The sequence below is a fragment of the Cannabis sativa genome, chromosome 4 (genome assembly GCF_029168945.1).
Source record: "Cannabis sativa cultivar Pink pepper isolate KNU-18-1 chromosome 4, ASM2916894v1, whole genome shotgun sequence".
In the NCBI taxonomy this organism is placed as follows: Eukaryota; Viridiplantae; Streptophyta; class Magnoliopsida; order Rosales; family Cannabaceae; genus Cannabis; species Cannabis sativa.
The window spans coordinates 80645604-80782624 of record NC_083604.1 but is presented as its reverse complement, the minus strand read 5'-3'; the positions used below and the strand labels follow the sequence as shown (position 1 = coordinate 80782624).

At 29.2% G+C, this 137021-nt stretch overlaps 8 protein-coding genes and 4 long non-coding RNA genes across 22 annotated transcripts; 8 read left to right on the top strand and 4 right to left on the bottom strand.

Annotated features, from left to right (window-relative positions):
• Positions 1-17513: 17513 nt before the first annotated feature.
• On the bottom strand, positions 17514-20133 carry LOC133037501 (uncharacterized). Its single transcript, XR_009687594.1, has 3 exons — positions 19861-20133; positions 19589-19695; positions 17514-17955 (listed from the first exon to the last, which is right to left on the bottom strand). It is a non-coding gene; the product is annotated as an uncharacterized LOC133037501 (long non-coding RNA).
• Positions 20134-22994: 2861 nt separating this feature from the next.
• LOC115713918 (CLIP-associated protein) lies at positions 22995-33614 on the top strand. 2 transcript variants are annotated; one of them, XM_061114977.1, is made up of 21 exons: positions 22995-23765; positions 24023-24178; positions 24279-24341; positions 25004-25072; positions 25230-25392; positions 26003-26161; positions 26959-27056; positions 27555-27629; positions 27713-27781; positions 27882-27967; positions 28050-28167; positions 28832-28930; positions 29020-29353; positions 29591-31296; positions 31489-31590; positions 32156-32260; positions 32359-32433; positions 32520-32588; positions 32704-32772; positions 32902-33003; positions 33144-33614. In XM_061114977.1, exons 1-21 carry the CDS (start codon positions 23433-23435, stop codon positions 33303-33305), a joined length of 4212 nt encoding a protein of 1403 aa, XP_060970960.1. In that variant the 5' UTR covers positions 22995-23432; the 3' UTR covers positions 33306-33614. The 2 variants fall into 2 exon arrangements, with proteins under 2 accessions (XP_060970960.1, XP_030498258.2); XM_030642398.2 differs by having other exon boundaries at positions 22996-23765; positions 29507-31296.
• A 1388-nt stretch (positions 33615-35002) lies between these two features.
• LOC115713867 (two-component response regulator 24-like) lies at positions 35003-35776 on the bottom strand. The gene is made up of 2 exons (XM_030642349.2): positions 35462-35776; positions 35003-35371 (listed from the first exon to the last, which is right to left on the bottom strand). The coding sequence occupies exons 1-2, from the start codon at positions 35774-35776 to the stop codon at positions 35198-35200; spliced, it is 489 nt and encodes a 162-aa protein (XP_030498209.2). The 3' UTR covers positions 35003-35197.
• Positions 35266-39092, top strand: LOC133037500 (uncharacterized). The gene is made up of 4 exons (XR_009687593.1): positions 35266-35405; positions 35486-35814; positions 36174-37231; positions 38770-39092. It is a non-coding gene; the product is annotated as an uncharacterized LOC133037500 (long non-coding RNA).
• Positions 39093-39187: 95 nt separating this feature from the next.
• LOC115713868 (two-component response regulator 24-like) lies at positions 39188-41094 on the top strand. 2 transcript variants are annotated; one of them, XM_061114976.1, is made up of 3 exons: positions 39188-39750; positions 40044-40374; positions 40465-41094. In XM_061114976.1, the coding sequence occupies exons 2-3, from the start codon at positions 40060-40062 to the stop codon at positions 40636-40638; spliced, it is 489 nt and encodes a 162-aa protein (XP_060970959.1). In that variant the 5' UTR covers positions 39188-39750; positions 40044-40059; the 3' UTR covers positions 40639-41094. The 2 variants fall into 2 exon arrangements, with proteins under 2 accessions (XP_060970959.1, XP_030498211.2); XM_030642351.2 differs by lacking the exon at positions 39188-39750 and having other exon boundaries at positions 39761-40374.
• A 14500-nt stretch (positions 41095-55594) lies between these two features.
• On the top strand, positions 55595-57045 carry LOC115715178 (two-component response regulator 24-like). The gene is made up of 2 exons (XM_030644009.2): positions 55595-55938; positions 56038-57045. Exons 1-2 carry the CDS (start codon positions 55651-55653, stop codon positions 56212-56214), a joined length of 465 nt encoding a protein of 154 aa, XP_030499869.2. The 5' UTR covers positions 55595-55650; the 3' UTR covers positions 56215-57045.
• Positions 57046-60541: 3496 nt separating this feature from the next.
• On the top strand, positions 60542-65198 carry LOC115714262 (chaperonin CPN60-2, mitochondrial). Its single transcript, XM_030642895.2, has 18 exons — positions 60542-60828; positions 60955-60979; positions 61125-61256; positions 61524-61683; positions 61924-62099; positions 62192-62287; positions 62511-62615; positions 62767-62853; positions 62943-63032; positions 63121-63201; positions 63300-63368; positions 63461-63538; positions 63639-63734; positions 63836-63935; positions 64024-64127; positions 64252-64357; positions 64698-64776; positions 64860-65198. Exons 1-18 carry the CDS (start codon positions 60791-60793, stop codon positions 64951-64953), a joined length of 1716 nt encoding a protein of 571 aa, XP_030498755.1. The 5' UTR covers positions 60542-60790; the 3' UTR covers positions 64954-65198.
• A 3453-nt stretch (positions 65199-68651) lies between these two features.
• LOC133036579 (uncharacterized) lies at positions 68652-69944 on the top strand. Its single transcript, XR_009687172.1, has 3 exons — positions 68652-68759; positions 68857-68925; positions 69651-69944. It is a non-coding gene; the product is annotated as an uncharacterized LOC133036579 (long non-coding RNA).
• Positions 69945-86183: 16239 nt separating this feature from the next.
• LOC115713929 (transcription factor PIF1) lies at positions 86184-91512 on the top strand. Of its 8 annotated transcripts, none has more exons than XM_030642410.2 (9): positions 86184-86543; positions 86640-86782; positions 86883-87636; positions 89260-89355; positions 89476-89541; positions 89680-89745; positions 90269-90664; positions 90843-90921; positions 91263-91512. In XM_030642410.2, exons 2-9 carry the CDS (start codon positions 86688-86690, stop codon positions 91265-91267), a joined length of 1557 nt encoding a protein of 518 aa, XP_030498270.2. In that variant the 5' UTR covers positions 86184-86543; positions 86640-86687; the 3' UTR covers positions 91268-91512. The 8 variants fall into 8 exon arrangements, with proteins under 8 accessions (XP_030498270.2, XP_030498269.2, XP_060970953.1 ...); XM_030642409.2 differs by having other exon boundaries at positions 86635-86782; XM_061114970.1 differs by having other exon boundaries at positions 86635-86782; positions 90843-91512.
• A 3260-nt stretch (positions 91513-94772) lies between these two features.
• LOC115712795 (uncharacterized) lies at positions 94773-97110 on the bottom strand. 2 transcript variants are annotated; one of them, XM_061114969.1, is made up of 9 exons: positions 96935-97110; positions 96592-96704; positions 96463-96494; positions 95916-95963; positions 95716-95763; positions 95536-95625; positions 95334-95422; positions 95200-95250; positions 94773-95101 (listed from the first exon to the last, which is right to left on the bottom strand). In XM_061114969.1, exons 2-9 carry the CDS (start codon positions 96666-96668, stop codon positions 95078-95080), a joined length of 459 nt encoding a protein of 152 aa, XP_060970952.1. In that variant the 5' UTR covers positions 96669-96704; positions 96935-97110; the 3' UTR covers positions 94773-95077. The 2 variants fall into 2 exon arrangements, with proteins under 2 accessions (XP_060970952.1, XP_030497022.2); XM_030641162.2 differs by having other exon boundaries at positions 95536-95628; positions 96935-97108.
• A 1391-nt stretch (positions 97111-98501) lies between these two features.
• Positions 98502-101313, bottom strand: LOC115712689 (26S proteasome regulatory subunit 4 homolog A). The gene is made up of 6 exons (XM_030641019.2): positions 100709-101313; positions 99757-100002; positions 99416-99585; positions 99113-99329; positions 98883-99023; positions 98502-98798 (listed from the first exon to the last, which is right to left on the bottom strand). The coding sequence occupies exons 1-6, from the start codon at positions 101189-101191 to the stop codon at positions 98715-98717; spliced, it is 1341 nt and encodes a 446-aa protein (XP_030496879.1). The 5' UTR covers positions 101192-101313; the 3' UTR covers positions 98502-98714.
• Positions 101314-116671: 15358 nt separating this feature from the next.
• LOC133037499 (uncharacterized) lies at positions 116672-118888 on the top strand. Its single transcript, XR_009687591.1, has 2 exons — positions 116672-118029; positions 118574-118888. It is a non-coding gene; the product is annotated as an uncharacterized LOC133037499 (long non-coding RNA).
• The last annotated feature ends 18133 nt before the right edge of the window (positions 118889-137021 follow it).

The following is a 137021-nucleotide window of genomic DNA, read 5'->3' as shown; positions in this document are numbered from 1 at the left end:
GCCACTAATGGCCTACTTAATCTGCCTTGCTGTAAAGATTAAGACTAGTTTTATTTTCTCATGTAAATTCCTAAGGGTAATACTTTCACGAGTAATATTACTATTGGTGTAATTTAGTATCAAATCTCACATATTTTAATTTAAGAGTAATTTGCGGCGTAAATACTTAAGTTTAACTCTTGGTTGTAGATAAATACTTGAGTTATATTTCTGGAACTTCTGTAGGTACCTAGCGATTAAGTGTCAATTATTATTCACGTGTCATTTTTTTATGGTATATTTAAATTAATTTTTAAATAAAAAATAAAAATTTAATGACTTGGACCAATCAGGGGCTACCACGTGGTTATTGACTTGACAGGTCAAGTTATATAGTTCTGAAATATAATTTAAATATTATTACTGTCAAAATTTAAACTTAAGTATTCATGGTACAAATTACTCTTAATTTAATAATTATTCTAGAATTGCTAACTAATGGTAGATATCATTTTGTGGTGGTGTTTAGCACAACTGCTGGCTAATAACAATATTTTTTTTATTATTAAAAATTATTAAAAAAATACTATTGGTATCTATCGATTTAATTTAATATTGAGTCTTACATATATTAATAACTAATATAGAAAAACACTAATTATTCATAAACGTTATTTTATGGTGGTGTTAGGTGCTTAATAATAATGTTCATATTTTTAATTCAGAATTGTTAAAAAGACAATAATAGTATCTATTTGTACAATTTAATATCGAATTCTACATATTTTAATAACTAGTATAGAAAAATATTAACCACTCATAAAATACTACTTTGTAATAGTGTCGAGAGTCTAATAAGAATGCTCATTTATTTATTACATAAAACTTATTGCAAGCATCACCCACTTAATTTAGTGAAGTATTGGTATTAGGATTGGTATTAGTGTTAGTATTAGTATAAAATAAAGAAAGAAAGAAGGTAACATGAAAAGATAATGATGTAAAAGCTAAAGAGGACAACTCATTCCTCTTTTTTTGTTGGGGTTGTCCAAAAAGTTGTTGGCTTGGCTTTGTCATCAAGTTATGCCCCCTTTCTTCCTCTAGCTAGTAGTTGGTGTTGTTTCAATTATCCTTTTATTTTTTTTATTTATTGTTTTGTTTTTCACAATGTAACTTATCCCTTTCTAAACTCATTAACGTTAAGTAATGATGATTTTGAATGACCCGTGAACAAACAATTTGTTAGTAATTCTGGATTTAACTCCTTATCAATGTTTGATTTGGACACCTAAATTTTGTGGTCCACAATCATCTTAAAACTACTTTCATGGATTTTATTATGATAATAATAATTATTATTATTATTCTAGAAAAGGGAATATAGAGGGCCACTTTTTAACCTTAGACCACTTCCTTAATAGTGGTTTAAAGAGTTAAACTAGTTCTAAACCAATCTTTGGAACCTAAACTTGATTAGGCTTAATTGGAGATACATGATAAGACTATTTTATAATATTGTTTTGTAAAAATAATAAAGGATATTGACACTTAAAATTGTGACAGTCAGTAGTCCCGTGATCCATAAGGGGAAACACCGGGTAAGCTGTGCAATCCCACAACGCCTGGGGAAGGTCAAGTGGGATGATTCTGAGACTGTGTAGGTATGGGACTACACAGTTGAAGAGGGCTTAAATGGATTGATTGGTACTACTTATATCAACAAGGTGCATCTTGTTTTTCGGTAGCCCATCTCGAAAGAACTCCACAGTTAAGCGTGCTTGGCCTGGAGCAATTTCAAGGATGGGTGACCTCCTGGGAAGTTTTTCCAGGATGCGTGCGAGTGAGGACAAAGCACGCTGGAAACACTCGTGTTGGTCTGTAGGGTTAGTCATCAGTCCATGAAGCAACCAAAGTGATGTACCCGTGTATAAGAGCCATTAGTCCGTGGGTGTAAGGGCCCAATGGAGGCTTGAAGCGGGGACGTTACAAAAATACTTAAATTGTTATACTTAAATTTTTTTAGAGGGTAACTAATAGATGTTAAAATAATAAAAGTAACAACGTTACGTAAATAGTGGACGATTTCTTCCATCTATAAAAATTTATTATCTATCTTAAAGGCATGCAAAGATACCTTAAGAAAATTAGACAATAAAACTTTAATAACTAAAAAAAAAATCTCAAAACTGAGAGTTGTAAATATTAGGGTTTATCTGTTCTCATCTCCATTGTTAAAGATGCCTACAATACGTATTTTAATTAGACCATATTGATTTTACAAAATTAACTATATACTGACTTTACAAATTGCCAAATTATTGATGTTAGGTAATTCTTTTACGTAAAATAAAAATTTTAGATTTAAGTGTTTTGATCGTAACAATAGGTATTTTTTATTATGAGAAAAAATAGGTATTTAAGTGTTTGAATCATACCGATTTATGTATTTTTACTAGAAAAATTATTTTTAAGTATTTAAGAGTTTGAATGATAATATTAAGTACTTTAGCCAATAATTGTGACTACTATATCAAGATCAATTGTGATGTAGCAGTGAGTATAGTGATTGTTGTGGTAGCTAAAATTTATTATGTGAAAACAATTTGGGTTAAGATTAGAAGATTTTTCTTTTTGGATCCTATCGTAGGGGAGGTTGCTTGTGTTTTGGGTTTAGAAACTGATATTGCTTATAAATATGATCGTATGATTGTGGAATGTGATTCTTTGAATGTTGTTCAAGCTCTTAATGGAAAACAGAGTAGATGGGTTATAGCTAACTATACCCAAAATTGTAAAATTGTTGTTGATCAATTATTGGATTATAATTTTGTCTGGATTCTTCGTAATTGTAATGTTTGTGCTCACAATGTTGTTAAGTGGAAAAAATTGGTAGTGTCTTTCCGACAGATTGTTGAGGGTTGTTTGAAAAATTTATTTTATAAAATACTATCAAAAACAAAAAAAAAAAGACTACTATTTGATCAAACTTCCCATTGATTAATTTTGTTTCATACAAAATTGAGATGGGACAACACAATAATGTGTAAAAATTAAGATCACATACTTTATAGATGTATCAAAGATTATCTATCTATATATATACATTTGTTTATATTGTAGATTATTTAAAAGAGAGGGGACCCCCAATTTGGTTTAGAGGGTTGTATTATTCTATTATGAACTATCAAAATCGGCAATGATGGTTTCGGTGGCTTGGACCATAAATTATATATAATTTCATATCATTTATTTTTGTAGAAATTAAAGGGTGGAAATGAAATGATACCCTTCAAAAGTTGAGAAATGATCAAATTTTGTGGAGTACGGATTTATCATTTATCTCAATCTCTATTCATTCTCTCCCACTAAATAAAATAAACCAATCATTTTTCTTTATATACATATATGTATACATTACATATATTGATTCAACAATCACTTGTTAAAAAAAACTTTCTTTCATATCAAACTTCATTGGATACTTGCAGAGGTATACAAGAGGGTTTTTTTTCCTTCTTTTGAAAAAAGGATCACATTTGTTCATTTTTTATTTAGGAGTGTAAATAGATCGGATCAGATCTAATCCATATCAAATGATGATCTGCCTTGTCCCGACCCGTTAGACCAATTATTCAAATCAGATATTATCTGACCCGACTTATCTGAATTAGATATGATTCTACTCACTTTATCAAACCAAACATTTAAACAAAAGAATACAAAAACATATAAACCAATAAAATGGTGCCTTCAGATGATATAATATTAATGATGATATGAATCAAATAAATGGATCCATAAAGATAACATAATTAAAAAAATCAATTGTAGAAAAAAAAAAACTATAAACATCAACGAATCTGAAAAGGAAAAAAATTCTCAATTTAGCTATCTACATGAAACTTAGGCCATATGACAACGGCCATAGATCTAACGACAATGAATGAAGCTGAAATGATGCCGTTTTGAGTTAAGGAAGGAGCATCAGTAGCCTACAGGATCAAGAGCATTTAGTTTGGAGTCATAGTCAACAGTTCGGAGACATCTAAAGAGTTTGGCACCTGGTTGGCGATGAAGCTTCGCGAAGTCGAGAGAAAAATAAAAATAGAGATATCGAGAAGGGCAAAGAGAGATAAATTGTCAAGGAAGATGATTCACGAGCCTGTGACCTCAGATTTAGGTATGAAGAAGACCACTCAGATAGTGAAAAAAAAAATAGGTGGGGCAAATTGAATTTGAGAATTTTGGATCAGAAATGATCCGTTGAATTGGAGCTTCGACCCTATCTGAATAAATGGATCTTTTTGTCATGTTTATCATTACTCATTTAGTTTAGATGATTTTATAGATTAAGTGATAGTTATAGGAAACTCATATTATCTTTTTTATTGGGTTGTCAGTAAAAATATTTTAAGAATTTTATTCTTTAAGAATGAACCGTCACATCAAGCTAATCGCTAATAAGAGAGACTATTGTAAAACTTGAATCATTGACTCAAACAAAGAATGATAGCATCAAAAATATCTCTACCATTATAACACACAACATATGGTAGCTATTAAGGAGTTGGAGTTTAAGTTTAAAAGGAGATGACTAATCCGACTAACCAAATTATTATATTTTATAGTGTAACATTTTATTTTTATTTGTACACGTGATCAATCTTATGATATCATTCTCATAACACTTTGTTTTATTTGTTGCTAATAATAAAGATGATTGTCCTTTCATTTTCTATTTTTGTAACATGGGATTTGTTGGAGTAGGAAAGGGAATTTAAGTGTTCTAGATCATTTGAGTGGCCACTTCCACATTGCCACTAATCCATGTGGTTGGAGGCATTAAAATAGTGAAAATAGTCTTTATTTTTTTCCCCTCAATATATTAGTAATCTTAAATTATTATTTTGTAGAACAATATATATATTTTTACTTAACACACTACATTAGATTTCTTTCCTACTAATACATTCAAATTTTATATATTTGAATATATGCTTCATACTTATAAAAAAAAAAAAAAAAAAAAAAAAGAATATATGCTTTATGAAATTTGCTAGTTTGAGCAAATTATACCTAAACCATTGTAGATTTTTTTTTTTCTAGCAATACACAATAATCTTATAAATACCACTACTTATAAATATTAGTAGTGAATACCACTATGTGTTTGGTGTAATTGGTTGGATTGATTTACGTTAAGTCTCTCATTCGGTTGCCTTTCGGAATTAGAGTCCCATAGTAGCACTTATCTTGGACCTTAAAAGTGGCGCTCCTTTGGGAGTAACGGGTGTTTGTGTGCCTTATTGAGTAGGTCGTGGTATCTATGTGTGAGAGGGTCTCGACTGACAACCATTTTAGGGACAGTGTATAAGCTTTAATTGACTCCTTGGTAGTTTTTGAAATTAATATTAAACTGAAAGAGTTGAGGATAGAATGTGTACCATTGATCATTTTTTAGTTATAAATATATATATATTAGTAAGTGGGTGGCCAAAATGTCATAAACAAATTAAAGAGGGGCCAAAAATATATTTGTTTTTTAAAATATTAAGTATAACTATATGAATTTTATTTAAAAAAAATTAGAAGGCCCCTCTTTGTTGCTCTTGGCTCCCTTCTTGTCTAGTGCCCACCTCATAGTACAAAGCAAAGAATGCCCACCATTAGGCCAAATGCTCGGTGGTATTTTTTTTTTAATGGAAAAAAATCAACTCTATTCACCATTAATTTCTGCTACCAAGCACATAACAAATTAATTGGGATATTTCTAAATTAAAAACACAATCAAGATAAAAAAATGAAAGCTCGAGCAAAGTGATGAACAACTAAATTGGTTGATCGTCTAATAAAAAAAACAAAAACATTTCTGATCTCGGAAAGTAAATTTTTATAATTTTGAATAACAATACCAAATAAATAAATCATAGATAAAGAACCTCTCAACACTCGTAAAAGTTATTTTTGATATCGTGTTTTGTAAAAGTTACTAATTAAATCTTTTTTTTAAAAAAAAATAACAAATTGAACTCTGTATTTTTTAAAATTGTACAAAATAATACATTAAGTTCAATTTTCGATAATTTTTATTTTTTTAATATAACCAACTTAAAGAAAATAACTAGCAAGAATAGAAAAGAAAATGAACTCAGTTTTACCATAACAACTTTAAATCGAGTTATTATTAATTTTTATTTTGACAAAAAATTAGTTTAATGTACTATTTTGAGAAATAAAAGATCAAATTCATCATTTAATAAAATAAGATAAGAAGTTCAAAATAATATTTATTCTTAATTATATTAAAAAATATTTTAATCTAAATTGACTCTTAATGTTAACTCTATTTTAAAAAAAAATATATATATATAATTCAAAAAAGAAATATAAGTATACCATAAGAATTTATTTAAAATTAAAAATTTACTATAAATTGTTCCAATAATTATTCCCATAATATTAATTTAAGGTGGTCATATGAATGATCATACACATTTTATTTTATGTTTTATTTGGATAAGAATATGAATTATATTTATAGTAATTATAACGTTGAAAAAACGTCAACGCCTAAAATGGCTCTTGGGCAAGGGCAATGTCCATATTTCCATGTTTTGTTGATTTATTGGACAATCTCTTTCCCCCAAATCTATTATTATTATTATTAATTAATTAATTAATTAATTAATTAATGATGCTGACTCATTGATTTTATTTTTTATTTTTGAATGTGACTGTTACTTATTTTTCTATTTCCCAAAGCAATCACACATCATCAACTTTCAGTTGTCAAAATTAGAAGTTGTAACTGTCTCTTCTCCTCTTAAACTTGTGGCTTTCACTCTCTTAGGTGGCGTTTGGTTACTAAGTGAAAATGGAATGGGAATGGGAATGGGAATGGGAATAGGAATAAGAATGGAATGGAATGAAATTTTTATTCTTTTGTTTGGTAAAGACTATGGAATCAACAACGGAATAAGAATTATCATGTTTGGTATTGTATGGAATGGAATAGAACTTTTATTATTTTGACTAAATTACCCTTTACTCTTCAAAAATTATATTTATTTTATTAAATTACCATTATTTTATAAATTGAACAAATAAATAATATTCTTAGCAAAAAAAAAATATTTATCATGTGATGGAAATGTGCACATTCTCAAACTTAATTATTAAAAAATAAAATAATAAAATTACATATAAATATTAAATAATTAGTAATATGATGGTAACATCCAAAAAAGTTAGAAGTGGAGGAGGATTGATAGGGTAAAATAGACTTTTGTTAGTATGGAATTAGCTTTCAAGTGATTTTGTAGTGGAAAAGTAAATCCTTAGTTTAGGTGAATTGTAATTCCTTTGGAATGAGCTTTCAAGTTCTAATAAAGAAACCAAACACTTGATTGAGCTTTCTTAAGGAATAGCAAGTCCATTCCAATGCTCATTCATGTGAACCAAACACCACCTTATATAGTTAATTTAAGGTTAATTATGATTTTTACCCTCTGAACTTTGACATGTATCAAATCATGCTCCTTGAATTTTGACATGTACCAAATCATGCCCCTGAACTTGTAAGGCTATTGAAAATGCCCCTTAACTATTGAGATTGTTGTATTTAACGACTTTTGTCTAATTTTATTCAATTTTACTATTTCAATGATTGTTTATGTACTAAACCACGTTCCCCAGACTTTGATATCTACCAAATCATGCCCTTCAAACTTTGACATGTACTAAATTATGCCTCCTGAACTTTCATCCATGTTAGACTTTTTTACTAAAATTAGAAAAAAAATCTTTAAATCCAACAATCTCAATAGTTCAAGGGGCATTTTTAACGACCTTAAAAGTTCAGGGGCATGATTTGGTACATATCAAAGTTCAGGAGGCAAAATCCTAATTAGCCTTAATTTAATATAATATGCACATTCTAATTTAATTTAATCTTCAAAGTACATATAGTGCATCTGTATTTGTACGAATTAAATATTGAGTAACATGTAAAAATAATCTATCCCATTTAATTTAATCTACACATATTTTTTATACATTTTAAAAATATACAATTAATATTTTAATGTAAAAATAATAGTAATTTAAAAATTTAATACATATAATATAAATATATTTTAAAATCAAATACATATTCTATTCAAGAAAATATAATTTCAAACAAAATTAAACATTTCTTTCTATATATAATTTTTTTCTTTACTTTAATTTATAAATTTTATTTAATTTTATTTTGTTGTTAGTTATGTAAAAAAAATATTTTTTTTATAAATAATAACTAATTCAATATTAAAAAGTAACTAATCTAAAATAACTGATTAAAAATATAAAATCCACACTTAGTGCGAATCGAATGGACTATGAATAAAATAACGCATATTGGATTGAATAAATACCCCTATTTGAAAGAATCGATGGGAATTACCTTCTTCACAGATTATCAAGTCATTCAATTTGCAGTGCAACCGAAACAAATCTAAATTAAAAACATTTCTCTATTTTATGCATCTCTTTAGATTATTAGATGCTAATTTTTTTTCCTTTTTTTAGAGTTGTATTACTAGACTTTCTAACTACTAATTCTTGCCGCTTTATTTAATGTTGGGAAAATAACTCGTTTTACTATGTTTTTTTTTTTTTGGCTTACTAGGTTTGTTTGTTGGTTTACTATATGAATTTGTTTTCTTTAACAACAATAATAACAAAAGCTTTTGGTTTTCTTAAAAAGATAAAAACTTTTGGTTCACAATTAATGATTATAACTTCAAATGGTGCAAATGACTATTTACACTATTTAGGGAAAAGGGTAGGGGCATTGAGATGAGGTTGGTCTACCTTAAGCTAACTATACATAAGAAAATGAGGGCATGCCAAAACTACTAGAAAAGTGGTGCATGAACTTAAAAAGATCATTAAGAAAAAACTTAAAAAAACTACTTAATTATAGTGCCAATACTATAACATGATCTAGTTAAATTAAAATATATAAAATCTACTACTGCAATTTCATCAATAATATATATCATGTTTTTTTAGCACTTTATGACACTCTTTAGTATTTTGTTTTTATATCTACCTTCTAAAATTAATCGTGTAATTATCTCATAGAAGAAAAAAAAATAAAAAAAACAAATATGTCATTTAAAAATATAAATAAAAAATAATTATATATTTTAACAGTGATAATTTTATCAAATTAAAGTATTATGATCATCTTTTTCTAGTTATATAAATAAAATAAAAATGATTACGATTTCCTTACCGGTCAGTTTAGTAAACAATATAATAAAATATATTTTTTAATTATTTTATATTTTAAACCGATTCATTTTTTTCGTTGATTATTCTAATTCAAAATATAATTTAATAAACATGTTACCAAGGATAAAAAAAGTAGGGAGTTATGGATTGACATAGAACCATGTTGTGGATTTTAATAAATATTATGAATTTTATAATTTATATTTTAATATAGAGGAGTGCTACTTACAACCTTTTATTATAATCTCTCAGTCAACATCTACGTCTGAAATCACATACCGAAATATTTTTAATTTTTTTTTCACAGCGATATTCGTTATAATTACAGTATCATCTCTGTAAATTTTTGAAAATTTTGAATAGTTTACAGTACTTAAATAGAGTTTATGATAATCCAATTTACTACGCGTATTCAAAAACTTCAAATGTATTTTTGGCACTATAAAATATTTGAATTTTTTAAAATTTACAAAAACTACCATAAAAAAGTTTTAAAAAAAATATTTTAGCATGTGTTTTTAGACACATAAATTAACTAAAAAATTGACGATAGTACTTATTTTTAAAATAAAAATTGTACAAAATAAATTTTAGTTGGTTTTTATTATAAATTTAGTATTATCATGGGCATTTGTAATGGAGATTATATATGTATAAGGGTATAATTGGCATTTGCACAATGCTATCTAAATAATATTCAATAAAAATAATATAACAAGTTAAGTTGATAACTGTTCCCAACCAATTGATTGTCAATTAGACGTATTAATGTTCATTTTTTATATTAATGCATTATTGTAAGTTGAATTAGCCAGCCATTAGAACTAGGTTGAGCCTAGTTCCCTAATTTACAAATACAAGCAATTAATTATAATAGATTTATACTAAACACCATATAGGATGGTTAGGCAAATAATTAATGCAACAAGCTATTAGTATTTAGTATAGTCTCAATGGTACACACCTAATTAATTTAAGATTTTAATAAATATTACAAGCAAGATTCTTCATGTAATTAATAGGGTTTAATGAATAATATGTATTGTGTATATTAATTAAGTAGATATGCATAATATTATTTGTTTGATCAATCAAATAAATTTATACCGCTATTTTTTTAATAGAATTTAAATAAATCTTTATTTATTAATAAATTTGGCTACCAACAATGGTAATAAATAAATTGGGATATCTACTTATGTAACGTCCCCGCTTCAAGCTTTCATTGGATCCTTACACCCACGGAATAATGACTCTTATACACGAGTACGTCACTTTGGCTGCTTCATGGACTGATGACTGACCCTACAGACCAACACAAGTGTTTCCAGCATGCTTTGTCCTCACTCGCACGCTTCTTGGGAAAACTTCCCAGGAGGTCACCCATCACTACTACAAACTAAGCTTTTAGAGGCACTTTTTTTCAGCAAATATTAAAGAACCGACGTCATAGGGTTGGAATTTTTTGGAAGGGATTTTGACACCACCTATGGCGTCGGTTATTTGGAAATAACCGACGCCATAGGGTGTCCCCTCTATGGCGTCGGTTATTTCTAAAAAAACCGACGCCTAAAGGGTTTATAACCCTAGCCCAGCCCATCATCTTCCTCATTCGACCAGCCAACCCAGAAACCCCCAAACCAGAGAACCCCAAACCCTCTCCGCCAACCACCACGAAAAACCACCCCCATTTCACCATTTTTTCACCATTTTAGCTCATTTTTGTTTCTAAATCTTCTATTTTTCATACCTAAAACTATATACCTGAAAAGATCACATTTTTCCTCATTTTTTAGGGTAAACCGAAGGTAGAGGTAGTGGTGGTGGTGGTTATACCTCCGGCCACCGTTTTTAGTGGAGAAAACATTGTATTTCAACGTCTATTAAGGTATAAATCTAATTTCTACTAATTTTAGTAATGTACATTGCTTTATTTTTTATTTTATAAATTTTTTTAGGGTTTTTCTATATTATTAAATATGTATTGTGTGTATATATTGTGAATGAGAAATGTATTGTGTGTATATATATTGTGAATGAAAAATGTGATATAGGAGAGTATATATGTATGTATTTTGTGTTGTATTGAATATGTATTGTGTGTGTATGTATTGTGAATGAGAAATGAGATAAATAGGAGAGTATTTTATATATTGTATATGTATATATTGAGTATTTTAAACAAATAGTTTTGTTAAATATTGTGAATGAGAATGAGATAAGAGAGTATTAAAATTTAAAGTTTAGAAATTGTTTTCTAAAAAATTAGTTTAGAAACAAAAGTTTAAAAATTAACTCTATTTTGTATCAATTTTTTTCTATTTTCAATTTTAATCATGTGTTTTTATTTTTTTTAGTAGCTAGTAGATAGTTAATTACAACTACTTAGCAAGTTACTAATTTTCATTCTATTCATGTATTTTTAACTAGTTAGTAATAAATTAACTAGTTAGTAACTAAATACTCATAAATTATATAACTAGTAAGTAGCTAAATAAAAAAATTTGTAATTTTGTAGTATTTCTTTCTGTTGTAGGTTGTGAGGTCAATTTGCAAGGATCTGACATATTTGGTATTGATCGGTTTCTAGTTAGCTCGAGGTATACACTCACTAAATTTTATTATAAATTAATTATGAATGCTTAGTAGAGTTTGAATATCTTAAATATTCATCCGTAGTGAAGTAGGTTCTGTAATATATTGTAATGCGCCGGATCGATGGGTGAAATAATATGCATGTTAGATGAGTTTGAATATCTTCAATATTCATCCTTAGTGAAGTAGGTTCTGTGAATACATGTACTGCAGTCGAATGGGTGGTAAATTTTTATATTGCTAAATGTTGTTGTGATTATTTCATATTGTTTTGAATTGTGTTTTGTTGTTATTAATAGGTTTGAATTTTTCGGAAACGTTTAATTATAGTCGTTATGCTGCCGAAATTTCAGTAAAATTAGGATAATATTTAATTTTAATTTCTCTTAAACTTGGTTGTTAGGATTTTATCGGAAGTGACTTTATCAGAAGACAAGTACATAATTTTTGGTATAAGGTATGCTTTCTTTAACCTACTTTTATAAGAATATTTTTCATATATATTTAGATAATCTTTAAATGCTTAAAGTAATTTTAGAATAATATTGATGTAATACATATGATATATATTGTTGAGTGCTAAGGATAGATATAGTAAGCTATAAAAAAAATACAAAAAAGGTCTATATTGGGATTTGAACTTGTGACCAAAAGGATAGATTGATAAGTTTTTACCAATATACCAAAACACACTAGAATTAATAAATACATTATAAACATTAATTCTAATACTTAAAATAAGAATTCTATTAGTTTATCTTAAGTAAAATAGCAAAATAAAACACAAAAAATACCCAAGTTCAAAAAAAAAAAAAAATCGCCTCAAGCGGACAACCGGATCAAAAGTTATTAATAATGTTCAAAGTTTTTAAAAAATTTCATGCAAATTTTAACCCTTTATCTACAAAAATACAATACACTACAAAAATGATACTAATATATTAAAAAAAAATATAAAAATATACTAATATACTACAAAAATACAAACACATAATATAAAATATTAATAAAAAGATAGCTAATATACAAACACTTAGAGTAATGTAGATGTGTATTTATTCAACTTTTCAATTTAATTTGTATTTATGGTTATTATATATAATTTATACTTAATTTAATTATATTAATAATAAAATAATATATATAAATTATGCTAAAATACAAAATTGGAAAATTTGAAAAAAAAAACCATAGGAAGACCTATGGCGTCGGTTATTTCATAATAACCGACGCCATAGGGGTCCTATGGCGTCGGTTATATGAAACAACCGACGCCATAGGACCCACCCATGGCGTCGGTTATTATGAAATAACCGACGCCATAGGGGTCCTATGGCGTCGGTTGTTTGTAACCCTTTAGCGTCACCCAGAATAGCGTCGGTAGCGAATTTCGCCAATACCGACGCTGAAAGCCCTTAAAAACCGCCTCTAAAGCCCAATTTTGTAGTAGTGCATCCTGAAATTGTCCCAAGTCAAGCACGCTTAACTGTAGAGTTCTTTCGAGATGGGTTACCGAAAAACAAGATGCACCTTGTTGATGTAGGTAGTACCAATTGTTATATTATTTATAATAATATAATATATAGATTAAATATGTGTAATAAACTAATAGTATATAACATATGACAATGTATATTAGTTGTCATCTTTTTGTAACATTTGGGAGTTACTTGTTACTATGAGTAACCTCCACCATCATCACCAACATTAAGAGTGTAAAAAGATGTTACACATCTTAATTTGAAATTCTTAATGCTATAGGAGTTATGGTGTGTGTAGGAGTTACATTTGAGTCCATAACATCTATGGGGTTATGAGTTTGAATTTCAAATGGTGATGATATTCTAAACACTATATAAATAGGTCTAAGGTGCTCATTTTAGAGATAAGAAGTTTTCTATCAAGAAAGCACTTTGCTAGAAAACCCTAAAAAGCTTGATAATTCCCAAAGCTATTTCCTAGAGAGTTCCCTTAGTGCTTAGAGATACGGGAAAATAAGCTTTTGGACAAAGGTGTAATACCTTGTTCAAGTCATGGTGATCCCCACTATTATTCTACACTCAAGGTTGTGAGTGAGTATATATATATATATTATTCTCTTGTTATATATATATATATATTACATGTGTTGTAATCTATTTTCTTCTACCTTTCTTATATATAATATATATAGTGTATATATATTGTATAATATGTATTGTAACATTTATTTAATCTCTTTTGTTGATTCTTGTATTATATTGCAATAGATTGTAATATCTTGATTTTCTTCCATTGTAATAATATCTCTAACACCAATCAATCCATTTAAGCTCTCTTCAACTGTGTAGTCTCATACCTACACAGTCTTAGAATCATCCCACTTGACCTTCCCCAGGCGATGTGGGATTGCACAGCTTACTAAGTATTTCCCCTTACGGATCACAGAACTACTGACTGTCACAACTTAATTGAAAATATGATCAAGGTATGAAATAGATGCTAGTACAAATTTATGAGCAAGTTGATCGTTTGACAAGATAAATAGAATTATTTTATAATTTACAATCTTGAATAACATATCCCAAGGCAAAAATTATCTAAAGGTTACTCTAAAAATAATAATAAAAAAACCATTAGCTTAAATAAAATTAATAAATTTATACCATTATTAACTTTAATTTATAGTCTTATAATAAAAAATACCTTTGAAAATTTAGGTAAGAAAATGATTCTGAAATTATAAATGTATTTATCTTAATTAGTGTTTAGTATATTGTATTTTTAATATTTAAATAGTTAGATTTTTTTAATATATTATGATTATATGTGTTGTAAATAATTTAAGTTGACAAAATTAATAATGTTCAAATATTATGTTTCACATAAAATAGTTACACATACAATCATTGCTATGATAATAAAATGGCGTATTGTAAATGATTAACGTTATTTTATAATAGTAATTAAATTAAGAGCAATTTGCGGCGAAACCCCCTTATGTTTTGATTTTTATACACTTAACCCCCTTATCTTTATTTTTGGTGGCAAAACCCCCTTATGTTTTAATTTTTATACACTTAACCCCTTATCTTTTTTTTTGGTGGCAAAACCCCCTTATGTTTTAATTTTTATACACTTAACCCCTCTATCTTTTGTTTTGGTGGCAAAACCCTTCAGTTTACTTTTCTTTGCAAATTTAAAGTTTTAGTTAAATATTACCGTTAAATACTAACTGGATTACTACTGTATCGACTTCGAGGTTTTACCGTTACATATACAAAGGTGTATACAGTGGTCATCCAGTTGATATTTAACGGTAATATTTAACTGGCGTGTCAAATTTGCAAAGAAAAGTAAACTGAAGGGTTTTGCCACCAAAAAAAAAGATAAGGGGGTTAAGTGTATAAAAATTAAAACATAAAGGGGTTTTGCCACAAAAAAAAAAAGATAAGGGGGTTAAGTGTATAAAAATTAAAACATAAGGGGGTTTTGCCACCAAAAATAAAAATAAGGGGGTTAAGTGTATAAAAATCAAAACATAAGGGAGTTTCGCCGCAAATTGCTCTTAAATTAAATTATGTAGAACTTAATACACACTAATATAACATTCTAAGTTGAGTGTTCTTAACATTTCTCAAAAATATTTAAATTTTATTTTTACAATTTTATTATTAGATATATCTTTGTTAACTACAATTACACAATTGTAGATATTCATAGCCAAAAATAAGACATGAGTGCTACAATTTAGCATCTTATTGTATGATAAATATTATTTTAACTTTTTGTATATGATAAATAAGTTTAAAACAGTAATTCTTTTTGCAAATTTTAATAAATATTTCAAAATTATGTGTATTTTAAAAAAATGAATGAAAATGTTGAATTTCGAACTGATTTGTCATAAAATATTAAATTAATTTTAATTAAATACTTTATTGATTTTAAGACAAATGATATCAAAGTAGTCTATTTAATATTTATAATTTAATTTATTTATGATAGTTGTATATATATTTATATATTTTTTTGGGTAATTTAATTGTGTCATTGACAGATGGTAACGAAGCTTTATTTTGATTTGGCATGATTTTTTCTGTCAGTGCAGTTATTATTGAATTAATTATCATTAAATTCAAATCCCCATGTTTAAGAGCATCTTCAAAGAGACACTAAATTTGGTGTTACACTATCACCAAATTTGGTGTCAAAAATTATTTCTACTCCAACCACAACACCAAAAATTACACTAAAAAAATATTCTTTATTATTATATTAATTTTTTAATAAATTAAAAAAAATAATATCATATTAATTAACAAAAATTACCACAATTGTTATATTTAATTAATAATTTAAATAAATTTACTAATGTGATTAAAGACAATAATACTGTAAAATCGGCGAAATTCGATAAATTAAAATATCATATTACAATAACATAAATATTACATTACTAGAGAACAAACATTACACTCATGACAAAAATAAATATTATAAGGTGCTTTTACAATGTATTCTTCTAAATAAAAGAGTCACGCAATAGAAAGTTTGAATTTTATTTTCGGCATGTTAAATTTTTTTAAATTTTTTAAAATTTTGCAGGATGTTTTAAATAAATATAATGTACACGACCATAAAAAAAAAAAGACTAAACAAGTCTCCCGAATGCCGAAACAGGTAGGAGTAAATCAGTGTACCACTTTTAAAGAAGTGCTTTATTTTCGGCGTATTAAATTTTTCTAAATTTTTTTAAATTTTACAGGATGTCTTAAATAATTATAATATACACTACTATATAAAAAAAATAGACTAAAAAAGTTTGTCGGGTGCCGAAATAAATAGGAGTAGATTCGTACATCACTTTTAAAAATGTGTATTAAAAAATTTTCCAAAAAATAATTCTTAATTTTACAAATATAATAATATAAATATATATAAATATAAATTAAAATATTAAAAAAAAAAAACAAAAAAAAACAAAACATGCCGTGGCTACAGTGCACGGCATATATGCCGTGCACTGTAGAAAAACTATCAATTTGCAGTGTGTGTTGCTGCCTCCTTGGATCAATCTTCAACACCAAAGTATCAATTTGCCGCCTCCTTGGAGTTGGCCTAAGACACAAATCAATAATTAATAAATTGAATATATATTTCAAAAAAATCAATAATTATACTTAGAGTAATCAAAATTGCACAGTTAAACTGTACTATACTCTAAGTTATTTTGATTTCGACCTTCTAAGGCTTATTTATTTTATTTTTTTCTAATAAATTACTTTTTTTTTTGACGTATTCTAATAAATTACTTTGGTGGCGTTTGGTAATACTTTTATTTTTTAATTTTAAAAACAGAAAAATGAAAGTAGATTTTTTGTTTTTAAAATTTTATTTTTAAAAAACAAAAATGTGTTCTATAACTACTTTTATTTTTAAATTTTAAAAACAGAAAACAAAAGTGTGTTCTGTAACCACTTTTGTTTTATAATTTTAAAAACAGAAAACAAAAGTGTGTTCTGTAACTATTTTTATTTTTCAATTTTTAAAACAAAAAACATAAATTTTGATTTTTTTTTCTTTTTTTAAATAAAAAATTATGAATATCATTTATTTTTATTTTTAAACAAATATATAAAAATTATAAAAAAATCAAATAAAAAATACTCATTAACATCTTAAAAAAATTCAAGTAATTTAAAATCACGAAACTCATTATCTATAACACAAAACCGACAAAGTCATAATAAAATATGAACTAATAATTGTCTAATCTTGAAGAAAACTATTAAAAAAGTTCTAATTGTTAATAATCTTCACTCATCTTTATCGTCGATTTGCTCTCCATATATGATCAGCAATTTCATCATAGACATTAGCCATTTCACGAAGTTGATATCTTGAAATGCTAAACTCAACACTATCATTCAAAGTTTCGTGGGTGCTAGAACTTAGTAATTCTCAGCATCAATAGAGAGCTTCGGCTCTCCTCCCTTGTAGAGACTTGGTCTCCTTTTTTCCTTTTCATTCAATAATAGCTAACCATTCCAGTTCTTCACTTGCTGCTATTTCACTTACTTCTCTGTTATTTGTGCTGGTTTTCTACTGGATTGCTACTGTCTATTGATGTCAAAAGGTTCTTATCAGAAATCAAGAATGTAATTGATATTGTTAAGAATAAATAGATTCTGAGACTAACAGTGATAATACACACTTAACAGTTCTGCTCTTATAAAAACTAGAAAAATACAAAGCTAGACACGTCAAACTTAAAAGCAATTATCAAAAACTCGTAGAACATGCATAGTTCTAACCAATCCGACCCTGTAAAAAGACTATGGTATTATTTTAGTCATGTACTCATGCAATGGAGTAAAAAGCATATACTCAAAAGTTCTATATCAAAACATACATACATCAAGAGTGCTGGTTTCCCATGTTGTATACACAACAACTTGAACGCAGAGTACATGGTTATACACCGGCAATAATATAGCATCCAGAATATCCTGATTTTCATCTCAAATTCAAGTTTCAATACTCAAAAAAGCAGATTAAAAAACGAGGACCTATGTCCTTAAAAACATTCAAAACAGCTTAGAAACTTATACAACCACCCACATGCAAAATATCTCATTCCATCCAAACCCACATGCCCAAAAAATGCTATCGAAGAAAAAAAAAACAAACCAATGAAGCAAGCAAACATAACCCACCTAACAAAAAACACATCAGAAAGCAATAATAATAAAAATTAATTTTGACAAAAAAAAAAAAAGAAAAGAAGAAAACCAGAAAAGCCTTCAAAATTAATTTTGACAAAAAAAGAAAAGAAGAAACTCATAATATTTTAGTTTTCAAACATCACAAAGTACAACCAGAGACGTGATCACTCTAATTGCCTTTCATCGAAGTAACCTTATTTACATCACATTCCCATACCACTCTTTCCTTTTAAACCAACGAAACCAAAACGCACTCATTTAATTAGAAAGATAGAAATCATCTTCTTCAATTCTCCATCTTCTTCCTCCTTTCCCCTCAAATTAAATTGAGAGAATTATATTTACAACAAGTAGTATTTGTTAGTTACTAACTACAAATATTATTCAGTGTAAATCTCAATAGCTCAAACCATGTTACTAAGCTCTACCTGTGTCTCTAACTGTCATGTGGTTGATCTAAAGAGAGACCCTTTACTTCAAATCTGAGTTCAAAGACTCAAAGTTAACATATTCTCTCAAACTCTCACTTACAATCCACTCACGTCTAAAGAGAAAATCAAAGCAAATTACGCAGTAGTCCTAATGAGATCAATGGATGTAACAAGAACCTTGTTCAATTGTATATGAATTGCCTCAGCGACTACAAGAACATTATAAATGAAGGTAAAACCCAGAAGCTATGAAAAGATCAAAGCTATAAAAAAAAAAACCCAAAAAAATAAGACTAACCCAATTGCTGGAGAGAATAAGACTGATGACCCAAAAGAGAACATTGACATTGAAGAAGAAGAGGAAGTTAGCAGATACAATAACCACCCATAAAGGATGAAGCACCAAAATCAACCAAAAACCTAGAATTCCACATATAATTCCAACAATATATATAATTATAAAAACTAATACTTGATCTAGGTTTCAAACTGGCCTTCCGTAGTTCCAATCTAACCCGAGAAACCAAATCCAGCTATAATGATGAACAAAAACAATACACAAAACAACCAAAAATAGGAAACGCAAGAGAGGGATACCTGATTGAGCGTGGTCGGACCTTGGAGCGATCTTTGAATCTTGAGGAAAATAGTAAAAGAGCTGAAACCATAACCCGTCTCTTATTGACTTAGTCAAGTCTCAAGATCTAGGGCACAATAACATCAACATCAACCGGAAGAAGAGGACCAAAACTCAAACAAGACTGAGAGAGGAGAGAGAGAGAGAGTGTGTGTGTGTGTGTGTGTGTGTGTGTGTGAGTTTGTAAGTGAGAGAAAGAAGAGTAGTCTGTTAATGGCAAAGTAAGATTTACCTGGTGAAGCTAGCCATGGAAGACTCTGAGTTGAGGAAGTGATCGAGAGAGAGAGAGAGAGAGAGAGAGAGAGAGAGAGAGAGAGAGAGAGAGAGAAGCAAAATGAAAAAAGTGTTTTTAAAAATTTTTAAAATCATCACAAATCTGTTTTTAAAATTTACTTCATTTTGTTTTTTAATTTTAAAAGCAAAAATTGAAATGGAGTTACCGAACATGATTTTTATTTGTTTTTTAAAATTTTTGATTAAAAAAACAAAAAACCATTTTTAAAATGATTACCGAACGGGGCCTTTGATTTTTGTTAAAGTCATGCATTGAGAGCTTGGAATATATTATTTTGATGTCATTTGCGGAAGCTTCAAACAAAGATTGTTCTAGATTTCGTTTTAAATCTATTCTAAATAAATTAATATCCTTAAAAAAATGTATTAATTGTATATTATTTCTGAAATTAATATCTAATTAGTTAATTAATTTTGTATTTATTTTATTGTGAAATGTCAATTTCATCCTTGTCCTTAAAAAACGACATCATTTCAAAACCGTTTCAATTCACTCGTTCCGACAAAACCCGTAAACCAGTGGATTTGTACAATGCCACGTGTAACAGCTTAAGACCCGGGTCAAATAATCCGAACGAAAAAATAAAGAATTTTATTCATTTTTTAAAATTAATATTATTATTATTTTTAAATTCCTTTTGAACTATGAAATAATTACAAATCTTCAAAAAAAAAAAAAAAATACAAATTTCATCTAGTATTTTATTCATTTTTTGAGACAATTTATTGATATGATCTCAAACTATGCCTATAAGAAAATTTATTTATCTAAAATTAAATATAATATTAAATAAATGCAATTGAAGAAGTAAATTATAATTATTTTTATAATTCGACAAGAATCTTTTACAAAAATAAAACAAAATAATGCAGAGAATAAAGCCTCGTAAATGATATAATATAAGATTAAACAATATTATTTTAAAAAAATAGTAGTGTACCAATGTATTTTTCTTTTTGTATTTTCCAAAAATAATATCATCTAAAAATGAGTAATTATTAACATAAATATTTAAATTTAATTTTTAATTAAAGATAAATACTTATGTTTAATTTTTAACGGTAATAATACTTAAATTATATTTTTAAAACTTACATAAATATCTACCGTTAAATATCAAATCAATAACCACTTGACAGTCCATATTAGTCAAAATCATTAAATTTTCATTTTTATTTAAAAATTAATTTACATACACCAACAAGAAAATAACAGTGTGCTTACAAAAATTCTAAAAATATAATTTAAGTATTATTATCGTCAAAAATTAAATTATTATTTATATGCAACTAAAAATTAAATAACAGTGTAAACAAAGCTACGCATTGTCTTGCTCGTAACTCTTATTTGTATTCAGATCGTATTTTTAACGGGAATACTGCTCCCGCTGATCTTCTTTCTATTGTAATGGTTGAAGTTTCATCTTCATAAAAATACCATTTCTCTTAAAAAAAAAAATTAAACTTAAATATTTACACCTTAAAATACTATCTAAAAATCTTATTCAATATTTTTACAATGCACCTCTCTAGTGTATTCATTATGAGAATAATTTTAGTTTTTTTTTTCTTATATGAGTATATAATTATAATAAAATTTTCAATTTTTTCTTTTTGAGAATTTTTCTATCTTAATTTATTCAATAATAAAATAGGGTGATAGGAGTGGTAACTTGAATAATAAGGGGGCGTTTGGTACGAGGTGTTCAAAATAATTTGATTATAGGGAATATTATGAAGGAGAATATGATTATAGGGAAATGTGTAAACTGTGTTTGGTTGTGTAGGGTAATATGTAATCATATTCCTGTTAATCAAATTAAAGTGTTTGGTTGAGTACAGGAATCTTATATATTATTTTAAAAAATTAAAATAAAAATATTTTTTATATATATTTATTTAATGTTAATTATATATAAAAATAAAATAATTATTTATTAAAGAAATTCATTTATTAATTAGTAAATATTAAATTGGAGAATTATCTCATATACTGTTTTTTTAACTTTTTTTTTTTCAAATTTACGGTTTGGGTTTCTAGAGTGGTTGCAGCGCTAGTTGCAATATGGGTTCTATACGATTTTTTATTGCAATTTAGGTTGCAGCGTTAGTTGCAATAGAAATTTCTATGTAGAATTTCGTAAAAATAAAAAAAATAAAAAAAAAAAAAAAAAAAAGCTTTTTGAAATGTAAAAATGAAAAAGCACTTATTAAATTTTATTGTATTTTTTATTAATTAAAATGAATTTTTTAATATATTTTATCATTTATATTATTTATTTTTGTTTCTTTATGTCATTTATGTGTACATACTATCACGCATAAAATTTATGTATAATGAATATACATATATTATTGCTAATAATATAAAAATAACTCAGTTAAAAAAAACCGATCTCACAAACTTAATATATACTGTAATATTTTATTTATAATAAATGATAATATTATTGGTATTTAAATTTATTAATTAATTCAAAAATTCTATTCAAATTAATATAATAGAAGGTAATGATTCAATCCTACCTTTTTTAAAGTATCAACATTACCCTCCTCAAGGGTAGTTATAATATTAAGGGAATAACATTCCAAGGCTAAAGACTCAAAACAAACAAGGTAAGTGCATGTTTGGCATTATAATTAAAAAACTGTTTTTTGTTTTTAAAAACAGAAAATTGTTTTTAAAAACAATTTGGCTTGTTTGGCCTTATTTTTTAAAAACAGTTTTCAGAAAACAAAGTTACAAAAAACAAGAATTTTGAAAACAACAAAATGTTGTTTTCTGTTTTAAAAGCAAATTCTTTTGAGTCGATATTGTTTTTAAAAATGACTAACCAAACGTGACTTGTGTTTTAAAAACTTCAAAAACTATTTTTTGTTCTCATTTCTAAAAACAAGTTTTTTAAAACAAAAAAAGCAAATGACTTAAAACAGCGTATTTATAATATTTCGCATTCATTTCACTTGTTAAGCGTTAATCGGTCCATTACCTTTTTCAGTATTAAATAGCAGTAGTTTTGTAGTAACAGCCACAGTGGCATAATACGTAAATAAATTAAAAAAGTAGTGGCAAAAGTAATAACTACCCTCAACTCCCATATTTCCACTTCATCTTCTTTCTCCTTCACTCTCTCCAAAAACAACACAACACTTTCTCTCTCTATTTTGCTTTACTCCCTTTCTTTCTCTCTCTACTGTGTTGAAGAAGAAAGAAGAAGAAGAAGAAGCCGAAGCTTTTCTGAACTGAATCGATTTTCAGATTCTTCGCTTTTTCTCTCCCTCTGCATTTCTCTATCAGTCTCTTTCTCTCACTTACCGAAACCACCACCAACATTGACGCCATCATTCTCCGCTAAATTTTAGCGGAGTTTGTAGGGTTTCACATCACATTCTCTTACTTATGCCCTAAATTGAGTCCTAGATTGGCTAATCTGAGCCAGATCTGAGCCTCGAATCATCAGATCAAACACTCGTCGTCTGTCGTCGGGAAACCCTAGTCCGTTTGCTCCGATGGAGGAAGCTCTCGAACTCGCGCGAGCCAAAGATACGAAGGAGCGAATGGCTGGTGTAGAGCGACTCCATCAACTACTTGAAGCTTCTAGGAAGAGTCTTAGTTCGTCGGAAGTGACTGCGCTTGTTGATTGTTGTTTGGATCTTCTTAAGGATAATAATTTTAGAGTTTCTCAGGGTGCTCTGCAAGCTCTTGCTTCTGCTGCTGTGCTCTCTGGTGAGCACTTGAAATTGCACTTCAATGCTCTTGTTCCTTCTGTTGTTGAACGATTGGGGGATGCTAAACAGCCAGTTCGTGATGCTGCTCGGAGACTCTTGCTCACTCTCATGGAGGTAGGTTTTTGTCCTTTACGCTATTTCTGCTTACTAGTGTTGCATGTAACTTGAGTATTTTTAATTGTAATTGCATTCAAGAGAGCGTAAAATTTGATTTGAGTTTTGTTTTCTTCTTCTTTGTTTTTGGTTTGTTAACGTTGAATTTGATGTGGAACGAAGATTTTTTACTTTATAGGTGGACTGGCATTACAATTTACATTTACCATTGTTATTTTCTTAATTTAGTAATAGTTTCGATACTATGGTTTCTTCAGGTTTCTTCTCCGACCATCATAGTAGAACGAGCAGGATCATATGCCTGGGCGCACAAAAGTTGGAGAGTTAGAGAAGAATTCGCGCGGACTGTCACTTCAGCAATTGGTCTTTTTTCAGCTACGGAGCTCCCTCTTCAGCGTGCTATACTTCCTCCAGTATGTTCATTGACTATCATTGGACAATACATTTCCTCTTTTAGTAATTTTTATGGAGCTTGTGTGGGACAAAAACCAACCTATTTTTTTTTCTTATCAGATTTTGCAGATGTTGAATGATCCAAATCCTGGTGTCAGGGAAGCAGCTATATTATGTATCGAGGTTAGTGGTAGTGAATGATAATGATATTCAATATTCAGATCCCACTTATCCTGATTCCTGAAAATACAACTTCATTTTCGTTTTTTCAATGTTGAAGAATTCAACACATGTATCTGGAGAATTGATTTTAGTTTACTTTATTTTTGAGAATTTCTTTCTTTCAAATTAAGATTTTTCTGTTAAAAAAATTTCTAAGATGCTAATATTCCTGGTTTTTATTTTATTTTATTTTTTTATATAAAAAAACATATTATATCACCTTTTCATACCATCTTATGTATCAAATAAATTGTCATGTCTCAAATCTCAATTGATGAATTAAATCTTATCACAAATATTTAATTGACATTCACAACTTACATGCCATGCCACATAAGGTATTAAAAAGGTTTAAGAAGAGGTGGGTTCCTTAGCATAATCCATTCTCAAAGGGTTTTTATGCTGAATAATACTTGAAGAACAGGAAAGGCTCAAATGGGATTCATGTAAATAACTCCTGTTTATATATGTTTCACTTCTACCTTCCCATGCAGCCATGCTGTGGTGTTTGGTTAGTGAAATCAACTTTTGAAAGCACTCAAAACTGATTACTGAAGAGCAATGTATATGAGTGTCTGGTGGATGGATTTCGTAAAGTATTTAATGCTTATTTAATGTCTCAGGAGATGTATACCCAAGCTGGCACCCAATTCCGTGATGAACTGCATCGCCACCATCTTCCATCATCTATGGTAAATTTCTCTTTTCAGATTTTTCGTGTTGTGAAACTGACAATATGTTTCTTTCTGCAATAATTCAGATTAAAGTGGCACATGCAGTTTACAGTTTCAATTGAGGATTAGTTTTTGCAAGTTCATAGTGCACTGTTGATAAAGTATTAAATTGCAGGTAAAAGACATTAATGCCAGGTTGGAGAGAATTGAACCTAAAGTTCGTTCTTCAGATGGACATGGTAACTTCCCTACAGGAGAAAATAAAAATATGAGTCACAACCACAAGAAAAGTAGTCCAAAGGCAAAGAGCACGGCAAGAGAAGTGTCACTTTTTGGAGGTCAGTATCTATTTATTGATCATTTAATGGATGCCTGCATTACTTACGCAATATGGTCCGCAAAATTCGATCACTTTATAAATTGAAGTGATTTGCCACATAAGTGTGTGTACATATCATTACTCTTTAGGATTTATTGTAAAGTGTATTCCCCTTCGATGCAAATTTCTATTGTGTAATGAGTAAGGCTTGCGGCATCTAATAGTACCCAGCCTAACCTGAATTACAAATGGGGCATTGTACTTGACACCTGTCAAGATTTGAATATAGTCAGTTTGAACCAACTTAATCTGGAAATGCTTGGGTTAGATTTGGTTTGAATAAACTTGGGGAAGCCTGGATTTGAAAACATAACGAGCAGGCAACACATAACATGAACTTTACGATTGTATTTGCTATTAGAGTTGTGTTTAATCATACACAATCCTGGAAATAAAATTCATTTGTCTGTACTAGTTTTATTCGAAACCATGTTTTCATGTCGTGATATTTAAATGCAGATGAAAGTATCACAAGCTATGCACGATATATGCTTTGTTGTAAAGTTGTTGGTTTTATTAAGTGCTACATTGATTATCATTCAATTGATAGCACCGACTCTTTGTTGCAGGAGACGATGTTACTGAGAAACCTGTAGAACCTATTAAAGTTTATTCGGAGAAGGAATTGATAAGAGAAATGGAGAAGATTGCTTCTACTCTTGTGCCAGAAAAAGATTGGTCCGTCCGTATAACTGCTATGCAAAGAGTTGAAGCCCTTGTTTATGGAGGTTTGTGTTGCCTTTTTTTTTTCTCTTCTTTTTAATCTCTGTCTCTCTTTGCTATTAGTGTCATTACATATAACTTTATTAGTGGGGTTGGGGTGAGGGATTGAACCCAAAACCTCCTCTATAAGAGGAGATGTATTGTAACGCGTAGGCTAAATAAATCCTCTCAACTTTCTTCCCTTCTTCCATACAGTCGAGTTGGCAACACCTATAGGAAAGGGGGGAAATACAAAATTACCAAGGGGAAGGAAGATATTATTATTATATTCTTTTTTGTTGGCCCCATTATTATCTTTTGTTGAATATGAAAGTAATTAGTATTGGCTTTTTTTTTGTTGGGGGGGGGGGGGGGGCAAGTAATTTTTATTAGGTTGCTCTATATTGTTTTTGTTATTTAAAAGCATTATATTTTGTTATGGTTAACAGTTAAATTTTATTTCAGATTTCTTAAATACTCTTTTGCTTAAAATGTAACAAGTCTAGTTTCTTAGGTTCTCACTTTATTTTCTTAGGAACATGTCATTTAATATAGAGGTTTTGTCTATTTTTATTATTATTTTATGCCATCATGGACATGTTGCTAAAAAGTTAGCTTCCTGTTAAGGTCCAAATAATATGTTGCATCTTTGTGTAAAATGTAAATGATGCTGATTACTGACATCACTATATTCTTCCTTGATTTTCTGCATACCATGTTTTTGGGTCTGTCCACCTGTGAACTAGCATGGGGCTTGAAAGAGTTTGATATGTTTCAATTAAGTTATTTCCTTATTTGCTTATATGTTATTATTTTTCATTAGGTGCTGTTGACTATCCATGCTTTCGTGGACTATTGAAGCAACTTGTTGGCCCTCTGAGCGTACAATTATCTGATCGGAGGTCTACCATAGTGAAGCAGGTCTGCTAAACCGTTTTAGTTTCCAGGACTTTGCTTATTGGTTTCTTCCTGTGCCTCAAGCCATTTTTGAGTGATCCTGAATTGTTCCAACTTCCAAGTATTGCTTGAACAACTTTTTCTTACTGTCCAAATATAGATGTCTTTTTCCTGTGAACCTCTTGTGCTATATTATAAAAACAAGCTCACTTTACTTTGCTGTATAATATTTTTAACTTGTTAATTTTTCCCTTCATTACTTTATGTGGGTAAATGTGTGCAACTTCCTTTTGACAGAACAATCTAGGATTGGGCTGTCCTTTTTTGTGCCTTTTTTCTTGCACAGTAACAGGGGAAAGTGTGGAAATTTAATAAACAGTGATATGCAAATCCAAAGCAATTGTCTATGTTTGTTCCTTCTCTTAGTATTTTGTCAGTTCATTCAGTTTCATCCTATCTGATATTTTCGTTTACATGCTATTTTGTCCCTGTTAATTGAAATTTTCTTGTATTCCTTCATAGGCTTGCCATCTGCTATGCTTTTTGTCGAAGGAGCTCTTGGGAGATTTTGAGGCATGTGCAGAGGTGTTTATTCCGGTAAGTTTCGATGTTTTCTTGCTGAATATGGAAGTTTCTTACATGTTAGAAATATATTATTAATGATATCATATGGTAATCAGGTTCTTTTCAAGCTGGTTGTGATCACTGTACTTGTAATTGCAGAGTCTGCAGATAACTGCATAAAAACGGTAATTTCAGTTCATCAATTTTATATTTACATGCTGTATGTTCTCTGCATTTATTTTTCTGCTACATACTTCTTTGCACCTTATCTTCCTTGATTTTCAGATGTTGCGTAACTGCAAAGTTGCACGTGTGCTTTCACGTATAGCAGATTCTGCTAAGAATGACCGTAATGCAGTGCTCCGTGCAAGGTGTGAATGTAAACAAACTTTTTTGAGCAAATCGATTTATGATTGTATAGTTTCATTAACTTTATCTTCCCTATTGCATTAGGTGTTGTGAATATGCACTATTGGTGTTAGAACACTGGCCTGATGCCCCTGAAATACAACGGTCAGCTGATCTTTATGAAGATCTTATAAGATGTTGTGTTGCAGATGCAATGAGTGAGGTATATTATATCTTATACTTTATAATTTGCTAATTTATTTGGATTTCATTTGGGGTCATGTATGCTTTTGTTAACGTTGAGGGGATTGTTTAGCAGTCAAGTTTGTAAATTATATGTTCAACAGTCATGTGTAGTGTGCGGGTTCAATTGTTGAGGCCGCGTAACTGGTGAATAACCACGAGTTGCATGCCTTTTCAAATTGTGTGGGGTTTCAATTTTTATTTTTTTTCTTAGCTTGCCTGGGGTATTTGAGGATCTTGTGGAAAGTAAATGACATTATTTCAAATATATTATATTTCAAATGCTATGCATGCTTTTTTGCAGTGTGCTTTTCATTTATTTTTAAAGAGGATTCATTCATAGTTTAATCATCTTGCTTGATCATGTAAGGTCGATGTGTTTGTGTATGTATATATCTTCTATCATATATGGACTAGGGATTATTTTCTTATCATGTTCTGTCAAGTTATATTTTTCACTCTGTCAATTAAGCTGTACTTTTTTCTTTTTCTTTTTCAACTGGTGGATGTGTTCTTTATATAGGGCTCATAATATTTTGCAGCTTGGTTCCTGGTTAGTATACTGAGCAAATAGTAGCCTTAAATAACCTTCTCACGGTTAGCTTCTTGAAAGTTTTTTTTTTCCTTTTTGGTGAATTCGATAGGTACGCTCATCTGCAAGAATGTGCTACAGATTATTTTCAAAGACCTGGCCCGAGCGTTCACGGCGCTTGTTTTCATCTTTTGATCCTGTCATTCAAAGGGTATTTTTGTGATTTGTTATGGATGCTTCTACATTCTCGGCATACGCTTTGTTGTCTAATATGATTTTTTTTTTCTTTTTCCTTTTCAGTTAATCAATGAAGAGGATGGGGGTATACATAGGCGGCACGCTTCTCCTTCTGTTCGTGAAAGATTCACCCAGCCATCTGCTCCATCAAGTTTACCTGGTTATGGAACTTCTGCAATTGTTGCTATGGACAGAAGTTCTACTTTATCTTCAGGAACATCCCTCTCTTCTGGACTGTCACAAGCAAAGTCTTTGGGCAAAGGCACTGAGCGCAGTTTGGAAAGTGTGTTGCACTCAAGCAAACAGAAGGTCAGCGCTATTGAAAGCATGCTTAGAGGTTTGGATTTGTCAGACAAACATAATTCTTCAACACTCCGATCATCTAGTCTGGATCTAGGTACCTTATAACTTTGCCTACCTATTAGTGCTGTTTCATCTAGATGTCAATTGTAATTCGGTTAAATGTAGTCATGTGGGGACATTGCCATATTTTGGTTGATTGGGTTCATAGGTGAGCGGCTAAATTTCTCTCTTTTTGCCCCTAGTGCAGGAGTTGAACCTCCATCAGCTCGTGATCCACCATTCCCTGCTGCTCGCTCAGCTTCTAATAATCTCTCAAACTCTTTAATGACAGATTCAACTGCATATGCTACCAGTAAAAGTAGTAACCGCAATGGTGGGCTGGTTTTGTCTGATATTATCACTCAAATTCAAGCTTCCAAAGATTCAGGTAAATTGGCGTATCGAAGCAATGCCTCAAATGAAACTCTGCCTGGATTTTCATCATATACAGCAAAGAGGGCTCCTGAGAGATACCAAGAGCGGAGTTCTGCTGAAGAACATGAGTTTAGGGAGGCTAGAAGACATATGCATGAGAGGCAGTATTCACCTCACAGAGATGGAAACTTCAGAGATTCACATAACAGTAATGTTCCTAATTTCCAGAGGCCACTCCTGAGAAAGCATGTTGCTGGACGGATGTCTGCAAGCAGGCGGAGAAGTTTTGATGAGAGCCAGCTGTCTGTTGGGGAAATGTCAAATTATGTAGAGGGTCCTGCTTCTCTCAGTGATGCCCTAAGTGAGGGCCTGAGTTCATCTTCTGACTGGTGTGCTAGGGTTGCTGCATTCAATTATCTCCGGTCTTTACTGCAGCAAGGCCCAAGGGGGGTTCAAGAAGTGGTCCAAAATTTTGAGAAGGTAATGAAGTTATTTTTCCAACATCTGGATGATCCCCACCATAAAGTTGCGCAGGCAGCTCTTTCAACTCTTGCAGATATTATTCCATCTTGCCGGAAGCCCTTTGAGAGTTACATGGAAAGAATTTTGCCCCATGTTTTCTCACGATTAATTGATCCCAAGGAGTTAGTTAGGCAACCTTGTTCAACAACTCTGGATATTGTAAGCAAGACGTACTGTACAGATTCTCTGTTACCAGCTTTGCTTCGGTCTTTAGATGAACAGCGGTCACCTAAGGCCAAACTCGCTGTTATCGAGTTTGCTATTGGCTCCTTTAACAGGTATTCAGCTAATTCTGAAGGCTATCTCAACAGCGGCATCTTAAAATTGTGGCTTTCCAAGTTAACACCACTGGTCCATGATAAAAACACTAAACTTAAGGAGGCTGCCATAACCTGCTTTATATCTGTTTACTCCCACTTTGATTCAACAGCCGTCCTGAATTTCATTCTAAGCTTATCAGTTGAAGAACAAAATTCCTTAAGACGGGCTCTAAAACAGTATACTCCTCGCATAGAAGTAGACTTGATGAACTTTTTGCAGAGCAAGAAAGAGCGCCAGCGGCCTAAGTCCTCGTATGATGCATCTGATGCTGTTGGAACATCTTCAGATGAAGGATATGGTAGTGTCTCAAAGAAGAGTCATTTCTATGGAAGATACTCTTCTGGTTCCGTTGATAGCGAAAATGGTAGGAAATGGAGTTCTACCCAAGAATCATCAGCCTTGGTACCTAGCAACTATGGCCAAGTAGCTTCCGATGAATTTCATGAGAACTTGTATCAGAATTTTGACGCTGGCTCTAACACTGATCTTAATTTTAAATCTAAGGATTCAACTTACAACAGTAATTCTAGTGGGCAGAACCTGGCCTCCAGGACCAATGTGTTGGAAAGTTTTGACAATAATGTAAATTTAGAGCGTTCTTCAACTCCTCGACGGGATGGTCAGGATCTGATAGGCTTGGATCATACGGGACTTTCTGAAAGCATTGGACATGATAATGAAGCTGCCTCTGGGTTGGACGTTCATGATCTTAAACTTAAATCTGCAAAGGCTAGCTCAGTGCCGGAATCAGGTCCCAGCATTCCTCAAATTCTTCACTTGGTGAGTGCTGATACAAGATATTTCCTCATAATTCTAGCAGTGTAATTTTTTTAACACAACCGAGAATTTCTCAAGTTCTTTGCTTCATTCAAGTTTATCTGGCTCAGAATACCATGCTGACAGGCTATCATAAGTTGTAAGATGACATTTAAAATAAAAAAATAAAATAATGATGTATATGATTATTCATAGATTTCCAATGGAGCCGAGGAAAACGATGGTGCAAGTAAGCATGGGGCACTTCAGCAATTAATTGAAGCTTCTGTGGCAAATGATTACTCTATATGGACTAAGGTTTGTATAATGATGATGTGTGGCACTCTTCCATATCTGTCTATTATGCTGTTGTACTCTTCCTCTTAGTTTTTCTCTATCATTAAATAATATGGCTCTTCTTTTTATTTATAACAAAAGAGGGCTATCCTCCATTAATTTATATTATGACTTAAATAGATTTATAAAGAAAAAGGGCTTCTTTGATAGTTTATTTTAGATTCTTTTCCATATATTATATCAGACTCTCTTTCATATAAGTTTTATCATGTATATGTGTGCACTCTTCATATCACAAATTCTCTTGAATTTGGTTTGAGATAGGTTTGTACTTGTAGGATACTCTAGCCTCTTCTGCTTATTTCTATAATCAAATAATCAATATTTGGAAGGTGTATTCAATATCATATTTCAGTAGTTCATTCCTTTAATCTTAACTAATTATTTGTGATAGACAAGTAATTACTTGAATTTATTGATTATTTTGTAAGTTCTTATTTATTTTTGTTGATGTTGGAATTTTAGTTTGTTTTTGGTGAAGAAAATGTAACTTGCCCGCACTGATAGTTTCATGTTATTTCTGCAGTATTTTAATCAGATTTTGACCGTTGTCCTTGAGGTGTTGGATGATTCTGATTCCACAATTCGGGAACTTTCTCTTTCATTGATTGTTGAAATGCTTAAAAACCAGGTTTGTTTTACTTTCTGTAGTAATGGCCAATTGTATGTTTAGCATTTTATTCCGAAGTATTGTGAAATTTTAACTTATAAAACTCTCATGGACTACAGAAAGATGCAATGGAAGACTCTGTTGAGATCGTAATTGAGAAGCTGCTTCATGTTACAAAAGATACAGTTTCTAAGGTAATTACTTTGCTTATATGTAACTGTAATGATGTGTGTGCTTCTATAAATGTTTCATATTTTAAAACTAATCCGTTTTTGAACAGGTGTCAAATGAAGCAGAGCACTGCCTGACTATTGTTTTGTCTCAGTACGATGCATTCAGATGTTTAAGTGTATGTATCCTTTACTATATTTGATTTCAACCTTAGCGTTTAAGTTGAGTGTTTTACTAACAATCACAAATAATTGATTTAAGTTCTCATTTTCTTGTCTTTTTTTATGGTGCAGGTGATTGTGCCTTTGCTGGTAACTGAAGATGAGAAAACTCTTGTTACTAGCATAAATTGTCTTACAAAGGTATCCCTTGTCTTATAAAGTACCGAAAATGTGTTTTTAATTATCAAATTAAAATTTCCATCTTTTAAATTATGTACTGGCTTTTCTATTATAAAAAATTGTCTTGCTAATCCCAATTTGTTTTTACAGCTTGTGGGACGGTTATCACAGGACGAACTAATGACTCAATTACCGTCATTTTTGCCTGCTCTCTTTGAAGCTTTTGGAAACCAGAGTGCAGATGTTCGTAAGGTAAATAAGTTAATAATATATCTCAAATGTTGACAATTTCTTGCTAGAACTAGTTCCAGACAAGTGTTAGCTGCCGTCATTTTGATTTTGATTTATGCGATTGAGTTATCTGATTATTGACCTTTGGTGATGCGGTACAGACGGTTGTTTTCTGCCTTGTGGATATATATATCATGCTCGGGAAAGCTTTCTTACCGTACTTGGAGGGGCTGAACAGCACACAATTGAGGTTGGTGACTATTTATGCTAATCGAATCTCACAGGCCCGAACAGGTTCAGCCATAGACGCCAACCATGCTTAGATGGTTTGCTTTCCGAAAAAAAGAGGGAGAAGAAATTGTGGGTTTGAGGTTTTGATCTATTCTATTGTGTATTTTTGTATATGGTGTGAATGCATTTTGAAGGTGGGTTTGTCACTTTGTCTTTTTACTATTCTTTACCAAATATTTTTGTAATTCTTTTTTTTTTCTTTCTCTTTTAATTTCCCATGGTTTGTTTTGCTTGGTGGCAGAGAGTGCTTTTATTGGGACAAAATATATTGTTTGTTGTAATCGACGATACAATTTGCCCAACATTATTTATAACATAGATGAAGAAAGGAGGTTTTGGAATGTCCTTTTTTGAATCTTAATTTTTTTTAATTTATAGTTTTATTTGTACAACTGCAATGTTTTTGTTATATTCCTATGGTAAGATTTTGTGTATTCAAAAACGAAAATGGCTGCTGTTACATTCTCAGTGAGGGAGCTTGGTTTGCTACTCAGAACAGCCTAAATAGTTGAGGAAATGTTTATTTTGTACAAAGGAACAAGTAGTAAAATTAATCTATCTCTGAACACATCTACAGAAAAGTTACTAATATTATGTTTGAAAGCTCTTGGTTTTCATTCAAAACTTATTTCGTAAGAAAAATTCTATAGTTAAATAAAATACAACCTATGGAAAACAGTTAAAGTTAATGTTAACTGTTTCCTATAAAGTAACATTTTTGTAAAAAAAAAAAATCACATTTTTTAAAATTTGTATCTTAAAAACTATAAAATAAAAATTTCTCAAATAAGCACACAGGAAGGTGAGCGGACACACCTCTATAAATTTATAAATAATATTTTTTAGTTCTTTTTTTTTTTTATATATAAATTTATTTTTAATTTTTCGTCAAAACGGAAACATATTTGATATTTTATGAAGGCTAATTAAGATTTTTATTCCTTGAACTTTGACATGTACCAAATTATGTCATGTGAATTTTTAAGGTCGTTAAAAATATCTGAGAACTATTAAAATTGTTGGATTTAAGGATTTTTGTCTAATTTTAGTAAAAAAAGTCTAACATGGATGAAAGTTCAAGGAGCATTATCTAGTATGTGTCAAAATTCGAATGGTATGATTAGGTAGATATCAAAGTCTCAAGAGTATGATTTAGTACATAAACAATCACTAAAATAGTAAAATTAAATAAAATTAAACGAAAGTCCTTAAATCTAACTATCTCAATAGTTTACGGAGAATTTTTAATGGTCAAAAAAGTTCAAGAATCATAATTTGGTACATGTTAAAGTTTAGGGATAAAAATCCTTTTATCAAACACTAACACATTAATTGGACACTATAAATAACGAAACAAACTTACTGATTCAATCCTCCTCATACTTCCATCCTCAGAAGAAAAGCTTGTATTTGCTGACAATGACAGTTGGAAACTCACTGCCAAATTTCAGAGGTAAGCTAATCTCTTTAATTACATCATTATTTGTTTCTGTATAACATAATTTATTTTTATTTCTTCAAAATAAATTGATGTAAAATTTTAGTGTTCTGAGTTTTGTGGGGTTTGATTGAATTGTGTTCATCAGGAACCTAACTCTTTGGGTTAATAATTTCTTCCTATGTTGAAGAAAATAAGTGTTTGTTTAGAACAGAACTAAGTTTTATTTGATTATTATTATATTAATAAATAAATGTGTATTTGTGTTTGTGTTAATTGAAGCAAGAACAATAAACACAATTACACAATTTTATTATGCACCAATCCATCATAGGTATAGGAATTCGAGTTTATCAGATTGCAGAAATAAAAAGAAAGATGAAAAAATTGTCTCAAAATTATGAAAAAAAACATAACAAAAAATAAACATAAAAGACACTTTCAAAGTGTCTGCAGAGTATAGTTTGGTTGGTTCATCATTGAGTTTTATTGGTTGTCAAGTTGTTGCAGGATTGGAATAAAGAGGTGTGGACCAAAGGGCTTCTCAACATAATGATCACCACCTGCTCGAAGAAAGCGCGATCGCTCGTCTTCAACGTACATTGCAGAACTTCCCACAATCCTGCTTTGCACACCCATGTTTCGAAGCAATCTAGCTGTCTATCATGACAACATAGAATAAACAAGGAATAAGGTAACTTACTTGTAAACTTATTAAGTGATGACTGATTTGAACATGAATTTCATTACCTCAATCCCACTTATGCCACACAGATGTGGATTGATGACAATAAGATCGAATGTAGCTCCCCCTTGGATGAGCTCAATAGCAGCACTACCACTCTCTACATCCTCAGTCTCCACTCCATAAGCTGATAGGAAACTCTTCTCAAGCATTCTGCAGAATGATTCACTGTCCACAACAAGAGCAGTGAGTCTGTTCCTCCATGTCATAAAGGTGTTGGTTTCGGGGTTGAATTCTCCCCCCGGTGGATTCCTACGCTGAGGTAGCTTCTCGCCCCCATTTGCACGTATTTGTCTTGGTAACGAGTATGTTGGTGCCATTCTTCTTCAGTCAAACCTGAACAAAACACAAAAGAACAGTAAGCAAAATCAAGACTTGGCTCTATCTTATGTACTTTGTTTAGATTCTGTAGTATGCGTGTGTGTGTGTACATTATGCACAAGAACCATAAACATGCTTAACTACAAAATCATTAGGTAGAATGAAAAAAAGTAGATAAATTATTATATAGGATTAACAGAACAACAAGGATTATGCAAGAATGTAATGTATGCACACAACAACATAAAACTTGCAATAGAAAAGATAATAACATAGATTAGGTACAAGAAAGTATTCTATGAACTCACAAACAAAAATCTTCGAAGAGTGTATTTTGCTTCCTTGAACAATAAAACGTTACAAGAATACTTAGTGAATTGTCTATCCTTCAAACAGGTTTTATATAGAGACTACAAGGCTAACATTTTCTATATCCTACCATTTCCGGTGGGCACAGTTGGCGGAAAGTGACAAAAGAAAAGGAGAGCAATACCGGGATTTGCTGGGAAGTTTTGCTTAAATAGATTCGAAATCCAGAAACCAGATTTAATACAGTGAATGAAAAACACGTGTGTTCGTTCGCTCACGTTCCTGGCGTGCTTCTTTAGTTTTGAGTAACACCACTTGTCACCTGGGAAACCATGAAAGAAAAACAATGCCATAACTGAACTCAAATACAGCTACTAAATTTATTTCATAAGTTTCAGTTATGTGTTTTGAATTATTGTTTTACCATATTTGTTGAATATTATACTTTTAAACGAATCAGTGGTCTTCACCATTCCATATAGATTCCATAGAACTATTTCTTATAGTAAAGCTTACAATTTATTGACTATCATTTATATTAGATAATCTGTTCATTTTTCCTATTCTAAAATCAATTTTTTTTTCTTTCCATTCAGATAAATATCAGTTTTTGATTTTGAAAGGAATTCTGTCTGAGATATTATTGGAGCAAGATTTAGATCTTTTACTCATTTTCCTTTTCTTTGTTTCTCAATTCAATTGTAATATGAGTTGAATCTATTTCAGATGAAATTTTTGAATCTATACACAAAAATAGCTCATGTACAATAACATCTAGGATTGAAGGGCTTGAAGATTGTGGTTGATGAAGTCCTTAGCCAGTACGATCTACTTGTTACAATATTCATTCTGATCAGAGATATTCAATCCTTGATGCAATGTAGCAGAGTATGTAAGTTTTGGTACTCCATTATCAATTCTTATTCAACCTACTTTCGAAACAAAAAGCTACTCCATTATTAATCCCACAACACCACTCTTTACTTTTATAGTTAGAAGAAGCTATTTCTATTTTGAAAGAAGAAAGCCATTTTATGAATATTTTTCTAGTGAATTATGATTTCTCCATTATTGTGGATCGTTGATATGGGAATGATTCGAGATGCTGGATTAATAATCGATCATGATCAGATCAAGAAGATCAGGTACAGAATTATAGTAGTAGCTGCTAATCATTATGGTATTGCTCGTATTGCAAATTATCAAGCCAAACATTTTGTTCAGAGATTGGAAAATGGACAACTGATTGGTACGGGTTTTCAATTCTTAAGATTGTATTCAACCATCTGTTACTTACAACAATGATAATACCTTATATTGGCTACTCAATCATTACAATACAAAATATATTTCTAAAATAATGTCTTACAATGATTTGTTGTTAACTTTCCTTTCAACCATAAAGAGTATGGATGTTTTGAACTTGACTTGATTAGTTAAAGGTCGACTAAACCTCTGGAGACATTATAAGGAGAAGAAGCATTATGAGAACCACAAGGATTTGAATGATATTTTGGAATTAAAAAGTAATGGTGATGATGAATGGAATTTGGTACATGACTTCAAGATTAGAGTTCCAGATGATATTTTGGAATGTATAATGCCATATTTTTCCTATTCAAAATGCATCATTTGTACGAATATGATATTGTAGAAGATAAGTTTCAAAAGGTGGGTGAATTTATTTATTTTGCACAACTTAGATGTGAAAGTTAGATTCACTTTTTTAACAGTGATTATTTCACATTCTTTAGATTTGACAATTCTTTTTGCTATTAGAATAATAGAAAAGTTATTGATAATTCTTATATATATATGTATATGTATACTAGAAACTCTTTATTTTTAAAGAATGTGGTACATAATAAGTAAAATTAAGTTAGAAATCTAGTTTATTAATTTTATTATTATTCTACTATAAATACATAATTGTACTATTTGACAATATAAAATTATATTTACAATTTGAACTAGTTATACAATACTTTCCAACTCCTTGCTTTCTGAGTTAATAATATTGTAAAAATAATAATTATGATCACTAATATCATTGATTTATCCCAACAAGCTTGAGAATCTAATTAATGAAATTTACTCAAACTATTATATTTGTAGTAAAACAAGGTTAAGCTAATAAAATTGAATAACAGTTAAGAGTGAGAAATGGCTAAGATTCCAATTAGCTATAAAAAAAATATAAATTTTTTAAAAAACCATTGATCCAAATATGGAAAACGAAGAACAAGAGGGTAGATATATAACTTGGATCATATTCGTAGAGATGATGCGTTTTGAAAAGGAAAAATATGACATTGTCTTTGTTAGGATCAAAAGTATATTACAATGGTCGACCTTCCAAAATATCATCTGTAACTCTTATCTTGAAGTCATGTAAGAAATCTCATCCATAATCACCATCACAAATAAAAGTTTGAAAGAAGCGATGCTTTCTTCGGTTGATTTTTTTTTTTTATATAAAGAGAATAAGGTAATTAGTTCCCTGTTTTGATTGGTAATTCTCATTAGTGTAATAAGAATGGTGACTGAGATGGGAAAGCACTTCAATCAAGGACTAGAATTCCTTTGGATTGTGATTTGTGATATGACAAAGGTAAAATGTTATGACAAGTTAGTTTCTCTGCTTCACAAACATGAAATGCCTTTTAACACTTCCAGACTCCAGTGATGTGATGTGCATTCGAAAATGGCAGCTGCTCGGTTCTCGATGAAGGAGCCCGGTTTGGTTTGTTACTCAGAACAGCCTATGCATATAGTAAAACTATATAACATGATCATATCAGTAACTTTCTCAGACACAAAACACAATTCCTTTCAGTGTAGGCTGATACATTTGATGTGAATATGTAACTCTTATCTGAATCAAAAGAGACTTTTGATTTTATTGAAACTAATCACTCTCTTGTAATTGTATTGTATTGTACATTGAGAAACAAAGAGAAACAAAAATTCCTTATATCACATGAGTAAAAGATCCAAATCATGGTCCAATAAATCTCATTATATCACATGATCACATAAACAAAATTCCTATAAAAGATTTTTATCTGAATAGAAAGAAAAAAAAAATGATTTTAGAATAGGAAAAATGAACAGATTATCTAATATAAATGATAGTCAATAAATTGTAAGCTTTACTATAAGAGATAGTTCTATGGAATCTACATGGAATGGTGAAGACCACTGATTCGTTTAAAAGTATAATATTCAACAAATATGGTAAAACAATAACTCAAAACACATAACTGAAACTTATGAAATAAATTTAGTAGCTGTATTTGAGTTCAGTTATGGCATTGTTTTTCTATCATGGTTTCCCAGGTGACGCGTGGTGTTACTCAAAACTAAAGAAGCAGGCCAAGAACGTGAGCGAACGAACACACGTGTTTTACATTCACTGTATTAAATCTGGTTTCTGGATTTTGAACCTATTTAAGCAAAACTTCCCCGCAAATCCCGGTATTTCTCTCCTTTTCTTTTGTCACTTTCTGCCAACTGTGCCCACCGGAAATGGTAGGATACAGAAAATGTTAGGCTTGTAGTCTCTATATAAAGCCTGTTTGAGGGATAGACAATTCACTAAGTATTCTTGTAACGTTTTTATTGATTAAGGAAGCAAAATACAACTCTTGGAAGATTTTTGTTTGTAAGTTCATAGAATACTTTCTTGTACCTAATCTATGTTATTATCTTTTCTATTGCAAGTTTTATGTTGTTGGGTGCATACATTACATTCTTGCATAATCCTTGTTGTTCTGTTAATCCTAGATAATAATTTATCGAGTTTCTTTCATTCTGCCTAATGATTTTGTAGTTAAGCATGTCTATGGTTCTTGTGCATAATGTACACACACACACGCATACTACAGAATCTAACCAAAGTACATAAAATAGAGCTAAGTCTCGATTTTGCTTACTGTTCTTTTGAGTTCTGTTCAGGCTTGACTGAAGAAAAATGGCACCAACATACTTGTCACCCAGACAAATACGTGCAAATGGGGGCGAGAAGCTACCTCAGCGTAGGAATCCACCCGGGGGAGAATTCAACCCCGAAACCAACACCTTCATGATATGGAGGAACAGACTCACTGCGCTTGTTGTGGACAGTGAATCATTCTGCAGAATGCTTGAGAAGAGTTTCCTATCAGCTTATGGAGTGGAGACTGAGGATGTAGAGAGTGGTAGTGCTGCTTTTGAGCTCATCCAAGGTGGAGCTACATTCGATCTTATTGTCATCAATCCACATCTGTGTGGCATAAGTGGGATTGAGGTAATGAAATTCATGTTCAAATCAGTCATCACTGTATAAGTTTACAAGTAAGTTACCTTATTCCTTGTTTATTCTATGTTGTCATGATAGACAGCTAGATTGCTTCGAAACATGGGTGTGCAAAGCAGGATTGTGGGAAGCTCTGCAATGTATGTTGAAGAAGAGCGGTCGTGCTTTCTTGGAGCAGGTGGTGATCATTATGTTGAGAAGCCCTTTGGTCCACACCTCTTTATTCCAATCCTTCAACAGCTTGACAACCAATAAAACTCAATGATGAACCAACCAAACTATACTCTACACACACTTTGAAAGTGTCTTTTATGTTTATTGTTTCTTATGTTTTCTTTATTTTGATTTTTGAGACTCTTTTTCTTTCTTTCTTTAATTTCTGCAATCTGATGAACTCTTTCTCATAGAAAAATAAAAAATTTAACTATGGTGCATAAAATTGTGTAATTGTGTTGTGATCAGAGTAAGATTCTTTATTGTTGTTGCTTCAATAAACACAAAAACACATATATTTATCTTAAAACCTAGAATTTTTTAACTCTATTCTTCAATATAGGAATAAATTATTTAAGAGATGCATGTTAGGTTCCTTCCATCCATAAGAGATGCATGTTACCTGATGAAGAACACAATTCAATCAAACCCACCAAAACTTTAGATAATTTCTTTTGTAAGAAAACAAAAATAAAAAATATATGAATACAGAAATAAGTAATGATCTAATTTGAGAGATTAGATTCCATTGTTAGCAAAAAGGAGGTGTTGTTAGGAAGGAAGTATGAAGAGGATGAGTGAGTGAGTGAGTTTGTTTCATTATTTATAAGCGTTACACTAACATTAGTCACAAGTGTGAATTGTTTAACCAAACCAGTTGCATTTTTCTATAATCTGTGTGCCTATACAGATACTATGGGCCTATGGTCCAATGGGTCGGCCCATCAGGCATATGAGCCCCAAAGTATCTCAAAAAGCCCACCTAAAAATCTGTGCCCATATGACTTGAAGTGTGTATTGCTTCACCAAACTAATGGTATCTTTTGGATGGGCTTTTTTGAGATATGGGCTCCCTATGGGCAACCCATTGTGCCATAGGCCCATAGTGTCTGTATAGGCACACAGATTATATAATTATTTTACAAATACACAAAAATAATAAAAAAATTACAAAAATACGATTTTACGGAATTTTAAATATTTTTACGATTTTTTTTATTTTATTTACAGAAAATACGGTCTTTATATGTTGTACTCTTGTTAATTTGTTGTTGATTTTTTGTTATCTGCATGTTATTTTTTGTTGTTGTTTTGATGTTATTTAGATGCTTTTTTCCGTGTTACTTTTATCTAATTTTCTTATTGTTTTCGTATTATTTTTAATGGAAATTGTAAAAATATAAAAAAAAAAAAAAATCTGTAAACGTAAAAATATAAATTTTTTACAAAAAAAAAACGGTGTTTCATGTAATTATCCCTAGAAATTATCACAAATGATGTAATTGTATATTAGATGTGTTATAATATTATACCATTTGGAATACCCAAGAATATATAACTATAAAATAAAGAACACACTAACTGTCTAACCGTTTTTACTTATATAGTATCAACAGAGAAGACTTGGAGTCCCAACCCAACCAATTAAAGAGATTGAATAAGGAAGATGCATGTTCTTTCTTTTCTTATGAGATTATATATCCAAAGATTACTAGCCATTCAAGTTGGATTATATGTAGGAATTATTATTCAGCCACATTTTTGATAGTTTAGTATCGAATCTAATTGCCCACTTAATCCAAGCAAAGGAGAACAACTGTTGAGATGTTAATGCTATCCTAATGAATATTCCAAATATGTTATATATCATGAGAAAGGCTTAGTAGGATTTCTTTTGTGTGTACAGAGGCAAATAGAGTTGTTCATATATTAGTTAATCAAATTTTAATTAACAAACCTAGTGCTATACAATGAGATTCGCCTAATCTTTTGTAATTTTTGGTTATGAATGAATTTGTTTTAAAAAAAATAGTTTTTTTTCTTCATATTTTTTTATTTTCCTCATGAATATATATATATATATATATATATAAATTTATGTAATGGTTGTATTTTATTAAAAACACAAGGTATTCCTCATGAATAAATTTACAAACTGTTGGGAAAAGCCACTTTTGTAGTAGTGAAATTTGTGTAAACTTTTCCCAATATATATAAATAAAACCATAAACTTTTCACATATTTGAAAGGAATTATGTAATGATTTTTTCCTTACATAATTTTACATTGTTATAAATTCAGAATTATTAATAATTATGATACTAAATCTCTATTTTACTTTATAGTCAAATTATTTTCTTCCAAGATCTTATTCGTATCTAGCTAATATAACTATGATCATAAAAACCTGTCCGATCAATCAATGGTTGACATTTCTTAGCAAAAACAAAAAAAAAAGCTGTAATATTTTTATTTTTTTAATTATTATTATTTTTATATATATATAAAAAAAAACATGAAGCAAGGATAGAAACAAGAAAGCAGCAACAATATTTAATTTCAAATCTTTTACAAGTACTATAAAATATTCAATGAAGAGAATCAAAGGAAAAAAAAGAAAAAGCAAAGCACTAGTATTGCCAGTGGGGATCACAATAATTGAATATTGTACTACATTTATAAATCAATGAAAAATGTAAATATATATGAAATTTTTACATGAAAAATCACTTTTACACAATTTATTACCAAAATACTCCTACACGCCTATACCAACTTTTTTACTTACAATGTTGGTTTTATTACACAAATACCACTTAGTCATCATTCCATCCATCATCAATCAAATCCTACTCTCTTCCCTCTCTTTTTTCATTTTCTATCAATCAATCCATCATTTCACTCTTTTTTTTTCTTCTTTTCTTTTTATTTTTAATTTTATTTCAGTTTTTAATTTTTTATTTTTAATTTTATTTCAGTTTTTAATTTTTTATTTTTAATTTTATTTTCAGTTTTTAATTTTTAATTTTTTTTCCATAACAATTCTTCTTTTCTTCTTATTTTTAATTTTTAATTGTAAAGCTAGTTTCTTATATATTGTTTCTTAGGTCTAGGATTGACTTCTATCAATCAATCCATCATTTCACTCTCTTTTTTTCTTCTTTTCTTTTTATTTTTAATTTTATTTCAGTTTTTAATTTTTAATTTTTAATTTTATTTCGGTTTTTAATTTTTAATTTTTTTACATAACAATTCTTCTTTTCTTTTTATTTTTAATTTTTAATTGTAAAGCTAGTTTCTTATATATTCTTACGAAGCCAAGGAAAGTGTTCTGAGAAATGAAAAATGTTTTCACTGGTTTTAGGCACAATCTTAGGAAATCATTGTGCTTCTTATGTATGTTTGCTCAACAAATAATGCAGAGATTTCATTGTCAATGTTTTTAGGAAAAAAGTTAATGTTGGTGCTGATGTTCGAACCGAGGTTTGTTTTCGGTTTCTTTTTGGTTTTCTCCCATATTTGAAATTTTACACCTTCTGTATGTATTTTTTTAATATGTTTTTTATCTAGTTGTTTCCTGTCCATTTTTATATCATCAATGGGTAACAATGAGATTTATCATGGATGTTGATGTTCAAAGAGTTTTTCCTGTATTTTAGTTTGTATACAGTTGTTTTGTAGTTTTATTATAGTTTTGCTACTTGCATATGTTATTTCACTATAAAATTAATATGCAACTATTTGCACAAAACTTACTATGTATAACTACTATTTCTTAGTCCCCATCAAATTGAATGCTTGCATAATATATAAACTATCATAAAACGATAATGCAACTATAAGGCAACTATTTGCACTTGCATACAGTTGTTTTGTAGTTTTATTATAGTTTTGCTACTTGCATATGTTATTTCACTATAAAATTAATATGCAACTATTTGCACAAAACTTACTATGTATAACTACTATTTCTTAGTCCCCATCAAATTAAATTCTTGCATAATATATAAACTATCATAAAACGATAATGCAACTATAAGGCAACCAAAACAAAAAATAAATCAAAATGTAACTGTATATAACGTAGATGTATTATTCATGAGGTTTTTTTTAAAAATTTTCACATCATACATTGTTTTGAATTTGGTGGGAGGTCCCAGGATACGTTTGTTACAGATCTACATTTCATGAATCTGGATTTCGATATTAGGGGGAGTTGTTTTGATCGAATAAAACAGAAAACAAATGTGTAATTTCAGTTTCTTCACAGTTTTTCTGATTTTTTTTTTGTCATTTTCAGTTTAGATCATTGCATGTATTCTTTTCCAGTTGATTTTGCCAGAATTAATAGTTGTATTTTTCTCGTTTTGGTTTCATTTTGGTTGTTTTGCGGTTTTGAAACGAGCGCGTATTTTCATCTTCATGGTTCGCTTTGTACAGCTGAAGGCTTAGTGCATGTGGTATTTTTGTAAATATTTGTATGTGGACTGTATAAATGTTTAATGGGCCGGCCCAAAGTATTTTTGTAATTTTTTTTCCTTTTTTGTATTTTTTTGTTTTTTTCCCAATATATATAGCTTGTTTTATATGCAATTTGCATGTGATTATTTTTTTTTTCCTTCTTCTTATCAAGTCGGTCTGATCACCAATATTATGATGATGATGATAATCAAGTTGTCATAATATTTGATCTAACTTTTTGTCTCTTTTTTCTTTTCTTTTTTTCTTCTTTTAATTATTGACCTCAAAAAGTTTGATTTGTTCTAATGAGTAATATGTGAGCCTTCTCTCTTCGATACTATAGTACATTGGAGTTTAATTTTTAGGTTTTGGACTCACTAAGCGTGTTTGAGGTCAAGGGTTCGAATACGAGTAGGAGAGTTTGTGAAAATTTTAGTCGTGTAATGACAATGTTTTCCCTTCTATCTTAAGATGTCACTCACTACTAATTTTCGAATGAGTTCAAGTGATGCACCTTATCCAGGGCCGGCCCTAAGTATAGGCGGGCTAGGCCCGTGCTTAGACCCACTCATTTTAGGGGTCCAAATAAAAAAAATACTTTTTAAAAAATACCATTTATCTTTATAATAAGAGTCTAACTTTTTTTTTGCATATGACCTATTTTAACTCAGGGCCGGCCGGTCCTAACCTTATCATATGTGGGGGCAACCCATCTAAGTGTATGATTTTGGCAAACATTTTTTCGGTGAGACTGGAGCTCCTGCCGACGGAGGAGGTAACTGCCCCCTCTTCCCTTTTCACCCTAATTATAAAAAAAATATATTTTTTTTATGAGATTGGATCTTTTTTTTTTTTTTTGAGAACCAAGAGATTGGATCTTTTTATGCTCAATATTTTTATTTTGAGGAAGTGTGGATTAAGAAGAAATGAAAAAGAAAAAAATTGAGAGAGAAGAACTAGAACCTAATTTTTCTACATCAAAGTGCAAGTTCGTTCAATTTGGTGGAAATCAATTTTTGGGTCCATTAATTATTATTTCAATAAAATCATATGTTTGGATATAAATCAATAAATTTAGCAGCAAAAAAAATTATTTCTACTTTCATAATTATAATATAAAAAAAAATCATTATATATAGTAGCATTAAATGTAACTAATTAAATAGACAACTAGCCAACTCGTCTTAAGTCAATTAGAGTCTTTGGATAAAAAAATCTAATTGAGCTTTTTTATATGAATTTTTTTTTTTTGGTATATATAGTGCTAAAAATTTATAATATAGTATTTTGCAAATATAATCATGCTTTTTTTTATTAAAATATTAAATGTAGTACTTTAAAAAATAAATTAAATATATTTTTTTAAAACTAGTAATATTTTTAATAAATAAGTAAAAATACAAAAAAAAATCGTATTTTTATATAAAATAAATTTGGGACCTTTTTATTAAAGGGTTATATAAGCCAGGTGAGGGACCTTGGATGTCGGTCTCTGCTGCCCCACTTTTGAGCCGGTCCTGCAACTAACTAATCTATTAGACCAATAATATTTTGCTTCAAAAAGATACATAAAATCAATAATATATATATTTTTTTTCAATTTAATTAGTTATATGCAAATGTCCTTGTAACTTAGTATATAGCTATCCCTTTGCCAACAATGAAATGTAAAGAAGGGATCGATGGTTTAGATCATGATGACATATAATATAGTATCATTATCCTAATTAAACTAAACTCTATCTCAACTGAAAAAACCAACCTCTTAGATGGAGTCACATGGTAGCTTAGGTTTGTTTGTTTATTTTTTTGCAACATAAATTAGTGTTACATGTGAAAATAGAAATATTCAACTACTTGTGGCCCTATCATATTATTATCATAGGAAAAATTAGAATTTTGCTCAACAAAATCATTTTTTTTTTTAATTTAGGCGTTTATATATTACAATACATAATTTAGGATTCAAACCCAGTATACACGTATCTTATAACTACTTGAGCTAGCTTCGTATGGTCCAACAAAATCACTTCAAACTATAGAAATTATATTATAATTATCTCTAATTAATATGGTTCACTTGTGAGATCATCTCTAATTTAAATCACTTGTTGTATTTATTCTTGGACACTAGATTGGGATAAGGCTTGATATAAAGTTCCCTAACTGTTCATGTAAGGAGAGATTTTGTAACGCCCTTACTTACGTAAAATAAGATGCCATAAATAAACTGGCGTTAAGATACTAATGTTGCCTTTATTTTTTTTTTTTAAAAAAAACTCTTTTCAAAACATGGGTACCCAGTTGAAAATAAAGTATTACCACTTAGGGAAAAGTAATAGAAAATTTAAACGACAACATCCTCGATAAGTTTAATAAATTTAAAAAAAAAACTTTCAGCGGAAGATGGCCAAGACCACACGCAGTTACATGATCACACGAGATACACCCCATGCTGCCCAGACTCAACTTGTCACCGAAAGCTTACAGGCTTACTTATCTGCACATAGGGGGTAAATAAGGGGTGAGCTGCAAAGCCCAGTAAGGAAAACAAAATACTATGTACCAGCATTCACACATCATAGCACAAACATATACATCAAACATACAACAACCTAATCATAAGTATAAATAGAGGCAGCCACACAAATACTGAAATACCACATACTCACACTCACAATCACACACCAGCTTCCATACAAATCTGGAGTGTCTTACGTTCTTAACCAGAACGCAGTACCAATAACCAGTGCACCCTTACGTACACTGCCTCACTTACCACATCACCATACATGTGTGGTTTCCAACCACTTCCAAGTACCTGGAACATGATTAAACAGCCATATACAATCCATCGACAAAACACTAATATTTCACCGAAACTATCACATTCCACAGTTTCAATACAATTTATTCAAGCAGTCATACTAGGTACTCAAACCATAAAAAAAGCAAGTATAAAGTATAATTATTTTTCCTTACCTCAACTCCGCTGTAATTAACTCCTACGATACCTTCTAGGCCCTATAACAATTAGTGAAACCCTTAGTCCACCGATAAACTCAATATATTTATTATTCTTACTGTACAGCAAGTTTAGCCTAGAATTTGACTTATAAAACGTTTGAATTAGAAGTTCTACTGTTCACAAAGTTTTTAGTTAATTGAAAGACCTTTCTAACGGTATAAAGATCACCAAAATCGGAGCTATAACCTAGGAGTTATGCATGTTTTCTCAAAACAGTTTCTTTAAAATCTTGGATCATGCCGATTTCTGAATACAGCCTAAAAATAAAAGTTTTAAAAATAGTTACACCCCGATCTAGACAACACTTTCTTCATAAAAAATGTAGCTATTTTTCTAAGCTTTAAAACGAGATAAAGATCTTTTAAAATGGATCAAAATTGAGAGAGATATTGAATTTTTACTGAGGACACTTTTTCTGAAACGAAACTTAAAACGAAATACCATAACCGAGTAAAGATCCTAACTTTTGACTGGTAAGAACTCCGAACTAGGGAAAGGTTTCTTCAAAGAAAATATGGATTATTGAATTATCTTTCTAACAGTACAAGAATCGCTTGAAAATAATAGATATCGAGAGAGATATGACACTTTTACTAAGGTAATATCGAAAAGAAATTTAAAAAAAAACTGTAATTCGAAAGTCAGTGTAAAACATGAATTTTTGACATCGAAATACTCAGAATTAGGAAAGAGTTTCTTCATAAAAAATATAGATCATTAAATTATCTTTAAAACGGTACCTAGATCACTGAAAACGGACCTATGGGGAGAGAGATATGATAGTTTTATGAAAGCCTATTTCTCTGAAAACGAAAATAAAAACAAGTACGAATTTTACCTGAAGATTTCGAAGACACGGAACGATGATCGGTTGATTGCTAACCCCGAAGCTCTTAAGATTAAAACAATTGATTTGGTTCAATAGAGAGAATAAAAAAAAAGGAAATTGAGAGATGGTGAGAATAAGGGAATACGATACTATCTGGCTGCTAGGGTTATAGAGTATATACGTATATAACATATCGTATAATAGGTTTAAATTTAAAAATAAATATGTAACTAATCAGATAAAATTATGCTGATTTAAATTTAAATTTTAAATTTTAAACTAACTAACTAATCTAATGCTTCACTATTTATTTATCTCACTATTTAATATATATATATATCATTTTTTTTCTAATCACACACACAACAACAACAACAACAATAATAATAATAATAATAATAATAATAATAATAATAAAAATAATAATAATAATAATAATAATAATAATTTAATTGTATCACACTTAATATACCAAATACCAATATATGTATATAAACTGGATATTACAGATTTAACGTTTATAGAACAATAATCATTGAGTTTTGCTTAAGTCTATTGAGTTTTTTTTTACTTTTTTTTTTCTTTATGTTCTTAATTTTTTTTTTCTTGTGTAATCTTATTAGAGTGATATTAAGATTCAATTAAAAAAAATAAGTGAAGAGTCGGGGCGAGGGGCTGAGCCAAAGGGGGACACGTGGGGATTATTTGTCCCCCTCTCAATATTTTGTTAATTATATTATTACATACATATTTTTAAATATTTTACATTTTGTCCCCAAAAAATTAATATTTTTTTATATCTTTATAGATTTTTTATTTTATCCCTACAAATTTATGATTTTTATTTTTATCCTCATAATATTTATATTTCTTATTTTTAATTACATATTTTTATTTTTATTCCACTAAAAATTATATTTTTCTCAATTAAACTTATATTTTTCATTATTAGTACTCTAATTTTTTTCTTTACTAAAATATGTGGCTAGCTCCGCTACTGGTCGAGGCAGGATGGATCTAACTCGAAGAACCGAGTCAAAGCCATATATATACCTAAAAATTAATTCGATCGGCCAGAGCGGGGCCACCCTATCCGGTGAGAGCTCCACCCTTGTTTTATCAAGGTTTTTTTTTTTGACAACCCTAATTAAAACCAACTCTTATTTTTTTTAGGATAACAATATATATTTAATAATAAAAATATATTTAAGGTACATAATAAAATAATAATAATTAGTGAATGCATGTGTCGACGTACATATGTGAATATGTCACGTGAATATGAATGAGGTCATGAGTCTTACAATTTACATAGGATATGAGATCCTATCCTATGTACAATTATTATTTATTAATTATTAAGAATATTCATGAGTTGCAAGTTGGAGAGGCAACTATACAAAAGTATTTACGTAAAGTATATATCATATTATATATATATCACATCAGATGGGGACTTATTTATATAGGATAAATAAAGGGATATATATATATAATATATTGTGTGTAAATTTGTGTGAGAATATTAATTATTTTTTCCACATTTGTTGTAATATGAATAGAGTACAAATGTTTCACTGTAGAATGATCACGTTCAAATCTATCAGAAGATTTTGTTGTGATTCCATCCATAACTTTATTACCAAAACACTCTCTTAAATCTCATCTCATTATAATATACATATATATATATATATATATTTTTATAAAAAACAAAACCATATAGTACATTAATTTATCCATATAGCTAGCCTGCTCCATCACCATAAATATTAATTTTCAAAGATTTAAAATTATTTCTTTGGTAATAACATGATGTTAGAGATTTTATAACAATGGAAGAAAATCAAGATTTATTACAACTCTATTGTAAAATAATACAAGGATTAAAATAAGAGATTGATTAAATATATGTTACAATACATATATATACACTATATATATTACATATATATATGAAAGGTAGAAGAGAATATTACAACACATGTAATATAATATATGTATATATATAACAAGAGAATAATATATATAAACACTCACTCACAACCTTGAGTGTAGATTAGTGGGGATCACTATGACTTGAACAAGGTATTACACCTTTGTCCAAAAGCTTATTTCCCCCTATCTCTAAGCACTAAGGGAACTCTCTAGGAAATAGCTTTGGGAATTATCAAGCCTTAGGGTTTTCTAGCAATGTGCTTTTTTTGATAGAAAACTTCTTCTCTTACTCCCAAATGAGCACCATAGACCTCCTTTATATAGTGTTTAGGATATCACCATTTGAAATTCAAACTCATAACCCCTATAGATGTTATGGACTCAAATGTAACTCTTACACACACCATAACTCCTATAGCATTAAGAATTTCAAATAAAGGTGTGTAACATCTTTTACACTCTTAATGTTGGTGATAATGGTGGAGGTTACTCATAGTAACAACTCCCCAAATGTTACAAAAAGATGACAACTAATATAGTCATATGTTACATATTATTAGTTTATTACACATATTTAATCTATATATTATATTATTATAAATAATATAACAATCCCCCACTAGATTAAATATTATCTCTTTAGTAATAAACTTGTAACATTTGTAACATTTATTTAATCAATCAAAAAATATTATATCAAAATATAACATTCCCCCACTTTGATTGACTAAATACACACTTTTAAAGAAATCTTGCTTAGGTGCATTAGGTAAAATGTCTTTCGACTTGAATTTTACCTTAGTGTAGTTACCACAAAGTTTGATGAAATTTTGGTTGCCGTAGCATTGAACCATTATTCCTTTAATACAAACCGGTGATAACACACACACCCTCGCTAATGCTCACTTGAGACCGCATGTCTCGCTCTTGCACCGTTAATGGCCATGTGCAAAATTCCAATTCATAGACTCTCTAGAGAATACTCCCAATTCTCATAAGAGGCGGCACCACCTCTAGTCCATATAGGTGGAGTTTTAGTGTCTCACCACTCGTTAGACACTTCTTAAGCTTAAGTGAGTTTCCTTAAGCTTAAGCTCCATTAAAAAACCTTTTGGTTTTAACCCTCAATTTTACAACATGTACTCATCCATAGATGGGACAATTGAGTACCACATTCACTCTATTGACTTGTTATTACCTATTGAACTTAAGACTAGATTTTTACTAGTGTTAAGATAGGTTACCATCAATGAGCAAAACGCTAAGGGAGTTTAGGTCCCATCCCTCGAAAATTCATGCTTTAATCTTGTACGGAGATTAAGCGATTTGTTATAACCTCTCACTATTGATTCCATGTGAATCATGCATGCATGCCAAAAATATAGTGTTCACTTTGTGACCACTTTTCTCCTTAAGTACTTAAGCTTTGAAAATTTAATCATAAAAGATTAATTTTCACACAACTCAAATTCTCAATAATTTTGATACCAAACATATCAAAAATACACCAATTTAGACACCAAACATGTCTAAATTCTCATATTTTATTTTTAGACACCAAGTATGTCTAAACTTTCTCATATTAGAGTATACACCCCCACACTTTCACATTTCATTATCAAGACAATTTCTTGATTTTAAAATATAGAAGACCACTTTGTCTCTATAATTTTTCTTAAATTTAATTTCCTTCTTGAAATTATTTTTACCAAAAATTTGACACCAAATATGTCAATATTTCACTTATGCACATAGCCAAACTTGATTTAGAATTTAAATTCAAAATCAAATAAATTAATCAACAATGTCTCAACACATTGTGGCTCACCCCCACATTTCTAGCATAGTGTATATAAAATATCACATTTGTGTATTTCCTCTTGAAATGACTTTTTAAGGTCACCTTAAAAAATATCATTTGGCATTTTTAGTTTTCTCAATAAATCTAAAATGTCAAACTCACATTACTACTCATAAAATAATGTGATTATTTTTACCATAATTTTAAAGCTATCTCCTCATTGAGATTAGCCCAAAATTATATCAAAGTTAACAAAATTCTCATCAATTTTATTCACAACTTTGATTATTTAAGATTCCAAATTGCTTCACTATTTTTTGAATCCACATTGATTCATTTACTTTTGAGTCCAAAATTGCTCTTCTAATTTATGGCTCATTTCACAAGTTTGGATCCCCTTTTAATCTATTGTTCTTGCTATGACAAGACAATTCTCATAAGTGTAACTCTCATATAGTTCACTTTTCTTATCTCATAATATGAGATGATTATCTCTTATAATCCAATAAAAGATGTAACTTCTCAAAAGCCATTTTTTATTATCTCATAAAGTGAGATGTTCACCACCAAATTGAAAAAGAATTTAAGATATTCTTTATTATTAACAAAATAGATGATAATAATTCTCACAATAATAATAAATACTATTTTATTACTATCAACATTATTATCATGCTATATAACTCATACATTAATATAATATGTATGTTACTAATCAACATCTTATATGTAACATACACATAATATCAATATATATTAAAGTCACAATATATATATGTTACATATCTCATATATATATAACATATATACTATAATATACATATATATCATATAAACATAATATATATTAATTACACAACTATATATGTTACATATCTCACACATATATATAACATATATACACTTTAATATACATGCATGATATATATTATATACACATAATATATATTATATACATGTCTCATATAAATACATAGAAAATAAGTATTTCTACATATTTAATCTCGCAATATATATGTATATTATATTATATCTTATCATATATATATTACACATAACTCATATTCATGCTATATATTATATATCTCATATATATATACATACAAACATGTAATAAATTCAAATATCATATTATATATCACTATATATTATATGATATAAACTCATAATCACATATATGTCACATATATATATAACTCATATATATTATATATATTACTATCATATAAAATAGTAAATCACATAATAGACACCACCATGCTCACCCATGAATGGTTTTCACATAAAATCTCTTATCCTTGTATTTTCAAAATCTTGATTTATCTCCTCTTCCATTGAAAAGGGATAAGCTTTTGATTGTTAGAGATTTTATAACAATGGAAGAAAATCAAGATTTATTACAACTCTATTGTAAAATAATACAAGGATTAAAATAAGAGATTGATTAAATATATGTTACAATACATATATATACACTATATATATTACATATATATATGAAAGGTAGAAGAGAATATTACAACACATGTAATATAATATATGTATATATATAACAAGAGAATAATATATATAAACACTCACTCACAACCTTGAGTGTAGATTAGTGGGGATCACTATGACTTGAACAAGGTATTACACCTTTGTCCAAAAGCTTATTTCCCCCTATCTCTAAGCACTAAGGGAACTCTCTAGGAAATAGCTTTGGGAATTATCAAGCCTTAGGGTTTTCTAGCAATGTGCTTTTTTTGATAGAAAACTTCTTCTCTTACTCCCAAATGAGCACCATAGACCTCCTTTATATAGTGTTTAGGATATCACCATTTGAAATTCAAACTCATAACCCCTATAGATGTTATGGACTCAAATGTAACTCTTACACACACCATAACTCCTATAGCATTAAGAATTTCAAATAAAGGTGTGTAACATCTTTTACACTCTTAATGTTGGTGATAATGGTGGAGGTTACTCATAGTAACAACTCCCCAAATGTTACAAAAAGATGACAACTAATATAGTCATATGTTACATATTATTAGTTTATTACACATATTTAATCTATATATTATATTATTATAAATAATATAACACATGATGATAAGATTTTTTTTTTAAAAAAATGACCCTTAAAATGAAAAGATGATATCATTCATAAATATTTTTTAAAATAATTATATATATTTATTGATTACATGAGGTATGAAATTCAAAGGTTCGTTCATGCTAATTAATAATATATTGTTCTAATAAATTGAATTATTATAACTAGTTTTGATTGTACATGTATCTTGTGTATATGATTTTTTTTATTTATTATTATTATTTTAGAAAAAGGCACAAATCCATCTCTTAATTAATAATCCATTTTTTTTTTATTTAGATTCTCTATAAATTAGTAAATTTGCTTTAAAATATAAAAAAAAAATTATGGAGTAAAAAAAAATAAACCAACTCCTGAAAATATAATAAGCTAGTTTTTTTTTTCTTTTGACAAAATTTAAAGCTGAGTTTTTAATTAAAAATAAATAATACTAATTTTTTTTTAAAATCATACTTAAGACGTCGATAAAAGAAAATAGTATAAATTATTAATTAATTTGTTATTTGGTTTTCCAAACACAAAGACTTATTTTTCCAAATTATTATTAATTATTACCTCAATTAGTGAATAATTAAAGAAAGTGAGAAAGACCTAAATGTGTGTAAGATCACGTGATATCTAGTACTTTGTTTCTACATTAATCAAATGTTTTAAATGTAAAAGCAATAATAATTTTGGAAACCCCTACAATTAATAAATCAATATTATTTCAATTATTCAAAAAAAAAAATATTTATAAATATATAAAGGAGTGGCATGCCTTCACTCCAATATTTTGATTTTCCACAAATTTTTTATTTATTTATTTTGGTAAAAAAAGTCTGATCATAAGTCTATATCATTTACCCAAATAAGGAAATAATATCACATGGCTAGATTTTTAAAATTTCACCAAATTCATGTCAAATTAAAATTCGTATCTTACTTTTTTATTTTCCTTTTCATAATATATAAAAAATATATCTATTTTTTTTTTTTTTTGAGTACTAATTTCTGCAGCTTTTTAAGTAGGCCAAACCAAACTTTGTTCAAGCTTAAATATCCTTCTTTCTTTGTCATAATTTCACAAAAAAATAAAAATAAAAATCCATATCATTATATTCATATTTATATATATGTATATGATGAAGATGATGAAGCAATATTCAACAATAGAAATGGGAGATGTTAATAATAATAATAATAATAATAATAATAATAATAATAATTTGATTATGATGAAAGCTCTAGTGGTGGATGATAATGTGATCAACCAAACACTACACAAGAAGCTCTTACAAAATATGGGCATTCAAAACGAGGTCGTTTCAAATGGTAGAGAAGCCATTGATGTTCACTACTTGGGCCACAAATTTGACCTCATTCTTATGGACCTTGATATGCCTATCATGAATGGCATTGAGGTAATTTTCATTATTATTATTAATTTTATTATATAAAAATTATACCCCATTTCATCATTTTTTTTAATTAATTTTTTATTTATTTTTAATTATTTTTAGGCTACAAAAAAACTTAGAGAAATGGGTATTGAAAGCACAATAGCAGGAGTTTCATCACATTCTTTAGAGGAAAATATAAGAGAGTTTGTGGAAGCTGGTCTTGATGATTATCAACAGAAGCCATTAACTTTCAACAAGTTACTTTCAATTCTCCAGAAAGTCAACCATCATCCTTGACTTTTTTATATATGTAATCTCAATCTCAACTCAATTTTAACTTCTTTTTTTTTTTTGTTTTACTTTGAAAAAAGAAAAACAAAATAGTGTCATTAATTATTATATGTTAATTATTTCAAAGCAAAAAATATATATATTGAGCTTTTTCAATTGTTGAATGATTTATTATAAAGGCTCGAATATTATTATATCATATGTAAAAGTTGATGAATTTTATATATATGGACAAGTAATTTATGTTTTTTTTTTTAAGAAAAAAAAAGTAAATTGATTTATGTGTATTTTATGGCTTATTTATTATTTGTTCGTACATTTTAATTATTTTATATTGTAGGATGCACTTTCTTTAAATCAATTTATATTTAAACATAAACTATTAAAATTTATTTTTATACTAATAATGTTATATATATTTTTTTTTTTTGAGAAAAACTAATAATGTTATATTTATTTTTTAACAGATTCTATTTAATTATAATGAGTAATAATATTAATATAGGTACGTATGTATTTTGAAAATGAGAGTCTAAAAAATTAGAAGTTTATAAAAATAGCATCAATTCTATACGAGATTTTAAGAAAATACGAATCTTAATTTTTATTATTTTTTTAGTGCCACTATTGATTATTTTGGGAAACAAAAGATTTTATATTTGTTGATTATCATAATTTATAACTAAATATGTATTTGGGTTAGATGATGATACGATTTAGATAGGAAACGATCATTTTTCTGATATTATTTGAATTTTTCATTGATAACGGGGAGTTAAATTTTAATATTATAATAATATGGTATCAGAGCTAAAAAAAAATCTAACAAATATCTTATATATATATATATATATCAAAAAATCGATCCAAAATAGTTACTTTTGATTTAGGAATAGTCAAAAATCATCATTTGTGATCGAACCATCTAAAATTAGTAATAAAAATATTCAGATTGTTACAAACTTTCACATTAATAATATCATAATCTACTTCACACATATACTTCTTTCCATATAGCTCACCTTACTTTACTTTCTAAATAATTTCACATTTTAATCAATGTTTTATCTAATGTTTAATTTTTTTAATAGATACATATATTTAAATTAAAAACAAAAAAAAAAATATCTATCTTATTAAATAACATTTATAAATATTTGTATAAATTAATATTGGATCATATTTATTTTGATTTAATAAATAATATACAAAATTGCTAACTAGTGATAACGCGCCACATCAATGTGGTAAGATGCCCAATAACAATCCTCTTCTCCCATTTCTTTTCCAATGTGGGGTCGGGCTTGGGATGACACTCCCTCTTCTGCATTGTCTCTGTTTATATTTTTTATTTTATTATTTGTATACATATTGTAAATATTATTTTTATATATAATTAATAAATTATACAATGTATTTTAAATCTTATGTGTTTATTGTGTGTGTTATAGTAGCAATAATGCATGTGAGCAGTTCATGTCTCACCACATACCTAGGAAATCTTCTCAAACTAGATCACCGTTGCTCTGTGTACGTATCTTGGTGATTTTCTTTTTGTAGCCATAGCTGTAAATACATGTGAGTTGTACTAGCTTGGCTTATATTTTTCGAGCTTTTTAAAATACAAGTTGTATTGTATTAGGCCATAAAAAAATATGGTTCATGTCGTGTTGTGCCATAAAAAATATAGGCGGTATTGTGTTGTGCAATAATTTTATAAGGTAGGCTCGCATGATTTGTAAGTCCAGTAATTTCGTGCCGTGCTCAAATTTGTGTCGTATTTTATTCGTATTTCAATTATAATTGATGAGCTAAAATACTAAAATATAAGTGAATTTTATGGTTTCAATTATTTTTGTTGGAACTTACTTAAAAGTTTACAAAAATATATAAAAAATGGAGTGTGTGATAGTGTTTTGAGTTGTGATAGAAATGTACACTTCCTTGAAAGTGTATATAAAGTGTAATCTTGAGATTTGAGTTCGGACCCTAAGGGTTATTCAGTTTTGTGTGCATCGGTGAGGACTCACACACCGGACCATCACACATGCCATCGCCGCTGTCTGACCGTGCCGAGCTGAGCTTAGCTGGTGGGTTGGTTGTGATGTCACTTTATTTTTTACAAAAAAAATATTTAATTAAATAAATATTTTTATTTATTAATTAATTATTTTTATGATGTTATTATGAAGCAGTAAAAGCGATCACATTACTGTTTTATTTTGGATCGACTTTTTATATAAGTCGTATCAGAACAACAGAATAGAAGAATACACCTCTTCAACCCAAAACATTCATTTCTCTTCAAAATCTATACAATTTCTCAAAGCAAACATTTTTTACGTGTTACAAAGCGATATCGTTCGGTACAGAACAAATCGTATACAGATGTTGTTTTATTTTGGGGACGCTTTGGTTAATAGACTGTCGTGCACACTTCGAGTAGGGCCGAGAAACATGTTAAAGAGAGGGACATAGTCTGTGACCCAGCCAGAATCATCATTCGGTAATTCGTTCCAGCTTTATTTTTTAATTCTGGTATATTAACTTTTATATCTTTTTTCAATAATAGTCGTACACACTCATAAGTATTATAATTTAAATATTACTATCATTTTAATTGATAAATAAATATTTATCATTGTTATTATTATTCAATTATTAAGCCTTTTAATGTGTCATGTTTTTGAATTAATCTATTCGTTCTTACGTATCGTACTTTTGGGTGTGTCGTATCGTGTCGTGCTTAAACTCATATTTTTTGTATCGTATCGTGCCTAAGCTCATATTTTATTATATATGTCGTGTTGTGTTATGCCTAATTAAGCACATATTTTTTTGTGCTGACCGTGCTTGTGTCTCTCAATTCGTGCTAGTTTCGTATCGTGTGAAAAAAACCTCACTCATATTTATTTACAACATTAAAGAAGACTAGAAGTAATATAAATAAAAATAGAATAAAAGATAAGTTTCTTTCAGTTTGATTATTAAAAAACAAATCATTATTACTCACATATAAATTACATGCGGGGACCAAATAAGATGTACTAAAACCATATATAATTTTTTTTTTACAATTCAATTGAAATTCATGTACAGAAACAATAATAACAAATGTAAATTGCTAAAAAAGAAGAACTCATATATCATATATGTAGGGTAATTTTCACTAATTTTTTCAAATATATTTTGTAAGAAAGGTCACCTTAACATGGGAAAAATATACAAAGAAAATTACATAAATGCGGATATGAAATTTTTTTTATAACAATTTTACGGATTTAAAATCGTCATTTCAATGCTTTTCAAAAAAAAAAAAAAACTCTTCTTTCAAAAAATACGAACTATTACTTTTTACGGACTTTTTCATTTTTACAATTTAAAACAGTTTTTTTTTTTTTTTTTTTTTTTTTTTTTTTTACATTTTTACGAAATTCTACCTAGAAACTCCTATTACAATTAGCGATGTAACTTAAATTGTAATAAAAAATCGTATAGAAACTCCTATTGCAACTAGCGCTGCAACCACTTTAAAAACCCAAACCGTAAGTTTTTTTTTAAAAAAAAGTTAAAAAATTAGTATATGATGTAATTCTCCTACATTTTACGTATAATAACATTATACTATGTTATTTGCATGGCACTTTATATTTGTGCTATATTATTTACACCTTATTTTTTTTTTCATGTTGCTTTCACAAGTCTCTGCATAAATTTAAATTAAAAAAAATTCTATAAAATAGTAAAACATAATCCATAAAATGTAAGGAAAAAAAACATGAAATTACAAATTTTAGGGGTTTTTATAAAATCTGTGCAAAAATATGGATTTTTTTTTTCCAAAAAAATTATTTTATGAGAAAAATTGAAGAAAAAATTGAAAAATATTAAGAAACTAAGTAAGGTAACCATGTACGGTAACCCGTAACCATAAGAAGGATAACCAGTTATCTTATACTGTTTTCTTTATATTTTTTAACTTTTTTTTTAAATTTTCCCATAAAATAACTTTTTCGAAAAAAATTATATTTTTGAAAACTCATACGAGGTAAGTTGAAAAATGCCTCTTTTATTCATCAATTAATCAAATTTACTTTTAATTTTATATTTATTTGAAACATACCTCTTTTTATATGTATTGTACCCAAAATACCCTTACATAAGAGAATCACATAAAGAGTATCTTGAAGTGACATGGACAAAATTGGTATAATGTTTAAAAAAAAGAGGTAAAAATGATAAATTTTAAAAAAGAAGGTAAAAATAAAAGAGGACAATATAAAAAGGGTATAGAATGTAATTTACTCAATTTTTTCTCTAACATGGTCACTAGGCCCAGATCCAAGAAAAGGCCCAAATGTGTAGATGAATCTTCTCCTTCAACATTTCTGCATCGTTACCGTACTTGGTCTCGGCCGGTTAAGCCTCCTCCAACAACATTAAACCCTTAAACCCTAAAAACGTGAAGAAAGAAAGATTGCCCTTCCCTTCCCTTCTCTGCATCTGTATTTTTCGTTCTTTCCCATTTTTCCTTTGTCGAAACTCTAAACTTTATACCTCCCTACTCTGCTAAGTGATCACCATGCACCGGTTCGCCACTACCCTCGTCTCCAAAGCCAGGTTTTTACTTTAATTACTGCTAAATTTAGTTTCTTTTGGCCTTTTTTTCATCTGGGTATTTCTCATTTTGATGTTTTCTCATCTGGGTATTTTTCTCATTGTGTTTTCTTTGTTTGGGGTACGTAGGTTGACTAAGAATGGCACTCAGCAGGTATTGTTGACTATTCTTTAGTTTTCTAGGTCGTTTAATTTCTAAATGTGTGTATATATATGACTGTATTTGGATGTGAAGTTTGGGTTTTTGATGATGCAAATGCAAATTCAAATATGTTTATTTTGTTTCCCATTGGATTTAGATTGGTAGTAGATTGAGTTGGACGAGGAACTATGCAGCAAAAGACGTTAAATTCGGGGGTCAAGCCCGTGCCTTGATGCTTAGGGGTGTTGAAGAGCTCGCTGATGCTGTGAAAGTGACAATGGGACCTAAAGTGAGTGGCTTTAGTATTATTAGTTACGAGTTATTTGACTGATTCGTTAGTGTAGTATTTTCACAATCAGTTTTGTTGTTATATGGATTTGATCACAATGCAATTGTCTGATTGGAAGTTTAGTTTGTGGTAGATGGTTAATTTGACATGAATTATAGTGTTGCTTTCTTTTGTTTTCCCCACAAAGTTTGGAGAGATTTTTGGTATTTGGTTTGATTAGGTGATCAACTTGTGGCTATGGTTTTCAATTTCATTTCTCCTTTGCAGGGTCGCAATGTTGTCATTGAGCAAAGTTATGGTGCCCCTAAAGTTACTAAAGATGGTGTTACTGTGGCAAAAAGTATTGAATTCAAGGATAGAGTAAAGAATGTCGGTGCTAGTCTTGTAAAACAAGTGGCAAATGCTACCAACGATGTGGCCGGAGATGGTAGGTGTTTGTCGTGAAGTATTAAACTAAATTACTATTAGTTTGATTTTGGTGGTTGAGTGGGATGTTTTAGTTCAGTATTTGGTGTAATGTTCTTATCATTTTTTATTTATAAAACATTCAGCTCTTATTTTGGATGATATTGTGGTCAAATGGTTGTTATCAGAAGATGGGATTCTTTATGTGTATTAATTGGTGTGAGCTTTCTTACTGATGTGAGGTCTGTGTAATTATTTGCAGGTACTACGTGTGCAACAGTTCTCACTCGTGCAATATTTAAGGAAGGCTGCAAGTCAGTAGCTGCAGGGATGAATGCTATGGATTTAAGGCGTGGGATTACAATGGCAGTTGATGCTGTCGTAACAAACTTGAAGAGCAGGGCAAGAATGATCAGTACATCGGAAGAAATAGCACAGGTGGGTTTAAAAGCTCTAATTTGGTTTAAAACTAGTTAAGAGATGGAAATATAGTTTTAACTGACATTGTTGTATGATAATTTTCCTGGAAGGTTGGAACAATATCAGCTAATGGGGAAAGGGAAATTGGTGAGCTAATAGCAAAAGCCATGGAGAAAGTTGGCAAGGAGGGTGTCATCACCATTGCAGTAAGTTATTTGGACTTCTCTATTTTTTCATGTAATGTTGAGTGGTTTTATTATCCCCGACTGTAAATAAAACATTTTACTCGGCTTAGTTCACTGCTGTGTTGAGCATACATTCCAGATTTTATTTTTATTTTCTTGTGAAGAGGATTGTGATATGTCATTTGTTGTACATGTTGTCATTGTGTTTGATTCTCTGAAATCTTACCCTGTTTATCTCTTTTAGGATGGGAAAACTTTGGAAAATGAATTAGAGGTGGTTGAAGGAATGAAGTTGGACAGGGGCTATATTTCCCCTTTCTTCATCACCAATCAGAAAAACCAAAAATGTGTAAGAATATATTTCCCGTTAATCGCTAGTTTCTTCATATGCTCATCCTTCTTGGATCTTTGTACTGTTTGTACCCTTTTACCTGTTTTTTTTTCCTAAGAAAACATGCCTCATTTCGGATATTAACAGGTCTTGTTATTATTTATAACAGGAATTGGAAAATCCACTTATCTTAATCCATGAGAAGAAAATCTCTAATCTGAATGCCATAGTGAAGATACTAGAGTTGGCTTTGAAGGTAATTTATAATTACTTGTTTTCGGGGTTTATAGAATTTGATTAAAATGTGTTCTTTTGATTGCCAACTGATTTGTTGTGAATTCTCAGAATCAAAGGTCTCTACTTATTGTTGCTGAAGATGTAGAAAGTGAAGCGCTCGCTACCCTCATCATAAACAAGCTCCGAGCTGGAATCAAGGTAAGTTTTAATCTTTTCTTCGGCAATCTTATTTCTTCCCGTGTAAGATATTGACATTATACATTCTATGTTGTGTTGGTTGGTCAAGGTTTGTGCCATTAAAGCCCCTGGTTTCGGAGAAAGCAGGAAGGCCAATTTACGAGATCTTGCTGTTCTTACAGGAGGGGAGGTGCGCCGCTCTTTAAAACTTTTTTCTCTTGAAGTATGGAATTACTAGGTGATAAAGAAACAATTGAAACATTTTCTCTCCATTTATATAAAATACAGGTCATAACTGAGGAGCTCGGTATGGATCTTGAAAAAGTCGGACCAGAAGTGCTCGGTACATGCAAAAAGGTGAGATAAAATAACATCAAACATTTTTCTTGCGTGCTAACCGCAAAGTAAACTTTTAGTTTCGATTAATGACCGAGTTTCTGCCTTTGTAGATTACGGTATCAAAGGATGATAGCGTCATTCTTGATGGTGCTGGTGACAAGAAAGCAATTGAAGAAAGATGTGAACAGGTCTATACAGTTTTCTTTGTTGTAATTGCTTTTATTGTTCGTGTTATTTAAACATGTTGGTTTTTTTATTATTAACTGATGTAAATCATGAACTTTGTAGCTGAGGTCATCAATTGAATCGAGCACTTCAGATTACGATACAGAAAAGTTACAAGAGCGGCTTGCAAAGCTTTCCGGTGGTGTTGCTGTCTTAAAGGTTTGACTTTTTTTCTCTACAAATGAAGTTTTCTATCATAATTCGTTTTGTTAATCGGGCCAGGTTTGATCAACTCGTATACAATATGCTATTTCATTTAGATTGGTGGAGCTAGTGAAACAGAAGTTAGCGAGAAGAAGGACAGAGTCACCGATGCTTTAAACGCTACCAAGGCTGCCGTGGAGGAAGGAATTGTGCCCGGTACATTTCTCGTTTAAAAGTGCCATTGGTTTAACCTTGTAAGACCGAAATCATTTATCGGTAAATTAATAAGTTCATACACTTATAGGTGGTGGTGTTGCCCTTTTATATGCTTCAAAGGAGCTTTCGAAGTTGCAGACTGCAAATTTCGACCAAAAGATTGGTGTTCAGATCATTCAAAATGCACTTAAGGTTCCCAACATTTTCTTTTTCCTGCTCATTTTCTTCGGTTACTTTCAAAAAAGACATTTATTTCCTCACTATTAGGCCTAAATCTTAATCTGTCCATCAATACTTTACTCGATGATTTTGACAGATGCCGGTAAGTACAATTGCTTCTAATGCCGGAGTAGAGGGGGAAGTTATCGTTGCTAGGCTTTTGGAGCAAGACAATCTTGACCTCGGATATGATGCAGCAAAAGGTTTGTCTTCAACTCATTACCAAAAGTATTTGACGAGACATCTATGTTTTCGACATTTGAAGAAATTATAACTCATTTTTTTATGTCGGTCTACATTATAGCTATAGTAAGCATTCGGTTGAAAGTTTGAACTTTGTTTTTGACACTAAAAATTATTTTAAATTTTTCGAAAACAGGTGGAGTGTCTACTATGTCTACTATAACTATAACATACACAGTCATATATAAGAAAAATTGAGATAAATTCTAGAAACGTCTCTACCAGTACGGACAAAAGTGATGTAATCCCGCCTTTATTATTATAGACAAGAACATTTATTCTTTTCTCTGCATCATTCAGGTGAATACGTGGACATGATAAAGGCGGGAATCATCGATCCATTGAAAGTCATTAGGACGGCGTTGGTTGATGCTGCAAGGTAAACTCACACGACATTATTAGTTTTCTTCCTAAAAATCGAAAAATTCAAGCTTAACGTTTTTATTTTCGGTTGTTATGTAGTGTTGCGTCGTTGTTAACTACCACGGAAGCTGTTGTTGTGGAACTTCCCAAGGATGAGGAACCATCTGCAATGTCACCAGGCATGGACTACTGATGTTGATTTTGTCATCTATACATTTTTTTCTTCAAAAGTAGGATTTGGCAAGAGAACAAGGATCAAATATAAAAATAAAATAAAGAAATTGCTAGAACTTAGAAGAGAATTTTACACAAAAACCAGAAAGTTGAGATAGAAAACTCTTTATTCTTTAAATCTTACTCTGATTTTTGTTTCACTATTTATACCAATTTTTGAGTTTATTATGAAATTTGCTACACCAACTATAGTGTCTGCTAAAATATGAACTTTTATTCATTTAATCTTTTTTAGTTGAGTTTTTTATTTTATTTTATTTTAATCAAATAATAATAAATATAGAAATGACTGAATTTATTAATTGGAAATTGTTTGGATTGGATATTGGAGAAAATAATAGTATGTGATAATATTATTATTAGGTGAAGTTGCTTTTCAATTCAATTAATTTAATTTAAAAGACTTGTCTAATGATTAGACATTTTTAGTTCAACTAACAAAATAATGCTATGGTTGACACGTGAAAAATCATAAAAATTACTTAAATAATTATTATAATTCTTGTTATTGAATTTTAAATCTTATCTATTTCTCTTTAATTAAACATAAGACAGTAATTAAATAGGCTAATAATTTTCTATATTATTTATTAGGAAATGATTGAAACCTAATTTTTTAAGATCTCGACAATTATTAAAATTTAGAATAGAATAGAATATATCTAAAGTTTGAAAGCAATCTAAATTAGATCATGTTTCATTGTACCCTAAATTTTATATTAAAAAAAAATTATTGGTGCCCATATTGTTTATAACATAAGGTCTTAAGTCAAACGTTACTATTATGGGAAATAATTGGAGAAAGAGTAACAAAATAACAATGAAAGTTTTATATGATTGTGTTTGGATTAAATAATAAAATAATGGGTAGGGGTTGGTACAAACAAATACAATATAATTATGCATATATTTAGGTAGTTAATTGTATGACTTTTCTTTTTTAAACCAATTAGCTTTATGGTCTAGTAATGTATCAAGTGTACAAAATGATATATCAAATGGGCATAATTATGAATCAAATGCCAATAGTATTTCCATTTTGTTGAGCTTAGGTATTTCGAGTTCTCCTTCAAAATATTTTAATAATTTATTTTGCTAAATTTTTACTGCAACTTTTAACTTTCAAAGTCTAGTTGATTAAACTTTGAATTTGGGTTTTAGACTTTGAACTTCTCAAAAATATATTGTTGTAAAACTACAATAATTTTACAAAAATAATGGCTGAGGCCTTAAAGAATAAAAGTATCTTCTTTTGAAAGACTTTTAAAAGTTAATATGTTTGGAAGAAATTATGTAAGAATTAAGAATTAGGGTGGTAATTACAGTGTTTAGTAATTACATTTTATTTTAAAATATAAGGTGTCTTTAGAAATGTAATAATTATATATGAATTACTAATATCTTATTTAGTAGAATAATTAGTAATTATATAGGAAATTTTTTTTTTATAATAATTACACAATGTAATTATACTCAATTCTCATGAAGGGTCATGAACATTGTAATCCTTCAATTATTTTCAATTGCACAGTTACAGTGTAATTACATAGTCAGACAAATATGTTAAATTGTATAATTATTTTTAATTACACACAAATTTGATTAAACCGTGACTTTTTAAATACGTCCAAAAATATAAAATATATAGCTCGTGTAAAATTAAACTTAGTTTTTCAAAAGCCAGCCAAGAAATTCTTAAATTAGACACGAAATAAAAATGAAATATAGTGACACACTAATAGGACTCTAGATTAAGAACATACACAAATATGAGTATTTCATAATTTGTAATATATATTTAGATATAGTTGTGCTACTTGTTCTTCTGTTTTTTTTTTTTTTTTGGAACGGTGACCAAGTTGTGCTACTTGATGAATATATACAATTATATTATTTTGTAATTTTGTGTAAAATTAAATATAAAAAAATCGAGTAATAGGTGATTTTTTTTTTAATGTGTCTCAAGACAGAATATGGAGTATAATTAAATGTCAAAATGATTATAATATATATTTTTTGGGGGAAACATGTTTATTTAAAAATATGAAAAATACTTAAATGAAGAAATGGAACAAGACTACATTCAAAGGCCAAAACCAACATATTGTATGAAGATGAGATGAGAGTGTCCAATGGGGTAAGTACTTATTAAAAGCAAAGTAGTGGAGAGAGAGAGAGGATAGGAGGAACATGAAATGGGTCCTCTTCTTTCACTAATGGAACCAAAATTGTCCTTAAACAAGCTGATGTGGCACCATCCCTGCATGCAGGGACGGACCCATAAGTAACAATGTAATTTTTACTAATAAAAATATTGTCTTTTAAAAAATTAAATGTAATTTTTTTAATTTGATAATTATAGACCAAAATAATAAAAAAATCCTCATAAAAATAAATCTAGTTAGAGTGATTATAATATATATAAATATTTTTTAATAATAAATAAGCTCACAAAGTAAAAATTTTGGGTCCGTCACTGCCTGCATGCCACGTCCACACCCCTTAATGTGGATTCACTTTAAAGCAACTCTAAAGCAAACATCCATAAAAATAACAATCTCCACATTATATTTTAAATTAAAATAATTGTAATATTAATTTCCTTAAAAGCATGAATTTCATATTCTCTCTATGGTTTACTCCCGATTCAAGTATACTCTTTCCAACTCAAATTCACATAGCAAACATCCTATTAAGTGACATTTGGTTAAAAGAAATGAAAACATAACTAGAACAATAATGACAATTTAATACTTTTTAAAATAAAATCAAATAAAGAAATAGAATAAAGTTATTTCTTTTTTATACTGCTCCATTTCATTCCTTCTAATCAAACGCTATCTAATAACTTATTAGGGTTTGGCACCAATTCAAACAGTATTTCATGATATTGTATATGAGAGCGGCCAGTCTCTATAGTCATGAAACTTAATTAACTAATTATTAATTACAGTGATTACTAGCTAATTACACATTGTTGGACCAATAATTTCGTTTTTTTCCTTTCAAATATTAAATTAAAATAAACGTGCATTTTTATCCAGATCATTAATTCATGATGATGATGATGATGAGTAGTAGTAGTAATTGTGTCATAGAATTTTTTATTGGTTGGAAATCGAACCATCACGCAAACATTCATGATTCTACCATTGTTAGTCTCAAGTAATAAAATTCCAATATTATAAGAGAAATACTAAATGGTACTAGTGGTGCTTACTGCCTACTAGTATCTTCTTATATGTTAATATCGTTATTGGTTTAACTAAGTATCAGATCTCATATAATTTAATATAATAACTTTTAGAAAGTATCACTACAAGAAAATGTTACATTACCGGCGGAATTATTAGGGGCGGACTAAATCCGCCGCTAATAGTAGGGTTTATTTTTTTAAAAAATAAAATAATATTGAAAGAATTAGTTTGTGCGGGAATTCTCCCGGTATTAAATTTCAAATTTATTAGCGGCGGACTATTACCGGCGGAAGTCCGCCGCTAATAATATTAAATAATATTTTAAATATTATACTTTTATTATTACCGGCGGATCCTATTATTACCGGCGGATCTCCGCCCCTAATAATTTTATATATATATCATCTTCATCTTTACTCTTCATTAATTTCTATTTCTCTCTCTCTCTCTCTCTCTCTCTCTCTCTTCGTCTCTTCGTCTCCGCCCTTACCACCATCAATTCCTCTCCTCTTGCTCCTTTAAATCCACCCCTACATCTCACCAAATTAATGATAGTCTCCTCTAATGGGTGAGTATGATCTCTGATATATTTTTTTTTTTGAATATTTACTTGAGAAATATTTAATTATATATTTAAAAATGGGTCTCTCTTTCTCTCTTTTTAGTTATTTTTTCTCTGTGGAAATGCTAGAGCACTGCGACAAAGGAAATCAAAAGGAAACCATTATTTTTGGGTCAGTTTCTTCTCTAATTTATTTTTAATTATTTTTAAAAAAATTTATTAATAAATGAGGTATATATGTGAAGATGGGTATATATATAATTGTTTTTTAGAAAACTGATATATATTAATTTATTGAGGTGTATATTTTTCTGATTAAATATAAATTATGTGAATGTATTGATTTTTTTTTTTTTTGAAAAGGAGTGTATGTATTGATTAAAAGTGTATATATTTGTATATTTCAAAAAAAAAAATTATACAGTAATTTAAAAGTTATACATATTTTATATATTTATACTTTTTTAATATATATAATATATATATATATATATTATTATGTATATGTATTTTTTTTTGGTCAGAAAATACAATTAGAATATATTATAGCTTTGAATAAGTATTATGTTATTACAATTTTTTATTTGTGAAATTATTGTGTTTTTCAATAGCCTAAATAAGTGCTTATGTATATTTATATTAGTAAAAGAAAATAATACTTGAGTTGATGTAATATTTTAATATCTTTGTGTGTATTTATTTGTTTATTTTTTTTTAAATGAGTATGTATTTAAATTTTACTTATTTCATAGTGTGTATTTATTTAATATAATTTTTTCATTAAATAAGTTATTTAAACAAGAATAATATTTTGATTAAATTGTGATATAATCTTATAATTATTTAATTTAAGTACTTAATAATAATTGTGAAGTTATTGGTTCATCGCAACAACAGGAGTAACAATTTTTACTTATCCTCATACGCCAACAATTTCGGAATCAATTTTAAGATAGACCGCTTAGGTGATCTTCGCATGGCACGGTAGATGAAGAGCTTCACCAAATTGACCTTTATTGTTTTGAAGTGATGATGAACAACATTAATGATTAGTTTATGCATTTTGTAAACTTAGTTAATGTAATTATTTAGTTGGATAGTATGAGTATTAGTTAGTTTGTTTAATGGATATTGTAATTATATATTAATTTTAAATTTGATTTATATTTAAATTAGATAATTGGTTTTTAATATATTTTTATTATTTAATGTTTTTTATTTTAAATTTATTTAATATTAATTTATATTAAAAAATAAATTTAAAAGTATTAGAGGCGGAGTGGTCCGCCGCTAATAATAGTGTCAGATTACGAATCTGACACTATTAATAGCGGCGGGGTACTGTTAGTCCGCCGCTAATTATTGTTAATAGCGACCCTTTATTACCGGCGGATTATTACCGGCGGAACCCGCCTCTAAAGATCTTTACCGGCGGATTTTTCAATTATTACCGGCGGACCCTTCCGCCTCTAATTCTTATATTTGTTGTAGTGTATTACTACATGTCGAGAAAGTGTTAGGTACTACAATAGAACCTCCATTCAAGAATAACCTCTAATTTGTTATAAAAAAATGAAGTCCCAATTTGGGTCAATTATAAATAAGAATAACCTCTATATTGTAATTAGTTATACATTTTTTAAGTCCCGTATTAATAAAATATACCTCTATATAAGAATAATTACATCTTAAAAAAATATATACATATATTTTATAAATTTATTTATGTAGAATTAATAATTTTATTTCAAATTATAGTACATGTATAAATATTATATATACTCGAAAATAATTTTAATATAATATAGTATTAAGAATTGTTTATTGGTATTTTTGTTACATTAATATTTTTTGATATTTTGATTTTTTTTTAAGTGTAACTCTATTTAGTTATAACCTCTCAATTAGAATATTATTTTCTTGGTCCCAAGTGTATTCTTGGATAGAAGTTCTACTGTACTAGTAACTAATAACAATGCTCTATACATAGGGACACGATTTTATCTTGTATGTATTTTCACGGAATGTATTCCGTGGTATTAGATGAGTTTCAAGGTACATTAGATGGGTCTTAGTGCACGTTATCATTTTTTAACCCTAATTACTCCTAGATCAATCCCAGCCATCAGATCAAAGAACTCTCCCATCTAACGGTTGTTGTGCATCACAGGATAAAATCGTGTCCCTATAATATATATATTTATATATGTGTGTATTTTGTTAATTTCTACACACAATTTATAGTTCTATTCTTAATAGTTTTATTATCCTTTTTATATTTCATACCTGACAGCTACTACTACTCATCCAACATTTATTATACCTAAGCATTTTTTATTATTGTAGATATATTAACTTAAAGCCATTAAATAATAACTAAATAATTTAATATACTTATAAATCACTATATATATCTTTCAAAAAATAAAACAAATTACATATTATAATAATATGCTTCTGCATAATTATGACAAATATTTATACATATATATCAATAATGCATGTACGTAATGTAATAATGATGCAATATATAATACAAGTGGCAGTTTTATGTTATTTTGCCCTTTTTGTTTTTGTTTTTTTAAAAAGAGACAAAAGAAAATGAGAAATAATAATTTAATAACATTCAATAGGAAAAAAATGACAATCTTAATATCTTACCAGCTATAAAACTGAAATAAAGCCGCACAAATCTTATAAAGAGATGATCAAGTATAATGACACCCCATGCTGAGATAAAGAAGGGTAAGAAGATTATGGAAAATGAGATTGGCCCTAAAGGTAGGCGAGTCAAGCATGCGTCTCGAGCCCTCGAACGCTCCAGGTCTTGAAATTGTGAAGAAACCAAATTATTAGTATATAGAAAATATTAAATAATAAAAAAATATAACAGATATTGTTTGATGTAGTGGTAAAGACTAAAAAACCTTACTTTAAGCTAAAAAGTCAAGAATGAATTACCAACTTCTACTTTTTTATTTTTTTTTAAAAAAATATTTAATGTGTAGCTAGACACAAAGGGGAGACCCCACAAAAGGCAATCACATAGTGCCCAAGGTTGGAAACACCTATACTTGATTGTGGAACCTTATGAAAATGCTCCACGAGCAGCACACCAAGACACTGGAGAGCTCCACGACCAGGCCAGTGCCTTAGCTAAGGAGAGGGAAAGAGGAAGACCCTAACCCTAAAGAGAGAAGGAATTAATAAAATGTACGCAGGGTTTATGTTACTCCACATATATATTTTCCTAAGAAATGTTGAACAAGATCAATATTTTTTATGTAAGGTTGAACAAGATCGATTTGATTAGTAAATGATGAATTTTTTAATTTTTAACTCGACGGTCAGTGTTCCACATTCATAACAAAATTTTGGTACGAAACGAATACAGTACAAAAAATTTATAAAATAGGAGACTAAGCACGAAGAAGAGTACACGATATAAACTCCTAATTTAAATTTTTAAAATTTCAACAAATCTATTCCCAACATTTCAATAATGAATCTATAAATGATTTTAATTATCATTTCAGCATTTTATTAATTGGTCGAAAATTTGTAGTTATATTTAGAGAGCTAATTGTACTCGATTTGTTTTTTTTTCTAGGATCTCTTTGTTATAATTATCATAAAAAAAGAAATATTTATTTATTTTAAAGAAATTTACATAAAGTACTAAAAATTGCATTTTTTTTAGATTTTCTTTCTTAACATTTTTACAAATTTATGATTTTTTAAAAGGAAGACAACATTACGTTGCTGCAAGATTATATATATATTATATTTTCACACTGTTAAAATTATAATTTTTTTTTAATTTTTTTAATTCAAAAATTATAATTTTTTTTAGAACAACTTAAAAAGTAAAAACAATGGTATGTAAGAAGAAAAAAAAAGTCAGTAAAATTGTAAAAAAGATTAAAATTCCATAAAACATAAATTTTTTTGTTGGTTTGAAAAGAATTAGCATATTTGGTAAATTGGTAATAATGTAAGTGACGTACCTCTAAACATGTCTACAACTCGTAAGATGTGCAACAAACTGCATACATTAAATTTAGTGGAGAATTTTTATGTACTTGAAGTCAGTGACCTCAATAATGAAACAAATACTACACAAAACCGTAAAAGTGCCTCTTCCTTTAATTAAAGGGATCAATTATTTATATGTTCTTTAAAAAAAAAAAAAACAATACACGAGCAATACTACTGTCGACCTTCTGTTATAACATTTGAGTTAATTTTTACGCCTGAAAATATATATATCGGATTTTTTTTTTCAATTTTTTTTTTTGTACGGGAGTGTTCGTTATACTTATAACATTATCTCTGTAAATTTTTGAAATTTTTTAAATAGTTTACAGTGCCGAAAATACGTTTGAAGTTTTTTGAACGCGCGTGGTAAACTGGAATATCAGGAACTCTGTTTTCGGTACTGTAAACTATTCAGAATTTTAAAAAAAATATTTTGGTATGTAATTTCAGACGTGAAAATTGACTAAAAGATTGTAATAGGAAATTGTAATTAGTATTTTTCTTATTTATTTATTATTAAATTAACTTTAAGGTTTCAAGAAATAAAAAAAATTAAATTAATTTTTTTAAATTGTTTTTCTAGCTTTTCAAAAAAAAAAAAAATTGTTTTTCTAGTAATTTTTTTTTTCAAGTCTTATGAACCTAAAAAGATCTTAAAAGGAAAAAGAGGTTGAGAGAACTTTTGATGTCGGGCAACGAAAAACGGTCCTGACAAATATATGATGTGTGCTTGTAAAAGAATATTATACTTTGTTAAAAAAAAAGTATCACAAAAATATTATAATTATGTTTTAAATTTACGTACTTAATTTTTTAATTAATATTGTATTGAAGATGAGTTAAATAAAATAAATTCAAAATTCAATCATTATATACGTCATATATAGTTTTGTTCCAATTTGTGGGAATAGATAGAACACCAATTAACCGAAACCGAATAGGCAATCTCCCAAACTCATGTGATTATTCTGATCAACACACTCTTTCATAAACTCTACATATTGTCCTTTTATAAATATTGTCCTTTCATAAATGATCAACATATATATAGGGAGACGATTTTTTCCGTGATGTACGATAGTCGTTAGATGTAGAAGTTATTTGTACATGTATTTGAGATTGATATATTTTGAGAAATTTTTTGGTTGGGAGTATCAATTTTGATTTTGTCGTTGAGTCATTTTTTTTTTTGTGTGTGTATTGAAAGGTTATAAATTAAATTTTTATACGATTAAATATGATGGGAATTACGTAAAAATACATCACATGACAAAATCGTATCCCTATATATATTTGAAAAATAGATATATATGTGTATATATTTTAGTTTGTTATAAATATATTTGTAATTAAAAGTCATGTACTAACAAGTTTGGGTCTACCATATATATTTTGAGAAATTCTTTGGTTGGGAGATCAATTTTACTTTTGTAGTCGAGTCATTCTTTATTTATTTATTTTTTTTTTTGTGTATTGAAAGATTATAAATTAAATTTTTATACCATTGTGTACATCATATTTATATTAGGCATCTTGATTGTTTTTGAATAATTTACCATAGAGAAAGTGAGATTCAAATATTCAATTATACGTACCCATATTTATTATATTTTACGTGTAAAATTATTTTAAATTTTATTTTTGATACCGTAAAATATTCAAAAATTGAAATATCTCAAAAATAGAAGATAAAATATCTATTACAACTACAATATTATGTAACAACGCTTAATAAGACTGATATAAAATTCATTGACAATATATTTACACTGCTTTAAATCTAACTCAACCCAATAATATTATATAAAAAATGGGATATATGTAATTTCTTATAGTACAAAAAAAATAAAAAACGCTCATACTCATATGGTAACCGTAAGAACAAAAGTGACACTCTCACTTAAAAAGAATAAAAGTGACCCTCCCACTTAAAAAGCTCCTATACATGTATATTTATAATAAATAAATTTTCTATCATTACTCCTTTTTCCTTTAATAGAAAAATCATGGATATTATTAGTTCATACTTTATAGAGAATAATCTATTAATTGACTATAGTCAAAAGTTTTCTCACTTAATTAGAATTATTAATGTTAACAAAACCCATATGATTATGAGTTAAACCATGTATATATAGATATAGTATAGCTAATTAAATGACATTTTATTTATGTATTATAATCCGTTTAATTAAAAAGGATTTTAAGTTATTATTATATATATTTATTTTGAGGTGATAGTGATACCTGCAACAGAAATCATGATCATGGGCAAATTAATTACTTAATTAACTAATTAATATATAATATACGTATAATATTTTAATTTTTAATTATTATCCTTAACTGTCCTATTCGAACATACATACTCCATTATTTTAAGCAACAACACACACTTCAATAATTCTCGTTGATTAAAATAAAATTATCATAAACATATATATATAAAAAAAAAATAGATAATGATGTTTCAATGTTTTTCTTAAAAAATTAATTAACGTAGATAGCTTTACATTTGTAGGTAGACAGTTTACCGTTAATTGTCATTATCTAACTAAAGCAATCATTTTATTAATTTATTTTAATGCTCTTTTGAGTATTAGTACTTTATTCAATCATTCATTAAATTAATTAATAGTTAAAAATTAATCTCAATTAATCTATTAATTGAAAAGCGCTAATTTTTCTTTATCAGCTACTTGACTGCCACGTCAGCAAATGTGTTAATAAGACAAATGTACAAATTAAGTCCACACTCGTACGTATATACGTAAACGACAGTCTTCCTCTTAAAATAACTAAAGTTTAGTTAGAGGTAATGAAATAAGATAGAATAGAATTAAAATAATTTTTATTTTATTTTTTCGTTTGGTTACATATTAAAGTATTAAAATGTCATTTTAATAGAATAATATTTTTACTATTTTGATAGAATATTCTATTTTAAAATGGAAGGAACTATTTCAATTCATAATAAGAAAAAATTTAATAATTTTTTTTAATACTTTTTACGCTAAATTTTATTCAATTCCATTCGTATTTGTATTCTCATTTTTTTAAATCTATATTTTTATTCCTTCCAACCAAACGTCATTAACAAAATAATTTTTATTCTTTTAGAATTAATTAATTTATGAGTATTTTGGCTATATATATATACAAAATAATGTTACATATTTATGTACGCATCAGACCCAATAAAAATTATTCAAAATAAAAATAAGAAAAAATGCTAAATGCTAAAAAAAAAATAATGTATTCTATAAGTACTTTTATTTTTTAATTTTAAAAATAGAAAACAAAAGTATATTCTATAACTTTTATTTTTATTATTATTTTTAATTTTATTTAAGTCAGGTCCAGGTCCGAGTCTAGAGTTGGGGCTGTGATCCGAGTCTGGGAATGGGGATAGGGTCGGAGTTCGGGTCCCAAGGTTCAGGTTGGGATCGAAATCTAAAATATTGATTAAGAAAATTTTTTAAAAAATTTATGAAAGTGATTTTTTTTTTGTTTTCAAATTTTTTAAAATTTTGATTTGTTGCGAAAATTATTAATTACTACGCAAGTGTACGCAATCAAGTAGTATACTCACGCAAGTGAGGTCGAACCACAGGGAATTGGATTAATTACTACTAAACTATACTTATAATTCTATTTGGCAAATCAAAAGTATTTATGATTGAAAAAGGAAGAAAGAAATTCAAGAAACTTAAAGAAACAAGTGAATATTAATCAAGATAAGAAAATAGGGAGACGAATCCTGTTGTTAAGTTACCAATGTTAATGTCTAATTGCTATCCTTCTCTTGAAGTGAATGACAGATTATAAATTAACCTAGCTCTTTTCAGATCTTCTAGGTTCTAGATCTCATGCTCTCTAATTAATCTCTTAATTAAACTAACATGAAATCAGCATTAAGCAATAATCTAAATGTCACAAAGGCTATGTAAATACTTTCGTTTCACATCAAAACCTAGACTATCCAATTTTAGCATTCTCAATTCTCACTTTTCAGATTTCGAATTGAGATCATAAAACATGTAAAAGGTGATCAATCTTGCACATGGAAATTAAACACAAATATGAATAGTGTTCACAATCAAGATGGAGGAATGGCAATTATTCATTAACTAGGAAAAACTTAAACAACATTCATCATTCTCCCTAAATAGGAGTTTAGTTCAAAACATTCATAATCAAATCCATAATTAACATTGAAGTAGAAAAGAACATAGAAAAATTAAAGAGAAGAGAAAGAACTAGTTGAAGCAATTGATCCGGGTCGCCACAAGCCGCTCTTCTAGCCTCCTTCTTTGTTTCTAGGGTTCTAATCCTGAATACTCCCTAATTTTCACGAACTCCCTCTATTTAAACCAATTCTCATCTTTAAAATTCGTGAAATTACGAAACTGCCCAAAAATCCCGTCACTGGGGTCCCCGTCGCGACTGGCAATGCCCCCGTCGCGACGGGGTTAAGCAACTTTGTCTCGAACTTCTCTCTTGAATCCGTCGCGACGGATATTGTCCGTCGCGACGGGATTTAGCGACGACATATTTTTTGGTTTTTCTTCTCAATTCTTTCACCACTTGTCCTCAATTCTTGTAAATACTTTCTTTAAATACACAAAAGAATCAAGCGTAAAATAGTCCTAAAACTAGAAACAAAGAGTGAAAACTAACCGAAAATACGTCCCGAAACTTAGACTAATTTTAGCCTAACAAATTCCCCCAAACTAGATTCTTACTCGCTCTCGAGTAAGATAAATACTACTAACTACTAATCCACTAACTACGCTATCAGATAATCACAATACTACTGGCTCATGTTCTGTTTTCTTCCACTGCTCAAACTAGAATTTCAATTCAACCAACTCTAATAATTAATTTAGATGCTCAGTTTTTCACATACTGCACAAACACAAGATGACTTCACAATCGAAACAATGTTATAATGGTTTTACTCTTTCCAGCCATTCCACTACCCGATAACTCATATGCTTGCATGCTTACCTCTCTCCACTAATGTTGACAACATCCTTTCAGAATCAATAGGGCTTTTTGAGGTTTATAAAGTATGGCTTAGATATTTGGAAAAGGAAAAAAACAATTTTGGCTAAAGATATCATAAGCACAAAAATAACCCACAAGCTTCCTCTAATTTCAAATTTCCCAAAGTGTTCCCACAACTAACCAAGATTGAGAATTTTTTTTCTTTTCCCAACATCACTGAATTTTATTATCTTTCTTGAATCATATATATATATTTTTTTTCAATATTTTTTTTTCAGTGATATTGATCTTACAACTTATATTTTTTTTTCTCAATCTTGCACGTTTTTTTTTCTATCTTCTCTCACACCATGCATTTTGCTCCCCCAAACTAATTATATAGCTTATGGTATCATTGATAAAATAGTGAGGACAAAATTTAACAGTGTGGATACATATTTCGATTCAACAGGTGAAGAATAAAACAAGTTTAGGCTCAAGAGGGTTAACTAAGGATAATCATTTCATGGTAGGCTTGAAAGGCTCAAACTATCCAACAAATGCCTAAATCATATTCCTATTGAATGTTGTCAAGGATTTCGCCTCAAAAGAATAAGACATGCAAGTTCTAAGCTATTCAGTCAATCTTACCACAAACCACAGTAAAACAATTATAACATATTTCACAGATCATCAAATTGCATTCTTACACATGTTATACGAGCATCCAAACTAATCCAAAGAGTTAACAAAATTAAGCACACAGTTATTTTGCAATTTCAGAGCACATTACAATAAACAGCAGCACACAATTATCTTTTAGCTTATTGCCATCCTTAACTAAAACAGAAAAAAAAAAAACCAACACAGAAAATTAAAGTGCAGAAAATAAAATTTTTAAATCTCTCCCCCCAAACTAAATATGACATTGTCCCCAATGTGTTAAAATAAAATTGTGGTTGAGAGATACTTACCTGCGCACCACATCAATAAGCGGTTGACACCCGTAATAAGCGTCATGCAAGACAACTTGAAAATTATTGTTGTACTCGCCTTAAGCTTGGCAAGCAATGAGTTTGAACAATAGTCAGCACCAACAACATAAGATTTTGGATGATGTGCTTGGGGAGAAGCCTTTGGTAACTCGAAGAGAATACAATATGGAGAATGCGGCATTAGTGGAAAATAAGGGTCCATTGGTGGTTCATAATATAGTGGTGTTGACAACCTCAAATTAACAACTACAAGTGATTCTTCTACCACCAATGGCACCTCTTTCTTGCTTTTCTCAAATAACCTCTCAATTGGTTGTTCAGTTTCCTCATGACCATCCACATCCTTGACTGTGATTTGATCTTCAATAATTTCATCATTGAGGATGGATGTTTCTTCATTCACCAAATTGAGTTCATCATTTGTTGAGCAAGCATCCAATGTATCCAAATCTTCAACCACTTCAAAGGATTCTTTCTCTTCAATTCTAGGCTCAGTCTCTTCTATGTATTCATTTGATGGTGCTTCTACTATATTCAAACAACTCTCATAACTTTCGTTATTTGAGTTATTATCCTTAAAACTCTCTGAATCCTGCGCCATTAAATTATCACATAGAGCTTTTACCATGTCCGCCAATCGATTAATCTCTTTTGGAAGTGATAGTATATCCTCCTCTTCTTCAATTGGTTGGGGTGAGTTTGGACAATAAGGAGGGTATTGATGACTCCAACCTTGAAGTGATGAATTCCAATGCCAATCATAATCAAAATCTGCCATATCATTCAACAGATTTATTGCTTCATGGCCTCTCCTTAACAAGAAAGGCTCTCCGGTAACCTCGCTCCATAATCCACCCAACTTTTTGTTTCATCATCAAGTCCATTATAAAAGAGCCACGTAAAACATCCACTTGAGAAAGTGGGATAACATCTCTCTCCAAGCTCTTTAAATCTCCTCCAAGCAGAATAGAATGATTCATTGTGTTGTTGGGCAAAATCCTCAAGATATAGCATCTGGATTTATCTTGCAGGTCAAACTCATAAGTACAACATTAATAAAATAAAAAATAAAATAAAACTAAATTAGTAATTAAAAGATAAAAATTTGAAACAACAAAATTAATACTAAAACTAAAAAGAAAAACCAAATTAGAACAAAATTTAATTTTTAAAAAAATACTTTCAATTTTCTAATTAAAATAAACGATTGATTAAAAAATTATTACCAAACTCATCCTAAAATTTTAGATTTTTTTTAAAAAAAGAAAACAATGGTAGCTCTAAAATAAAAGATGAAGAGAAAGAAGAATTTGTTATGGAAATATAATATTGGGATTCGACGCATACCATAACATAAATATCACACTCAAAGCAACCAAATGATTTTTACTTATTCTTTTTAAGCAAAAAGTACAATATAATCTCAATAAATTAAAATTTAATCTAAATTATTAATAACTCATGGACACAAGTAAAAGTTAATTTATAATTATTAATATAATTTAATATGCTATTCGGTGGCGGTCCTAAGCAGTAAGTAGTAAGCACTACTTTATTTTAAATTTTTACAATAATAAATAAACATTTTTAATTATATTATTATTTAATAAGAAAATAAAAAGGAATACAAATTAATCTTTAATTATTGTTTAATTTTTTATTTCAATTAACAATATAATATATATAAAATGTTATAAACTTAGATTACATTATTATTAAGAATTTTCCCATACAAATAACAAGAAAAAGAAGAAAGGAAATTTAGAACCCCAAAATGGAATAAATTTCATCAACACAATACAAATCTACCCAAAAACAAGAGCCTAAGTCTTACTGCACACATGTGATTTGTTGATGAGTGTGTGCATGTGATGTGATGCCGGCCCCAAGCCAAGATCATGGGATAATGAAGTGAATAGGATATCATTTTAAAATAATAATAATAATAATAATAATAATAATAATAATTAAATAAAAAATAATGATATGTAATCACTCACATATTACACATATGAATGCAATAATTTTATAAAGAAAAATCTAAGAAAACTAATGAAATGTTAAAAATGTGTTAAATACAAAGTATTTTATTGTGTGTCAAATTGTTGACACACAATAAACTTAATTTATGTTTTATTTACTATAGTGTAAACTTAATTAATAATAAAAGATAATAATTCTTTTATATTTTCAATAAAATATTAAATAATTATCAATAACATTTTTTTTTTGTTTCACTCAATTTACATTTTATGCATTAGAGCATTAGTGTAAAATAGTTAACCAAATATATATAAGTTTATTTTTGTGTTAAATTTCAGTACAAAATTTATCTCTTGCATTCAAAATAGCAAAAATTTATAACTAGTTACATTTGTTTTAGATGTACATAACATTACTCTAAATGAAAAAAAAATGATATTAAGAAGTAATTAGTTAATTGAAGATTATTGTTATAATAAAATTGTTCCATTCGAACTCACTTTCTTCTGTCGAGGCTCGACCCGTGGCCTTGGCCGAGGGGATGTGTGCCTTGGAGTTTCTCTTAAGAGTCCTTGTGTTTAAGAGTTTTGGTGGTCGAGATTCGAGTTTGAGTCGCAATTGTCTAGAATATGGTAAAGGTGATGGGGTCGTCTTTCTTTAGATAACTTCTATTTTTGATAGTATGGTATATATATTGTGGTACTTTGTCACAATTGATTCTTGTCATTGTTTTAAGTGACCCATTCATACGTTGTTTTATAGGTATTTCATACTTTTAGCATGAGGTTGTGTCATATGCAACGTTGAAAAATATTAAATGTGTGTTGTTTGACCTATTAATTTCTTGAAATTTTTATCTCTTCATCATTGATATAAATATTTTTTTTCATATTTTTCAAAAAAAAAAAAAAAAGCCAAGTTGTTGATCATATATTTATGGCAAAAGATTAAAAAAATAGTATGGATCCAAGGGGGAAAATGTAGAGTTCTTAATTACTATGGGGTTGGGTTGGGTGTCTCTCTGTTTCTTTAACTCAGATACAGAAAAAAAAAACGAAAAGAAGTTAATATAGAACATGATAATATATTTTTTGTGCAAAAAAATAACAATGATAATGTTTTTTAAAATAATAATAAAAAATAAATATATTTCATTTCTGCAGATATATGGCACAGCACGCCCAAGATAATTAAAAGAACAAACTAAGATATTAAAAAAATCGATATAATTCCAAAGATGGGTATTTATTAGTAAACCCATCATATATATTTATATATACATATAAATAATAATGTTAGGCCAACAATATTTACAAGTAATAATGTGTTTGAACTCAACTATATAATTTAAAATTTTGCTTAGTAAAAAAATCAATAATTGAAAAAAAATGATGTAATAACTTTAAGGAAAAATATTGAAATTTTAATATTAATTACTTGTCATTCATTTATAAATGTCAACAAATGTTAATAGTGTTAAATTTATAATATATGTATATTTTTTATAATTATTATACTAACTATTTACAACACTTTATCAAAACTATACATTCACAAGTAATAATTATTTCTAACCAAAAATGTATAAATCATGATAAATAAAATTATCACAAAAATTTCAAACATCCTTTCTATTTTTTTTCCCAAGGTGATTAGAATCACTTTAACTTTAAGAATTCACATCAATTATTCAATGAATCAAGCATGAACATCTTCAAACCAAAATCATTCATTGGTTAACTTAATTAAGAGCATGTTAAGTCAATTTATGATTATTATTATTACGAATTATAAGTAATAAAAAATTATTCTTAAAAATTTAAACAATATAACTATAATATTAGGAAATAACACCCCACTCCATTAAAATACTTCTTAATTAATAGAGTAAATACCATTTTGGACCCTCTCTTTTACAAAAGTTACTAATTGGACCCTGTGTTTTGTTAAATGATAAAATGGACCCTGCATTTTCTAAAATAGTAGGACCCTAAATTGATTTTTTGTCAAAATAAAGTTTAATTATAATCCGATCTAAAGTGCTATATGACAAAACTATTTACATTTTTTGTATCTGTTCGTATTAAGTATTGTCTTCAAGTTGGTTGTATTAAAAAAAAAAGTATCAAAAATTAAGCTCAGGGTCCTATTTTTACTATTTTAGAAAATACAGGGTCCATTTTGTCATTTAATAAAACAAATGGTCCAATCTGTAACTTTTGCAAAACACAAAGTCCAAAATAATATTTATTTCATTTTTATCATAATATTATTAAATAAAAATGTAAATGATAGTCACGTCATGTTATAGTATTGAGATGTTAAGTTACACTTAAAGTGGAGCATTGTTATTAAGTATTAGTAGTGTTGTTTTATAATTAGGGTCGACTTTGAATTAATTTGGATCTTAGAAAAAACAAATTTTTAAGGTCATTTTTATAAAATCAAATGATATTTTTAAAAATTATTAAGTTTTTTTATTTGGGGAATTATTCCATACATATGCTATTTTTAAATTTTTTTTTTTTAAATTTACAGTTTGGATTTCTAAAGTAGTTGCGGCGCTAGTTGTAATAGGGGTTTTTGTACAATTTTTTGTTGCAATTTAAGTTACAGCGCTAGTTGCAATAGGGGTTTTTATGTAAAATTTCGTAAAAATACAAAAAAAAAAAACTATTTTAAAATGTAAAAATAAAAGGAATAATTACATAAGGCGCCATTTTTTATAAAATATTTACATTTTTACATTTAAAGAATATTTTTTTTTACATTTTTACGGTTTTCAAAAAGTAACACGAAAACAACATAAAATCAACAAGAAAACAACATAAAAGTAACATGAAAATAACATCAAAATAACAACAAAAAAACAATAAAAAATAACATACATATAACAAAAAATTAACAACAAATGAACAAAATTTCAACATAAGAAGACCGTATTTTATGTAAATAAAATAAAAAAAAACGTAAAAATATTTAAAATTCCATGAAACCGTATTTTTGTTGTATTTTTGTTGTTTTTGTGCATTTGTGAAATTAACCCAAAATAAAAAACCCCTTTTTTATTTGGGCCTCTGATATGAGTGGCCCTAAACGCAAGCCTAGCTTACCTTAGCTTAGAGTTAGCCTTGTTTATAATTAGATAGTGATATTTTATAAAAAATTATTACATTAAATTATATGGGATTCGATTTGAATGCACCAACGATGTAACACCTTAGAGAGTGTTAGGTACCACTGATGTCTTTTATCATTTCTCTCTTAAGGTGTTAAGCATTACAAAGAAGCTGCATATTTTGCCATTGATTCAATTCAATAATTTCCACAATAACATAAAAAATTGCTAACTAGGCATCATTAAATCCGTTGAAATTATCTTGTAACCATGCTCAATTGAATTTAACATGAATTGCCATCTAATGCTGCTTATTTTGATGCATACTATTTTCCTTCATTTGTTTTTTTTGGTAGGCTTTATACTTTGTGTATGGTTTTATTCTTGTTGATTGTATTATAAAAGCAATTTTATTAAATTTTTTACTTTATTTTCTAAATATCTCATTAAAATCTCACTATTTTTTTTATTTTACATTATACCATACATTAAATCTTTAATTTTTTTCTTTACATCATTTAAATATTATATTTTTATTTATTTTATAAAAGTAAAATATAATAATACAACAAACACATATGTAACAAAAATTAAATAAAAATAATAAAATATTTTTAACTCAATAAATAGTAATCTTTACGTTTAACTAAGCACTATTCATTAAGCCAAAAATACATATATAATAGCTAAACTTTAACTCAATGAAATCTCAAAATTATAATTTTTCCTTTAAAATTTGAAGATTGAGCTATTTAGCTCATTTGTTGGGTGTAATATAATATAGATAAGTGCTAATTAATTACAACATCTTATTCAACTCTTAATCAACTTTTTATTAGAGATTGACTAAAAAATTGTAAGAAAAAATTGTGGTAGTAGTTCTCTACAATGTGAAGGCTCCTATTAAACACTAAGAACTCGTTTGGTAGGGTATAAAAGTCGTATTGTATTAAATAATATACTATGTGTTGGATTGTATTAATTATGACCAAATCTTTTAGAGAATTGCTAAAGGGCATCACTGGTGCCTATCACCCTACCTAGCACTCTACTTAGTGTCATACTGTTATTGGTATAATTAAATAGCGAGTCCCATATAACTTAAGAAAATAAATTTTAGAGAATATTGCTAACAAATCATTGGGTGGCACATATGGAAGGTGCTCGGCACCATTAGTGCCCAATAACAATACTCAATTTTTTAATACAATGTAAATTGATTATTTAATACATAACAAATTGTCCGTATTAGTTTGTATTATAATATTTATAAAGGATCTAGGGTCAACCTCAATCTCCAACCCAGACTCGAACTTGAGACCCAGAGTGGGATCAGGACCCAAACCAAAACTGGGACCTAAACCTAGACTCGAACTCGGACCCGGACTCGAACCGCTAACTCAAACTCAGAACCAAACTCAGGACTCGAAACCCAGACCTGAACATACGACTCGAACTCGTGACCCAAACTCGGACTCGGGACCCGAACTTAGAACTTGGACTCGGGACCCAAACCCGCAACTCGAACCCAGAACCATCAAAAGGGACCCAACATGTATTCGTTGTTGCGGTCGAGTTTATTAAAAATATATTATAACTTTAAACAATCTATTAGAGGTGTTCGCGATGCGGGTGATGCAGTTTTTGATCAATTTTTCAAACCAACCCGCACCGCGAAACTAAAAACTCGCAGAAACCGCACCGCTAAAAATAGTACATTGCGGTGCGATTTTTGCAGTTTGGACTATCACTAAATAATTAAACTATCACAAATACAACAAACCTTGAGCAAAACTTGTCAAAATACCATAAGGCTTGAAAATAAATATGAAAAAAAAAAATTAAGTGTCAACAATACAATAATTAGTGGACTTTGAGTTGAACATTCACATATTGGACCTAAATAAATATAAAAATTAGTATTTTATAATGTGGGGTGCGGTGCAGTTTGAACCGCATATTAATAATTCAAAATCATAAACCGCACCGCACAGTTTAGGAAAAATTCAAACCGCGACCGCACCATAAAAAATTTCAAACCACATTTTTTTTTGTAGTGTTGTGCGGTGCGGGTAGTTTGGGTAGTTTGATAAATACCCCTACAATCTAAGTTTACACATAAGCATATTCTCCTTCATAATATTCCCTTTAATCAAATTATTTAACCCCGCCTTAATACAAACTGAATAGTAAGTATTAAATAATACAATACAATACAAATAATTAACTCCTATTTATTTGTCTTTTCCTCTTCAATTAATTATATTTATTTATTAATTAATATTATCAAATTTAACCGAAGAGAGAGAGAGAGTGAGAGAAGAAGCGACAAGAGTAGTAACACAAGAAGCAAACAAAGCAACACAAAAATCTTTCCATTTCCCAATCAAACGCCTCATCTCATCTCATCTCATCTCTTCTCTTCTCTTTTTTCACTAACAAACACTTTTCTGCCTTACTTTTCTTCTTCAATTCATCCAAGAACTACAATCACAACCACGAATCTCCCAATAATCTCTGCACAATCTGGTTTCACCATATATATATATAATCAAATTATCTTACCTGAATCGTTATTATTGTTTATTATATATTTGTACAGACTTTATGTGGTTCTTTGCGTCCACTACCGCCATAACAATATCCTCACTGCTTTTTCTTCGTTCGGTAATTCAATTTCATTTTATATATATTACGATTGTTCTTTTTCTTAATTTTTATGGATAATTAATAAGAGTGTGAACTTTTGTTGTTGTAGAGCAGGGATTTTGAGTGGTTATCTTGACAGAATTATTAAGAGTTAATAAGAGAATGAATCACTGCGTACCCGATTTCGAAATGGATGATGATTACTCAACTCATCCCAATTCTTCCGGACACTCTCGTCCTCCCAGAAAATCTTTTCTGTAAGTTCTTAATTACTTTTTTTTGTTGTTGTTGTTGTTTATGGTGAGATTTGAAGCAAAATTTGATCTGAACAGAGAACGATTTTGTGAAATGTTTTAGTCCAGAGGACGATATTATGGAGCTTCTATGGCAGAACGGTCAGGTAGTCACACAAAGCCAGAACCAGAGATCATCATCGGCGATGAGAAAATTATCGCCTCCGTTTAAATACGATGCTGTACCGCCTGCCGACATGGAAAGTAGGTTATCGCAAGCACAAGCTCATCATAATCATCTACATCTCCAAGAACAGCAACAGCATCTTTTTATGCAGGAAGATGAAATGTCTTCCTGGCTTCATCATCCTCTCGTTGAAGATCCTCAATTCTCCGCCGACTTGTTTTACCCTCAGCTCAGCGAAACCACCACCACCACCGCCACGAACTCAACTCCTCCTCTTCCTATGCGCCTTAGTCAATTTTCCGAGATCAGGCCACCACCGCCGCCGCCGGTTTCCATGGCCTGTAGGCCACCTATACCTCCAGCTAGAACGACGGAGAATTTCGGTCACTTCTCTAGGCTCGCTAAACCGTCGACGGTTGAATTCAACCCGTCCTGTTCGAAAACCGCGGTGGATTCGTGCGATACGCCGGCGGCGGTCGGTCCCAATCTGAGAAGCCCCGAGGATACATCGTTCGGTAATTTAGGTGAAGGAGGAGAGGGGAAGGAGATTCGATGCGAAGTGACTGTAATTTCATCTCCGGGAGACTCGAGCGCCAGCGCAGAACCACTACTAGCGGCGAAAACAATGGCGGCGAGCGATGATCGGAAGAGAAAAGGAGTGGAAATAGACGACGCCGAGTGTCAGAGCGAGGTGAGTGAGTTTATCATTCGAGTCAATTAATTTCTTGTTTGTGTTTTAGTTGGAGGATGCTAATTACAAAGGTTAACCTCCTATGTCTAAAATTGCTATAACATTTTCCTGTACAGAAAATAGAGTTTCGGATAATTTAAATTAGCACGCTTGTATAAAAAATTTAGACACTAACAAAAATTTATTTTGTAAATAGAAAAAAAATTGGAAAAAAAAGTATTTCTAACACATATTTTCGAGTACTGAAAATTAGATAAGAACTAGACGGTAGCACGTTTTCGTTAACCGAATCAAGTTTTTTTTTGTATGGTTGTCTTTCCCAATGTGTGTAGTGTAGCGTAGTGTCGTGGACTGCACTGCACCCCTCTTGGCTAACGTGCGCAGTGGGGGTGTGTGTCGTTGTGGTCGTCGGTAAGCGTGAGCATCCTTTGTTTTTGCCCCGCACCTGTGGTTTCCTTTTAATTTTTCTGGGTTTTTGTCTCTTTGCATTTCGCGTCCACTTCAGTCCCTCCGTCCCAATCTTTTCTTTTTTTCTGTACACGTGTCTCTATTATAAATGCCACTGAACTGCTTGGCTGCTTTTATGTACAGAAATTTCAAATTTCCAAATGATTAATATTTCATTTATGGGATTGGCGGCGGCCATTGCGGGACTGCTTTTTTGTTTTTGTTTTTGTTTGTTAGGGCAACGTTACTATTATTTATTTTGTTTTCAATTTTCAATTAATTAATATCTTAGTAGTCTTGATTCAAGTTAGTATCAGGTACTTAATTGTTGTACGTGTTATTTTTCTGGGTTAGTGGTTGAGAATTATATCTTTTGTCTTATGTATGTGTACTATGTACTAACACAGAGTTAGAACTAATTAGCGGGTGCAATAATTGCTTAGCTGCCAAAAAGTAAGGAAGGCTTTCATTTTATTAAAGAGTCCTTACAAATTTGGTTCTGCACTAGAGTCTGGTATTGTGTTAAAGCAGATGAAGAATGAAACTAAGAAATAGAAAAGCTGAAAGGGTTGGAGAAGAAGAAGAAGAAGAAGAAGATATAGTTGGACTTGACTCCCCCTATGCTTTAAATTCTATATGCTAGGTGACTACTAATAATAGGGTTTTGTATGATGAATGAAATGACTGATCATTTCAGGTAAAGGGTAAATACTTGAGTGCTTTGATTATAATTAGGGAGGAACTATTATGCTTATTGGATTGGAGCAATATTGGGAAGCATCCAAGGCTCTATGGAGTTGAATTAGTGCTAAAAAAACTTATAAGGACTACTGTAATGTAAGTCACTTCAGTGTCAAATATTCAATGGAGAAGAATATTTTAAGATTGGTGCTCAGAAAGAATATTAACAAGCTATAGTCTGAAATGAAGTATACTCGCATCTATTTGATGATCATGTGATGTGAGACACTTTTATACTTTGAATTCGTTGATTCATTTCTTTTCCTCTCCCCTTCCTCTTCACTCTTTCTTATCTTTCACATCCCCAAAATAAGTTAAAAGAATTAGAACCATTGCTGCATAAAATTAGAAAACTTAGTTCGGTGAAATTGGGATAAGTGTTTGCTGATATGGAGATAATCTGATTAATATAGTTACTGTATTAAATTTTGATAGGAAGTTGAGTTTGAATCTGGCGATGGAAAGAAACATGCACGTGGGGCATCTACAAAAAGATCTCGTGCTGCCGAGGTCCATAATCTCTCTGAAAGGGTCTGTTCATTACCAAGGATTATTCTAAGTTTGGTTGAATTTAAGTTATTTTTTGATATATGTATCTATATACGTTGTTACTTTTCCTTCTAAAGCTGGAGTTTTTATCTTCTAATGTAGAGACGTCGAGATAGGATAAACGAAAAGATGAAGGCTTTGCAAGAACTTATACCTCGTTGTAACAAGGTTTCCAAACAAATGCCAAACCGTCAAATATTGTATTTTTAGAATGGATTGTGGGAATATGTTTGGGATTAGGTGCTCTCTCTTTCTCTCTCTCTCTCTCTGTCTTTTAAGAAGCTTTTTGCTTTTTGTGGATTTCAGTCTGACAAAGCTTCAATGCTGGATGAGGCAATAGAATACTTGAAATCTCTACAGCTACAAGTGCAGGTTTACTATCTAGACTTACTTTCTGAAAATTCATTATGATATCATAAATTTGTTCATCTTGTGGAAGGGTATTTGTATACAAGTCCATATAGGCAGCAGAGTCCTTTGCACATAGAAAGAGAAAGGTGAAAAATAGAATTAAGAATGATGAAGCCTTAAATTCTTTTCTGATTCCAGACCTGTAATATAATTCTTCAAGGTCTCATTTCCAGACAGGGTTGTACATATTCGTACAAGATATTTGTGAAGCCCATGTGAGAAGTAGAAGTACATCCATGCATGATTGATACGTGAAATGAGCAGGTTCAATAGTTTGCATGCTTCCATGTGGTTACATTATTTGGGGTTGTTTTCTTAGGGTCCCCTGTCTAGTAACAGAACAGTTTCTATAATTAATAGGAATAGTAAAAGTAGAGTAGAGTAGAGACAATTACAACGTTGTAATCATAGAAACTATACATAGAGAAGGTACTTCATTTCCCATCTTCATTTCAACTTCCTTTTATATGATCAAATGGTGCAGATGATGTCAATGGGTTGCGGCATGGTCCCGATGATGTTTCCCGGAATGCAACAATACATGCCACCAATGGGAATGGGAATCGGAATGGGCATGGGCATGGGAATGGAAATGGGATTGAACCGACCTATTATGCCCTTTCCAAATGTGTTAGCTGGTTCACCAATGTCTCCACCAGCTACAGCAGCTCATTTGGGACCAAGGTTTCCTATGCCAGCCTTTCATATGCCCCCTGTGCCTACAACTGAGCCACCCAGAGGTCAAGCAACTAACCAGTTAGATTATATGTTTCAGCCATTTCCCACACCACAAAATCCAAATCAGTCACGGGTGCCAAATTTTCCTGATCCTTACCAACAGTATTTTGGTTCACAACAGATGCAATTGCCATTACAGCAGGTAAAACAACTTGTACTTTCCTTCATTACTTGCTTAGTGTGCCGTGCCAATGCCATTATCCATTTGTCCCTTATGAAATATTTAATGTTTTTCATATCAGTACTTGACCCCATTTCATTTATCACATTTATTATGGGATCCATTTCTTACTGTTTTTTTCCACTTTTAATTTTAACAGAACCCAGCAATGGTCCAACCGAGTACCAGCAAACCGAGTACTAGTAGGGGACCTGAAAATCCAGAAAATCATCAATCAGGTGGGCTCCTGTATCTCATTATTATTCTCTCTCCTCATAAAAATACAAGGTTAGGTTAGTTAGGATAGCAGAGGTCAACATGCAGGCATGGTACAGAGCCTGCCGTCTTGCCCAATTCATTGTAATTATTTTTATTCAATTTTTATTTATTTGGTAGGATAGCTCATAACTCCTCCTAGCTGGCTCTGTTTAGAGTTTTTAGAAAAGGTCATGTGGCTCTGTTTCTGATTTGGTCGACATAGGTGATAAGTTATCGTGCATTGCATAGTAGTATATATATATATAGTAAGTGGAGGATATGATATCATTTACTATATACTAAAACTTTTTTGGCATTGCAGGTTGAAAGATTTAGGGGTAGGAATATTTTAAAGAAGGGCTCTTTTGTTGCCTGAAGTTTTGTAGTGTAAAAGAGAGAAGTTCTCATCAAGGAGTAGAGTAGATTCCTTGGCTGGCTAATCCCATAATAGAACACACCTAAATTAACATGTAATTATTACAAAGCTCACAGCAATAAATCTCTACCATTTTCCAATTTGGTGTGTGTACTATGTGTGTTGTTATATTTTTATTTAGTTTTCTTATTTTCCATATTCTCTACATTTTTCTTTAATTCTTCATGTAAGTCAAAATTCAAATCCAGGAAAATCTAATAAATCCCAAGTGTCATAAAAGAGTGTGAACTAGATAAGAATGGAATGTTGAGAAAAGGGAAAGAAAGGGTGAGGGGACTCTCCCACCATACTTTTGGACCATAGTGTTTTTTTTTTCTTCTTGTAGATTCGTATTTTTCTTTGTTAATCATTGTCACTCTTCCAGCTATTAAAAAAAAAGAGCAATATAATTAAAATGGCATCAACTATATTATCTATTGTCTTTATGATCTTTTTTGTTTGTCGGTAATTCCATGTTACTTGATATCAAATGTAAGGAACCCCATCATGTCTCTTTCAACCGCTAGAATTAAATTTAACCCCATCACCATAATATATATATAACTAAACTGATTCCTAGGCAAAATTTAATCATCCACTCAAGGTTGCAACTGACAATATATTAAAGTGGTTTTGATTTTTATCCTATTTTTCTTAACTTATGTTGTGATGAATGCAATGCACTAGACACCAAATTCAAATAACTTCATTTTTTCCCATTAACTATTTGCCTTATCTACCTAGCGTTAATTGCTACACGAGAAACAAGAGACAAGTAGGAGTCTTTATAATTGGATTAGATTAGATTTGAGTTATTATATAAATTTGATTTGATATAAAATTTACTTGAATTGAATGTTGTTGGGTATCAACCGAAGTTTCACATTGGAAGAATAGGCAAGAATTATCTTAAATATAAGTGTTCTACCTACTTCATTAGTATAAGATCTTTTGAGAAAGTGCCCAAAAACAAAACTCTCAAGGTGAGATAGCGGCCCCATAAGGTCATAAGGTGAAAGAACGGGGCCCAGCAAGTGGTATCAGAACCAAAGGTTCAAGTGCTGGGATAGTGGGCTGGATTTGCGATCTGTGGAAGAAACCCTCAATGTGATGATCTCGCGAGCGTTAGGACCTGTGTCGAAAGTCTTCCTAACAAAGGTGATGGTCAGGTGGTGAGTTCCCTTGGTGATAGCGGCAGCATAAGGTAGTTTCGCTGGAGGGGAGGCCACGAGTATATGGTCGGTGTTAGGACCTGTGTCGAAAGTCTTCCTGACAAAGGTGATGGTCAGACGACGAGTTTCTTTGGTGATAGCGACGACATAAGGTAGTTTTGCTGGAGGGGAAGCCACGAGTATGTGGTCCTTGGTTTGAGGGGAGGATTGTTGGGGTATCAACCCAAGTCCCACATTGAAAGAATAGGTAAGAGTTGTCTTGAATATAAGTGTTCTACCTACTTCATTAGTATGAGGATTGAGGCCTTTCAGGAATGTGACAGTCAGTAGTCCCGTGATCCGTAAGGGGAAATACCGGGTAAACTGTGCAATCCCACACCGCCTGGGGAAGGTCAAGTGGGATGATTCAGAGACTGTGTAGGTATGGGACTACACAGTTGAAGAGAGCTTAAATGGATTGATTGGTACTACCTATATCAACAAGGTGCATCTTGTTTTCGGTAGCCCATCACGAAAGAACTCCATAGTTAAGCGTGCTTGACTTGGAGCAATTTCAGGATGGGTGACCTCCTGGGAAGTTTTCCCAGGAAGCGTGCGAGTGAGGACAAAGCATGCTGGAAACACTCGTGTTGGTCTGTAGGGTCAGTCATTAGTCCATGAAGCAGCCAGAGTGACGTACTCGTGTATAAGAGCCATTCATTCCGTGGGTGTAAGGACCCAATGGAGGCTTGAAGCGGGGACGTTACAAATGGTATCAGAGCCTTGACCCAGCCGGAAGTGTGGTTGACGAGGACGTCGAACCCCGTAAGGGGGGGTGATTGTGACAGTCAGTAGTCCCGTGATCCGTAAGGGGAAATACCGGGTAAACTGTGCAATCCCACACCGCCTGGGGAAAGTCAAGTGGGATGATTCAGAGACTGTGTAGGTATGGGACTACACAGTTGAAGAGAGCTTAAATGGATTGATTGGTACTACCTATATCAACAAGGTGCATCTTGTTTTCGGTAGCCCATCACGAAAGAACTCCATAGTTAAGCGTGCTTGACTTGGAGCAATTTTAGGATGGGTGACCTCCTGGGAAGTTTTCCCAGGAAGCGTGCGAGTGAGGACAAAGCATGCTGGAAACACTCGTATTGGTCTGTAGGGTCAGTCATTAGTCCATGAAGCAGCCAGAGTGACGTACTCGTGTATAAGAGCCATTCATTCCGTGGGTGTAAGGACCCAATGGAGGCTTGAAGCGAGGACGTTACAAGGAAGGTGCTCAAAAATAAAACTGTGATAGTCAAGGTGAGATAGTGGCCCAATAAAGTGAAAGAACGGGGCCCAACAAATGTACTATGAGTAGAAAAGTGTAAATTAAATTTAATGAACACCCCCAGCAAAAATAACATGTTAAATTAAAAGAGAAAATTGCATAAGAATGAAAGACTTAACTAGTTATCATACATGTGTGACTCTCGTTTTCTACAAGTCGTATTTTTCATCTATGGTAAGGGAGGACTTTTTTTATGATTAATAAAAGTTTTTATTATTAATAAAAAAAAAATAGGTCTAACATCATTTGAGAATATCATACTGTTAATCTAATCTAATATTATGCATATTTTAATTTAATAATTATTTAAAAAAATTATTAAGAACTTGTTGAATGAGCATTGTTATGAAATATTTGTTGTCCAACACTATTTGATGTGAAAGATTGTTTTTTTTTTTTCAATATTGAATTACTTTTATTCATGTACAAAACAATTAAAAATTGGAATTTGATTTCACCCAAAAAGGCTCTGAATGCCATCAATGTGAGAAGCCACTATGTGGGCTAAACTATAAGCAAAGTTATTAGATTTTTAGAGAGGAAAGAAGGCAATAGAGACAGAATATTACAAGACTATCATCATCTCAATCTTTTCTTTCTTAAAGAGATGAATACAATCCAACTCTATGTGGGAAAGTCTACTCGATGCAGAAGATTTATATTATTTAATATTGAGTAAATAAAATATATGAGATTAAATAGTAATTGCGTCTTAGTATTTTAAAATTTTTATTAGAATTCTAATAAATATTGTTGAATATTTGACACACAGTTTATATTCTATTTGAAGATTAAATTCTATTTTTAAAAAATAAAATAAAGATTAATCACTAAAATCACACCCTAAAATAGCAGGGTATATAAAAAGGCTCAAGTTTGAAGATACAATACAAAGATAAATGTCAAAATCTCATTGTCTGCTCATCTGAGTAGGAAAATAGAAAACTTGATCATTCATATAACATTTGTACAAGATTGTTACATTTTCTTCTACTTTTTCTTAGTAAACTTGCTACAGAACAAAGTTGGAACTAAGTTGGCACTACATTTAATATCACATGAAGATCTAAGACACTGTTGACTCTAATTTTTAAGCTTTAATCTTGTTGACTAACCAGATATGAGAGGAGGAGAAGGAATATAATGATGGAGATCCTTTTAGCAATACTTCTATCGGGAAAATTTAGAGTTAAGTTCCTCCTACAAATATCTTCTTGTACTCCATGTGCTCATATTTATTGGTTTACAGTAGAAAGAATCTGAGGACAAAGAATCACAAAAATTGCTTCATTGTCAATCATAAAAATTTAACTAATTATAAAGAAAATCAATGAAGATGGGGCTATTAGCCTATTACCTTGTCAGTAAAGGCACAAAACATCTCTGATTCCATAGCTTTATCAAGTTCCTAATAGAAAGTAAAGATGCTATTAGCATATTTTTTATCCTAATGACAAGAAGTATTCCATAATTGTAATACATATTACTCACCTTTTCAGGATCTGAAGAGTTATCAATATCACATATGAGTTTCTGAATGTTCTCATCTTTCAAAACATTGCAAATTTCACTTGATGAAACTGCAAAACACAATGCACCAAAATTTTGTTTACAGTTCTTAGCAAAGCGTGCTTCAGATATATGTACATACACATTATGACTGTGAATAGTGAAGCTAGTTATGAAACCACACCTAAAGCCTCCAGTTGTAACCTCTCCAGCACCTTGGTTGGCTCGGTAAGTACTAATGGCCTTTCTACATGCGATTGAATTAGAGGGCCAGCAGCTGATCATGTTTATAGAATGTTAAAAAACCCGATAGTTCAATACAAAACATATTAAATCCAACAGAACAGTTGATCATGTTTCTTACTTTCCTTTAGATTTTGCTGAGAAGCCACTGGCATAGAACACGGGATTTCTGCCATTGATATCAGCTCAGTTTAGTTATTACTATGGAAGTTAAATCAGAAACCACAAAAATTGATAAGGTGTCTGATTACAGGACATAATAAAGATACTTCAATACGTGAAAATTAAAATCCAAAAAGAACAGTTGATCATGATTCTTATTTTCCTTTTGGTTTTGCTGAGAAGCCGCTGGCTTAGAACACGGAATTTCTGCCATCGTTATCAACTCAGTTTAGTTATGATTATGGATATGATAATACCAAAAAGACAATTACAAGACTTTTATTAATAATCTTATCAGTGGTAAGTCCTGGATCAGAAAGCTTTCTCTTAGTTGACATTTGACAGACATTAATATAGAAACAATGGAGGTTAATCAATTAGTCAACATGATACACATTATAGACCTATATTAATTTATTTTACTATTTGGAAATTCCATTTAGTCCAATTGGTCAATTTTACAGGCTAAGAAAGAGTTATCAATTAAGATTACAGAGTGAGCTGCTAATTAGTATTAAAAACAAATAATGAAAATTTACAATCTTTTCTCTCTACCCAGCTTGGAATGACAAGGTTATTTTAAGTTTATCAATGAGAGAAATTATCAAATCAATTAACTTGATGATTAAATTACATGACCAACCTATCAAATTGATGAAATCAGAGTCAAATGCAAAAACCAGAATCAAATGTCAAAGCATCAAACCTTTGTGTTTCTTGAAGCAGATAAGTGAACAACTGCAACAATGAATATTACAAAAACAATGTTAACAAAACAAAAATTGGGACCAAAGATTAAAGACTTCAAAGGTTTCTGGTTTAGAGGTTAGCTTACTATGGGGTTAAACAAGAGGGACACTTGTACTTGGAAACTGCTTCATTGCAAACTTGGCATTGCTTAGGGCCAGCCATTGAATTCTTTCTGCTTTATAATCCCTCAAAAAAGTTCTAATTATAAAACAAACAAACAAACAAACACACCCAAATTATCAATTGAAATAAAAAGATAATGATAATACAGTTCAATAATATCCCAGAAAATTGATATTATAGATAATCTTATTACTCTTTAGGAAACCAACTCTACCTAAAATTGATTTCATTATCATTACATTTCTAAAGTTTCTGACCATGACATAGGTTGTAGAAGTGAAACTTTTATAAGGAGCTAAGGATACCTGATAGCGCCGAAGGGCAGAGAACCAGCAACGTGGGTTGGGCGGCAGAGACTGAGAGTTTAGGGTTTAACCGGAGGAAGCACTGCCCTGGACCGACGAGGAATTGGAAAGCGTGAGAAGAAGAAGAAGAAGAAAATTGGATTTTATTTTTATTTATTTAAATGCATTTTCCACGTTTTTAATAATAATAAGAATAAGAATAAGTGTTAATTAAATTATCAAGTGCTTTAAGTTTTTTAATTTTTTTTTTTTAAGTAGAATTAGTTTAAATATACTAATAACATATGATAATGACTTATATTTAACGACTACTAGGTACTATTATCATAAATTAAACTTAGGTTAAGTATTTATACTACAAATTACTCTAATAATAATTATTAATTTTAAAGTAATTTGTGACTTAAATATTTAAGTTTAACTCTTAGTTGCAGATAAATATTAAAATTATATTTCTAAAATTTTCGTAAAAACCAAAAAACTCCTTTTTTTTTTTTTTAAACTAAAAAAACTAGGAAGTTCTTGCTCAAAAAAATATTAAGAGAAGTTTAGCCTGATTTATAATGTCTCAATTGAGTTAGGCCAACTCCAATACAACATGTATTGTTGTGGCCCATCTGTTAGAAGGTAAGCTACAATGGAGTGTTGTTAATGCATTAGAGAACTTTAAATAGACAATTGTCGATGCTTGTCAAGAACAACTGTAGTATCTATCATTTTTTATTTTATTTTAGAAAAATAATAAAAGTTAAAAACTAAACATAAATATCTTATTTTTGAGTAATTTTAGGGTTGCTTGCATTGGAGTATTTTTTTTAGTAAAAAGTGGCAAAAAATGATGTAAATGATAGAGAAGATAAAATATTATATTTTAAGGTGATGTAAAATTTTATGGCAACTTTAAGCATTAATTGCATTAGAGATATTCTTATATGATGTTGGTTGTAAGTATGAGATCTTATCAAATTGTTTTTATTGACTTGACACTTAACGACGAAGTACCTACAAAAATTCTAAAAATGAAATTAAACTTAAATATTTATTTACAGTGAATTTAACTTACGTATTTATTTATAAGAAAATAACAAAACTTTCACCTTTTTTTTTATTATTTCCGTAAAATTACTAAAATATTAATTTTTCTTACATTTTAATATTAACTGTTAAATTTGTAAAAAAATACAAGAAAAACAATATTTTGATATCCACTATAAAAAAAAATATATATATTAAATATAAAAAAGTAAAAAATTTAGTGCTTTATTTGCAAATTTATCTTTTAATAATGATAACTATGTAATTAGTGTAAAAAATTAGATTTCGGAATTTATTTGTTTATCACTATTATAATTATTGACAATATATTTTGTTTAATAATTATGTGAGGCTTAAATTATATAATAATAATAATAATAATAATATACTACGACTTAGGCTACATAACCTTTTTTAAGAAGGAAAAAAATATATATATATTTTAATATTTTGGGCACTAAAGAGGTAGAAGAATACTGCAATTAGTACATATTTTTTTGGTACTAAAGAGAACTTCAATCACAAAAATAAGTTTGGTTAAATGGGAGAAAGCTATCGTATAATATGGAAGAGAAGAGTCTACAATGGGAGCCTTAATATTTCAACAAAACATGATATGCAAATCTTTTCTGTAATACCCAATATCAAGAAAAATGAAAATGTGCCATCGAATTTGAAATAAATTTAGTTGTTATAAGGAGACAAAGCAAAGAACATATTTCTCCAACAACATGGGACAATCTTATCACATATAAAGTCCTTCTGGTACTCCTTCCTTCTTCTTGAACATCACCTTCTCTTTCGCCTTCTTAAAGTCAGCGTGTGTCACCTGAAACACAATTCAATCATGGAAAACTATTGTTAGCAACTCCCACAGTAAAGAAACCAACCGAATTTGAGTTATGTGAATCACCTTCATTCGGCGTTCCCTCAATGCAAGCAAACCGGCTTCGGTGCAAATTGCCTTGATATCAGCACCGGAAAACTCATCCTTAGTCATGACAAATTCTTCCAAGTTGACGTCATCAGCCAATGTCATCCTTGATGTGTGAATCTGAAAGAGGATGCAGAATGATAAGAGGAATTTTAACGAAAGCATATCGAAGTCACACTTCTACAAATCATGTCAAATTTCTATGATACCTGGAAAATCCTTCTTCTTGTTTTGATATCAGGGAGAGGGAATTCAATTTTCCTATCTATTCGACCAGGACGGAGTAAAGCTGGATCAAGACTTTCGATTCTATTTGTTGCAAGAATGACTTTAACATCTCCTCTTGAATCAAAACCATCTAACTGGTTCAGCAGCTCAAGCATAGTTCTCTGAATTTCACGTTCACCACCAGAATGAGCATCGTACCTGCAAAATGATATAATAATTATAAATGTTTCAAGCTCAGTGATGTGTAATGCTGATTTTTAACATTAAAGTGTACAATGGCTCACCTCTTTGTACCGACTGCGTCAATCTCATCAATGAAGACAATTGAAGGAGAGAGATCATCTGCAACCCTAAAAAGCTCTCTAACTAGTTTTGGACCATCTCCCAAGTACTTTTGAATCAATTCACTACCAACAACACGCAAGAAAGTGGCTGATGTTGAATTAGCAACTGCCTGAGAGAACATAAGTAAAAGGTATAGCTCAGGGAGTGTTTTTAAAATTACAACAATTAACCATATAGACAGCAGCAATGTAGTAACAGATCAAATTTATAATGTAGCCATTAAGAATTAAATAAAATGGTCAATGAGGAGAGAAACAAAGTAGAAGAAACATATTCATACCTTAGCAAGTAAAGTCTTGCCAGTTCCTGGTTCTCCATACAATATAACACCCTTAGGAGGCTTGATACCGATGTCTTCGTATAATTCAGGATGAGTAAGAGGAAGCTCAACAGCTTCTTTAATCTCCTGTATCTGGGCATCTAAACCACCAATATCTGCATATGATTCCAATGGAGCCTTCTCGACTTTCATCACAGACACCATGGGATCAACTTCATCTTGAAGAAGCCCAACAACCGAAAGAACCTACAAGCCATCACAATGATACATTCAAAAAGATCAGCTGACAACATCATTTCCAGCATACAACATTAACCATTTATATTAAACTACAAAAAAAAGATTCACAACACAAACTATGCAATCCACAACACGCATAAAGAACTCCCAAGAAACCAAGCCAGGAAATGTGAAAAGGGAGTAATCCCAAGCTAGAGATAAAGCATACAATTATAAGAAACATACATAATAAGACAAACTAACTGCGAAACACTTGAACTTGATACTAATTCTTAATCAACAACATAGCCACTCCACTCCTAGTGATACTACATTACTATTTTCTTACCCACTTAGCTAGAATATAATCTCAATTATGCTTCTTTCCTCGAGTGTTTTGTATAAATATAACCTTTCTTAGCAAAATAACCGACTATGAATTACACTGTATGCAAAACGAACATTGATTTGCACTGTGCGACCATAGCATAGAGTAAATTAAGTAAGGTTATGTTGCAAATTTTAGTATTTCACACTAATAAGTTGGTAAATTTCATTCTTTCCTCATTAAATACTTCCCCAAATACTAAAGTCCAATAAAATCAATACACTTTATTCAAACCCAATTCATTTCTTTCATTAAAATCAAAAAACCCTAGATACGAATTAAATATGCTTTAAAAAAATTAAAAATTAAAATCAAACCAAAACCCTAAAATTCAAATCTCGTTACCTTATTGTGCATCAAAATTGCGCAGCCAGGTTCCAATTGGTCCTTATCAACAAAAGACAAAATGCCCACATAATACTCAGGCCCAACAGAGGAAGAAACGATGGCATGGCTCTCATCGATAAGCTCCTCAAGATTACCAACGCTCATAGGCGAACCTCTAAGATCGTCAACCTTGGATCTATCCTCTTCAGCTTTCTCTTCCTGAGGCTTGAGTCGCTCCTGATTAGTAACAAACTCTTCCTCCATAAGCAGATAATCCTTGATTCGCTCAAGCTTTAAAAGCCTCAACTTGCACTTAGTTAAAGGGGTTACAGTCGGAAGCCTAGCCGCAGCTTCGGGACCCTTTTGCTTCCGTTGCTTGCGACCAACTCTAGCCGGCGGCGCCGCGGGCTCAAACTTCTTCTCCTTCTTGTCGCCGCCGTCAGGTTTCCGATCTCCGGGTAAACCCTGACGGTTGAGACCACCGGGAGTTCCTTGACCCATTTTTGTTAATCTGAGAAAAACAAAGAGAGAACGAAAAGAGAAAGCTTTTGAGTATCTGAGAGTTGTCTTTGGGATCAAGTTAACAATTCTTCTCAATTGTTAAATATCAGGGCAATATTGGGCTGGGCATTTTAATGGGCTCATATGTAAAAGAAGCCCATTTTACTTTACTATGGGCCATAAGCCCATAATACAGAATGGGCTCATATGGGTAGAGTGGTCATATGGGTTATGATAGGGAAATTTAGATGGTATACTAACTTTTACTATTTTTTTACAAAAATACTGCCAGGCGGTATTTTTTACTTTTTTACTGTATTTTTTTATAAGTTTTATACTGCAGTATACTGTGTTAAGTTTCACTGGTGTTCTACTGGTGTTTTACTAGTGTTCTACTGTTGTTTTGAGTTATATTGCTTTGTGTTTTACTGGTGTTTTATAAAAACACAGTATTTTTGAAAAAATTTCCGTGTGACAGTATTTTGTAAAAGTTAACCAAAAATCCAGTATTTTTGTAAGTTTCCCTTTATGATAAGATGGCTCGAAATTCGCACCAAATAAATAGGTTTGAATTATTTTTGGTCGACACGACTAACTTGTTTATTAAATGGAGATAAGTTGAAAAATACCTCTTATATTATTTTTTTTATTATTATATACCTACTTTTTTGAGTAGATTGCTTAATATACCTTCACTCTCTACTTAAGTGTAGCATATAATTTACATAAACTAAGGGAAGGGGTCTTATGGGAACATCATATCTAAAAAAAATATGAAAATAGAAGTAAAAATTAAAACAAGTAAAATAAAGTGGATATACAATGTAATTTCTTCTATTAAATGAGTCATTTTCGAGTTAATACGCTTAATTTTAAAATGACACAATAATAACCTACGTAAGAAAGAGTATACATTAACAATTCTTCTCGATGTTAAATATTAGGGTGATATTGGACGGGACTTTTTGTTCAAATTTTAATGGGCTTATAGGTAAAAGAAGCCCATTTTACTTTACTACGGGCCTATGGCCTTTTCCAGCTTTGAGTAGTACAGAATGGGCTCATATGGTTAGGAGTGGCAATTTGGGACAGATACGATAACATGATTCAAAACTCGCACGAAATAAACGAGTTTGAGTTTATTTTAAATGAGTTTGGGTTATTTTTGGGTTGGTATGAATAACTTATTTATTCAACATGTAATTATTTTTAGGTTGACACCCTTAATAAATACACTCTTAAAATTATTATATGTAAATTATATTTTTTAGTTAAATAAGACATGTTGTAAACATGTTAATTAATTGATAAGTTAATTAAAATTAAATTGGATTATTTATATAAACAGGCTAAGCAAGTCAGGTCAACCCGTTTATAAACGAGTTGGATTTGAGTTTGTTTTTGACTCGATTAATAAATAGGTCGGGTTTAGGTTTGATATTTGTTTGTAATATCTAAGTCTCAACGCGACTCACGATACGATCATAAATGGCCACCCCTACATATAGGTTAAATACGTGGCTTTTTCTAGTGTCAAGTAGCATGACTATAAAAATGAAAATTTTCCTTGTTGCTTGATAAATACCCAAAAGAAAAAGAATATTACAAAAATACTGAATTATAGTTTTTTCAATTATAAAAATATGGATTGCTATTTTTTACGCCTTACAAAATTACGTTTGTATATTATTTTTATGTTGCTTTATATTTATATTATGTTGGTTGTATGTTATTTTTATGAGACTCCATACAAATGTAACTAACAAAATTCGTAAAAAATTAAACATATTCCGTGAAAATATAAAAAGAAAAAGAAGATCATTTAAGCCCTTTGTGTAATATTTCTTTTTTGAAATGAATTAATATTTGCGATGGGCTGAGAGAGATGTCTTTGGATGAACAATTCTCAATGTTAAATATCAGGATAATGTGGGTTGGGCTTTTTGTCCAAATTTTAATGGGCTACTAGGTAAATGAAGTCCATTTTGCTATGGGCCTATGGCCCTTTCCAGCGTGGAGTAGCACAAAATGGGCTCATTAAGGGTTAAAAAAGCCCAATGGATCCTTTCCAGTGTCGATTATAAAATATGAATGTACAGTTTTTTTAATAAGTATTTTTAGGGATTTGGTTTTTTTGTTTTTTTTTCTCACAAAAATGCCTTTTTTTTTTTTTTTTACAAAAATATGAATTGTTGTTTTCATAATAACATCTTGTACATTTTCTATTATATTTGTATCATTTTTTTGAAAACAATAAACAAATTCATTAAAAATATAATATATGTGTAATTATAAATACTATACATTTTATATTCATCAAATAAATATTAAACATGATAATCAGAATAAATATATCCAACAAAGATAAGAATATTTATATCTAGCCAACACAAGTTGTTTATTCATATGAGGGACATGCACAATTAATTTATGAGCAACACATATTAGAGATAATCCTAGAAATATGGATAACAAACTTGTAAAAACTTCTAATAATGATCATAAAATTATTTGAGTAGAAAACTCTAGTAGTTAAAGTAATTATAGTTGTAAAATCTTGGTAATAGACTGTAATCCATTGTCATCATCAGCGTCACATAATTTGTTTTAAAAACTCGCTATCATTTCTCTAAAAGCTTGAAGGGACAATAGTGTTTTAACTACACATAAAGTACTATACATTAATAGGATGAAAAATAAAAATAATGAGGAAATAAATATTATTGCAAATTTATATTTTATTTTCACCACAAATAAACAAAATAAGCATCAATAGATAAAATTTATAAAAAATACTAACAATAGTCCTTATAAAGAAAGTAGTGAATTATAGAAAAACTATAAGAAAAATGTAAAATGACTTATTTTGTCAAATGCAATTAGTAATTAGTGCTTAAAGTAAATCAACAAGTATTAATTCAATCATTTAAATAACTATTATAACTCTAATAACTTTATAACTCAAATAACTAATAACTTAAAATTATTTAATAACTTAAATTATGTTTGTAATAATAAATTTAACATACTTTACAAAAAAAAAAAAAAAAAAACTTTTTCAAAAAAGAATATATGATCGATTTTTTTTTAAATGATTGAAAGAAAAAAATCTATATGATTGAAAGGAAAAACTATTTTTATCAAAAAAAAAATACCGAACTAGTCGAATCAAAATTGAGCCATTGAAAGCAATGTCCAGATGCCTTATGTGTTTGGTCTGCTAGTTTGGGACTGCAACCAACTCCTAGCTGAGTTGAGAAGTGTTAAGTTAAATTTTGTTACACATTCTGCTAATAAAGCAGTGCATTTTTTTTCTGCGCATAGTGCTTGTTGTTCGTCAATTTGTATTTTTCATATTGATGATTCTCTTTCGGAATTGTTAGATATTGTAATAGTTTTTTTTTTTTTTTTTGAAAAATGAAATATCAACTTCATTGAAATAGAGCATTCAAATTACAAATGGGCATGAAAGTCTGCCAGAACATCTACATCATGAATGCTACGATCAGAATAGAAACAAGAGCGCCTAGCTAAGAAGTGGGCAACTTTGTTTGCTGATCGTCTAACAAAACGAAAACTAACATTAGGTAGAGAGGATAAGAGAATTTTACAATCATGAGTAATCAAGCCAAAGACAGAAGACATTTACTGATTACTAAAGACTGCTTGGACAGTGAGTAAGCTATCAGTTTCCACCTTTACCGAATTCCAACCTTTATCTTTGAGCCAACTGAGTGCTTCCTTGACTCCCAGGGCCTCAACAACCTCTGCTGAGAACGAGCCATGATAGTACTTAGCCACGAAGTCAATGACTCTGCCTTATGAATCACAAGCTACAATACCAAACCCATAGGCATTATCTTTCTCAATTTGTATTTTTCATATTGATGATTCCCTTTCGGAATTGTTAGACATTGTAATAGTTGATTCTTAATTTGTTTTAATAAAATTTCATATTCCCATTCAAAAAAAAATACAACTTATATCTATTAAATGAAACTAAAATTAACATTAAACACAATTTCAACAATCACAATAATAAGAGAGAATAGAATAATATAGACATTTCATAACCTATAAAATAATATGATAAAACGAAAGTTATGTCATTTCATAACCTATAAAATAATATGATTATTTTTCTGTAGTAAAATGAAAGTTATAAGTTGTCACAAGTTAAATTTACACTCTAATATTTTCACCTTTTCACCAAATTCACACGTCTGTTCATCAGGATTATTTTTGTTAGTAGAGTTTTTGGAACTTTTGGATAGCATTCGCACTGCTCACACTTACAAACGTAGTATACACAATCTTTCTTCATTGTTAGTCAAAAGTATTCTTACTGAATGATCTTCTTGAATAAACTTTATCTGGATGTATGATCTCTACAGAAACCTTTATGTATTACAAGATTTATTTTAGTTTCGGCTATACACCTCAGAAATGAGATATGGCACACCTAATTTTCTTTTTTTTTTTATTTGTGTAATATATGTATTGTTTGAAGAAGGTGTCATTTAAGATATTTTGTGGAAAAATCTCTTTTTGAAATGAATTAGTATTTTGCAATGTGCTGGGCTTTTTGTCCAAGTTTTAATGGGCTCGTGGTAAACGATCCCATCTATTTACCTGGAAATTACATTGTATGGCCATTTTATTTTATTTGTTTTAATTTTTACTTTTATTTTCATATTTTTTAAGACATACCCACTTTTATAAAAATTGTTCTTATTATACCCATTAGATTAATGTAAATCATATGCTATACTTAAGTGGAGGGCAAGGGTATATTAGGCAATCTACTCATAAAAGTAGTAGATTTTAATGAAATATAATATAAGACTATTTTTGATTAATGAATACAAAAAAAAAGTATTCTTCAACTTATTCCTTTATTTATTACTACTACGCCCGGTGAGCCCTTTCCAATTTCCGTGATTCTTATCAACAAATATTGTAACTAATAATTCTTTTAATTATATAGTTAAATTACGCGTAACAACTAAAATTGCCTTATTATTGTTTATTACATCAAAATCTAATATTTTAAAATTAATATTTCTAAAATTGATATTTCATATAGTTATTTTTATATATATACTACACATCTAATGAGAAACTAATTCGAAATACATATAAATAAATTAAAAATAAACATTAATATATATACATATAATTTTTTTAAAAAATAAAATTAAAAACATAAACAAACTAAATCCAAAATGCATATTAATTTTTTTTTTTTTTAAATAGAATCAAATCAAATCATATACTTACACATATACATATATTTTAAGAAAATCATAACTAATTAAAAATAGAAATCAAACATAAATGCATATAAACATTCACAAATAGAACCAAATCCAAGTATATATAATATACTTTAAAAAACATAAGCGAAAAAAAAAAAAAACTAAATATATACAAATACACATATACATAAATACATCCTTAATTTTTAGAAACTAAATCCAAATATAAATTTATATACATACTTTAAAAAGTATAATTAAAAACAAAAATCAATTCCAAATACATATATATATACTTAAAATATAAATATACAATAATACTATATTTTCTCAAATAATCCCAAACTAAATCCAAAATATATATATATATAATATATGTATGAATTTATATATATATATATAAAGTCCTACAAACTAAATCTAAATACAAAATTAAATTATTTAAAACTAAAAAAAAAATCCACAAAAACAAAATCCATAGATATACATATTCTCTTAAAATATAATTAAAAATAAAAGTCTAATCTAATTATAAACTTATAAATACTTTAAAAAACACATAATTAAAAAAAAATAAATACATAAACATATATGTAAATATATTATTATTTTTTTAAAAAAACATGACCAAATTCATATTAAAGAGAATAATGAATATATAAATCAAAAATAGAAATGTATTCTTAAAAAATAAACACCAAATCTAAATCCAAATATATACTCATACACTTGAGAAAATATAGAAATAAAAAATATAAACCAAATACAGTACAAATGCATACACATACACCTAGACATACATGCATCTTTTTAAAATAGAAAGCAAATCCAAATATATATATACCTATGCATACTTTAATATAAAATGAAATCCAAATACATATATAAAATTAAAATTAAAGAAACATACATAATTAAAAATAGAAACTAAATCTAAATAGATTCAATAAAAAAAAATCTAAATACATATATACTTAAATAAAATAAAATCAAATTCATTTATATAAATATATATATTTTCTACTTACACAAATATATATTTATATATAAGAGCACATGCAACAAAGTATATCTTATCAATATAATTATCATTCATTAAATAATAAATTAAGATGACTTCTTCTAATACTATCATTATCATAAGTTTTATGTGCATTACATTGCTCTTGGTCTCTGGTAAGCTTTCAGCCTTATTTTTTTTTTGTTACTTTATTAAAATTTAATATATTTATAAAGAATATATTATATGTATTTTTTTTTTTAATTTAATAATCTAATAAATATGGGAGCTTCATTAGTAGGAGCGTTATTTTTCTCCTATCTAGATAAATAACTTTTATGAAATTTTTTTTCTTTATTATTTTTTTAAATAACACATTGCAGTTATTATAGACACTTATTAATTTTTAAAAAATTATAAATAATTTACAATATCAAAATCATAATACAAACAGTCAATTATATGTATGTCTGTTCTTAGAACTTAAACACATCTGTTTGATTAAACATTAATTTTGATCCCGTAAATAATTCAGAACCAGGACCGGCCATTTAGTTGTGCAACAAGTGCTAATGCACAGGGCCCACAAATTAAAAAGGCCCATTATGACTTCTTAGATTTTTTTTTAACCCAGTCTTCTACTAATATGTTATGCCAAATAAAAAAAAAAAATTCCTTAATTCCTTTTAATTTTTTTTTCTTCATAATATTTGATATTAGCTTGAAGTTTTATCAGAAATAACAACAATTTTAATAAAATTATTTAAATTTTTTGGTGCTTAATTATGTAAAATATATTTTCATAATATGATGATATTTAAAAATATTATTTATAAATTATAATTTTTTTTTATTAGAGGCCTACTTTTTAAAATTAGAACAGGGCCTCCAAAATATTTGAGACGCCCCATTTCAAAACATTATATATATATATATATATTTATATAAAATGGGATACATCTATAACTACTATTTATCATTTCATATATGAAAGAAAAAACTACTACTATGTCCAACAATATTATAGTACGTTGTGTATTTTCTATATTATATGTTAAATTAAAATGTGTGGGACTAAAATTAAATTGCACTAATAATAATACACTACTATTTAGCACCTTAATGTATAACCCTTAACATTTCTCTAAAAAAAAATTATAAGTACCAACATTACAAAATACCTTTATTGGTATAATAAAAATGACACCCCACTAAATTTTTTCTTCTCATACTATTTTATTATTTTTTCTCATGTATAATTATTTTTTTTATTTTACATTTATATATTTAATATTATTAATTATGTTTATATTAACATAATGGATAAATGAATAACAGAGCCGGGAAGTGCAATAAACCTACCAACAATTTGCGTGGGTGAATGCACTTATTCTGAGGGCGTCTGCAATGAGATATGTATTCAGAGTTCCTATAAAAATGGAGGAAAATGTGTATACAACCTTGGCGGGGGACCGAATGGAAAATGTTGTTGTTATAATAATTAAAATTCAAAATGTATGCTTCACCATCAAATAAATAAAAAATATCATTATAGTGATTGATTTTATGTACGTTAATTCTTTTCTTACATGAAAGTGTAAAATGTAAGTTAAGGCCGGGACTTTGCACAATTTTTTTAAAAAATAAAATAGTTTATAATGTTGAAATCATAATTCATTCGAAATAATCTTACAAAAAATTATGTATAATAATTCATTCAAAATAATAAAATAAATAAAACTAGTGATAAAATAATAAGATAACATATCTAGTATTTAATGGTGATAACTTATGATAATAATAAATAAGTAAAAGAGTATAGCATTTATTCTATCATGCTATAAGAATTAAAGTTTGAAATTTATATTTAAATATATATTTGATATTCATGCTCTTTACACCTTTCGAACATCTATAAACAATCATCTTCAACCTCTATTTAAAATATCCAACAATATTCGATCAAGCCATATAAAATAATAATGAGCAAAATAAAAAAGTTCAAAAAACATTGTAGATTTCAACATTAATTCAAAACCTAGATTTCATCAACACAATCACGGTGAAACTTTTGTCATTTCAAACATATGAATACTATGAAATGTGAGATTCATCATGATATGCTTTTGCTTAATAACCTTGTTATCAATTTAAATACTAACTCTATTATTTCTATTGCAATCATCCAATTAATTAATTCTGACAAAATTTTCATTGTGCGAACTCCAAATTGTTCTTTTATGTTCTGTTCACATCGGTTCATCTTACTATACTATCTTAATTCATTCCAATAAGTTAGATTGTAGGATGCTAGCTGCTAATCAATCTTCTAATTAAAATTTGGCTAATTAGGATTTTTGCCCCCTGAACTATTTGAGATTGTTGGATTTAAGGATTTTTTTTCTAATTTTAGTAAAAAAGTCTAACATAGATGAAAGTTTAGGGGCCATAATTTAGTACATATCAAAGTTCAATGGGCATGATTTGTTAGATATCAAAATCTGGGGAGCATGGTTTAGTACATAAGCAATCACCGAAATAGTAAAATTGAATGAAATTAGACAAAAGTCCTTAAATTCAACAATCTCAATAGTTTAGGGGGCATTTTCAACAACTTTAAAAATTCAAGGGTGATTTGGTACATGTTAAAGTTCAGGGAACAAAAATCCTAATTAGCCTTAAAATTTTGTCCCACACATGCACTAGTCATATTTTATACTAACTTTAAGAAGATCTATTCCAATTCGTATATATACTTAACTCGAATTTTTTTGACTTAGGGTAGTTGTCACCTTATTTACTTTCTCAGGGTAGTAAAGAATCTTACAGATCCTTTACTAACTTAAACTTTCAGTGACATGACCAAGTACTTAAGACATTTAAGGTTAATTATTTCTACTTTCCAAAGTATTACTAGGGATGCTAATACAAAATTAATAAGGAGGACATTATTCTTACAATCATATTTTTTTAACCGAAAAATCTGTATTTTTTATTTTTTATTTTTTATTTTTTACATTCCTGACAGTTTAAAACCGTCGGGAAATCTACATTAGCGACGGTTTTTAACCATCGTCTATTTTTCTCGTTTTATGACGGTCGTATAGGCGACTGTTATAGAAACTAATAGAAAACTTTAAACGACTGTTTAAAAACGTCAAGAAAAACTATTTTCGTAGTAGTGTATAAATTATATACTACTAATATTGGTACGGTTGAGGTACCAACCAAGTGTATGTGAGTACAATATATTATTAAAGGGTATGATATAGTGTTACTATGATATCCAAATTAAGAATAACATTTAAAATTTACTGAAATAACAATTTTATAAAAATTATTCTAATTTATTTCTATAGATAGTGTGAGTGGAGAAAATTATTATAGTCGCTATTTATTTTAAAATAAGTATAAAGTTGTGTTAGTTGCTAAAATAAAAGATTTTGATATTCTTTACCGTTAAGAAAATGATTTAATTAGTTAAGACCTGAAATATAATTTAAGACTCATTAGCGCAATGAGGTAGAATGAGTCAGAACTAGCCTATCGAGGTAGAATGAGTCAGAACTAAGCCTATCGGACTAGAACTGAGCCATTTAAATTGACTTGGGTTATATTTAAGAGTGAGTTGGTGATATTATTCTTAAGTATGGGTACTTATGGTATGCAAGGTTTCTTGGGGGCTACAATAATCATGTGAGTTGGAGTAAATAGACTAAATTTGAATCTAATTAGAGTGATAGGAGTAAAATTAGGATAGTAAAAGTTCAATATCTTACGTGAATATATAGTAACTATATTCTAATCTTAAGGAAGTGTATTATAAGATTTATTATTATAATTAGATTATATATATTACCTTAATTATAATGAAGATAATACATAATTGATTATATTATAAGAGTAATAAGATATATATACATCCTTGCAAAAAGATAAATATACATAATTAATTTTTATAAGATTTTATTTATAGAATTTTGGGGTGGAACACGTGTATATAGGTCCTAAGTTTTTATTGCTTTTGTTTAATTAGGTGTGCTGTTGACTAATTTTGTAGTGATTTTAGTGAAGTTACAGTTTAAGTCTTTCCAATTCAAATAAAAGATATGAGGAGATATTTATATGTATGTTGTGAGATAAATGTTTTGGAATTAGTGTGTAGCACTGAACGAGAGAGTAGATACTGTGACCTTATATAGTATGAGTAAAAGTGTGAAGTTTAGTTATGAAAATTATCTAATTGTTGAGTGTGTGTTCTGTGACTTACAGAAAGTAAGAGTGTGTGAGTGAAAGGTCTCAACGAGCATATAGAAACAAGCATTGGACTATATTTTAGTGGAGATTTATAGTAGTGATCCACTACCATATGTTTAAGAGAACTAAGGTACACTTAATCAAGGATTTATTGTTAAGAATTGATTCTATTCAACTCATAACACAAATATTAACAAATATCTTAGAGTAAGACGACTTTCCCTTTTGCTTTGCTAGGGTTCCGTTCACAGCATCATCGTTGTAGCCATGGTCGGCCGAGGCCGTCCTTGAAAAATCTTTGCTAAGAGATTGTGTAGTGTGGAAAGCAGGAAGCTCGCCTGAAGGAAAAATTGAAGAAGACAGGTCCCAATTTTTTGAATAAGGTGCTGAAAATGAAGACGATGGATTCGATTTTGGGTATAGAGCCTTTGCAGTTCACAGATGAGGGAGTAGACGAAAATGAAGATGATACAGAGGAATGTGGGGTGATTTACAGAGGAAAATGAAATTGTGTCTCCCAAATCAACATTGGCTCACTTGATTCGAGAGGATGCACGCTCAGATTTTATGAGCTTTATGGAGGCAACAAAACGATGTGAAGAGAATGTGAAATCAGATATGACATCTGCTCCTCCAGTATTATGATATGGTCATATTTTGAAAAATTTGAATAGTAAGTTTGATGAATCTGGAAATAGAACTGTTGAGAAATCAATAAGGGTGAAAATAGACATGGATGACATTGAAGATGAGGTGTTATTTTGGAAGTCAGCTATGGTTTGTTATGTACTTGGAGCTAATCCTCCTATTGGTGTGACAGTTAGAGCCCCGTGATCCAACGGGGAAAGACCAGGAGCTGTATAATCCCACATCGCCTGGGGAAGGTCATGTGTGATGATTCTGAGACTCTGTCGGTATGGGACTACACAGTTGAAGTGAGCTTACACGGATTGATTGATACTACCTATATCAACAAGGTACATTTTGTTTTACGGTAGCCCATCACGAAAGAACTCCACGGTTAAGCGTGCTTGAATTGGGATAATTTTAGAATGGGTGACTTCCTGGGAAATTTTCCCAAGAAGCATGCGAGTGAGGACAAAGCATGCTAAAAATACTCGTGTTGGTTTGTAGGGTTAGTCATCATTCCATGAAGCAGCCAAAGTGACGTACTTGTGTATAAGAGCCATCATTCCGTGGGTTGAAGAGCTCAATAGAGGCTTGAAACGGGGACGTTACAAATGGTATCAGAGCCTTGACCCAGCCGGAAGTGTGGTCGACGAGGACATCGGATCCCCAAAGGGGGTGATTGTGACAGTCATAGCCCCGTGATCCGAAGGGGAAAGACCGGGAGTTGTACAATCCCACACCGCTTGGGGAAGGTCAAGTGGGATGATTCTGAGACTGTGTAGGTATGGGAATACACAGTTGAAGAGAGCTTAAATGGATTGATTGGTACTACTTATATCAACAAGGTGCATCTTGTTTTTTGGTAGCCCATCATGAAAGAATTCCACGGTTCAGCGTGCTTGACCTGGGGTAATTTTAGGATGAATGACCTCCTGGGAAGTTTTTCCAAGAAGCGTGCGAATGAGGACAAAACATGTTGGAAACACTCGTGTTGGTTTGTAGGGTCGTCGTCATTAAATGAAGCAGCCAAATTGACATACTTGTATATAAGAGCCATTATTTTGTGGGTGTAATGGCCCAATGGAATATCCATAATAAATGTATATGTATAATATTCACACTTAGCATCTGCAAGCTAACATTTTCAATTTCTAACTAAAATATGTAACAGTATCCTAGCGAGTCATATCAAACAATAAACGAAGATTATCTAGCAAGATAATTTTTTTTAAAGAAAAATTGACTACTACAAATAAGAATTAGAATGAGAAATATTCTCATTGATCTGTTTACATTATTTAGAATCAGAGTAAATTATTTTAACTTACAAAAATACTCTTTGTTAAAGTTCTTTTTGGGATATTTTTAAAAAAATTCTTTAATTAAAAAAAAATAGTAAAAAGAAAGTAAAAATGACATTTATAATTTTAAAAAGAAAGGGAGTGGCAATCCAACCAATCTCGTGGGACTGCTAATCTTAATTCTCAATCCTAAATTAGTGTGAGACCCACATATTTTATCCTCATTCTTTAACAAAATTAGAGAAGTAAACAATGTAATGAATTCTATTATTTATTCTTATTCTTTGATGCCATAAGTAAACACATCAAAAGTTTTTAAATTTTGATGCAATTTGCTAATAAAAATGTTACCATTTTACCTTAAAAAAAAAAGTTTTTAAATTTTGATAAGAGTGATGTGGCGAGTATGATGACACGTGTCACGAGATTACCTCAGACTAATTAATTAATGAGAAATATGTAAAATTTTCACCCTTCATGAGGTATGTTCTATGTATAAAGATGAGATTGAGTAACTATCCCCAGGGTATGTTTGAGCAACCACCCCTAGGGTGGATAAGTACCCACAGAGGTGAGATATGTAACTACCCCCAAAGTGGCTTAGATAGTCACCTGCCCCCCGATGGTAAGTCATCTACCTGGGGGTGGTAACTTAGTTTAGGGGTTTAACGCTTACCCACTACACTCTTATGGTCTTGGTATCACACTCTACTTACATATAATATGAATAATAGTAGTACAATACTTGCTCTAAGTATCAAGACCACATGCTACTAAGCACCAATAACAATATTACAATTTATTAGCATTTATTACAATTTTAGTTTAATTTTCATTTATTATAACGACCACATGTTAGTTGGCTAAAATACATACATACATATATCTTTAAAAATAAAAATTAAATCGAAGTATAAATCAATATGCATATACACACTTTAAAAATAATAATTAAAAAACACATACATAACTAAAAAAGAAATCTCTACAAATAAAAAAAAAATCTAAATATATACATACTCTATCATCCATAAAAAAAGTTATTGAAAAAACAAGTCCAAATCCATTTTCAAAATAAATCCAAAAACAAATATTTACTTAAAAAAGTCCATCCACTCTCTCTTCCCCTTTCTCTCTTCTTGAAATATTTTTTTTTTTTACTTGAACAAAAATATATATATATTTATATATACTAGGCGGCAACTACGTGCAAAGCACGTTGTGTCTTTTTTTTTTTTTTTTATTTTTTTGGCAATTTTTTTATTTAAAATATTTGATTTATTAATAAAAATATTATTTATAAGTTTTATTAAATATTTTATAAAATAAGATGTTTGTTCATTTAAAAATATTACATAGAATAAGTATTTTATTATAATTGTTAAAATATTACCTATATGTAAATTATAATCTAAGATGGAGATTTAGTAATAGTAATTTTTTTCTTGTAATGCTTTTTCAATAGAGTATACATTAAAATTCTTGTATCTTTGAGTCTTCATCTTTTCTTGATCAACATATATTTATAGTTTGTAATACTTAGTTGACAATTTATTAGAAATACTTTCAATATATTTAATCTTTTTTTTTAGAAATAAATTATAAAAATTAGTATTAGTCTTCAATTATTAATGATTTTACTATATAAATAAATAAGTGTAGCTTGAAATGCTATTTCTTTAGAATAATCTATTATTTTCGTTGCATTAGATCTTAAAAGTTATTTTATTTCGTGACCAAACATAATCATAGATACGATTCTAGTATTGTCATTTATTTGAGCATATAATCTTGCATTAAAAATATAGTTATTTTTACACTTGGATGGACTTGTATGTACAAATGACTTATAACCAACTATCACTTTTGCTTTCTAGTCATATATTGTTGGATCGATATTATTGATTGTGGTCTCTATATTGTTTAATTTTTGAGATTAATAAAATTAAAGGTATATTGTTACAAATATAAATATTTCATAATAGTATAATTTAAAAATAGGCTAATTAGGATTTTTACCCCCGAACTTTGACATGTATCAAATCATGCCCCTTGAACTTTTAAGGTCATTAAAAATACCACTGAACTATTGAGATTGTTGAATTTAAGGATGTTAAAGTTCGAGGGATATGATTTGGTAGATATCAAAGTCTGGGGAGCATGGTTTAGTACATAAATAATTACTGAAATAATAGAATTAAATGAAATTAGACAAAAGTCCTTAAATCTAACAATCTCAATGGTTCAGGTGGAATTTTTAATGGCGAAAAAAATGTAGGGGCATGATTTGATACATGTCAAAGTTCGGAGTAAAAATCTAATTAGCCTTAAAAAATTTAAATGCATATTATGATATAATTAAAATATTAAACTTTAAGAAATAGTAATATTGTGTTATAAATAGTAAAATACAATTATAAGATATATAATTATAAAATTAAAAAAGTGTTTCTTTAAATAAATATAAATCTTGTTTTACTTATATATTTGGATGTTCCATCTTTTAATTTTATTTTTCTCTAACTTTCAAATTTTTTTAATATAAATTAATTATTTTTTATATAAATTTAACAATGAACTTTTGCATATATTTCCACATGATGGTGTTGACATTATTATTTTTAAAAATTTCCCTAAAAATAATAATTAAATAAAAGTTGACAAATTTAAACGTTTTTTTTTAATTTATTTTATTCTTTTAATTGCAAGGACAAAATACCGTGCACAATCTTTGATACATTTAATTATTATTTATTATTCATTTATTTATGAGAAAAATATAATAATAATAATAATAATAATAATAATAATAATAAAAGAAAATATCTCAAAAAAAAAAAAATATCCCAAACAACCTTTGATAATAACCATTCTAACGATCCTCTCTTTCCCATAAAACTACTTTTCTTCTTCCTACATACCTAGTTTTATATTAATATATAAAAGGAATGGATTCAATAAACATATTTTATGATATTATTCTTAGACCATCAAATTAAATAGAATTTATGCCCAAATAAAAAAAAAATTACCCCTGGATTCAATAAACATATTTTATGACATTATTTTTAGACCATCATATTAAATAGAATCTATGGGCCCAAATAAAAAAAATAATAATTATCCCCATAAATGTATCTTTCTCCCTCATCTCATTTGCATCAGTTTTATTCCTCACCAGTACTTTATCTATTAGATTTCATTTATTTTAAATAACTGAATTGGTAGCGTGAATTGATGGTGGACGACGTTAACTGAAGAGTTTTAAATACAAAAATCCGATTAGGCGAGGGAATAGATATAGTTGACAAAGCTTTTAATTTTTGTTTACTTGTTTGTTTTAATTTGGGCCATGGTCTAAAAATAGTGTTAAAATTAACGTCACATTGAACCCATCCCATATATATAAAACTTCCTTTCCATCCTCCACTACATTTATTGTATGATACTTTTAAGCTTTTATGATTTATGATTTTATATCTAACCATCATCAGATTTTTGTACATAGAAAGTTATTGAATCATTGAATCCTCATCAGATTTAATGAAGAGTTTTTAGCAGATACCCATTCCATTTAACGCTTATATATACATAGAGAGTTATTGAATCATTTGTGATTTGTGCGAATAGGTGTTTGTGAATGATTCTAGACGGAAACTACGGACAAGGCACGTTCTATTTTTTTTTTATTTTTTTTTATTTGAGTGTTCTTACTCTCTTGATCAACATAAATTTATAGCATCAAACAATTTGTTAACAATTTATTAGAAATACTTTCAATATATTTAATATTTTCTGGAGAAATAAATTATAAAAGTTGGTAGTGTTGTCATTTATTTGAACATATATTCATCTACTAAATGGTTGCATTTTAATTGTAAATGTATTTTTTCTATTTAAAATATATGATATAATAATATAAATATTATATATAAGTTTTATTATATATATTTACATAAAATATTATATTACATTTTAAGTTCTATTTCTTTAAATAAGATATTTTATTATTTTTGTAAATTGTGGTATTTTTCAAATTTATCACTTTTGTTATGTGTCCATAAAAATGTTATTATTAAAAACTTACAAAATTGCAATCTTTATTCCAGGCCCAATAATACAAGAGTCTAAGAGCCAAGTCCAACAATAGTTACACAAAACTCTTCTCTCTTCACCCACAGAATGGTTCGGCCCATGAAGAAGTGAGACAAAAACTCACACAATGAACCAACAATGGTTCGGCCCGAATAGAAGAGATCAACCCAATAAAGAAATGAAACCCTAATTTGAATCCCTAATATAATAAGCAAGTATATGCAGGGTAAGAACTAAGTCTCAGCCGCACCTAATCTCCTCTCTCAAGAAGAAGGGCACGCCACAAATGCATATAAGGTCTCTCATCATTTTCTTGTACTTTTTCTTTTTTCTTGGAGTAAGGCATATTATTATTATTATTATTATTATTATTATTATTATTATTATTATTATTATTATTAGTATTTTCCTTCTTTTCCTTTCCTGTTCTAATCCGAAAAACACCCAAAAAGAAAATACCCAGAAAAGTTTGTATTTCTCTCCATTTTATATAATACGAAACTTAACTAACTTTCGAATTGTTTGTGTGCCATGAAATTAAACTGGTTAGTGAAATATGATGATAATAGATATAGTAATATCTAACGAATAAAAAAAAAGAAATTTATATTAGTAAAATTTGTATGATTTAATTGTTTTAATTTATTGTGATAAGATTTTAACCTTTTTTCGTTGGTGTAATAAATAATTCTTTCTGAAAAATTCTAAATGAGGGAGTGTAAATTATGAGATGTTGTTAGCTTTTATATCTACATTTATTTTATGAATTGAATGGTTGTGTCTTTTAGCAATTTATGTTTTACTTTTTGATTAGTTGCAATGTTTTGATCTATTTTGGAAGGTTGTTTTTTAGCTTGTATTGTTGGGAGGCTTATAACTGGCTTCTTCACCAATTAGATTGTGTTTGGTTTTCGTTTTATGCACACTGCAAGTAGGGAGTGACAACGTGCAGTAGATTATTGGGTTCCGGCTTTCGGTGGACTGCGGTTTTTGGTAAACAATAAAGAAATTGATCTGAAATGGTGGCAGCATACTAAGAAAATTATGGTTTTTTTTTTGGTTAACTATTTAGAAAATGATTGTCTATTTATGACCTGTATGAATGTACGAATGGGTATCTTCTGAATGGTTGTTTGGTATGTATAATCTTTGTAAATGGAATGGGTTCACTTGTGAATTGAATGGGTGGCTGTTAAGTTAACTTTTTTTTGGTATACTCTGTTAAATAAACAACAATCTGTTAAGTGCACAACAAAATCAGTTAGATAGGCATTTTATATATTAGGTAAGATATATATGGGTGCACTCATAATGGGTATTACCTATGAATGGGTAAAATTAGAAAAAATTGAGTTTTTATGTTTAATTTTTTTTTATCTAATTTGAAAAATCTCTCACTTTTACATCATATGGGTTGAGATTGTCCCATCGGTTAAAAAAAAAAAAAAAAAAAAAAGCTTTTAGCAAAAAAAAAAAACAAAAGTAAAAGGTTGAGTTTCACTTAAATATTTTTATATGAACATAATTTTGATATTGTACAAAAAAAGATATTTTTTGATATATTTTTTTTAATTAAGTAGTTAAATTAAGCATAAAAATTCAAATTTCTCTTTTATTATTCGTTATTAGATCAAAATTTGATGATTTAATATTTTTAAAATTAATATTTATAGCTAAATTTATTTAATAATCATTTATGAGTAATACCCATTAAGAAATGATCTATATATATATAAATATATATATAAACAATTAATGGAAAAATCATAAAATTAAATGAATAACTTAAGGTTATATAAAATTGTATGAGAAAATAAGAAATCATATTTTTTTTATTTTGAAGAAATAAAAAATCTGTATTATTGAATAGAAAAATTGTAATAAATTTATATATATAAAAAATCCCTACAAACTAAATTCAAATACTAAATTAACTTTATAAAAATATAAAACAAATCCAATTATAAACATATCCTATACATAAACAAATTCCACACTTATATATAAATATTCTTTTAAAATGTAATTAAAAATAAAAATTAGATCTAATTATAAATATATACTTTAAAAATCATGACTAAAAAAGAAACTAAATCAAAAAAAAAAAAAACATAAATATATATACAAATATATTATTGTTTTTTTTTAAAAAACAAAAAAAAAACTTAACTAAATTCTTATTGAAGAAAAAAATAAAATAGAAAATAGAAACATATCCTTAAAAAATAAAATCTAAATCCAAGTATATACACTTATATACTTGAGAAGAAAATATATAATTAAAAGATATAGAAACTAAATACAATTACACATAGACATACATGTATCTTTTTTTAAAAAAAAATAGAAAGCAAATTAAAATATATATATACATCATACTTTATAAAGCATAAGTAAAAATAGAAAGCAAATCTAAATATATATATATAAAATTTATAATTAAAAATAAAAACTAAATCTACACACATAAATACATATTTAATAATATATAAAATAAATTCAAATAAATTTATAGTTTTTTTCCCACTTTCACAAAGACGTGTATAAATATAAATATATATATATATATATATATATATAAAAGCACATACAACAAAATATATTATATCAATATAATTATTTATCATTAAGTAAAAAATTAAGATGACTTCTCCTAACACCGTTACTATCATAAGTTATATGTGTATTGCAATGTTGTTGGTCTCTGGTAAGCTTTTAATCTTTTTTAATTTGTTAGTTTATTAAAATTATATATCTATATAAGATATTATATGTAATTATTTTTAATTTAATAATCTTATAAATATGGGATCTTGGTAGGGGCGTCATTTTTCTCCTATAGTTAGAGAAATTATTTGAAATTGTTTTTATTATATTTTGAAATAATATATTGTAGTTATAGTAGACACCTATCAGTTTTTAAAAAATCATGAATAATTAACAGTGTCAAAATATGGCTTCAAATAGTCAGTTGTACGTATTGTTTCTTAGAGCTTATGACAAAATAAAACATACACGAGCACAACTCTTTGATTAAACCTTAATTTTAATACTATAAATTATTCAAAATTTATATATATATATACGTCTATAATTATTATGTATCATTTTATATAAAAAAATTATACATAATCTTTTTTACGTGCTAATAAAATAAAAAACACTTTTAATTGGTAGAGTAAAAGTGATACCTCCACTAATTTTTTTCCATAGTACTTTATTATTTTTCTCATAGTATTTCATTATTTTTTTTCTTTGTACACATTTTTATATGTAATATTATTTATCATATTTATATTAACATTATGGTTAAATGAAAAACAGAGCCTGGAAGTGCAATAAATCTACCGTCGAATTGCTTAGGTGAATGCGGTATTGATGAAAAGACATGCAATAAGTTATGTCTTGGCAAATCCTTTAAAAATGGAGGAAAATGTGTATACAACCTTGGTGGGGGGTCGTTCGGGCTATGTTGTTGTTATAATAATTAAAATTTGAAATGTATACTTCATCATCAAATAAATAAAGAGTATTATTATATTAATTTTATCATTAGTTTTACTATTAGTATATTTTGTCCAATATTTTATTTTTTTTACATGAAAAGTGTAAAATGTAATTTATTAAAGGACTTTGCACAATTTTTTTTTTAAAAAAACACATACCGTTTAAGATATTGAAATCATAATTTAATCGAAATAAAAAATAAATAAATTCCTGAAAAAATAAATAAAATAAAATATCTAATATTTAATGGTGATAAATAAAAATAATAAATAAATAAATAAAAGATTATAGCATTTATTTTCATGCACTCCACTAATCATGCTATATAACAAATAAAGTCTAAAAGTTATATCCATGATGAATGTATATGTATAATATTCATACTCTACACCTATCGAGCATCTGCAAGCTAACATATTTCAACCTTTAGCTAAAATATTTAACAGTATATCCTAGCGAGCCATATCAAACAATAAACAAAGATCATCTAGCAAGACAATTTTTTTAAGAAAAATTGAATACTACGAATACGAATTAGAATAAGAAGTATTTCCATTGACCTGTTTACATTATTTTAGAATCGGAGTAAATTATTTTAACTTACGAAATACTCTTTGTTAATGTTTTTTTTCTTTGGGATATTTTTTTAAAAAAATTTAATTAATAAAATAATTAAATGAGAGTAAAAATGATATTTCATAATTTTAAAAAAGAAAGGGAGTGGCAATCCAACCAATCTCGTGGGACTGCTAATCTTAATTCTCAATCCTAAATTAGTGTGAGACCCACATATTTTATCCTCATTCTTTAACAAAATTAGAGAAGTAAACAATGTAATGAATTCTATTATTTATTCTTATTCTTTGATGCCATAAGTAAACACATCAAAAGTTTTTAAATTTTGATGCAATTTGCTAATAAAAATGTTACCATTTTACCTAAAAAAAAAGTTTTAAATTTTGATAAGAGTGATGTGGCGAGTATGATGACACGTGTCACGAGATTACCTGAGACTAATTAATTACTAAGGAATATGTAAAATTTTCACCCTCCATGAGGTATGTTCTATGTATAAAGATGAGATTGAGTACTATCCCCAGGGTATGTTTAAAAGAGCACCCCTAGGGTGGATAAGTACCCACAGGGGTGAGATATGTAACTACCCCCAAAGTGGCTTAGATAGTCACCTGCCCCTCGATGGTAAGTCATCTACCCGGGGGTGGTAACTTAGTTTAGGGGTTTAACGCTTACCCACTACACTCTTATGGTCTTGGTATCACACTCTACTTACATATAATATGAATAATAGTAGTACAATACTTGCTCTAAGTATCAAGACCACATGCTACTAAGCACCAATAACAATATTACAATTTATTAGCATTTATTACAATTTTAGTTTAATTTTTCATTTATTATAACGACCACATGTTAGTTGGCTAAAATACATACATACATATATCCTTAAAAATAAAAATTAAATCGAAGTATAAATCAATATGCATATACACACTTTAAAAATAATAATTAAAAAACACATACATAACTAAAAAAGAAATCTCTACAAATAAAAAAAAATCTAAATATATACATACTCTATCACCCATAAAAAAAAGTTATTGAAAAAACAAGTCCAAATCTATTTTCAAAATAAATCCAAAAACAAATATTTACTTAAAAAAGTCCATCCACTCTCTCTTCCCCTTTCTCTCTTCTTGAAATATTGTTTTTTTACTTGAACAAAGATATATATATATATATATATATATATATATATATATATATATATGGGTGCACTCTTAATGGGTATTACCTATGAATGGGTAAAATTAGAAAAAATTGAGTTTTTATGTTTAATTTTTTTTTATCTAATTTGAAAAATCTCTCACTACATCATATGGGTTGACATTGTCCCATCGGTTAAAAAATTAAAAAAAAAAGTTTTTAACAAAAAAAAAAAAACAAAAGTAAAAAGTTGAGTTTCACTTAAATATTTTTATATGAACATAATTTTGATATTGTACAAAAGAAGATATTTTTTGATATATTTTTTTTTTAATTAAGTAGTTAAATTAAGCATAAAAATTCAAATTTCTCTTTTATTATTCGTTATTAGATCAAAATTTGATGATTTAATATTTTTAAAATTAATATTTATAGCTAAATTTATTTAATAATCATTTATGGGTAATATCCATTAAGAAATGATCCATATATATATATAAATATATATAAATAAACAATTGATGGAAAAATCATAAAATTAAATGAATAACTTAAGGTTATATAAAATTGTATGAGAAAATAAGAAATCATACTTTTTTTTTGAAGAAATAAAAAATCGTATTATTGAATAGAAAAATTGTAATAAATTTATATATATAAAAAATCCCTACAAACTAAATTCAAATACTATACATATCATATACATAAACAAATTCCACACTTATATATAAATATTCTTTTAAAATGTAATTAAAAATAAAAATCAGATCTAATTATAAATATATACTTTAAAAATCATAACTAAAAAAGAAACTAAAAAAAAAAAAAAACATAAATATATATACAAATATATTATTGTTTTTTTTTTAAAAAAAAAGAACTTAACTAAATTCTTATTGAAGAGGAAAAAAAAACAGAAAATAGAAACATATCCTTAAAAAATAAAATACAAATCCAAGTATATACACTTATACTTGAGAAGAAAATATATAATTAAAAAGATATAGAAACTAAATACAATTACACATAAACATACATGTATCTTTTTTTAAAAAAAAAATAGAAAGCAAACTAAAATATATATACATCATACTTTATAAAGCATAAGTAAAAATAGAAAGCAAATCTAAATATATATATATAAAATTTATAATTAAAAATAGAAACTAAATCTAAACACATAAATACATATTTAATAATATATAAAATAAATTCAAATAAATTTATAGTTTTTTTCCCACTTTGACAAAGACGTGTATAAATAAATATATATATATATATATATATATATAAAAGAGCACATACAATATAATATATCATATCAATATAATTATTTATCTTTAAGTAAAAAATTAAGATGACTTCTTCTAACACCATTACTATCATAAGTTTTATGTGCATTGCATTGTTGTTGGTCTCAGGTAAGCTTTTAATCTTTTTTAATTTATTAGTTTATTAAAATTATATATATATAATATATTATATGTAATTATTTTTAATTTAATAATCTTATAAATATGGGATCTTGGTAGGGGTGTCATTTTTCTCCTATAGTTAGAGAAATTTTTTGAAATTGTTTTTATTATATTTTGAAATAATATATTGTAGTTATAGTAGACACCTATCAGTTTTTAAAAAATCATGAATAATTAACAGTGTCAAAATACGGGTTCAAATAGTCAGTTGTACGTATTGTTTCTTAGAGCTTATGATAAAATAAAACATACACGAGCACAACTCTTTGATTAAACCTTAATTTTAATACTATAAATTATTCAAAATTTATATATATATATACATCTATAATTATTATGTATCATTTTATATAAAAAAATTATACATAATCTTTTTTACGTGCTAATAAAATAAAAAACACTTTTAATTGGTAGAGTAAAAGTGATACCTCCACTAATTTTTTTCCATAGTACTTTATTATTTTTCTCATAGTATTTCATTATATTTTTTCTTTGTACGCATTTTTATATGTAATATTATTTATCATATTTATATTAACCATGGTTAAATGAAAAACAGAGCCTGGAAGTGCAATAAATCTACCGTCGAATTGCTTAGGTGAATGCGGTATTGATGAAAAGACATGCAATAAGTTATGTCTTGGCAAATCCTTTAAAAATGGAGGAAAATGTGTATACAACCTTGGTGGGGGGTCGTTCGGGCTATGTTGTTGTTATAATAATTAAAATTTGAAATGTATACTTCATCATCAAATAAATAAAGAGTATTATTATATTAATTTTATCATTAGTTTTACTATTAGTATATTTTGTCCAATATTTTATTTTTTTTACATGAAAAGTGTAAAATGTAATTTATTAAAGGACTTTGCACAAATTTTTTTAGAAAAACACATACCGTTTAAGATGTTGAAATCATAATTTAATCGAAATAAAAAATTAATAAAATTCGTGAAAAAGTAAATAAAATAAAATATCTAATATTTAATGGTGATAAATAAAAATAATAAATAAATAAATAAAATATTATAGCATTTATTTTCATGCACAATATGAATCATGCTATATAACAAATAAAGTCTAAAAGTTATATCCATGATGAATGTATATGTATAATATTCATACTCTACACCTATCGAGCATCTGCAAGCTAACATATTTCAACCTTTAGCTAAAATATTTAACAGTATATCCTAGCGAGCCATATCAAACAATAAACGAAGATCACCTAGCAAGACAATTTTTTTAAGAAAAATTGAATACTACGAATACGAATTAGAATAAGAAGTATTTCCATTGACCTGTTTACATTATTTTAGAATCGGAGTAAATTATTTTAACTTACGAAATACTCTTTGTTAATGTTTTTTTTTTGGGATATTTTTTTAAAAAAATTTAATTAATAAAATAATTAAATGAGAGTAAAAATGATATTTCATAATTTTAAAAAAGAAAGGGAGTGGCAATCCAACCAATCTCGTGGGACTGCTAATCTTAATTCTCAATCCTAAATTAGTGTGAGACCCACATATTTTATCCTCATTCTTTAACAAAATTAGAGAAGTAAACAATGTAATGAATTCTATTATTTATTCTTATTCTTTGATGCCATAAGTAAACACATCAAAAGTTTTTAAATTTTGATGCAATTTGCTAATAAAAATGTTACCATTTTACCTAAAAAAAAAGTTTTAAATTTTGATAAGAGTGATGTGGCGAGTATGATGACACGTGTCACGAGATTACCTGAGACTAATTAATTACTAAGGAATATGTAAAATTTTCACCCTCCATGAGGTATGTTCTATGTATAAAGATGAGATTGAGTACTATCCCCAGGGTATGTTTAAAAGAGCACCCCTAGGGTGGATAAGTACCCACAGGGGTGAGATATGTAACTACCCCCAAAGTGGCTTAGATAGTCACCTGCCCCTCGATGGTAAGTCATCTACCCGGGGGTGGTAACTTAGTTTAGGGGTTTAACGCTTACCCACTACACTCTTATGGTCTTGGTATCACACTCTACTTACATATAATATGAATAATAGTAGTACAATACTTGCTCTAAGTATCAAGACCACATGCTACTAAGCACCAATAACAATATTACAATTTATTAGCATTTATTACAATTTTAGTTTAATTTTTCATTTATTATAACGACCACATGTTAGTTGACTAAAATACATACATACATATATCCTTAAAAATAAAAATTAAATCGAAGTATAAATCAATATGCATACACACACTTTAAAAATAATAATTAAAAAACACATACATAACTAAAAAAGAAATCTCTACAAATAAAAAAAAATCTAAATATATACATACTCTATCACCCATAAAAAAAAGTTATTGAAAAAACAAGTCCAAATCTATTTTCAAAATAAATCCAAAAACAAATATTTACTTAAAAAAGTCCATCCACTCTCTCTTCCCCTTTCTCTCTTCTTGAAATATTTTTTTTTTACTTGAACAAAGATATATATATATATATATATATATATATATATGGGTGCACTCTTAATGGGTATTACCTATGAATGGGTAAAATTAGAAAAAATTGAGTTTTTATGTTTAATTTTTTTTATCTAATTTGAAAAATCTCTCACTACATCATATGGGTTGACATTGTCCCATCGGTTAAAAAATTAAAAAAAAAAGTTTTTAGCAAAAAAAAAAAAAACAAAAGTAAAAGATTGAGTTTCACTTAAATATTTTTATATGAACATAATTTTGATATTGTACAAAAGAAGATATTTTTTGATATATTTTTTTTTAATTAAGTAGTTAAATTAAGCATAAAAATTCAAATTTCTCTTTTATTATTCGTTATTAGATCAAAATTTGATGATTTAATATTTTTAAAATTAATATTTATAGCTAAATTTATTTAATAATCATTTATGGGTAATATCCATTAAGAAATGATCCATATATATATAAATATATATATAAATAAACAATTGATGGAAAAATCATAAAATTAAATGAATAACTTAAGGTTATATAAAATTGTATGAGAAAATAAGAAATCATACTTTTTTTTTGAAGAAATAAAAAATCGTATTATTGAATAGAAAAATTGTAATAAATTTATATATATAAAAAATCCCTACAAACTAAATTCAAATACTATACATATCATATTGTAATATCCAGATTAAAATAGTATTTAATTTTTTTTTTCGATATTAATTGAGCGAGGATAATTATCTTGTTTCTTTGTGTTGTTAGTGAGTTGATATTATTGCTTAGAGTAGTTGTACTAATTTTCTAGAGAGTTAAAGTTGTATTAACTACGAAAGTAAAATATTATGGTATTTTTACAGAGTAAGTAATCATTTAATTAAAGCCCAATATGAAGGTCCATTAGGGTTTTATAATATATTTAGTGAGTTTAATTAATTAATGTTAAAAATTCGTAGGTTTGGATAAATTCGCAGGATTAAAAACTGTTTTACTAAAACGATCATATCTGGAGTTCTAGAGCTCGGATTGAGGTGATTTTAGTGGCGTTGGAAAGATAATCCAAAGATCTATCAATTATGTAGAAATAGATTTATCGTAATTTTAACTTTATTGGGGTCAAAATTAGGTTACAAAGTGACGACCTGTTAAGTTTAGTATAGAAACCCTAAGTTTTAAAATTTAAATTTAAAACTTATATCTAACAAATAAGATTTTTATTTAATTATTCTATTTAGAGTTAAATTAGCATCAGATTATAGGGGTTATTTTATTATTTTCTTTTATAGATTTAATTAGATTATAAAACCTAAATCTATCACATTCTTGATACGTAATATGCAGAGTCTCTAACCCTAAGAAAAATAAAACTCAATCTCAATCTCTTTCTTTCAAATTTCGAATACAATTCTTAGAGAGGACACTCATAAAATCCTATATCCTACAAGTTATCCATCTCGCTACCTATCAAAGATTTATAATTTTCCTTCTTGTTTCATTCTCTTCGCCAAACAACACTCATGATTTTCATCAACATAACATTCAGATCATCATCACCATTCTAATAATTTGAGATTTCAAGATCTAGCACTGATTAAGAAGAGTCATCAAGAGGTAAGAGAGTTCTTCCACTTATTGTTGTGAACTTTTAGGTTAAACTATGAAATCTCGTTTTTATTTTTTTCTGAAAATTATTGTCTTAGTAAAATAGTCATATCTCTCTCAATATTGATCCGTTTCTAGCGATTTTTATATCGTTAGAAAGCTTATTCGATGATCTAAAATTTTTATCAAGAAACTATTCACCAGTTCGGTGATATTCTATGTCGAAAATTATCATTTTTCTGATGTTGTTGTAAATCGTTTTTTTTCATATTCCCAGAAAAAGTACTTTCACTTAAAATACCATAACTCTCTCAATTCTTGTCCATTTTTAATGATCTATATATGGTTTCAAAGCTTATTCAATTTTCCATAAGTTTCATGAAGAAACATTTCGTGAATTCGGAGTTATACAATGTCGAAAAGTTAGTTTCCTTCTGTATCATGTAATTCGTTTCTTTGAATCTTGTTCTTCCAAAACTGTTTTGGTAAAATTATAATATCTCTTTGAATATAATTCCAATTTCAGAGATTTTGGTATCATTGGAAAGGGAATTTAATTTCCTAAAACTTTCATGAAGATGTTATCTTCTAGTTCTGAACCTTTCAATACAAAAAGTTTGTATTTTTGCTAAGTCGTATAATTCGTTACTCCATATTCCTTCTCAGAAATAGTTTCAGTAAAACAATCATAGCTCTCTCAGTTTTAATCCATTTTTAATGATCTTTATATCGTTGGAAAGATAATGGAATTTCCTATAATTTTTATGAAGACAACTTTTACTGAATTAGTGTAGTTGTTGGTCAAAAATAGTAATCTTTCTGCTGTACTGTAAGAGTACGAATTTTAATATTAGGGCCTTGACCCATGTCTTATTATAGGTAGTAGTGACGAGATAACAACTCTTAAGCAGCGGGATTTGAGGTAAGGAAATTAGATAGTTTTTTTATGTGTTTATCTGCATAAATTTAAATTCTTTATATATTGAAATATGATTTATGATTTGTTATTATGAATATGTATATGGTACTGAGAATGTGTGGTATGGACACAATATGAGTTTGTGAATTGATACATAGATTATGGTTGTATGACTTGTATATGTTGTATGTTGTATTTGTATGTTTCAGGTTGTATGTTGTATGATATATTTGTATGTTGCATGTTGTATGTTGTATGTTGTATGCTAACGTCTCAGGTAAAGTGGGGGACCATGGTGGGGTATGATACGGGATAAGGCCGTTGAATGTAGAGATACCCTACCCTGCATTTTACTGAGTCGTGTATGAGATTGTTATGGTGGGTATGATACAGTGATGTTACTGTTGAATATAGAGATACCCTATCCTATAACAATGGTAGGGCTGCATAGGCCCATGTTATTATATGGGCAGATTAGGCCCAGGATATTGTAGGGTCAGGCTAGGCCCGTGTTATGTAAGTATGTAACGCCCCGATTTCCCGAGACGTCACACTAGCTAGTCCGTTTAAAACCATTTAAGATAAAGACAATAAAAGACTTCTTTAATAAAAAAAATAACTAAGCATGAGATCTCATTATTTTTAAAACAAAACATTTATTTATTCATAACTTTAAAATATAAAGCCTTACAAAAACTATTTGAATCATAATCTTAAATGAAATATTTTTAAACCAAAACATCGTGACAATCCCCTAACATGTAATCCACGCCTCGAGCTCGCCACCCTCACTATATAGTTTTGCCTTTACCTGCACACAGAGTACCCGTGAGCTAACGCCCAGTAAGAAGAGTTATGTAGGACATAACCCCCCCAACCAGATTACATAGTCATAAGTATAACAATATCACAACATCAAATCAATTCATACCATACTTGCATACATATAACAACATGTCATATCACATATTATTCTTACATACAATACAACATCATATCACAGTGTAATCTTAACGCATGCTATACTCACACACATAACACATAGTATCTTATCGCACATTGTCCTCACATACGATAATCTACTCTCACTCATGTTGATCAGACATGAAGTGTAACTTGCCCTGCCTTGTGCTGTTCTCACACTCGACATCCAATAGGGCAATCCCTTATCACAAGTTGTACTCACCCATGAAAGGATAACCTGCAAGTAAACCCATACAAGCAGCCAAAAATATATCCCGCAGTGCTATGCTCACACCGACGAGAAAACCTATCCTATAAGTGCTATCCTCACACAAACAGTCAAAAGCCTTATCACTATCACACACTAATAACATTAGCATAAAACAACAATCTACCATAGAATAAAACATGTAAATACAAACCCATAATACAGTTGTATGTTTCAACATACACCCTGTGCACAGATGTCCACTCTTCTTACCTCAGTTGTTAAGAACACCTTCTTGCTACTCCAAGCACCTCAATAAATTTTCTTGTTGAGGACAAGATCCTCAAATCCCACTGCTTAAGACTTTTTATCTCGTCACTACTACCTATAACAACACATGGTTCAAGGCCCTAACATTAAAATTCGTACTCTTACAGTACAGCAGAAAGATCACTATTTTTGACCAACAAATATACTAATTCAGTGAAAGTTGTCTTCATAAAAATTATAGAAAATTTCATTATCTTTCCAATGATATAAAGATCATTAAAAATGAATTAAAACTGAGGGAATTATGATTGTTTTACTGAAACTATTTCTGAGAAGGAATATGGAGTAACGAATTACACAACTTAGCAAAAATACAAACTTTTGACATTGAATGGTTCAGAACTAGAAGATAACATCTTCATCAAAGTTTTAGTAAATTAAATTCCCTTTCCAATGTTACCAAAATCTTTGAAATTGGAATTATATTCAAAGAGATATTACAATTTTACCAAAACAGTTTTGCAAGAACAAGATTCAAGAAACGAATCACATGATATTGAATAAAACTAACTTTTTGACATAGTATGACTTCGAACTAACAAAAAGTTTCTTCATAAAACTTATGGGAAATCGAATAAGCTTTCCAACGATATAAAAATCTCTAAAAACAGATCAATATCAAGAGAGATATCATCACTTTACTGAAACTTGTATTTCTGAAAACGAAAAAATATAATGGATCCGAACCCTAGATAACATTTAGCATTATTGAGCAAGAAAATATTTCATACCTCTTCACATATTTCTATTCGATGTCTCAAGCCCGCAAGCCTTGATTATAAATCCAAAACTTTAAGAATGAAGGTAGAAAATAAGAAGAATTGTGGAAGGTTTGAGAGGAGCAAACATGAAGAAGAATGAGGCTTTGACTAATTGGTTTGGAGAGGAAAAATAAAACTATGATAGTTTAGGGTTTGATAAAAAGATTATGAGATATCGTATTCTGATAGGTTTAGGTTAACTAAAAATAATAATATATAATAAAATGCTAAAATATTATTAAATCAACAAATATCTAAATTTTTAAATTTTAAAAGTAAGCCCTTTATTTCGTAACTTTAGGCTCAGTTTTCTCCTAGAAAAATTCCGAATTTTGATATAACTATTTCTACAAAATTTATAGATCTTTGAATTATCTTTCCAACGCCACTGGAATCACCTCAATCGGAGCTCTAAAACTCTAGATATGATCATTTTAGTAAAACAGTTTTTAATCCTACGAATTTATCAAAACCTACGAATTTTTGTGACATTAATTCCATTATAATGTTATTTAATGCACTTCATACAATAGATTAAACCCACTAAATAATCTATAAAACTCTAATAGACTTTCATATTGGGCTTTAATTGAGTAATTATCCTAATTCGTAAAAACACCATAATTTTACCTTGACACTTACTATAATTTCAACTATGTTTAGAAATCTATCAATACTATTCTAAGCAATTATCTCTATTCACTATTAGTAGAAATAAATGAATATTTATTCTCACACAAACTGTATAACAAATAAAATTTAAAATATATGTATATTTTTACCGGGTATTACATTCTACCCTCCTTAAAGAAATTTCGTCCTCGAAATTTAACTACCAAATACACGAGGGACTTCATGTTTGTCACCACTTATTACATGACCTCCTTATCTACCTTATGGACCCCAAAATATGTACTTAACTTTTATCTTATTGGTCAAACTACAACACATATAACATATACAGCCTAATTTAAGTATTGTTATTCCTGTATATATTACTTAAATAACAAACATACTCTATCACAATACTTACATATACGTGCTTTAAATACATAAATTTTGCAATAACATGCTCGTAATTTTATATAAAAAAAACTCTTCTCTTATGAACATCCTTATATGCCACTTGAGAACACATTATACAATACAAAAATAACAAACAACAAGGAGTAGGGTAGAAGAACTTATGCAAATTTCTCTTTAATTGTTCCCATTCTTTCATTGAATGTTAATTTTTTTTTTAAACTTAATTTCCTCCATAAAGCTACAATTCCGTTATTATAGTTACGTAGCATAATTATTAAGAATGTTGCCCTACACATAACGATCCAATATATCATCAACAAACCGATGTCATTCAAACAGACCACATGTCTTTTATAAATTACATGAACTACATGTAAGCTAAAGATCGTTAAAGGTCTTCTTACACATGCGAGCTAGCCAATATATAGGCTTAGAAGCATACAAGTTAACATACTCTCAGGAATGAGCTACATGCATATCACTATAAAAGAAACATTTACTAATCCATCCAACTAATGAAATATGAATAAAATTTTCTATCAAAATCACTCTTTCTAAGAATAACTCGAGAACGAAAATCGCTTAATCCAATTCTCATATATATTTTTCTTTACTCGCTTAATCATATACCATTTATTTGTACTAAACGAAACCATTACATATATATGTAGGGATCATAACCCTAACATCATACTCATAGCACAATCATAGCAATAACATATAAAAATTATTTCAATCATATCATGTCTTTACCATAACATTGGCATGTCATAGCCATTCCTTACATAACCTGGGCCTAGCCTGGCCTTACAATATCCTGGGCCTAATCTGCCCATATAATAACCTGGGCCTATGTAGCCCTACCATTGTTATAGGATAGGGTATCTCTATATTCAACAGTAACATCACTATATCATACCCCACTATAACAATGTCATACACGAATCAGACAAATGTAGGGTAGGGTATCTCTACATTCAACGGCCTTATCCCGTATCATACCCCACCATAATAATTTCAAACACGACTCAGAAAATGCAGGGTAGGGTATCTCTACATTCAACGGCCTTACCCCGTATCATACCCCACCACGGTCCCTCACTTTACCTGAGACGTTAGCATACAACTTGCAGCATACAACACACAATATATGAATGCAACATACAAATACATCGTACAACATACAACATATACAAGTCATACAGCCATAACCTATGTATCAATTCGCAAACTCATATTGTGTCCACACCACACATTCTCAGTACCATATACATATTCATAATAACAAGTCATAAATCATATTTCAATACATAAAGAATTTAAATTTATGCAGATAAACACATACAAAACTATCTAATTTCCTTACGAATCACGGGGCTACTGACTGTCACAATCTATTCTTCTATTATAACCTTAATGATTAGATTTCACCCTTAACCAAAATTCAACAGATTAACTAAAACTTACAGTACAGTGAGTCGAGCTCGTCTTGTGGCAATGAACTTTACATGTTAGGGTCAACCACATCCTTTAGGACCGTATTGCTCTGATACCATATTGTAACGTCCCCGCTTCAAGCCTCCATTGGGCCCTTACACCCACGGAATGAATGGCTCTTATACACGAGTACGTCACTCTGGCTGCTTCCTGGATCGATGACTGACCCTACAGACCAACACGAGTGTTTCCAGCGTGCTTTGTCCTCACTCGCACGCTTCCTGGGAAAACTTCCCAGGAGGTCACCCATCCTTGAAATTGCTCCCAAGCCAAGCACGCTTAACTGTGGAGTTCTTTCGTGATGGGCTACCGAAAAACAAGATGCACCTTGTTGATATAGGTAGTACCAATCAATCCATTTAAGCCCTCTTAAACTGTGTAGTCCCATACCTACACAGTCTCAGAATCATCCCACTTGACCTTCCCCAGGCGGTGTGGAATTGCACAGCTTACCCGGTATTTCCCCTTACGGATCACGGGACTACTGACTGTCACAATCACCCCCCCTTACGGGGTCCGACGTCCTCGTCGACCACACTTCCGGCTGGGTCAAGGCTCTGATACCATATTGTAACGCCCCGATTTCCCGAGACGTCACACTAGCTAGTCCGTTTAAAACCATTTAAGATAAAGACAATAAAAGACTTCTTTAATAAAAAAAATAACTAAGCATGAGATCTCATTATTTTTAAAACAAAACATTTATTTATTCATAACTTTAAAATATAAAGCCTTACAAAAACTATTTGAATCATAATCTTAAATGAAATATTTTTAAACCAAAACATCGTGACAATCCCCTAACATGTAATCCACGCCTCGAGCTCGCCACCCTCACTATATAGTTTTGCCTTTACCTGCACACAGAGTACCCGTGAGCTAACGCCCAGTAAGAAGAGCTATGTAGGACATAACCCCCCCAACCAGATTACATAGTCATAAGTATAACAATATCACAACATCAAATCAATTCATACCATACTTGCATACATATAACAACATGTCATATCACATATTATTCTTACATACAATACAACATCATATCACAGTGTAATCTTAACGCATGCTATACTCACACACATAACACATAGTATCTTATCGCACATTGTCCTCACATACGATAATCTACTCTCACTCATGTTGATCAGACATGAAGTGTAACTTGCCCTGCCTTGTGCTGTTCTCACACTCGACATCCAATAGGGCAATCCCTTATCACAAGTTGTACTCACCCATGAAAGGATAACCTGCAAGTAAACCCATACAAGCAGCCAAAAATATATCCTGCAGTGCTATGCTCACACCAGCAGCAGAAAACCTATCCTATAAGTGCTATCCTCACACAAACAGTCAAAAGCCTTATCACTATCACACACTAATAACATTAGCATAAAACAACAATCTACCATAGAATAAAACATGTAAATACAAACCCATAATACAGTTGTATGTTTCAACATACACCCTGTGCACAGATGTCCACTCTTCTTACCTCAGTTGTTAAGAACACCTTCTTGCTACTCCAAGCACCTCAATAAATTTTCTTGTTGAGGACAAGATCCTCAAATCCCACTGCTTAAGACTTTTTATCTCGTCACTACTACCTATAACAACACATGGTTCAAGGCCCTAACATTAAAATTCGTACTCTTACAGTACAGCAGAAAGATCACTATTTTTGACCAACAAATATACTAATTCAGTGAAAGTTGTCTTCATAAAAATTATAGAAAATTTCATTATCTTTCCAATGATATAAAGATCATTAAAAATGAATTAAAACTGAGGGAATTATGATTGTTTTACTGAAACTATTTCTGAGAAGGAATATGGAGTAACGAATTACACAACTTAGCAAAAATACAAACTTTTGACATTGAATGGTTCAGAACTAGAAGATAACATCTTCATCAAAGTTTTAGTAAATTAAATTCCCTTTCCAATGTTACCAAAATCTTTGAAATTGGAATTATATTCAAAGAGATATTACAATTTTACCAAAACAGTTTTGCAAGAACAAGATTCAAGAAACGAATCACATGATATTGAATAAAACTAACTTTTTGACATAGTATGACTTCGAACTAACAAAAAGTTTCTTCATAAAACTTATGGGAAATCGAATAAGCTTTCCAACGATATAAAAATCTCTAAAAACAGATCAATATCAAGAGAGATATCATCACTTTACTGAAACTTGTATTTCTGAAAACGAAAAAATATAATGGATCCGAACCCTAGATAACATTTAGCATTATTGAGCAAGAAAATATTTCATACCTCTTCACATATTTCTATTCGATGTCTCAAGCCCGCAAGCCTTGATTATAAATCCAAAACTTTAAGAATGAAGGTAGAAAATAAGAAGAATTGTGGAAGGTTTGAGAGGAGCAAACATGAAGAAGAATGAGGCTTTGACTAATTGGTTTGGAGAGGAAAAATAAAACTATGATAGTTTAGGGTTTGATAAAAAGATTATGAGATATCGTATTCTGATAGGTTTAGGTTAACTAAAAATAATAATATATAATAAAATGCTAAAATATTATTAAATCAACAAATATCTAAATTTTTAAATTTTAAAAGTAAGCCCTTTATTTCGTAACTTTAGGCTCAGTTTTCTCCTAGAAAAATTCCGAATTTTGATATAACTATTTCTACAAAATTTATAGATCTTTGAATTATCTTTCCAACGCCACTGGAATCACCTCAATCGGAGCTCTAAAACTCTAGATATGATCATTTTAGTAAAACAGTTTTTAATCCTACGAATTTATCAAAACCTACGAATTTTTGTGACA

Excerpts from the sequence above, each read along its gene's own strand:
- LOC115713867 (XM_030642349.2), bottom strand. The coding sequence starts at position 35,776 with ATGGCACCAACATACTCGTTACCAAGACAAATACGTGCAAATGGGGGC. Across the intron at positions 35,372-35,461 it reads GTGGCATAAGTGGGATTGAG|ACAGCTAGATTGCTTCGAAA; the intron begins GTAATGAAATTC and ends TTGTCATGATAG.
- LOC115715178 (XM_030644009.2), top strand. The coding sequence starts at position 55,651 with ATGTATATGATGAAGATGATGAAGCAATATTCAACAATAGAAATGGGA. Across the intron at positions 55,939-56,037 it reads CTATCATGAATGGCATTGAG|GCTACAAAAAAACTTAGAGA; the intron begins GTAATTTTCATT and ends AATTATTTTTAG.
- LOC115713868 (XM_061114976.1), top strand. The coding sequence starts at position 40,060 with ATGGCACCAACATACTTGTCACCCAGACAAATACGTGCAAATGGGGGC. Across the intron at positions 40,375-40,464 it reads GTGGCATAAGTGGGATTGAG|ACAGCTAGATTGCTTCGAAA; the intron begins GTAATGAAATTC and ends TTGTCATGATAG.
- LOC115712795 (XM_030641162.2), bottom strand. The coding sequence starts at position 96,668 with ATGGCTGGCCCTAAGCAATGCCAAGTTTGCAATGAAGCAGTTTCCAAG. Across the intron at positions 95,423-95,535 it reads GTTACAACTGGAGGCTTTAG|TTTCATCAAGTGAAATTTGC; the intron begins GTGTGGTTTCAT and ends TGTGTTTTGCAG. Across the intron at positions 95,102-95,199 it reads TTTGTGCCTTTACTGACAAG|ATTCTTTCTACTGTAAACCA; the intron begins GTAATAGGCTAA and ends CTTTGTCCTCAG.
- LOC115713918 (XM_030642398.2), top strand. The coding sequence starts at position 23,433 with ATGGAGGAAGCTCTCGAACTCGCGCGAGCCAAAGATACGAAGGAGCGA. Across the intron at positions 27,968-28,049 it reads AATGCAGTGCTCCGTGCAAG|GTGTTGTGAATATGCACTAT; the intron begins GTGTGAATGTAA and ends CTATTGCATTAG. Across the intron at positions 28,168-28,831 it reads TTGCAGATGCAATGAGTGAG|GTACGCTCATCTGCAAGAAT; the intron begins GTATATTATATC and ends TGAATTCGATAG.
- LOC115712689 (XM_030641019.2), bottom strand. The coding sequence starts at position 101,191 with ATGGGTCAAGGAACTCCCGGTGGTCTCAACCGTCAGGGTTTACCCGGA. Across the intron at positions 99,330-99,415 it reads GACGCAGTCGGTACAAAGAG|GTACGATGCTCATTCTGGTG; the intron begins GTGAGCCATTGT and ends ATCATTTTGCAG. Across the intron at positions 98,799-98,882 it reads TGAGGGAACGCCGAATGAAG|GTGACACACGCTGACTTTAA; the intron begins GTGATTCACATA and ends ATTGTGTTTCAG.
- LOC115714262 (XM_030642895.2), top strand. The coding sequence starts at position 60,791 with ATGCACCGGTTCGCCACTACCCTCGTCTCCAAAGCCAG. Across the intron at positions 63,369-63,460 it reads TGCTCGGTACATGCAAAAAG|ATTACGGTATCAAAGGATGA; the intron begins GTGAGATAAAAT and ends CTGCCTTTGTAG. Across the intron at positions 64,128-64,251 it reads TCATTCAAAATGCACTTAAG|ATGCCGGTAAGTACAATTGC; the intron begins GTTCCCAACATT and ends TGATTTTGACAG.
- LOC115713929 (XM_061114970.1), top strand. The coding sequence starts at position 86,688 with ATGAATCACTGCGTACCCGATTTCGAAATGGATGATGATTACTCAACT. Across the intron at positions 89,356-89,475 it reads TCCATAATCTCTCTGAAAGG|AGACGTCGAGATAGGATAAA; the intron begins GTCTGTTCATTA and ends CTTCTAATGTAG. Across the intron at positions 89,746-90,268 it reads CTCTACAGCTACAAGTGCAG|ATGATGTCAATGGGTTGCGG; the intron begins GTTTACTATCTA and ends CAAATGGTGCAG.